This window comes from Nelumbo lutea, chromosome 4, assembly GCF_056320005.1.
Source record: "Nelumbo lutea isolate HS-2025 chromosome 4, American lotus-T2T, whole genome shotgun sequence".
Classification (NCBI taxonomy): domain Eukaryota; kingdom Viridiplantae; phylum Streptophyta; class Magnoliopsida; order Proteales; family Nelumbonaceae; genus Nelumbo; species Nelumbo lutea.
The window spans coordinates 90,879,205-90,989,165 of NC_142687.1; the positions used below are offsets into that span (position 1 = coordinate 90,879,205).

The following is a 109,961-nucleotide window of genomic DNA, read 5'->3' on the forward strand; positions in this document are numbered from 1 at the left end:
TAGCGTTTTTTTACCTTTTTATTTTTAATTATTTGTTATTTTTTTAATTTGTTTATCAAAACGGGCCATCCGTTCGAATCAGACGATCAGACCGTTGACCCAGAAACCAGTGGCCAGAATGGTTCCATCTCCAACTCGTTTTTTAAAATGTTGGTGTAGATCATTCATAAAATGTACACAAGATACATAGAATCAAAATAGTGTAGTCTAGTCCACACCACACTACAGAACACCACTACGGTTGTAGATTGGTCTACTCCACACAGTTTGTCCATAATTCAGAACAGTTGTGGACTGTGGTGTGGTATGGATTGATCCCTGCCACAGGGTGTGGTGTGGAGTAGTCCACACCCACTAACTTCTCATCCACACTACAGAACACCCCCTAAGCCACCCCTCAGTTGGCTTAGTGTGAGTCTTTAAGGGTAATCATTTTCACTAATCTTAATTTGGTTTGGGTTTATATTCCATAGAGTTGTCAATAGGTTGGGTCTACCCAATAAAACCAAATTGACTTATCAGTTCTGGGTTTCTGTGTATCGTGTCCCAATTATAATTGGGTCGAAAATGCTTTTTGTTGTTTTGAATTGATTAGATAAATCATAATATATAAAGGTTTCCTCATTTTCTTCTAATTTTTGCTTTATTGTTGGTGGCTATATAACATAATTTTGGTTTAAAACACTTGTTTAATCAATATATAAATAATTTACCATTTAGGCCCCATTCGTTTTTCGGTAAGTTACTTACCCAGGTAAATGCAATTACCTGGGTAAGTTTTTCCTGGGAAACGCTTACCTAGGTAAGTGCATTTACTCATGTTCTTTTATTTCTCAGGTAAATAAGGCAATGACCATTTTAGACATAGAAATCCATTATTAAAAAGGGCATTTTTGTACCGTTCAAGTGTTGGCAACTTTCCCCCTATGTGGGAAAGTTATTTACCCACCTAGGAAATGAGTATCATTTCCCTGGGTAAATGATATCCAGGAAAATAAACTTTCCATGATCACCACATTAATCTGAAAAATGAACATAAGATTTTTGGTCAATAGGAACCAAAATCCTATTGACCAATTTCCCCCTCTCCAAATCCATAAAAGAACGCCCCCTTCATTTTTTTCAAGTTATAGTATCAAAATTGCAATTTCAAGATATTATTATGTTTTAGGTAAACGTGAAGTATAGTCGGGTTTTATTTCATTAATAATTGAATCAGAACTGATCCATTCTGTCCTAAACCAGACCTGACCTGGGGTTTAGATAAAAAAAAAAAAAAAAAAAAAGTATTGAACAGCAACAACAAAACACAGAAAAAGGGAACAACGTCACAGACACCTAAAGCGAAAGAAAAACAAGTTACCAAGAGAAAACCAAAGCCCTTGCTAGATTGTGATAAAATATCATTATTAAGCTTTTTAAAATATCATTTCTAATAAAAAAACGTCAGATCCTGGTGAAAGAACTTTTCTGGTTTTGAGAGAAGCTTGACCAACTGCAAACTATCAAGCTCCATATATCCAGATCTCTCAAACCTTTCCTAATTAACGCTTTTAAGGCTTCACGAAGTACGAGAGCTTCGGCAACTGAAGGGAAGGGCGCTATAAAAGGAACCACAGCCCGCCCACCAACAGGAACCAGCATCGTTTCTTGCATGCAAGGAATCCAAAAGAGGCTTTATTTGGAGACATAAAACCACCATTCACGTTGAACTTCAAAGAGACGATTCTCTTGGTGGAATCTAGCAAAAAGAAAGACTGCCTTCAATTCTCTTCAGGATTTTGAAGAGCTTCCCAATCTTCATATAATAAATCACTTGGTGAGGATCTAAATTCACTTTTAAAAAAATGAATTTATTCGATCTTTCCATAATTCCCACACAAAATGATTCTTTGTACAAAACCATCATGACGAAATTTTTTATTAGAGGTGTAAATCGGGTTGTGTCACTCGTGGCCTGACATGGCCCAACATGATGACACATGGGCCATGCTGGACCGGGGGTTTCAGGTCCATGAGCCGGCACAGCATAGTCCGTGGCCCAGTATGCGGTATGGTCTACGGGCCCGCCCGAAGAACTAGTCGTTGGAGATATTTCAACTTTTTGGGTTTTTTTAATAAAAATACCCCCAACAGTAATAAAAAGCCATATAGGGGGTATTTATGTATTTTGGCTTTGGGGGGAGAAAAAACAAAAATGCCTCCCAATATCTAGTTTGGGGGAACATTTTGAGTAAAATGATAAATGACTTTACAATGACCAAAATACCCTCCAACAACTAAAAAATTGCTAGTTTTTAGGGTATTTTGGGCAATTGAATTATTTTCAATTCCTACAAATAACCCTATCATCCACTATTCTCATCACACCAATTCAACAATTCGCTCTCTCTCTCTCTCTCTCTCTCTCAATTGGACCAATTCTCAAGTCTCAACTTTTCTCAAGTTTCAACAAGAAGAAGGCTTGCTTAAGTATCTCAATTTAACAATTTGGGAGGCTTGGAGGCTTCAACTATTAAAATCAATTTGAGATTCTGAACTGGTCATTCGGGTGAGTGCAATTAAATTAATTTTTACTTTTTTAGAATTAAAAAAAAGGTCAGCTCCTCCTGAAACCAATTCCCCAGCATGTTCAATGTCGATGATGCTCAGTCACAATATGATAGTATTAGCATTGATATGGATGCTACTCACATTGTTGGAGTTCCCACCCCTAGTATTGCTACTAGGGGAAGGAAAAAGGGAACTAAATTGACTAACCCGATTTGGAATTTATTTAAAATGAATGAGGTTAAGGGGAAGGGAAAAAATGGTCATTTGCCAAAAATGTACAAGAGACTTTACCTATAATAGCAAGGGTGGTACTGTCCACTTGGCTATACATTTGCTCACCCATGAGAAATAAGAAGAAGGAAAAGAAAAATCCCAAACACAAATTGGGCATGGAGGTTTTGGTACTTTTAAATATTTACAAGAAAAAATGAGGCAAGAGTTGCCAAAATATATTATACATGACGAACAACCATTTTCATTAGCTAAGGATAGTAAACTTTAAATTTTTTTACGTAATTCTATAAATCCTCAATTTAAAATAAGTTTCTAAAAATACTGTTAAAGCAGATGCTTTAAAAAAAATTTATTCATATAAACAAAATTTAATTTCTATTTTATCAAATCTGAATTCTAGAGTTGCAATTACTTTTGATATTTGGACCTCTCAATTTAATATAAGTTATATTTGTGTTACCGGTCATTTTATTGATGAAAATAAGCTTTAAAAAAAATAATTTTAAGTTTTACTTGGCTTGAATAGCCACATACTGGCCTAATCATTGTTGTAAGTATTTTAAATACTTTACATTCTTATGGAACTGACAATACATTTTTTCTATTAGCTTTGATAATGCTAGTAATAATGATTCAAAAATAAATATTTTAAACTCAATTAAATTTATGCTTAAATGAAAATTTATTTCACACTAGATATGCACGTCACATCTTAAATTTACGTATTCAAGATGATTTAATTATTTCTCATCGTATTTCTAAAATTAAAAATTGTATTATATATTAAAAGAATTGGAGCAAAAAAACAAGAATTTAAATATTTATGTCATAATTATAGTTTAAAATATAAACATTTGTTGTTAGACGATGAACATAGATGGTATTATACCTATTTTATGTTAAAAAGTTGTATTCCCTACAAACAAATTCTTACTAATTTTTATAATGCAAAAATGCCACATGATATTATACTTGAGGAAGATTGGGAAATGACAATTTGCATAAGAGAATTTTTGCACAAATTTTATAATGCAATTAATGAATTTTTTGGGTGTTTATTACCCAACTAGTGTCACAACAATCCCCGGTAGCAGCACCAAAATCTTGATGTGTGGTTCATTGTGACACTAGCAAGTGCACTAGCCGTTCAAGTAGTAAAGTAGTGAATAAAGTATCGTTCCCACGGGGATTTAGGAAACAATTATCAATACTAAATTTGGCACTTTTTATCTAATCAACAATAAATCAAAACTTTATTCAAAAACTAAAAATCCTAAACTAAAATCTATCTAAATTATTGGCCCAATTGCCTTCAATTCAGGTTAGAAGAGTAAGCAGTTAATGTTAATCTCAGAATTCAGCAATCAATCAAATTGAATCATTTGAATAGATTATGATTGAGCCTTGGTTTGGTATAACCGCAAGGTCATAAACAACATCTTTCAAACGCATATTCATCCTATGCATGAGTGACGGTTTTTCTATCTCTAGCAAGAATCTAATCACTCATGCATGCATTTCTTCAAGCACAACTAAGGCATCAATTCAAATTTGAATTGATCACCAACTGAATTGTGCATTATCTCTAACATTGCATGCAATTCAATTCTTGAATAATAGATTTGAATTCCTAGAGTCTTTCTAAAGCACTCTAAGAATTCCAAGCTTAGATCAATTCGGCCAATCTGAAAATTTACAGATCTGAATTTTCTTTCAAGCAATTCAGATCTTGCAATCTCATATCTGAGTTTTGAAAGTTTAATTGGCTAAATTGATCTACAGTTAACCCCTATTCAAGAAACTACAAGAATAATTCACACCCATTCGAATAAATCAAAAAGAAATTGATTGATGATCTGAAATTTTACAAACTTAATAACATCAAGAAAGAATGGAAGAGGGAGAAAGAAAAAATTACAACAATGAAGCTGAATTCGAATCAAAGGAAAATGAAATTAGAATAGAATTATTACAATAGATTTCTGAATAAAAAACCCTCAATTTCGAACTCACATTCTCTTCTTGTTAGTTTGACTTGAACTCCTTCAACCCTTCTTTTTCTCTTCCTTGCGCCTAACCCTTCTTCTCTTCTCTTCTTTTCAAGGTGTTCGAACCTCTAAGAGTGGGAGAGTCTTTCTCTCAAGCAATTGAACACCTTCCCCCCTTCTAGAGGCCTCCTTATATAGATTTTCAAGGGGGCTCTTGCCCCCTCTTAAAGCCTCTAGAATGGGGTGTATTACACCCCCTTCTTGAACTTTCTAGAGTTCTCTTGAAAGCATTCTAAAGGTTGCCGCCCCTAGCTCTTTGGGCTGCTATTTGAGCTGCACTTAAGCTCTCTTTTAGCACATGATAGCGACACTGTAGGCTGTTCTTTTGGGCTGAGAATGGGTCTTCTCTGTTGGGACGAATTTACTCTTTGCTAGGCTTCTTCTCTTGGGTTTTTTTCAAGGAATTGACTTGTACTTCTTGGGCTGAGGTGTGCTCTCTTGCTTCCATAACCGGGTTGTGTTGAATTTGGTCCTTTTGGAGCTTCTTTTCTTACCTTTTGCCTTCCTTTTCTTGGAAAAATTACCCCTGGAATCTTTTCTTAGCATTAAGCTAAATTGGGGCAAAATTAAATAAAATCGGCATAATAATCCATACAAAGACATCATAAATTTTAGATAAATTGTATGTTCATCACTAATTAATTATTCATGATTAGTGAATGTTTTTCAAAATATCAAAAAATTCCACAATTTACAAGAATTTGTTAAAGTAATGGAACATAAATTTAAAAAAATATTGGGAGAACATTTCTCCTCTTTATTGTTTAGTTACAATATTATATCTTAAGATTAGGAAAGATGGTTTAGATATCTTACTTAAATCATAATTTGAAAATATGAATAATGAAATTGGAAATCAAGAAGAAAAAATTAATAGTTTATTATGTGAAATGTACAGCTTATATGAATCTCAAATGGTAGGGCATAAAAAATCTACAACTTGTAAAGATGCAACTCCCACATCTGAAACAACTAGTTCCAGTAGTGGGAAAAGTAGAGTTTGGCCTTTAATAATTATGAGGCAGAAATTTGTTGCCGCTTCATTAACAAGTTCATTTACTAAAAATAATTTTTATTTACAAGCAAATTATTCTATTTTAAGTTATTCCTTTGACTCGAAAAGAATGAATAATTTTGATATTTTAGCCTGACGGAGTGGATATAAAAAAAATTATTCAATCCTTACCGCCATGGCACGTGATCTATTAACCCCTTTAGTGTCTACATTTCCATCGAAGTCTTATTTTAGTACAAGTACTAGGGTGCAAGATGTCTAGAGAAGTTGCATGAATGAAGAAAGTCTAGAAATATGTATATGCTTAAGAAATTGGCTGGATGCTGAGGATAAATTACAAGACAAAGGAGGGCATGACACTACATCTGATGATTCACCTAAAGAAAATTATCAAAATCAAGATGGAGATGGAGGTGGAACTTGAATAAAAATGCTGAAGACTATTTATTTATACTCAATAATTTTGTAGCATTTTTTTTAAATTATTGTAAGCTTTGTTATTCAATTTTATTTAAATTATTTGTTATTTTTTCAACAATGTAATTTTTTATTTTCAATTTGTAATTGTATCATATTTTTTTTATATTTTATTCCATTTTGTTAAGTATTTTTTTTACCATTATATTGTTCAAGTTTCAAATTTAAATGAAATGAAATTCCCATTTTTTCAATTTGTTGTCCATTGTGTATTTTGTTAAGTATTTTTTCATTTATTTGTTAGAATTTTTATTTTTTTCAATTTGTTCCCAAAGGGAAGTTAAGTATTTTAATTTTACTTAGCAAAAAAATAAAAATGTAAAAAAAAATAAAAAATAAAAATAAAAACTGTTTGGCCTGGTTCAGCCTATGTCCATAGCATGGCCTACAGTCCACGGCCCAATCCCCTAATTTATCCCAAAAGAGGGAGGCACGACTCGGCTCGGTCCATATACCAGCATAGCACAACTTGCTCTTTGCATGGGTCGTGCTAACGTGGCACAATTTACACCTCTACCATTTATATAGAAGCAAAGACTCTTTGTACAATACCACCACTAGTCAAGGAAGCATGTTTGGAAGGGCCTTGAAACCCACATTTACTAAGTCAGTGTCATAGCCCTACACTAAAACAAGTAAATCAAAGCCTTTGATTTGTTGTCATGGCCCCAACTTGTATCACATGAAGTAACTTCTTGGCGGGGCCGGTGCAGTAGATCCAAGGCCATGAAGCCCTATGATACAATAATATTGTAACTAGGGGTGTCCATGAAAAACCGAAAAGTTGAACCAAACTGAGAAAATCGAACCACAAAATGCGGTTAATTGAACCGGTCGGTTCGGTTTTGGTTCGGAATTTTCGAAAATCCGAAGGACCGGTATATATATTTATATGTATATTTTTAATATGTGTCACATATTTTCTATGTATTTTATATAAATATATATTCATCATATATAAATATATACTTATATTATATTCATAATGATCTATTTATAAATATATTATATATTTTTAAAATATTTATAATATATTATATATCATTTATTATTTATAATATAATATCATACATATATTTATATAATATATATTATAAATATAAAAAACTGAAAAACTGAAGAACCGAACCGGTCAAAAACTGAAACCAGCAGACTGGTTAACCGGTGGTACCGATTCAGTTTCAGTTTGGCAAAATGAAAAAACCTTCGATTATCAAAAAGGGGGCCATGGTTCGGTTAACCGAACCGTGGACACCCCTAGTTGTAGCAAATGTGAACTCTTATTTTTTCGGTATTTAACACAATACACTAGCTTTTCAACGTAGTAGAAATAGCGAGACTCTTCTACGTCTCTACTTGGACTCCCACCTAACATGCAACCAGAGCCATGATTTAGGCAGTGTTTGCCATTGATGTCATTACTTCAGAAAACGGTGACACATCAGTGCCATGTTGGAAAAATCGATGCTCCAGAAAACAATAACATATTTGAAATTGTTTTTTCATAAAAAATGGTGCCCCAAACCACACATTGGAAATCGAGAAGGCGTGGTCTGGGGAAATGCCGAATTTGATGTTAATGGAGACATGATGTGGCAGTGACATGGCACAACGAACAATAAGTACCAGTGCTGAAATAGATATAAAGCACTAATACCAAACAGAATATATTGTTGTTGCTCCAAAAAATGCTCCATCTAACAGCAACGTTTCTAAAAAAAGACACCATTTTTTTACAAAATAATGCTTTCAACCCACACGGCACCTTTGCATCGATGCCAAACACATACTTAATTGGCAAGTGAACTCTATTTGGTTCAGTTGCTCTTAAATAATGTTGATAAGTTTTTAAAAGAAGTCGAAGAGAACAGCCTTTCAATATGTTGGGCCCACCTCAGAAAACTAGAAATCACTCCACTTCAGCCCTCTCAAATGGATAAAGATACACCCCAACACGCCGAAGAAATGTATCGATACTTTGAATCCGGTGCTTTTTTTATTTTACAATGACATTTTTATGTTATTTAATTATTAAACATATGAATCAGATCATATCGATACTCTCAATACTATAAACCTTGTACATGTGTCTAACTGAATGTTTACCATATCTTTTATTTTTTAATCCAAATCATGCACAAGATTTTTAATTTTTTTATTTTTGCAAAATATTTTTTGTATAATCGAATATTTTATATTATATTTTATTACCATAGTCAACAATAACTAAATTGCATAGAACTTATACAGAGCTTACAACTATTCTTACATTACTCCGAGGATTCCCATGTGATAAAATACAAATTAGAATTCAGATGAAACGCTGGACGCTGCTCAAAGAATAGAAGAAACAAGAAATACATAAATTGAGTTCCTAGAACTTTGATCTGAAAATGAATTGCATGCTATCTGAAAGAAGTGGGTCAGAATATTTTCCGGTGAGTATTTGTGATGAGATGTGAAGATTTGCAGCCTCCGTGTAGTGGTTCCCATCCCAGTTTACATATTCTCTGGTATCGTTGCATGGTTTTGCCGTGACTAATGTCCCATTTAAGCTCTTTGTTTGGCCACATGAGATCCGACTGTCGTAGTTCAAGGGTGGCCCTCCATACCCACAACAAGCTGTTTTGAAGTGTGCAAATCCTGAAATTCATAATTTTTTTATGATTAGTAACTCTGATCCATCTGTTGTTTGCAGTGCAGTTTTATTTGCACTAACATTAATATATAAATGTATGAGAGTGTAAACTAACAAGAAGAGCATAGAGTCTGATTCAGATTTACTTCAGCTTTTATTTTGCTTTGCTTTAAGTTTTATATTATTATATCCACAATGCAAATAAATAAAATAAAATGAAGCCTGAAACTAAAGATTAAAATATTGATATAATACACTGTATCCGTGCAATCAGACACATTTGGATACACTGATACAAGAATTTTTTTTTTAATCTTTAAAACTTTAAAATACCATATGAAACCTTCTAACGCCTATAAAAAAAATAAAAAAAATAAAAAATCAAAGGGTATCAATCATACTGATATGCACTCCCATTTGAGGATATCTGATGTTTCAATATTTTAATCCTTTCTTGAAACAAGAATAAATCAGAATTTGTAATCAAATAATATGCACTTTGATCATATTTTTGCACCAATGCATAAGGGTGTTTATGGTTCCTTCCTATTTTTGAAACCTAACTGGTATTATCGGTTTTTAGAAAACCAGTAACCGAAACTAAACCGAAGCCAATTAGTTAATCAGTTGACCTGTTTAGTTAATTGTTGGTCTGGTTCATCATTTTTTGGTTTTTACATTTATAATACATTATAAAAATATATAATAAAAACTAAAAATGTATATAATATTATATTTTAAATAATAAATAATATATTATATATTATAAATATATTTTTATATATAATGCATATTTATTAATTTATAATATAATATACATATATATATACATAAAATGTATAAAAATATATGTATATCGGTTAGTTCAATTAACCGTCAATTTTCTATATTGATTAACTGAAACCGGGCCGATATCTTTTTACCGAACTGATTAATTCGATTAACCAAATTTTTAATTGATTCAATTTCAATCAGTTTTTCTTACTCACCCCTACCAATGCAAATAAAACTACACTACAGGGAATAAGGACAACAGTTATTTGAAATACCATACTGAGAAGAATTTGAAATGAGGTCGAGTTTGATGGAGAAGACGTCGACGTAAGTTACATTCGCATCCAAGAACTGTGATTGCAGCTTTCTGCAAAGACCATGTAGTTGTAAATTGAAAAGCGTAGCAGCACGGTTGTGGGAACTCACACACCCAAGCTCATCAATCTTTGAAGAGTTATTTCCATATGTGGCGATAATACGAGGCAAGCATCCAAGGGGGCCCGTATTGTGAATCCAAAACTGTCTTGCACCTTGTTCATATAATTTCTGATGAAGAATTAAATTAGTAGAATCATAATAAAGTTATAATAAAGTTATATATATATATATTATATATATTTCAGATAAATTAAATAATAAAATAGAGAAAATTTGTAAAATAATTTGATAAAAATAACTATTTAATAATTATACAAAATTAAGTATTAATTAAAAATAAATGATAAAAAATAACTAATAATCCACCGAGATTGGATCTGTTCCTCACACAGCGTGCCTTACAGCGTCAATCTGTCCCCATGAACTAAAAATTTACAAGTACAAGATGTTTCAGGTGTAGAGCAAAAATATGCTATAAGGTCAGTGTGAGGCATGTTTTGTGAGTAGATTCAAACTCGATTCCACCCTATCTAAGAGGCAGTTTGATAACAGTTTAAATTGCTGAACTGAAAAACTTATTATTTTGTCTTTTAGGTTTAATTTGAAAAGAATACAAATACAAATATATAAAAAATACAAGGTTTTATACTATATATATTTGTATTTACACTCTTACCAAACTGAGCCTTAAGCCAATGAGATTTTAAGAAGGTTGGGGTTTTCTAAATTAGTTCAGATTCACCGAATGCAATGGCTGTATTCTGTCATTTCTGTGGGCCCATGAAACACATGAAACCCATAATACAAGGTTGGAGTCTTCTAAATTAATTCAGATTAACTGAATGTCTGAATGCAATGGCTGTATTCTGTGGGCCCATGAAACCCATAATCATTCAACCTCTCCACACCAGTGATATAAAACACATGAAACCCAGAATCATTCAACCTCTCATCGTGTGTTCATGTATTTTAATTTTATGACAAGTGTGTGGTGTTACCATTGGTTTTATAACCCGCTGAACAACTACTGTGGCCCTTATGTCATCTTTAATGCGTTTGAATATTTTATTATTTTTTTCAACTGTTATCTATCGAACAATAAGTCTAGCACCATTTGTTCAAATTTCAAAGAGTTCACAATATATCTAGCATTTAGATGTCATTATCTTTCATTAAATCAAACCCTGCAGTTAATTTTGCTTATGACTTGCCTTAACTCCAGATTCGAATTCCTGCAAAAGAGTTGGAATCAAAGCAAGTACTTGGTCCTCTGAAGTGGAATAAAATGCACCATCAAGATCGTTCTGCCCAATATCGAACATACAGAGCCCCTTCTTGAAATAATCTTCTGGGGGCAGGAATTTTTCTAATCCTTTACCTAAATGAGAGATAGAGAAAAATTAGATTTCAATGACCACCATTTTAGTATCAAATAGAAGCAAGTCAAAATTTTAATTTTCACACAGAAAGAGACAGAGCAATCCATAAGTTAAACTAAGGAATTGTTCAATTTAAAAACTTGAACCGTGTTAAATATCTGAATAGGTTTTTCTAACATGCCCCCTCACATGAAATTACATCCAATTAAGCATTGACAAACTCAGATCCATCCATATTTTGTGCTGAAATTTAATTAATTATAATGAGACAATAAGATTGAACACTAGACTATTTGGTGAAATAATCCTTCTACCTAAAACCTTAAGCTGTTGAATGAGGTTCTTGAATATGTTTTTATTCTCCAACACTTTAACTTTTAATTTGAGGTATTAAATAAGACTATAAGAGGAACAGAAATTTAGAGGAGTTATTTTTCTTTTGAAACATTCTCCAATTCATCATAACCTTTACATTCATGGAATTCCAAAAATTCTTCAACAAAGATCAAAGTATACATCACTTGCCTTTTGCTAGCAACTCAAGAACCCGAGCCTTGAATCTGAGAAATTGAGCCACCTGGATACCAAAGGAGAACGGACTGGTTGAAGCTGCATTTGCCGGAAGTATGGTAGACCCTCCGGTTGCAAAATTACAGCCTGTTCGGAAATTTGGTGCACCAACCGAATCCAAGTATGCATTTAGAAGTGGTAGGTCCATTGCATCAACTGCAAAAGTAAAGCACCTCTCAAATAATCTGAGGTTTCAACGTAAGCTGATGAATCGAGTATCTGTGGATGAAGAAATTTACCGAGGAAATCAACGATCAAGCGGCCATCGCAGAACCTCCCAGAAGGCTTGAGGAAGTAGGTCTGGCCATTCGGAGAGTTGACAGGAAAAGCTATCGCTGCAGCTAGGCCACCGGTGTCGGAATTGGAGTCTCCGAAGTTGAAGACTGCAGGATAGCTGAAGTTGACTGTTTGGACGAGGGGATTGAACAGGGAAATTAGGGTTAGAATGTGGAGATATGAGATCATGAGAGCCATGGCTGAAGCCTGAAGGGAGCTTGTTTACTCTGTGCATACGATGAATGGAGAAATTGAGAGAATGTCTTAATTGGCGGGAACGCAAAGAGAGGGTTTGGTAAGAAATTGGCCTTTTCTCCCTTGCAAGTCTGGAAAGAAATTTGGGTTTGGGTAACGATCCGTTTTATCTCAATTCTCATTTTCTCACGCCCTGCCCAATGTTTTTCGGGTTTGGATCGACTAGGTCCAGGGGCAGGAGTTTAACCTGGTTTGAATTTAGCCCGGGTGCCTTTATCCCATATAGAGGGGTGACATTGACACTTCTAGCCCGATCCGTCCTAGACCAAAAAAATTTTGGGAGAATGACCGATACCCCCAATGTCCAAATTTGTAGGTTCAAAGTACATTTGGGGTAGGTGCCAACTCGGAATTGATGTCAATTTATGGGTGGACATGAGTGTATAGGGTGTGGTTTTTGGATGTTTTGAATGTTTATAGCTGTGCAGTGGGAATTGGATTTCTGCATTGGGTGTATCCATGCTTATCCGAAATATTTCCAAGCAACGAACGACCTAGGTTTTGCGGTGAGGCCCAGCTGAGGCTCATATCCTCACCAGGTCCAAAAATTGAGTCTAGATCTAGTCCTAATAATCATGGTTCAAAGTATTGATACGTTTCTACATATCGACAGAGGTGTACTGATACTTAGATACACACAAAATTAACTTTTTTTAAGCTTTTTTTTTTTTTATTTTGGTTTTTGGGTAGTTAAAAAGGGTTTTTTTATTAACAGGTATTTCGGGACCCAAAAGATACACTACGATACACCCAATACGAAGCGTATCGTATCGATATTTTGAATCTTGCTAACAACCGGTCGCAATAGCCATTGCAGTCATGTATTTGAGAACATCTCCCTTGTCTTTCATGGCAAGATGTTCCCAATGTACAGCTGCAATGGCCATTGGTAGAGCGGTAATCAAATCGGATTTGGATTGGATTAAGCAAAATGTGAATCCGACTTGATTATTGAAAGTTTGCATCCCAACTCCGATCGGATTTGAATACCTTATATTCGAATTCGAATACTCAAATGGGATTCAGATTTAACCCAACTCTGCTTTAATTTTTTAAAATACAAAATATTAAAAATTAATTACTTTTCCACTTTTATATATAATAAATTAATATAAATATAACATACTGAATTTATTATATATATACATATATAAATTCATATGTAATACAATATATAAAATACACATTTTTATAATTTTAAATATAATTATATAAAATTTATATATTATAATCAACAAATATTATAATATAAACGAATTCATATTTTAGAGGGTGTTTGGTTCTGTTTACGTTTATTCAGTAAATGTTTATTGACAGTGCCACATAGGCACCACTTCAGCATTTTCCCTCTCTTACTCTTCTACATGCATCGAAAATGAAAAAGTCAACTTTGGTTTTTGTGCATGTCAGTCGTTTGTGGAATTTATTTTTTAAAGCTTCCACAAACGGTTAGACGTTTTTTCACTGTTATGCTGATGTGGAGCCTAGTGGCGCCTAGTGGTGCCTGGTTGTCATAAACGGTTGTGATTATTGTATTTCTCGGTTTTACCAGGAAATAAAGTACAAATGTTTATTCAATAAATATAAATGGAACCAAGCACATACTTAATCAAATCTAAACCCAACCCAATTTTTAATTGGATGCATACTACAAAATTCGAATGTGATTTGGTTGCATAATACATCATTCAAATCCAAGATAATTGGATTGGATGTCATATTAGGCCATTGATTTTCGGGTATTATTAATAAGCCTAGCCATTGGAACAAGTTGTTGAGACCCTATGTTGAAACTATATCCAAACTGCCAAATTTATAGGCTTGGCCTGCTACATACCCAAAGAAATTTAACCAATATATAGTGAATGGCCCTCCTCTCTTTTAAATATACTAGTGTAGGGGTAGGTGTTATGCACGTGTGCAAGTAGAGGGTAAGATATAAATTGATAAGATGTCATATTTGCTTATCACAAAAAAATTATTCCAATACGTTTCAACATGATCTGTGCTTACACATCACAATAGAGGTGAGCAAATGGGTAGATTCTACTTGGAATCGACTTTGAACAGGCCTTGAACCAACCTTACCCAATTTGTTATAGGATAGGGTCTGGTTCCAAATCCTTGGAACCGACCCCTACCCAGACCGATTCCATGGTCTAGGGGTTTACCCTACCCAAACCAACTTGATGAACCAACCTTGGCTGGCCTTGGTGGAATTGATCTTTGTGGAACCTGCCTTGAAATAAACCTTAAAACTTTCAGGGATGTAATGATTTGAACCCAAGCACTCATGGTTAACAAAGGACACAATCTCATTTGACCATTAAGTTACTTAAGTTATTTGATCATTTATTTTCATTTTAATATTTGAATGTGTACACTAAGTAACATAAGAGTTAATATTTACAAAACTTAAATTTAAATTATAAGTTTTGAACCATATAATGATAATCTACATATTAAACTATCCAATTTAACTAATAAAGATAATATGGGTTTTAAACTATATATTATATTTATTAAAAATCAAGTTTTTAAAGAACATGCTTCTATTTTTGAGGGGAGGGGGAGCAAAGAAAGAACAGATTCCACAGGTCCGATCCTAGAACCGACCCCAGAACCACCAAGGCCAAAATCAACCCTCACAAGGTAGGTTCTAGTTCCACAAACTTGGAACCAACCCCTATAGGGTAAGTTCTAGGTTATGTCATTAAACCAACCCATGCTCACCCCTACATCACAAATATGGCGGGTCTCAATCTCATGATGAGATGTACGGACACAAATTATATTAGTACTATGTCGTACAGTTTTTTTTTTTTTTTGTGAGTGAATCCCAACTCACTTGTATTCTATACTTATATTTAAATTTTATGACCTATACCAAAACCAAGGCAAGCATCTACTTTATAATAATATAAATATGTTAAAAGACAAATACCACCCTTTTTTAACATCCAAATTACAATATGTTTTAGGGGTTTTAATGTCATTTAACATTCTACTCTCAAAGGAAAATAAATAAATGAGAAGAAAGAAAACATGATCGCTTTAACATCCAAATTATCATATCAAACAATCAAGGTTCAAAATATCGATACGCCCGATACGTCGGTAGGGGCGTATTGGGCGATATCGATACCTTTTTTTTTTTTTACTTTTTTTTTTTTTTAAGTTGGTTCAGGGGGGGCCAATTTAGGGCTCCTCCACCCCCTGAACCAGTCAGACCCCCGATACACCCACTATAGGGGCGTATCGGGGAGGTCCCAGAATGATACTTATCGGCCGGTATGGGCCGATATGTGTTGATACTTTGAACCCTGCAACCAATCCCCACCATCCAATTTGAATGATGCCCTTGCAAGATCTTTTTATCAATTCTTGTTAAACATGGATGACCTCATTCTTTCAAGTAGTATGATTTTTAGGCTTTTCTTAATTATCATTCAAATTGGCTACATGATTTTGTTTGGCCAATCAATTCTATTTAAAACCATATCCATTGTTAAATTATTAATATTTAAATCATTTATTGCTACTTTTAAAAATTATTTAATCATCATCATCGATGCCAATCCTGTTTTGCCAATCAATTAGAAAATATTTTGTTTACTACTTTGCAAATAGTGTTATATATATGAATTTGGATTAGTTGAACGCTTTAGCTGTTCATCAGGCTGTGGAACCAATGATAATGTTTCATGCCATTAACAAATTCATGGGTCCCACTCTAAAAGGTGTGGATCTCATACAACATATAAAGAAAGAATAAATGATTATATAGTTCCCAACTTCCAGTATCCAAACATAAACCATGTTCAAGTAGTGTTTTCAAAATTGGGTTGGCCGGTTAGACCGGAAAAATCAGGAACAATCACCTAACTGGTTCCATTTCACCCCATAACCGTTTTTGGCCAAAAACTGTTGATTTGGTCAACAAAGCGCTGATCCGAGTGGCCAAACCATCGACCTGGATTGTTAATTAAGCCTTATGACCACACACTTTTTATTTTTGTCAAAACAGGTCGCCCATTTGGACTAGACAATCAGACCATTCGACTCGAGAACTAGACCCAAAATGGTTCCCTGTCCGGTTCGATTTTAAAAAGCTTGTGTTCAAATATATAAGTTGGAAATAAGTATGATCATGTTATTTATTAGGAAGCTTCAATTATTTAGTTGTTTATTTTCTCATGGTTTTCCATTTCTGTTATTTATTTATTAATTATAGAAGTGCGTGGTCACTGGTCATAACTCATAAGGCTTATGCCACATGCATTATGGATTAAAACGCAAATTACCAAATTAGGATCTAATTTGGGTAATGTAATTTTTTTCTAGGTTCTAAATATCGATACATACCGATACCCAATATCGGTGTTTTTTATGTTTTATTTATTTTTTTTTAAATTGGTTTAGAGGAGTCGGTTTAAGTCCCAACTACCCCCTGAACCATAGTATGATCAGATACAACCCTTATAGGGGCATATCGGGAAGGGCCCAATATGATACGTATCGACTGATACGGGCTGATACATAACGAAATTTTGATACCCCGTCTTGGCCCTCTTGGTCTCGATGGGGTCGGCTCGAACCCCCGAATATTCTGATGCGGGCCCATGTTCGTTTCTTCTGGCCCGCCTGTCATTCAATAGGTCTCGGAGGTCCGAGACATGTGAGGGAGAGGCGCAACGTCGTCCCTCGGCCCTTGAGAGGGGGGCCGATGGCCTGATCTCCTTGCCTTCGTCCCAGGAGTTCTCTCTTTGGTGGTGTTGATGTTGTTCTAGGTCTTGGCGATGATCACGAGATTGTGTTGATTCTTCCCCTCTTCAGTTGGGGGGTCGTGAGGTCCTTGGCTGCTGACTAGTGCACCGGCTGCTATCGAACTCTAAGGGGTCGGCACTGTTAGATTTGATAGGGCCGATGGCTAAGGGGTCCGGAGACGCACATTCGCCATGGTGCCCCAAGCTCCCAGCAGGGTAGCCTCCTGCCGGGCGCCCCACCTCGTCCAGCCTCTGCACGAGGTTGTCAAGCCATTTGAGGACCGCTTGAAATTGGTCTGTCGTGACCAAGTTCTGAGCGTTCCTAGTGTTTCTTGCCATGTTGGTTAAAGCTTAGGCTTAGGAGTTGATTCTCTTGGATTTATAGGAGTTTAGTTGAGGGAAGTCTTAGCGATGTTTCCCGTAGACGGCGCCAATTGTTGCCAATCAAAATGGGCGAAGGGCAACACTATCAATTTACTCCCAAGCGGAGGTATCGAGGTGCCAAGGTGCGAGGGAGGCCAAGTAGTTTGAGGTCCTAGGTGGCCGAGGACTGGTAGGTCAGTCCTGAAAGGAGTGAAGGAAAGAGAACATCAGAGGGGGTCACCTCCTATTTATACTTGAAACTGCTTGGAGGTAGTTGAGCTCGAACGGTCTGGATGTGATCCGCACGTGGGGAGCGCAGCCATCTGAGGCCGCCAGGTGACTCCATGCTACTGGTTTCGAAAAACCCGCCAAGCTCTACTCTGTGTGCACCCTGATTGGGTCCACTCTGAACCGCGTCGCCTAACATGTGCAGGCCCGCTATTGGACGAGACCATGTGCGCCTACATCACTTATCAACACTTGACTAAGCATGAATTTGAACTATGTAACACAAACACCATTAGGTTGAACGTATAGTAGAATACAAGGAAATAATCTATGAAACCCATACAACCTGTTCAGTTATCAAAAAGAAGGAAATATTAAACTGAAATCAAATTATTCCCATTGAAATGTTTCTCAACTACTATGACACTTAAAATGAAACATTCATGAATCAAAGTTCTCAACCAGATGTTACATTGACAGCATAAGCCTCAAAGCAGAGGAACATGAACTTGCAACTTAATTTCCAGGATGCCCTGAAAACTGGAAATGCAGCAAAAGAAAGTGAAGACCTGCAAACTCTGATGCCCTGAAAACTCCATTGGAAATACATAATGGAGGAACATGAACCTGCAAGTCAGGCCATCAACTCAAATAAGTAATCCTAACAATATCAGGATAACCAAGAAAACCACAGAGCTAAATTTAAAAAAAAAAAAATCATACTAGTACAAGAGTCCAGATGTCCTCTTTACATTGCTTTGGAAATGAAGTCCATTGCTTGAAACCCAGGGGACAATTAATGCTTTATGCATTCCCTGGACTCAGTACCACTTCAAAGGTATTCTTAGAAAATATGCATAGATCACATTCAAAAGAAACCTGAATGATTGGGAGGTTGAACAGTGGTTGGAACTGAATCACCGCTGAAAGGTCAGAGGGACAGCAGAATTTGGGTATGGGAAAATCAGGCAGATTCACAAGTCCTTATACACTACAGCTTTGGGGAAGTGCCTAACAGCAGATGCATTGGCTAGGAGAGGGATGAGGGTGGAACCCAGAAGGTGTGTAATCTGTGGTGAAGCCTTGGAAGAGTTGGAACATCTCCTTATACACTGCAGGTTTGCAAGAAGTATATGGGTGAAGCTACTGGGACCTTTTGAAGCGCAGTTCTGTTTCCCAAAATCTACGGAGGCTTTGCTGTAGGGTTGGCACTTGAATGGTTTATCCAAAGAAGGAAAGGTTATCTGGGGATTGGTACCTGCAGTAGTGGTCTGGACATTATGGACAGAGAGAAATATAAGGCTTTTTGAAAGGTTTATGGGGCAGATGCTTTCATGGATAAAGGGTCACAAGTATTTCAGGAACAGGCCATATAGTTCTTTTTTTTTTTTTTATTTCAATGCACTTTTTGTATCTATGCATACAGAAGAGAAAATGTAGTGGCCCATGCACACAGTCTTATTGTGCAGGGCTTGTATATGTTTTTGAAGCAATGAATACAATACCTTACCTCTTTCTAAAAAAAAAAAAGAAAAAATGTTAAGGATGAACCAATAGTAAAGTCCTATCACATTGAAAATAAGTTTTTCTTCATTATATCCTGCATGCTGCATTACATTTTTTTTTCTTTTGAAGGGCTGCATTGTATTTCATTCTTTTCATAACAATTACCATGTTGTAATTTTTCCTTAAAAAGTATTTCTATACTCACTATTCCTTTTTATTTCTTTCTTTGATTGATTATCAGGATCCTTCTACTTTACATCTTTTAATTTTATAGGTCTTTCTAAGACAATTCAATACAGTGAAAATATTATTTAGTTGGTTTGGTGTTTTGCTTTCTCTATATGTTAAGAATATAGGAATACAACATAGAATTTAAAATGATATTTTCCATTGAGCATAATTCCTCATTCAATAATTCCTCATTTCAATAATTATTTTTTATGACAAAAACTGTTATGCCAAACTAGGTCACCTATTCCAAGGCCTTTGGAAGAAAAAGCCAATGACCATTTTGGGTAATTTGAAAGTATAACTGTTCATACCAACTCAGAAGCAAGTTTCATGAATCTTTGTGTATGCCCAAGGAAACCATGAGCGTAAGTCTTTACTATGGCATTCAAGTATTCTAAATTAATATGAGTATTCAAGGGAAACCCTGTCCAAGAGTTGAACTTATAGCACAAGGATGAATATTACTCTCCTTTCCATAAGAGGTTCTTTATATTGAAATTGAGCATATAATGGATCCAAAGAAAAAGCATACAAAATAGGGATTCAACATGTGAGTTTAACACCATCAACATCAAAAAAGAACACTAGAAAGGACAAAATTCCCCATTCAACCAAGGGTGACATCATTTGATCTCATATAAACATGTATAGCCTTGATATGAGTAGGACCACATTCAGGACAAACTCCCCTTACTCCACCGTTCGTCTATAAGTCTGCCCAACTAAGCATTATTAAGATCACGAATTGAGTAGAATTCTTTGTCAATATTTGCCTAATCGTGTACCTGCAAGGATCGACAAAAACCACCAGCAACAATGACATTTAGTTACCATGGAAACCAGTTCTCAGTAAACCATATGAGAGGTAATCATAACCGACTAAAAAAAGAAAGAAAGGATTCAAAATAACAAAACATGTAATATAACAATTTCAAAAGATATGGATTTACTAAAGCCTCCATCTGTGTTTACCTTAAATCATTCAAGGTCCGGAGAAAAAGAGATAGAGAGAAAGACAACTGAGAGAGGAGAGAGACAAAGAGGGCGGGAGGAGAAGAAATGTGAAGAGGAAGAGGCATGAGGGAGAAAACCCTCCTCAATTCATGCCTCTTCTATAGAGACAGTCGCTTGGTCTCTTTAGTGGTAGTTTTTAATTGATTGGCGCTAAAGACCGATATTTCTAGTGATAGTTGCTTTTTAGCCATTTCAAAAAACTGCCATTCAATTTATTGTAGTGATTTTACCATCAACACCATCAGATTCATTGAGAGAAGATCCTACACAGCCATGTATTCTTATTCCCATTGATGTTGACCATATTGTTATTAATTCTTTCAATTGATTATGACCTAGACATTCATGTTGCACAAAGGAAAGGAGTTAGGTCTTGTACCACTAAGCATCCTATCTCCCATTTTGTTTCTTATGAGAACATTTCACTTTCTTTTCGTGCTTTCCTTTATTCCATTGATAGTGTCCCTATCCCTAAGAATGTAGTAGAGGCTCTCTCAATACCTGAATGGACAAATACAATGAAAGAAGATATCAATGCTTTATAGAAAAATGGTATGTAGAACTTGGTGGATCATCCTAAAGGTAGGGTGTCCAGTTTTGGATTGGACCCCGTCCAAACCAAAATCAATTTGGATAGATTGGACTAACCAATAAGACATATTGAATTGGACCAATCCAGACTTAATAGTCCAAAGTATTTATTGGATTGGATTAGACTTGGTCCATCCATAATGAATTTATATTGGATTGGATTGGATTGGACCTAGTCTATCCAAAATGGTCCAAAATATTCATTGAATTGGATTGGACCTAGTCCATTGGTAATGAACTCACATCGGACTAGATTATATTGGACCAAATCTGGTCCAATTGACACTCCTACCTGAAGGTAAGGAACCGGTAGGATGTAAGTGGGTATTCATAATTAATGAAGCACAGAGTTGATGGCACAGTGGAAAGGTATAAGGCCCAATTGGTGGCAAAAGGTTTTACTTAGGTGTATGGGGTAAATTATGCGGAGACATTTGCTCTAATAGCGAAGATGAATTCCATCAAAGTTCTTTTCTATCTATCTATTAACTTTTATTGGGATCTTCATCAGTTAGATATCAAAAACGACTTTCTGAATGATAATCTTGAAGAAGAGGTGTACACGGTACAACCCCCTAGATTTCGTGCCCAAGGAAAAGAACAAAAAGTGTGTAGGTTAAAGAAGTTATTGTATGGACTAAAAAATCATCAAGATCTTGGCTTAGCAAGTTTCACCTAACTATGCAACAGATTGGTTACAAACAGTGTTAGACTGGTCATACATTATTTGTGAAAAGAGAAGGAAAGAATGCAGCCTTTATAGTGTATACTGATGACATATTATCAATGAAAATAAGAGAAGGAAAGATTGTAGCCTTCATGGTGTATGTTGATGACATAGTAATCACAGGTGATTAGAAAGTTGAAATTCAAAAGCTAAAGGAGTTCCAAGCCACTCAATTTGAAGTGAAGGATCTAGGTCCCTTGCAATATTTCATTGGAATTGAAGTGGCCCGCTTACAAAAGGGGATCTTCGTTTCATAAAGAAAATACATCCTAGATTTGTTATAAGGTTCAAGAAAACTAGGGGCGAAACCAGTTGACTATGCCATTGATCCAAATTATAGACTGGGTGATTGTTGTGGTGAGACCATCAAAGATGTAAAGCAATTCCAAAGACTTGCGGGAAGGCTCTTGTACTTGTCCATGACTCAGCCAAACATTACTTATATTGTGGGTGTTCTTAGTCAATTCATGCATTCCCCTAAGACCACACACTTGAAGGTTGAGGTGTATACAGATGCTGACTGGGTCATGTCAGCTGATGACAGAAAGTTTACTAGTGGGGTATTGTACCTTTGTGAGAGGGAACCTAATCACATGGAAAAACAAAAAGCAAAATGTAATGGTTGGGTCTAGTGCTGAAACTAAGTATAGAATACTATCCTATGGAGTGGTTGAAGTTATGTGGATGAAGAATCTTTTGAGTGAACTGGGTTTTCTATTTGATAGCCCCATGCCCTTGTATTGTGATAACAAAGTCGTCATTAATATTGCAGCTAACCCATTTCTTCATGATAAAACTAAACATATTGAGGTGAACAAACACTTTATCAAGAAGAAACTTGTTAATGGGAAAGTGTGTACTCCATATGTTAGTTCCGATGAGCAATTTGCAAACATTTTTACAAAGGGCCTACATCAGTTGCAATACAATGACTTATGTGATAAATTGGGCATGATAGACATCTATGTCCCAACTTGAGGCTGAGTGTTAAAACTATCATATTTTTGTACTTTAGTGTCACTGGGGCATAGCTGTAATTTTTTCCCTTATTTGTTATCAGTTTGGTTCGCCCGAATATGAATACCAAAGTTGGCACCATCAACCCAAGTTTTTGACTTCAAATATTTTTTCTCTCTTATCTTCGCTCTTCTCTTCCATGACTTTCTACCATACTTTTACCAAGAAAACAAATCTAAAGGCTAAACCCTTAAACCCTAAAGCCTAAATCTCTTAACCTATAAATCCTAACCTAAACTTTAAACCCTAAAATCTAAATTCTAAACCCTTAAACCCTAAAGCCCAAATCCCTAAACCCTAACCTAAAACTTTAAACCATAAAATCTAAATTCTAAACCCTAAAGCCCAAAGCCCCTAACCCTTAAACCCTAACCCTAAAATCTAAATTCTAAACCCTTAAACCCTAAAGCTCAAATCCCTAAACCCTAACTCTAAAATCTAATTCTAAACCCTTAAACCCTAAAGCCCAAATCCTTGAACCCTTAAACCCTAACCCTAAACTTTAAACCCTAAAATCTAAATTCTAAACCCTTAAACCTTAAAGCCCCCTAAACCTTAAATTTATTGTATAAAATGCCTAGTGGGGCACATGACCTCCAACGGTGTAGGAGTCACGTATTTTCCCAAAACCTTGTATCTTGTATTATGTATTTGCAATGTATATATTTGTATTTGTACTCCTTCCAAACTGAGCCCTAATGACAAACATGCTACAATAAGCTCTCCGTGGTATGGACAAATGGGCATCATGTGCAACCTGCCTTGCCTCGAGTCCATATCACCTGTTAACAAAAGGCATTCTAACACTCTCCCAACACAATCTAACACCATACATCTCAACATGAGACTAGGATCCACTATATATGAAATGTGCAGTGTTAGATCATGTTGAGAGGGTGTTGGAACATCTTTTGTTGGAAGGTACTCCTTTACCCCACTCCAAAACCAATTTTCTCAACCTTGTACCAAAAGAAAGGTCATACTATTTTCAAAAGAAGAAAATTGATAAAAAAAAAAAAAAAAACACTATTCTTTTGAATTCAAATCTATTTAAAATTTAACTGTGAGTTGGTATGATCCACTGGACACGAGCATTCTAGCTAAGCTGAGAGTAGACTTTTTTAGGAAAATCATCTCCTTGTTCTGGTTTTAAAAAGTAGAAAACTTATCTATTTCTAGGATACCAGAGACGTTCTATTGAGACATTGCAAACCACTGCCAAAGCATGTGAAATAATAGGCATTTAAAATTTGATTGCCCTGTCCATCCACGTATATTTTCATCTTCATCATCATCTAAGCACCGTCCCAACAACTATATATCCTTTCTTGCCATTCCGTTCTTATTCAGTGCCATATCCATGCATATTTCCATATTTAGTAAATTAAAACGCCAAAATAGCAAAAACTATCCACCTGGTTCAGTCATGGTCAATCGGTATAAAATGCATAGAGTAACATAACTCTTTCTCAGGCTTGACTGTGGTTAGGTGGGTCCTCATCCCCACGGCTTTTACAACCTGTATCCATACGGATAAGGTACAATGTTAGGCTAAACCGCCAAATCCAATCTTCTCCGATCCCCTCGGCTTTTAATAATATTTTGAATTTTATGTAAAAAGTAATTGATAATTTGTATTTTTTATATGTTTTAATCAAATAATTAAAAATTTTAATATTTATTAACAAAAAAAGAATTAAATACGAGCTACAAACCCAACCTGCTCCATCCTTAATGCGAGAAAGATAGGGTTAAGAAGAGTTACATTTTCATGTGCAAGAAAAGTTTGAATTCTAAAATTATAGATTTTGGGACGAGTAGGAATTGAAAATTCAGGGAGGCAGATAACATCTAAAATTTACAAAACCCTCCCAGAATCTACTCTAGCTGTGGCAGTGGCAAAAAGTATAAAAGGAAGCCGCAATTGCAAACGAAATCTATAAGAAACTTTATTTTCCACGTGGCAACTTAATTCGTAGGTCCCAAAAAGAATCCGGACGCCACGTACTGTGCCAACACATTCCCTCTTCGACTGCCACATTGGCTAATTTTAGTTAGGTGGCTATCAATCAAATTAGTCACCTTGACCCTTCATCTTAAACAAACGCATCGGCCAAAACTAGCCACCTTAAAAACGCGTCTTCTGGGGTTACGATCCTCTGTCGAGGATTTGTTCCGTGGTGACTGGTGAGGTCCACTTAACACGAACAGCTTTAAGAGGTTGAACGTCTAGAAAACTTTTCTTCGAGCTACTTTGGACCTTTCAGCAGTTGGCATGGCCTCTGACGTCAGAATCTAAGCTTCCTGGGTTGACGTTCATCTCATAACTATGGCCCTCGCTTAGGCGTAACTGTAGTCTTAGCCTCCTTTGGGGTTTTAATCAGTTGGACATAACCTCTGACGTCAGAACTCAGAAGCAAACCAATGAGGCAAATCAGTGGGATGCGCTCCAACTCGAGAGAAGCTTCCGCTTTGAATACAGAGGCATTTCTACGAATGTTTAATCTGCCACGCACAGCTATAAATAAGAAGCACCCTTTTCATCCTTGATTACCTATTTTCTTGATCAACACCCAGTTACGAAATTGCAGACTCGTCTATCAATCCACAATGATCCAGCTCGAGCTCTTAATTTCACTCCTTTTTATCCTTCCACTTTTCTTCTTCCTAATTAGTGGCTATCTGGGTAAGAAGTCTTCTTCTTCATCATCGGCCACTAAACTGCCCATGTCTTACCCATTAATTGGTTCTTATATTGCACTATCCAAGAATCGTAACCGCTGGCACGAGTGGATTGCAGAGATTCTGAGGCACTCCCCGTCTGGAACCTTTGTTCTTCATCGCCCTTTCGGCGTCCGTCAAGTCCTTACTGCAAATCCTTCTAACGTCCAACACATACTCAAGACCCAATTCTACCGATATCCAAAAGGTCATTTCTTTCGGTCCACCCTCTCCGACTTGCTTGGCGATGGTATATTTACCGCCGACGGTGATAGTTGGAAGTCTCAGAGGGAGATCTCTAGCCATGCATTCAATACTAAGTCTCTCCGCAATTTCGTCGAGACCGTCGTCGACACCGAACTCACTAAACGTCTTATTCCCATCCTCTCAGCGGCCGCCGCAGACAAGTCCGTGATCAATCTGCAAGATATCCTCCAGAGATTTGCCTTCGACAACATTTGCAAGATTGCTTTCGGATTTGACCCAGAATACCTGTCTCCCTCGTTTCCCTCGCCGGAATTCACCACCGCGTTTGAATGTGCTGTCCGCCTGAGCAGTGAAAGGTTTGGTTCAATTAACCCGGCGCTCTGGAAGCTGAAAAGGGCATTCGGTATTGGGTCTGAGAAACAGCTACAGTTAGCAGTCTCCCAAATTCGCGGCTTTGCGCAGAGCATTATGAGAGAGAAAAGGCGAGAGTTTGACGAGAAATCTTCACTGGAAACCGGCGACCTGCTCTCGAGAATCCTGAATTCAGGGCATGTGGACGAAAATTTGGTGACAGACTTGGTGATTAGCTTTATCTTAGCCGGTCGAGACACGACATCGGCAGCCTTGACCTGGTTCTTCTGGTTAATATCTAGTCACTCACACGTGGAAGAGGAGATATTGAGGGAGATAACAGAGAACCCAGCAGCACCCATATACACCGAGGTGAAGAATATGGTTTACACTCACGCGTCGCTCTGCGAGAGCATGCGGCTATACCCACCGGTTCCCGGGGACAGCAAGGAGGCAGCGGAGGACGACATACTACCGGATGGGACGGTGGTGAAGAAGGGAGTGAGGGTAACATACCTTCCTTACGCAATGGGAAGGATGGAGGCCCTGTGGGGCTCAAACTGGCCGGATTTTCGGCCAGAGCGGTGGCTAGAGAAGGACGAAGTCACCGGAAAATGGAGCTTCGTGGCGAGGGATCAGTACACCTATCCGGTGTTTCAAGCGGGACCCAGGATATGTCTAGGAAGGGACATGGCATTCTTGCAGATGAAGCAGGTGGTGGCCGGTGTTCTGCGGCGGTTCCGGGTTGTGGCGGCGATGGAGGAAGGTTGTGAGCCAGTTTATGTGTCCTATTTAACTTCGAAAATGGAAGGTGGGTTTCCGGTGAGGATAGAAGAAAGAAACACCAAGCTGTGAGATGACAATTGTATATTCTTCTTCAACGGTTAAAGATTCTCCTTTGTATTGCTACTGTGATATTCATCTTTTTTTTTTTTTTTTTTCTTAGATCTATCTTTCGTACGTTGCTACCGTAATATTTGGTTTTGATGAAACGTTACTACATCTACATACGAGTGTTATGATTTCAGTCTTTGTATTTTATATTGATATTATAATATGGAATAACCCGTTTTATGCACGTGTACAATCAAGAATGGAAATATGTTATTTGGATTTAATTTTTTTCAGATAGAATGTTACTGGGTCTAATCAGGATTATCGAAATAAGTAACTTATTTAATGGACTACTCAGAAGCTTAGAACAATTAAATAATACTTAAAATAACTTCTTTTCTAAATTTACTATTTGTACCATCTTGCTTTCAAGTGACGTCAACAGATTAATTAATCTAACTCTTCTCGTTAATAGGGGGGTTGCACCGTTGCGTTTTATAACAAGTGTTTCTTTTTTTACATAAGTGTTTAGTTTCACTTGTTTTTTTAAATAAACAAAAAAAAATCGTATTTGGAAAATCTATGATACGGGTTGGATGAAGCCGATATTTGGTCCACTGATATAAGATAAAAATACGTGTCAATGGACCGGATTTGGGTTGAGACAGTCCAAACATTGAATTGGATTGGTCCAAATTGATCCATAGCATTCAGTGGATTGGATTAGACCTGATCCATTTATGATAAACTCACATTAAACTGGTGAGGATTGAACCAAATCCAGTCCAATTGACACCCCTGACCTTAGGTTGCAAGAGGTAGCGTTGGACTTAATTACCCAAAGCCTCAACCTACTCTAAACTGGGTTAAGAACAAGCCCAAGTTTTTAAACCCAGGTCCAATCCATGGCTGAAAAGTAAGACCAAAGCTTGTATTAGTGCAAATGCATGAGAGTGCAAATGAAAAAAATACAAATTCTTCTTTAATTTTATTTGGGGGTTTTACTTTGTTTTGATTCGTGTCTTAATTTACTTCACTTGTATTACAGTGAAACAAAATAAGCTAAAATTTGAAACAAAAATAGGTCAGAATTTGCACTATCATGATTTTGCATCAGTGCAAATTTATTTGCATTGCAACCAAACAAAACCTAAGGCTGCGTTTGGAAGGAGCACGAATACAAATTTGTAGAGTGCAAAACAAAAATGTTTTATTCATGTGAGTGCGAAGTGGTTCAAGATTTATACACCCACTTTGCACTCAGCTCATTTGTTTTTGAAAGATGCAAATACAAATACAATTTTTGTGGATGTTTGGCATTTTCATCAATGCAAATACAACTGTCTTGCTACCAAATAAATGGTGTTCCAGCTACTCCCACCATTAAACAAATATAAAAAATAACATATTATTAATTAAATATAAAAAATTATAGATTAATTTCAAAAGATCTAAATCAATCAGGGGTCGACTCATTGACTGCTGATGGTCTATCCATTAAACAAATAAATTGGAGTTAGGTGTATTCCTTTTATAACCATCAGACCATGTCTCTCCAACAAGAGGTCTATCATCCATTGAACGAAATGAGTTCTTGTGACTAGAAAAATATATTTCTCTTTCAACAATGGGGTTGACAGGTTGGCCCTGATCACCAATGCCTGAAGACATGTTTGATGACTGGGTACGCCTCAAATGAGCATCTTCAAGTTCAGACCAAAGCAGACCAAAGGGATGCAACTCTTATTTCCAATAGATTCTACCGATTCATTTGCAAGGTAAGGGTGGCTTGTGGGATTTGTTAATGGATCATTAAGGGTACCAAAATGTTTCTGGATTGGATTTCCACTGCTACTACCAGGTCTTCCGGAAAAGACAACTTCTACAGAAAACAGAGGAAAAAACCATGAGAAACATGATATTAGAGGATATATAAAAGAGCAATAAGAGCCACATAACTAACTAGATAACTAACCCTCATCTTGAGCAACAAAGTCATGAAAACTTTGACCCTCGGAATAATTGGATTCCATTGCATCTTCACGTTTATATACTCTTGACTGATATGGTGACCAGGAAGCTTCTCAAATTCAGATGAAGCCCAGCCTTGGTTATCCATGAGAACTGAACCAGTAAAATCATCAGCTAATGGCAAAGTAGCCACAATGCTGCCTCCAGTGGCATCAGATGGATCAGGCTTAGTACTGGGAGCAGTGGAAACTAACCCATCATTAGATTTTAGATGCAGCATTATTCCCCAAGCTCTTGAAAAGGTGTTCCCTCTGGGGCATCTGCCAGATAAACAGGTAAGTCGGTCCCAAAAAAACCCTGTTCAAACCATGAGATGATGTCAACACCAAGAAACGGTCCCTGGATCTCACCTTGGGGATCACGGTAGTACAAACTTAATTCCTCATTGCTCTTTACATGCTCTAAAAGATTTGCTTCACCGTTGCTCTTTACATGCTGCTCGTTGCCACTTGATGCCTGCTGGAGAGATGACAAATCAAATAAAGAACTTGCATCATCAGGAAGCCTAGTACTGATGATATCAAAAGAAGCAACTCACTGAATGTCTTCAAACTTCGGGTGCTTCAACACAGTAGAGTCTTCTGATTGCTAGTTTTCACCAGTTTTTAACACAGCCTCATGGCAACCACCTCCAACCTCTTCAATTCTACTACTCAAATTGCTAGATGTGTAAGTGCAATTAGCTCTTCCAAAGATACCTCCTAGGATTCATTTATGTACCAATGTACCATCATCTCAACAATTTAATTATGGCCTCCATGATTTGGCAATATTATCTCAACTAACAAACCAGCTCCAACCAAATCAGCTGATACAAGACCAGACTTGCACATAGTTTACAAGCTTCAGTATTTTTTGATACAGGAAAAGTTTGGTCTTGCTGATTGAGTGACTGGGCCAAGATTTTAAGGTTTGCCCTTGGCGCTGTTTTGGCAATATATATACAAAGAAATCAGCTAATACTCCAGAAGTCCGGATGATAAAAGACCATTGTGCATGAATGAATAAACAAGTGCACAACACATGATAAAGAAATATGTTACCTTGCCACAGTGAGGGCAATTTTTCACTTCTCTCCATCCATTCATATATACAACCAAGGTGAAAATGGTGGGAGCAATTGGTAATTATCTTGGGGTTTTCTAGAGTATATTCTGAAAAGAAAAACATAAATAAATAAGTAGGGGAAGCAAAGGCCTAACCACAAACTTGAAGCTTTCACTTCCATAAGTACACAAAAATATAATGCAAATCCCTACCAAAATTATCAACTTCCCGGTATCATAAAAGCATGAAAACTTCCTAAGTGACACAAAAACTCTCATATGTTAATTACAAATTGAACAGGAACAATGAAAACAGCTCCATTCCCAACTAGTGGGGGATGTCTGATTTAGCTCCATAAAAGAAAATGGGGGCAAAGAAAAAGAAGAGAAAGTAAAAATGAAAGAAAAAAGAGGGATTGAAAACATACCCTCGAGGCACGTTGGATAGACATCATCGTCTTCTGATGATGAATAAATATACCCAATCCCACTAGTCAATTTTTCCAGTGGATTTTTCATTGAGGACTCTGAAGGATACTCCCTTAATCTCTTTTCATAAGTAGACCCATTCCCTTTGTCTGCAATGATTGGTGATTCTAGACCTGTATCAGCATCACTTCTTCTAAGTGGTTCGGATTCCTCATGCAAATGACTTGATCCCTTCTCATGTCTGGAGATCAATCCATCTTGTTGTGAACGGAAGCATCTAGGATCAGAATCATAAGGCAAGGGCCTTGGAGGAGAACGGTACATGTCACAAAGAGAATGCTAAAGAAGTCAGAGATGTAGCTCCCTGAATTGATGAAGGCAGAGCATGCACTTCCCCTCTTTGGAATAATGCAGTGTACTACAGAGTCATTGAGAAGACAAGGAAATTTTGAAAAGCTTGTAGGAATCAAGTTCTCCACGAGCCAGTACCCTCTCTCTTATAACAAGAGAAAGCAGAACCTCTTTGAAAAATCAGCAACCCTTGGAAATTCAGGGGTTTATGTATCATTTTGTTGTTGATGAGTCACTGAATCCACAGTAAAACTAGTAGTTTGCTTGATAATTTGTCATACTTTATGTGTTTTGTACAATCACCCATAATGTTTCTATAGTTTTATTTTTAGGGAGGTTTACAGGGGAATGATTAGTGTTTTCAGGTACTAGGTACATATAACATAGAAGGCAACTTCCACAAACTAAAAGTTCTGAAATAACTGACAAAGTTGAGCAACGACTACCCATAAAAGAGAAGTGTCTTTGCATCTTGGCATCTAGTATATTTGAGAATAGTTCCATTGTAGTGTGTTTGAGATAGAATATAAACACCTTATGAGCATTTCATTTGAACTAACATAATCGAAAATGCAACATATTTACTTCAAGATGATAGGTTTGTTTCTAATGGATTACTTATCTAACTATTGGATTTTCTGAGGAGATTGGAATGAATGATCAAATGTAATAACTGAACTTATGGATTTCATTTGGAATTTTCAATATCTTAGTGATACATTACTTTGGTTCAACCATGTGGTAAGGGAATTCTGTTCATAGCCATCTTCTTTCATCAGAAAGCAGCAGGTAGGTCAAAATGGAATTATAAGATAATGACCAAACAGAGAAACCAATACACAAATTACATAGATTTTGCAACAGTAACCACACTAGCTTACAAGTATTATGGTTATTTCACTATACAACCAGTAAACCACATAAGGGCACGTGGTATCAAATGTGTAAGATTAAAGTTGTGTGTTCAAGTGAGTAGTGAAGCAGACCACAAACAGGGAAGTTGTATCCCAGATACCTGTACAATGGTGCCATATTATGTTGAATACTTAAACCAAAAGTTCCATGCTTAGTAAAGGAAACCCATGTTGGATAAATAGGAGTGAAGAGAAAACATGGGAAGTAACAAAAAAAACTATAGCAAATGTGCAGGAGTTTATTATGGCATCAAGCCATCAACTAGAGAGGCCTAAGACTAGTCATCACTTCACCACAATGATAACACTAATACAACTCGAAACTTCATTTTGGGATTCCTCAGTTACATGCAACAACCCTTTTACCTAAATTCAGGAAGTTCTATTCAAGGAGTTACCTCAGTATCTCTACAAGGTCTACTATATTCCCGGCAACCTAGGAGAAAGGTCCAAGTACCTCTCTCTTTTTCTACCCTCACTTGCTAAAGTGCTCAGGTTCTCTACTACTTAAATCATGGCATTGGTCATTCGGTTGTTCATAAAATTTGCACCGCATCAATTATATGGAAAAAATCGCTATCTTAAACAACAGTTGGCTAAACTGTATGACTAGTTCTGAATAGATATTTTAAAATGAGAAATTTTAAGAAAGGCCAAGATAAAGAAGAAGATGTTTCTGTATTAACTAGATGTTGCTGGTTCTGAAGGTAGATCAGATTACCTCTCTAAAAACGAGGGCAAATGGATTTGGAGAAGATCTCTCTTCTAGTGAGGTAGATGACTTGAAAAAACGGGAAAAAAAAATGAAAATGAGAAACAAAATATCAAAATGGGAACAGATTCGTGGAAATCAGCAGAGATACCTCTCCCGCTCGTCGTTCTCTCTGCCTATATACAAACGGATGCAAATCTGAACCCGATTACAAATTTGTAACGGTTTACATTTACACTCCAACCAACCAAACGCAGCCTAAATGAAAATTAAGGTTGCATTTGGATAAAATTTAGGATTTGTGCTTCTAAAATATACAAAATCTGAATTTTGGTCTTTATGCTTTTGGGGCTCATGTGTTTTGGCTTCAAATATATGTTTACCTAAAAAATTAATTCATACCAAACATTCAAAACACTTTTTTGTTTTTTTTTTTTTCCAACCTAAAGCTCCCAGGTAAAAAAAAAAAAAAAAATCTTATGAAAAGGAGATTAAATTCAATAAAATGTTTACCTAACAAAAAAGTCGTAGATGCTAGCCAGCCTGCTAGTAAAGTCTCTAGCTGATTATAATTTGCATTGGAGGGTCTCAGATTAAGTCCCACGGGTAGGGGGCCTTGGGGGTTAGGGGAGATAGGATTAACTGAACACTTTAGCTGTTAAGCAGAGTCAATAATAACATTCCACAACAGTCATAAAACATATGGGCCACAATCATTTTTAACATCTCATTGTGGGTCCTATGCATTTTATCACTGGTGTAGAGCATTATCATTGGTTCCACAGCCTGCTGGCTGCTATACAGTTAAAGCATTTAGCTAATCCAATTTCCTTTGGGGGAGAAGGATACTCCTATTGCATAGTCCATTAAATAAATCATATTATGTTTCATCAACCATATTCTATATAATATTAAAATAAAAGATTTTAATTTTTCTTTTGAGGTAGATTTTAAATTTCTAATTGGATATTAATTCAACTTTCTAAATCCATTTAAAACTGTAAGGGTAAGCTGATATTAGTAGGGATGGCAATTTTCCCCATAAAATCAATGTCCCACCCATGGGATAGGTTTTCCCTGATCTAAAATGAGGATAGGGTGGAGACATGGTTTGCATATAAACCCCTGAATCTAATGGTAAATTAGTAAAATATCTCTAAATTTAATATTGATTTTTTAAATATTTCTAAGCTTTTTCCAAATTCTTAAAATCCTATAATTCCATAATTTCATTTCTAAAATACCCCCCAAATCGTCATAATTCAATTCCTAAAATACCCACAAATTCCTATAATCATATTTGTAAAATATCCAAAAATTAGATTATTTTTTGGTAATTGCCTCATAGCAAGAAAAATTTAGAATTGGGGAATGGGTGCCCCTTCCTAAACTTGCCCAGTTGTCACTCATAGACATGATATGAACTTAAACAACACTTTGAGAGGATATATAAGAGATTTTAACGTGTTTGCTACACACTCAATATTGGCTCATGTCAACCTTCTGCAATTGAAGCTTCCAATTGGAGCAAAATCAAGCCTTTTATAGGCCACACACCTAATATTTGTAATATCTTACCAAAAAATAAAATCCTAATATTTGTAATTTCCCCATATTAATTTTCAATAACATTAAATAACTCTTAGGCAATATTTGTGATGCCAAATGGTATGATACCGGAATAAGTTTGACCAATCACAACCGCCTCTGAATTGTGGTGGAGACCAGATCATTAATTTCAATTTGGTAGCATGTATGTACTATCAGTATCATAATACTATGAACAAAATTAGGGGTGAAAGTTGGTCGGGACTGGGCTGGGTTAAAGGCCCAATGCTAACGTCAAGTCTAAACCGTCTAAACCTGATTTCGCCCCAACTGAAATTTGATGCATTTGGGTTGGGTTTGGGTTGAAGCTGTTCAATAAGTTATTTATCTAGGTAATGCACTTTTTTGGGCAAGTGTTTATTGTTTTAGCCATAAAAAGGTAATTATTAACATGGTTTTTAAACTGCCATTGGCTTACTTGGATGGGTCGGACCCATTCGGCTCAATAGTTGTCCATGCAACCAATTCCGTTTTACTCCAAACCTGGTCATTGGCAAAAAACCGTTGAATCAATCAATAATCCATTGACTTGGGCAGTTGAACTGTCGACCCGTTCAACAATTTTTGGCTGTTTTTTATTTTTAATTATTTTTAAATTGTTTTGTCATAATGGGCCATCCGTTCAAATCAGACGGTCAAACCGTTGACCCAAAAAAAATAGCCATAATGGTTCCATTTCCTAGTCATTTTTTAAAACCATGATTATTAAATGGGGCAATTTTGTCTCATCTAAAGTGTTGGCAACTTTCTCCCAAGTGGGAAAGTTACTTACCCACTTGGGAGATGGGCATCACTTACTCAAGGAAAATAAATTTTTCATAGACCCGAATAAATCTAAAAAAAGGACATGGGTGTCTTGGTCAATGAGAACCAAAATCCTATCGACTAACTTTCCCCTTTCTTAAAATCCAAGAAACAAACCAGCCTTAGATGAAATATTATAAGTTTCTTTTTGATAGATAGAAATTTAAAATTTTATTTAGTTTTTCTTGGTTTATTGGAGAAATGGGTGGATAATTTCTATATTTTAAGATGAAGAGATATATTCATTTAAAATTTGAGTGGATATTTTAACATGATTGGAGATATTCATTTAAAGTCCGAGTGGATTGTTTTTGTTAGATTTTTTAATTAAGTGAGAAAATGGGCAAATAAAATAAAATAAAATGAATCGTGTAACTATTTTGATAATTTAACGCATTCTATATAGAGGGTTTTTACTAAAAATTTAAGGTTTGCGCGTCTTTGTCCCAAATGAAAATCCAGGGGCCTACTTAACCCCATATTAAAGTGGTCTTTGTAATTTATTGTGGTAATTGTGAAGGGGTAATTTTGACTGACCCCTAGTCATCAGTTTTTATGCAAGCCTGGATTTCAACGCCTAAAATAACGTGGCGCCTAAAACCTCTTCATGCTCTAAACCCCTCTTTCTAATCTTTTGTTTTTTTTTTTTATTTTTTTTTTTAATTTCACATAATTATTCATTAAACTAATAAGAAAATAACATAAGTTTAATTATTGAGATTCATCGTATATCTTCATGTATATTTTAGGATGTAAGTTTTGTGCCAGTTTAGGATAGCTATAAATTTGTTTTAGTTATCATAATTATAGAAGTCGGTGATTTGTTTTCTAGTTGTTAGTCGATATTCTTGCAGGGATGACAGAAACTTTCTCCCATTATCTTTCTCTTTCACCTAAACTTTCTCATGGTATCAGAGCCATTTTCAAGCTCTAGTTGATTGATAATGGTGGATGAAAAAGATAAGAAGAATGAAGGTGAGGGCGGAAGCAAGAAGGTGGCCTCACCATACTACTTGACTGCCAATGACAATCTGAGTAATATAATTACCCAAGTTCAATTAAAAGGAGACAATTACGAAGAATGGGCTCGAGCAATGCGGATGGCGCTCCGAGCTAAGAAGAAAATTGGATTTACCGATGGGACTATATCTTAGCCCGCTGATGATTCACCAGAATTGGAACACTGGTGGACCGTAAACTCAATGTTGGTTTTGTGGATTCTCAACACGATAGAGCCAAGCCTGCGTTCTACAATCATGTATATGGAGGTTGTGAAAGATTTGTGGGACGACATCAAAGAGCATTTTTCAGTGGACAATGGACCAGGAATTCAACAACTCAAAGTGGATATTGCGAACAGCAAATAGGCTGGTCTCCCAATCGTGACTTATTATGGCAAATTGAAACAAATATGGGAAGAGCTTGCTAATTACGAACAAATTCCGGCGTGCGTTTGTGTAGGCTGCAACTGTAACATCGCTGCGAAGCTGGAGAAGAGACAAGAGGAATGCCTGAGAACCATGACCCGTGGCAAAGAAGAAAAAAGGGAGGCGATGAGCTTTGCTGTGCAGGTGCAAGTTGGAGCAAAAAGAATGGGATATGACACAAAAGAAAAATCTAGAGTGTGCACGAACTACGGATGAACAGGGCATGAAGTTGAGAGTTGTTTTCAACTCATCAGCTACCAAGACTGGTGAGGAGACCAATCGAGATCTATTGGAAATGGGAAAACACGAGACTGATGAGCGCAAGGCAAAACTGGTCGTGGACGTGGAGGCGTACAGAGAGCGAATGCTGCACAGGCGGTAGGGAAAACTTTTGAACCAATCCACGCGATAGAGAGAGATTGTGCAGCATTCAGTGGGTTGACTAATGAATGGTGGACCACATTTCTTAATCTCTTGAATTCTTGCAAACCTAGCACAAATGAGAAGTTGACAGGTATGAATTGGATAATTGATACAGGAGCGTCACACCATATGACCGGCGACTTGAGCCACTTGCATGATATCGAAATTGCGACTGGTTGTCCGGTTGGATTGCTCGATGGAAAGCATGTCATGGCAATAAAGAAAGGGACAGTCATTTTAAATAAACACATGAAGCTTACTAATGTGCTTTATATTTCTCGTTTGAATTGTAACTAATATCTGTGTCACAATTATTAAAGGAGTCGAATTATAATATCCAATTCACTAATAAATTTTGTGTTATACAGGACCGCACTTCAAGGATGGTGATTGGTGCGGGTGAACTACGCGAAGGGCTTTACTACTTCAAGGGTGGGGGCACAAGCAAGGTTCACAAGGCAAAGGTTAAAGCTTCATATGAGTTATGACACAAGAGAATGGGTCATCCCTCCGAGAAAGTAATTAAATTTCTTTCTGATTTGAACATTAGATGTGGGAGTGGAAATAAAATTTGTGATATTTGTCTAAGAGCCAAACAGACAAGAGGTGCGTTTGATTCTAGTGAAAATAATGCTAAAGAAAATTTTGAATTAATTCATTGTGATTTATGGGGTCCTTACTCTGTATGTGCGTCTTGTGGTGCCACATATTTTTTTACTGTTGTTGATGATTTCTCAAGAGCCATTTGGATTTTCTTTCTTAATGACAAAAGTGAAGTGGGCAAAACTTTACATAATTTCTTCACTATGGTTGAACACCAATAGGATAAATTGGTAAAAATAGTTAGAAGTGACAGTGGTACTGAGCTTACATGCTTGAAAGAATATTTTTCTAAGCATGGTATAATACATCAGACCTCATGTGTTGAGAGAAAACATAGACATATACCGAATGTTGCCAGAGCTCTTAGATTTCAGGCTAATTTCCCTATTGAGATTTGGGGAGAATGTGTTATGGCAGCTGGATATTTGATCAAAAGAACCCCCTCCACTCTTCTTTTGGGAAAATCATCGTATAAGATGTTGTATGGGCAGAAACCTAGCTACAAACATATACGAACGTTTGGGTGTCTGTGTTATGCACAAAACTTAAATCATACCAGGGATAAGTTTGCTAGTAGAGCCAGACATTGTGTCTTTGTGTGATATACATTTGGCAAGAAGGGTGGAGAGTTTATGACTTAGAGAATCATGAATACTTTGTTTCAAGGGATGTGGTGCTTTCAGAAACAGAGTTTTCGTATGTTGTTGATGAAGGGATAGGAAATCCATCACATGGACGCCCAAAGATTGCGGAATAAGGGGGCGAATTTCAAAAATTTTTCTCTCCCTTCAACTAGGAATCGAATTCCTCATTTAGAAAATCATATTTTCAATGATCATTCTTGAACCATAAACTGAACCAAATCTGAACCAAAAGGAGTAGGGAGAGATAATACCTGATACAGAGAAGTAGTATCTCCCAATGGAGGTGTTCACGCCCAAGGAAGGATCCAAAATCTGCTCCCACTGAAGATGGCGCAGTGCAGGGTGGAGCAGAATCAACAGTGTTCTTCCAAAAGAACTTGACCCTTCTTAAAAATCACATGGACGGCTTGTGAATGCAACTCCCACCAATCTTTTCTCCAAAAGATTGGTATCAAGATCCAATCTTGATATCTCCCAAGAACTGGAAAGAGACGGCTACAGGAAGGAGGCGGCAAGAGAGTATTTGCATGGTGTAGAATTCTTTCTTCTGGTAATATCAGCTCTGAAGACAAGAGTGTGTAGCTTGCATGTCTAAAGGTTGCCGCCCCCTCTTCCTTTTATAGACTTAAAAAGGGATTATCTCCTAATCCCATTAGGAATTGCCAACCCAAATCATATTTGGATTAGAAGTCTCTTTAAGTGATGAGGGATAATCCTTATCTTATCTGCAGATAAGATCAACCATCTCCTAATCTAATTAGGAGGTTTTCAGTTCTAAATCTTATTTAGATCTTGGACTCTCTAAATGGATAGGGTGTGGGCCCAATCCTATCAACTGATCCATCTCAGAATTCGCCCCTTAAGTGACTAATCAAATTAGCCCAGTTCAAAATGGGCTTAAGGCCCATTTAAGGTTATGTATTCATTTAGCCTTCCAAACTGCTACCCAGTTGGGCTTCCTTGTATGGCATGGGACCCTATCATTGTTCTACACATCAACCACATGGGTTCAGCCCAGCCTTTGTTACAAGGCCTGGCCGAATACACTGTTATGGACAGTGCACCCCCTGAAACCCATCAGATGGGCTCTATGGGCCCAACACTTACCCTAAGTGGTCCCTGGGTCAAGCCACCTTGTAACACCCAGGGACTGTGGGCAGATGCAAGATTAGCCTATCAGGTATTATCCTCAATGGTCTTACACTTAACCTCTCAGCCCATAATGATCATACACTGCCCGACAAGAGAGGACATCTCCCTCGACTGAAGGAACAGTGTTGCACTCTCTCTTGTATGGATCCCGGGAATTAAAACATTTTGCAAATCATTTCGAAACCATAATTTATATACTTTTATATCTCATATAAAATATATTTTACAAAACAAATTTCAACAATTGAAATCAGCTACCAGCAGTCTTGGTTTCCATCAGTGAGAGTGCATCCCCGATCATTACCTTTGTCCGACAAAGGGGCTGATCATGTCACTATGATCACCCACTCAGATGAATTCTCGGACTGTCCCAACATTCCCAGGTTTTGACCCCCGCTAAGGATCTCACTGATTGGCATATCAAAGACAACCCAATCTGACACCTAGTGCAGTATCATAATCGAGTTTAGGGGTTAGGTGTAACTTTTCAATTTTGCCCATCAATCTCCAAGGTCTAGGGCAATACTGGAAATCTGTTGTTAAGACAATCCACCCCAACCGACTTGGTGGCACCACAGTGTCAGCCTTGTCTGGATAGGTCTCCCCAGACCAACCCACTAGCTGTGAACATTCTAAACTAACACGAGTCTCATTAAGTGTCCAATTTAAGGGTATTACACAGAAACATACCAAGGGAACATGAATCAAATATGCACTTTTATTCATTTACAATAAACTCATAAAGTACATCATTTTGATTGAAGCTAAGGGCATACAAAACTATCTAACAATTGATGATGAAAAAGTCAAACACAATGATAGTCATCTCGATTATACCCAGGTGGAGAATGAAGTGTATGACGAGGAAAAATGTGAAAGTAAAAGAGGAAGGGATGGTAGTACTTGTGAAGCCGTGGATATAAGATCGGCAGAGCTAGGTTGTGGCAATGGGGATAGTTGTGGAAATGATGAACAGGATGAATTGGAGCATGACGTAAGAGGGGTGTTCTATGATAGAAACGAATACAGGGAGTGAACAACTTGGACAAGGTCATAGAGTGAAGCAACCTTCCATTCATTTCAAGGATTACAACATACACACAGCATGGTGTTCCAACCAAAATTTAAGCCCTTCTGCTAGTTCATTTCACCAGTCTCACTTCTCAGGTACTCCCTATCCCATAACACATTATGTGAATTGTGATAAATTTTCTTTGCGACATCACTCTTTCTTAGCAGTTGTCACAGCTGGTCATGAGCCACAGTATTATTCAGAGGTTGTCAAGGACACTTGTTGGAGAAAATCAATGAAAAAGAAAATTGAAGCATTAGAAAATAATAGAACTTAGACAGTGGAGGACTTGCCACCAGGGAAAAAGGCTCTCGGAAGTAAATGGGTCTACAAGATAAAATACAACTTAGACGACACAATAGAGTGGTACAAGGTGCATTTGGTGATATTCGGAAACAAACAGGTTGAAGGGATAGACTATAATGAAACATTTGCACCTATGGCTAAGATGGTTACAGTTCATACTTTCCTTGTAGTTGTTGCGGATAAAAATTGGGAATTGCATAAGAAGAGGTCTATATGAAGATGCCTCTTGGATTTGTTTCGAGATTGCCATGAAAGGTGTGCAAGCTGCGAAAGTCGCTCTATGGATTGAAGCAGGCCCCTCGTTGCTGGTTTGCTAAACTAATGACAACTTTGAAACAATATGGTTTTACCCAGTCGTAATTTGACTACTCTTTGTTTATGCTTCGACGTAGACAGGTACAGTTAAATATTTTGGTTTACGTGGACGATCTTGTCATCTCTGGAAATAATGGCGATGCCATTTGGAAATTCAAAAAGTATCTGAGTCAATGGTTCCACATGAAAGATTCGGGAGTTTTGAAATATTTTTTAGGAGTGGAGGTCGGGAGAAACCATGAAGGTATTTTTCTTTGTCAGCGGAAGTATGCTTTGGATATCATATCAAAATTTGGATTGTTAGGAGTTAAGTCAGGTGGTCTTCCCTTAGAACAAAATCATAAATTAGCACTGGTAGATGGTCCTTTGATGATAAAACTAGAGAGCTACAGGTGACTAGTGGTCATATTGTGTGCATGTGCTCGCTTAATTTATGCAGACTCCCCGTGAAGAGCATTGGGAGGAGGATTTACGTGTTGTGCGATATTTGAAAGGTAATCCGGGACAGGGAATTTTCCTTCCAGCTGACAGTGATCTTCGATTGTATGTTTATTGTGATTATGACTGGGCCAGTTGTCCATTGACATGGCGTTCTCTCACTGGATATTTTGTTTTATTGAGACAAGCACCAATCTCGTAGAAGACAAAGAAGCAGCATACAATGTCCAGATCATCGATTGAGGCAGAATACAGGTCTATGGAAACAACTGCATGTGAATTGAAATGGTTGAAAGGGTTATTGTACTCATTGGGAGTTGCTCATCCTGATCCTATGAGATTATACTGTGATAGTCAGGCAGCTTTGCGTATTGCAGCGAATCCAGTCTTCCATGAGAGAAGTAAACACATTGAAGTGGACTGTCACTTTGTTCGTGATGAGATTCAGAATGGGAACATATGGCCCTCCTATGTCCGGACCGCCGAGCAGCTTGCTGATATATTTACAAAGGCACTGGGCAAGCAACAATTCGAACATTTTCTATGCAAGTTGGGTATTTCCCATTTGCTTGCACCAACTTGAGGGGGGTATTGAGATTCATTGTATATCTTCATGTATATTTTAGGATCTAATCTTTGTGCCAGTTTAGGATAGCTGTAAAATTGGTTTTAGTTACCATAATTATAGGAGTCGATGATTTGTTTCCTAGTTGTTAGTCGATATTTTTACGGGGAACTTTGTATATATGTTCCTTGTAATCGTTGGCTGGAATGACAAAAACTTTCTCCCATTATCTTTCTCTTTCACCTGAACTTTCTCATTAATTATTTCTATCAATCATAATGAAAGAGGGATTTGCTTTTTCTAATGTTTAGCTAAGTGGTATCACTTTCCCCCACTTTCTCCTAAATTGTCTCTAATTCCTATTTATCTCCCAAATTATCTCTAACATCTATTTCTCTTAAATTATATATAATTTAGTAGATAAGTTATCTCCTAAACTATCTTCAATTCATATTTATCCTCTCCCCCACTTTTTATCTATGTCTATCTAAAGAATGTTTTAATTAAAAAAATTCAAACTTATTTAAATAGTACTAGCGGGGACCTGTGCGATGCACAGGATTTACTAAGAGAAAGCTAAATAATAAAAAGGGTCATACACTAAAATACCCCTTATAGTTTTATAGATTTACTAAAATTTACCCTATAGTTAGCATTTTACTAAAACATCACTTATAATTTGCAATGGATTTAATCAATCTTCCATTATATGATAGTGTAAAATGACAATATTGACCCTAATGTTCATTTAAATAAATTTAATCAAAAGAAAATAAAAATAAAAATACCATTTTTGTGTGTGTGTATTAAATATTATTTATATTATATATTTTAAAATATATTTAAAACATTATTTATAATTTAAAATTTTTATTTATTTTAAAAATACTACTATCTGAAAACATTTTGGGGATTCGGGTCCCTACGGGGAACCAATCCTCATCAGGGATTGAGGATAGGGGTTAATTTCAAAATCAAGGTTAGGGCCTTAGGCCCACAATTTCATTAAGGAGTGTTTGTTTTGCCCTTAGACCCATGAGTTTTTATTCCAAAAATGCCCATAACACTTTTTTATATAAAAAACAAAATAGAACAAATGTAGCCATATATATATATATAATCGGGGTTGGGGTGGGGCGGGACCTTAATCCCCATCCCCGACCCCGACCCCGCCCCACCAAAACTAACCCCATCCCCAGCCCCATTGCGTCAGGGATGTCAGGTCCCCATTGGGGATGGGAAAATTTGCCATCCCGAAAAGTGTGTTATAATAAATGACCCTAATAGAAACACATAAGAGTATAAAATTATTTTATATTTTAAACATTTTAAATAATTAATAATTATTCATATTTCATATACTATTTTTAGTAAATTTTTTATAATACAAAAATAACAATAATTAATTTCAATTAGGTTTATTTATCAAATTGATGAACCCAACCAACCCAAGTAACTCGACCCGAGTTAGTCAGTTTTCTAATATTTTAGGTTGGCTTTGGTTCAAAAATTGTCCCACGACCAAATTGGATCAATTCCATTTTGGCCATTTGTAAACCGACCAAAACCGAACGACCTAACCATGGATATATATTAATATTTTATATTTCAAATATAATTTTTAATATGAAAAAGTGGCATTTCTTAGTCTAAAATGTTATATATCATGAATCTAGTTTTTAAATTTATTATTTAATAATCACACTGTAATTTTTAAAATTAAATTAAAATTTTAAATTTAAATCTTTTGAACAGACTGACCAAACAAATGATGTTGCGCAATCCGGTCACTCCTAGCTGGTGCTCGCGTGACTCCTGAGAGGTACCTGAGACGAGAGGAAAGAGGAAGAACTCCCAAGGGGTTTCCTGGCGGGAACGCTCCAATGCTTAAGTTAGTATTGTGTGCAAGAAGTGAAAGTCGGAGAAGGCTAAGAGTGAGGATAGCGCGTTACCACTATGTTCAAGAGGTCAGAGATTCAAGAAGAAGTTTCCTTTTGGCCCTAAGGGCTTTTATAGGGACACTCACATCAGGTTGGGCATAACCGTCACTGGGCTCCTGCCACAACCATTACTGGCCAGAGTTGCGCAGGTGGCCGTTGTGGTGTACGCCTCGCTCGGGTGAGTGACACATTTCCAAAGTGGCAGGCACACCTTTGCCTGTCGAGAGACGTGGACACAGATTGTCAAAAGGACTGGGACTACGCAATCAGTAGAGGATATGGCGCAGTCTGGCCGATACGGTCTATCGGTCGGAAGCTTTCTGGAGGGCACTAGGGCGGCTTGTTCGCGAGCTATCTCATAGCGAGCTTGGAAGCTTGGAACACTCCAGAATTACCCTTAGTGAAATTGGTCCTTGGAATGACTTGTCCGCTAGGGAGCTCGGGTGAGCTAATAACTTTAGCTAGAGAGCTATAGTTGCCTCGGAGTATCTCTTCAAAGATAGCACGAGGAACCCAGAGTTCGCCTCGTAGTGGACTCCTCCCCTCATGAGATGTAACGTAGCGGACTGCTTCATGGGCCTGTCACTAGGTCACTCCGGGCTTCAATGCTAGGCTGTCGCTCATGCTAAGTCGACATCTATGTGTCACCGTTTCATAGGTTGGGTCAAATCATTCTGCATCTACAGCCCCTGAGACTCGCTCCCCTTGTGAGTGTGATGGAGCTCGCCCCAGATCCGGTTGAGCTCGCCTTGGAGCTTCTGGTTGGCAGCCCGCTGGTCGAGGGCGTTGACGAGATGGATGCGCGTCTAAAGAGCCATGGCATGGATGGCAGAATTCACCTGCCGACGGAAAAGAAGATCAGAAGACAACGGAAAAGTGCAAAACATAAGAGAAAAAAGGGAAAAAGGTCACTTACCATCAAGCAATGAGCAGAGGTGAATGCGGAGAGGTCCCCGGGCTCCATGTTTCCCCACTGAGTGATCTCGTCATTAGTAATCGCCTTCCAGCTCCCCCGGCGAGCCACCAGATAATCATTTACCCCTTCCTAGTTTCCCACTGGGAACCGGGGGTAAGGACGGGGCTGAAGGAGCTCGTTTCCCACAGGGTTTATCCCGCTAGCCCCCTCAGGTGGGGGCATCAGAACCTCGGGCGGAAGAGAGGGTAGAACCGCCTTACCAGACCCGAACTCAGTACTTCCTGAAGGAGGGGTCCGGTCGAGGCGCATCCTCTTCTCATGGCTGCCAAAAGACCACAAGATATTAGTTCGACAAGAAACAAAATACAAGTGTACACAATATTGTCACAAGGCACTACACGACCTAAAAGGTCGACCTACCCGAGCTCAAGCCTACCTGCACGAGCTTCTCCTCGGTCAAGTAGTCTGAGCAAATGAAGCCTACCGATGCACACGACAACATCGTTTTCTAAGTTTTAGGGTCCAGCTTGGCCCCGGGGTCCTGGATGGCGCCCCTCCAAGCAGTGGGGAAGGGCCACCCCTCGGGGTTACGAACCACAAAGTAATCACGCTTCCAGGCGATGATCTTATTCGGCAGCTTGTACAAGAGCTTATAGCTGCGGCGGGGAGAGAGGTAATAAAAGCACCTTTCCTGAGGAACCCAGGAGCAACATTCTTTATACAAAGGATGGAGACAAAAATATCAAGGTCCAAAGGAAGACAGTACTCGTAACACAGAGATATAGTCCCAACCATGTTTCGAATGGCGTTGGGATGAAGCTGGTCAATGGTGACGTTAAAGTGGTTTAACACCTCCACTATCAAGGGGTGCAGGGGGAGACGCAATCCAGCCTCGAGCTATTCCTGAAAGATTACTATGTCATTGGGACCATGCTCCCAAGGGAAGTTGCCAGTAGGGAGGCTGTAAACCAGGTCCATAGGGAGGCGAAAGTAGCGGATTAGAGACTTGAGTCTCTCCACTGTCATCAAGGAAGGGCCAAAGGTATCAGGCTCCCACCCTTAGAAGTGGATGTCATGTCGCCAGAGGCCTCCCGATCCTCCGGGATCTACTCCCAGGCTCCCCCCGAGCTCGAGGGAGCATCATCATCCTGGCTATCGCCCCTGTGATAGGTGTGGTATGGGTGCCCAGACATGGCTGACTGCGATTGGGACTCACCAGAGTAGACGAAATGAAGCAAACTGAGAATTTGGGTAGACTAGGTGAAGTGTGCGACCTCAGAATCCAAAGACAGCAAGATAGCGTGGGAGAAAATGAGGCCCGAGGGGGCCCCTATTTATAGTCTTCACCCTTTCAAATTGACGGCCCGGATCAAAGCAGATCCAACGGTCCATGGGCCCCCTTACCGCACGCCTTCTGAAAATCGAAGGCAATTGGCGAGCACGTCTTCCATGATTAAGGTAGTCGCAGCCGCACGACGCTCGGAGTTAAAAGCCACCTCAGCACGTTTTCGGAATCCGAAAAGTCAAGAGAGTGAGAAAATCTCTTGATTCCCGCAAATGCATTTAATGAGGGCAGTCAATCAAGTTTGAATTTTGGTCAAATCAGTCCATTGCACTTCATAAACTCCCCGCGCTAAGGCGGTACTCTTAGCTTGAGGAGTGGGAGGCAATTGATGAAGGATGATTTGGCCCAACCTATGAAACGGTGACATGTAGATGCTGACTTAGCATGAGCGACAGCCTAGCATTGAAGCCCGGAGCGATAGCCTAGCATTGAAGCCCGGAGTAACCAAGTGACGGGCCCACGAAGCAGTTCGCTACGTTATAGCTCACGAGGGGAGGAGTCCACCACGAGGCGTACTCTGGGTTCCCCATGCTATCTTTGAAGAGATGCTCCGAGGCCACTATAGCTCGTGAGCTAAAGTTATCAGCTCACCCGAGCTCCCTAGCGGACAAGTCATTCCAAGGACCAATTTCACTAAGTGTAATTATGTAGTGTTCCAAGCTCGCTACGAGATAGCTTGCGAACAAGCCGCCCTAGCGCCCTCCAAAAAGCTTCCGACCGATAGACCGTACCGAACAGACTGCGCCATATCCTCTACTGACGGTGCAGTCCCAGTCCTTTTGACAGTAAGTGTCTATGTCTCTCGACAGGCAAAGGCGTGCCTGCCACTTTGGAAACGTGTCACTCACCCGAGTGAGGCGTACACCACAACGGCCACTTGCGCAGCCCTGGCTAGTAACGGCTGTGGCAAGAGCCCAACGACGGTTATGCCCAACCTGATGTGAGTGTCCCTATAAAAGCCCTCAGGGTCGAAAGGAAACTTCTTCTTGAATCTCTAACCTCTTGAACATAGTGGTAACGCGCTATCCTCACTCTTAGCCTTCTCCTCCTTTCGCTTCTTGCACACAATACTAACTTAAGCATTGGAGTGTTCCTGCCGGTAAACCCCTTGGGAGTTTTTCCTCTTTCCTCTTGTCTCAGGTACCTCTCAGGAACCATGCGAGCACCTGTTAGGAGTGACCGGATTGCACAACATCAATAATCACACTGTAATTTTTAAAATTAAATTAAAATTTTAAGTTTAAATCTTTTGAAGAGACTGACCATATGAAAAAATAAACCCAAACCAATACAATTTGAATGAGTCGGTTTTCACAAAAGGTTAGTCGGTTTCAGTTGACCAACTCCCTAACCTGACCAGGTCAATTTGGTTGGCCAAATAGCTATGACTGCACCAAACCAACTCATAAATACTCATAATTTTAGCTAAATTAATAGTCTTATCTCTAATAAATAATAATAGTTTAATCTCCCATATTATTGAAAATTTATAGCAAAAGTACACAACTATTGAAAATATATTGATAATGAAAACTATAATAATTACAAAAATTACAAAAATACAATAAGTACTAAAAATATATTAACTTAGTCAATAAATAGTATAATTTCAAATGATAGTTTAATCTCTACTAAATATTAATCAATAATTTATAACAGAAACACAATAAATACAATAAGTACAACAAAATAAATTTAAAAATTTCAATAATAGTAATTTAATGGCCAATAAATATTGGAAATTTTCTATTAAATAACTTAACAAAATATTTTTATACATATTTATTGAAAATACATTTATCCCAAAAGACAATAAATATTAATTTTAGTATATATAATTATATAATAAATATAGATTAAGAGTTTAAAATTATTATTAATAAATATTATTTTTTTGAAAGTTATTTTCTCGAATTATTACTTGATATAAGTGAAATTAATTATTTACAATATTATGTTAAAATATTAAATTGTTATTAATTTCAATATTATGTTATAATTATTTTTCTACTTTTTAGATTTTTTAAATTTATTACATAATTTATTTATTTTAACTATTTAAATCTATTTATGTTAAAAATTTTGTTATTTAAAATACTTAGTTGTTTAAATACTCAAATAATATGTAAAATATTTAAATTTTAAAATATTAATTATTTATTGAATTTAATTTTCCATAAAAACATAATTTATACTATGATTATGTAATTTCATTATTAAATTTGTTATATATTACATTATTATAAATTTAATATTATGTTATAATTATTTTTCTATTTTGAAGAATTTTTTTTAAATTTATTACATAATTTCGTTATTTTAACTATTTAAAATCTAGTTATGATAAATATTTAAATAATCAATAAAATATTTTAAATTTTTTGTTATTTGAATTTTATTTATTTAAAGCTTTTACATATTATTAAATATTTAAAAAACATTTAAATTGATATTTCAGAAAAACATAATTTAAATTGTAGTTCATAATTTCGTTATATATTTTGTAAAATTATAAAATTATTTGTGTGTTTTTAATAAATATTTTAAAGTTATTATTATTTTTTGTTAGAATATTTAAATAATTCTTAAATTTTTTAGTCCAAACTTTTTTTAGATAGATATAGATAAAAAGTATGGGAGAGGATAAATAGGAATTGAAGGTATTTTAGGAGAGAAACTCTCTATTAAATTAGAGATAATTTTGGAGATAAAGAGGAGTTAGGGATAATTTAGAAGATAAATAGGAATTAGAGATAATTTTGGAGAAAGTGGGGGAGGTAGTTTAGTAGTAATTTTAGGAGAATAGATTAATTAGGTTATTGGGAAAGTACATTTCATTGGTTGTTTAAAAAATGATATGAAAGTAAAAAATAAAAAATTTTAGAAAATGAGAAACTAGATAAATAACTATTTCAAAGGAGAGACATGCTGGTAGGGAATTTACCAACCAAATCGACCTGGTCAAGTTGGGAGTTTTGTCCCTAAAACTGATTAACCATTAGTGAAAACCCACCAACTCGGGTTGTTTGGTTCTATTTTTAATTTAATTTAATTGTTTAAAAGATTTAAACTTACAATGATATTATTAAAAATAAATAAAAAATAAATTTATGATATAAAATATTTTAAACTAAGAAACATGAAAAATTTCTCACTTTCCCATATATTATATATATATATATATATATATATGTATTCTTAACTTTATCGAGTTAAAAAATTAATAAATAAAAAACTAATCATAAATAATAAAAAATTACTTATTATTTGAATAATACAAACTCAGGTTGATTGAATCAAATTACTTATTAAAAAATTAAAATATAAAACAATTAATACTCTCTCGTATCTGTAACTTTCGCTTAACAAAACCGTACATCACACTGGTTCCGGTTAATTCCTTAGTAGGGGCTTGATCCCAAAATTGGCCTGTTCATAGTACACATAAAAGTTCCAATAGTCCATCATTGTACTCGTAATATGAGTCTATCAGGACACGCCACGTCAATGAACGCAGGCCACACGTCAGTTGGTTGATTTGATACAATGTTTAGAACCACAGAGGTATGATTGACGAGCAAAAATCTGCTGGTCGCATTCTACTCCAATCAAATGCCAAAACGCCCGCCCCAGTCACAGCAGAATATTTTCCTACATCTGATTAGTGCTTTTGCTTTTTCGGGCGCTAAAACACCAAATCATAACTCATAATTATTTCATTTGGCTGCTTGCTTGTTGGTTTGGCCGGTCTGCCCGGGTCAGTTCAGTTGCCCGGGAGAACATTTTAGCTAGAATTATAGAAGTATCGTACAGAGAATTTATTTATAGCTCACTCTCCCAAAAGAGTAAAAGACAGCGTTGTAGGCGATTTCAGCAGGTTTCAGTCATGGAAGGAAATCAGGAGGTAGAAGTAATTCACTCGTGGTCTGCTCCTAGATCTCTCAGTACCAGCCTTATGTACTCATTTGCTCAGGTACCCACTTCCATTTTCCTCCCTCCTTTGTTTTTGTTTTAATCATTTGATCACTCCCTATCCCCTATTTTGTTCTAACAAAGAGTGCTGGTGCGTTCTCTCTGAGAGTTGAAAGAAATGGAGTTATCTATGAAATACAAGCTTTCTGTTGATGGATTTAAAATGGGCAACTTTTCGAATTAGTTGGTGTGGAATAATTCCTGTTGTCCTTTTTTTTTTCTTTTATTTGCTTCGGGCATGCGGGGTATGGTTTTAAATCTTTATATTTTGATGTTGACATAAGAACCGTATCTTTTCTGTTGAATTATAAATGGAATGTTTGTGCTGTTTTTTCCCTTTATTATTGGTTTATTGTAGTTTTGTTGACGACAACTGTTGTGGTGACTTCAAACTTTTTCTCTCTGTCTGGTGCATGCCAAAGTTTAAATTTTCTTGGTACCTGTTTAGTAGAGTTCTTGTTATTAGTTCACGTGCTAAGAAATGGTGGGTCAAGTTGGGTAATTGCTTGAAGTAATGCATCCTTCTCAACATTGAAGTTGGCCAGTAAGTTTTGGTAGTTGCTCGTAATGCTAAAAATATGGCATGGTATCACTAAGGAGGTGGTATCGACTTACTTTCCTTTTCTCTTCAAACTATTAGTTATAATGTCGAACAATAAATAGTCGAATAAGGCTCTATTGTATTATTGCTATTTAGTTGGATGATAAGTTTTCAGATGTATTGTATATTTTTCTTATGAATTTGAATTAGATAAGATACGCTCTAACATCTAAGTGGCTTACTTTAAGTGTTTGTGGTCATAGTTGTTGCTTCTCCTTTTCGGTTGGGAAATTCTGTTCTAATTAATCATTTGTATATTCTATGAGTAGGCTAATTGTTACTTTATTACCCATATCTCCCAATCTATTTATTGTTCCTCTTCGCGAAATTGGCAGATTGCAGGTGGATGGTAGAACTGTCTATTCTTTACAATTTTAATATTTGTTATTTCTGAATGAAATTTTAGCGGATAGCTTGTTTAATTCTCTCTGTACTCCTTGGACATGCAAGTCTGGTTTCATGAACTAAAAGGTAGTCCCCTATACCTCCTGTTTCCTCATGTTCTGACATTGGCTTTTGTTTTATTTCATGATTTTTCCGTAGAGAGATGACATAGAAGTTCTTGATGAACCCCTCTATGCGAACTTTCTTCGAGTGATGGGTGCGGAAAGGCCTTACCGTGAAGAGATTCTATCCAAAATGGTACATCACAAACATTGCTTGCCAAACCCCCACTGAGGATACACTTGAAGTTACATGAATGCCATGGTGCTTGATTTTATAAAATAATTTTCTGAAACTTTAATGACGGCTATAAACCACAGGTCTCTTAAGTATGAAATTCAAACTAGTTCCTTAATATAAATTGCTTGTTTTCCAAGACTACTCTCCTGTCATGAAGATTAATAACTGCTTTGGCGATGCTTAGTTTTGGCAGGTATGCTTTACCACTTAAACCAAGCAATGCATTAGTTTGTTTACAGAAATGCAATAGGATTCAAAAGGGCTCTCACTAGAAACAGTAAAGCATACAAGTTCCCAAGTTACTAGAGGGATACCAAATTGACTGCATTAGATAGTTTATCCTGTATTGAATTTCATCACCAAGGAAGGTATCCTACCAACTTCAATGTTGAGGATGTTGAAACTTTCATACACTGGAAAGGGAAAGTGCCACTGTGCTAATCTCTTTATAAACTGAAATTTGTGAGAGTGTCCTTAAGGCATCTTATGTAGTTTCTTAACAAATTCCCTTTCGCAGTTCTTTCCTCAGCAACCAAAGATAACAGTAGTGGTTTTTTTTTGGCTCCTATTCAATGATATTAACTGTATTAAATTTTCATTTAGCTTTATTGTTATGGAATATTTACCTGATTAGTTTGTTTTCCTCTCCCTTTTTTGTTTTCTTTCTTTCCTTTGTGCTTTATGATCTATTCATCATCATCATTCAAGCCTTATCCCAACCATATGGGGTCAGCTTGCTTTATGATCTATTGTGTAACATTTTTCTTTTCTCTATGCTTTATATTGACACTATAAATTCTTGAAATGGAATAGGATTCTGATGGCAGTAGAGTTGTAAAAGAGGTGATTTTTGGTCCGGGAGCAAAGAAATATCGCTACTGCAAGGTAATCCATTTGTAAAAATGCAAAGTTTTCTAGATTTACAGGTTGACTTTACAAATTATTTTTCCATGTAAAAATCATGTTTTTGGAATTGTTTTGTCAAGCTGCATGATGAATTGTGAAGGCATTCATCTGGTGAAGAAAATAGATAACATTTGGTACATATTACATAATACTTAACAGTAAAAGGCTCATTTCTTCATTTATTATTTCATTATTGCTACTGTTTTGAAATTTGAAATGGAAAGGAAGCTACAGGAAATTTACACTTTAATACACTATACCTTACCTTTTTCAAAAAAAAAAAAAAGCTGCAAGAACAATTTTTTGAGAAATAATCTTATCATGAGGACAGGCAGTTTCAGATAACAGACATCTACTCTATAGAACCCGGGATATCTCCTTTTCTGAACTCTTGATTGTAGAATGCTTTACCAACTATAAAGCTATTATTTATGTGAGACGGGAGGAGATTCTCAATAGGTGGTTGCAAAACAAAGGGAATGACCTATGGATGTACAAAAGTGAGTTAAAAAATATTAAATGGATACCAGGATTGGGAAATTAATCAAGTGAGGGAGCTCTTTGGGCTGATATCCAATCAGATCACCTGCTGGAAGAAGATAGCTGGGGCTGGATCTGGAGTGCAGACAGATCATTTTCAGTGACGTCCTTTGCCAGATTTTTGGAAGGAGGTAACGGACCTGATTTTCCAGCTTCTACTATTTGGAATGCGACAGCCCCTACCAAAGTAAATTCTCTTGTCTGGGCTGCTTCCCTGGATAGATGCCTCACTAAGAAAAGCCTGTTGAGGAGAGGAATGCAGATTCAAGACTGTCAAAGAACCATTCAACCTAAAAGCTTAAGCTGTTAAGTGAGGTCCTTGAATAGGTTTTGTTCTCTAACATGTCCCCTCACACGAAAGCCCATTGGGCTTGAAGCGTGGACAGCACAGGCCCACCCATACCTTGTGCTGAAAATTAATTAATTATAATGGGGGTGACAAGAATCGAACACTAGACCACTTGGTCAAAGTGGCTCTGATACCATGCCAAAGAACCATTCAACCTAAAAGCTTAAGCTGTTAAGTGAGGTCCTTGGATAGGCTTTATTCTCTAACAAAGACTTAAGTTGTGTGTTCTGTGGTCAGAAGGAAGAGGATAACAGTCATTTGTTCCTCCACTGTTCTGTTTTGATGTCTTTATGGAATCACTATCTTTCTTCTGTGGGTTTATCCTAGGCCATGCCAAATTCCATGTTGGATCTGCTATGGTGCTGGGATTGTTTAAGGCTTTCAAAGTTGGCCAAAAGTGTATGGAGATCAATTCCTGCAGCAGTGATCAGTACCATCTGGGCGGAGAGAAATAATAGAGTGTTCCAGAACAAGGCTAAAGCAGTAGACTGCCTCATTTCTAATTCATTTGGCAAAGTGGTATCTTGGACTGCATCTGTAAAAGGTTTCCAAATCAGGGAGTTTGGAGCCCATCTGAACTCTAGAAGTCTTCTTGAGTTGTAATGTAATCTGGGTTTCGGGCCTAGTTTCTCTTAAAAGGGGGTCTATTTGTATCCTATTTTCATTTCTTAATTAAATTACCTTACCTTTTCCAAAAAAAAAAGGATATCTAGGGGAATGAGTGTCAGATTTCAATGGGTCCAAAGGATGGCTCACAGCATGGCTGATGCTTTGGCAAAACAAGGGGATGGGAGAAATCACATGTTTTGGGCTCAACTGTAATTTTCTTTGGTTTTGGAAATAAGCTATTTGTCTCTTTTGTACTTGGTACTTTCTCTTTGATCAATGGAATTTGCAATTATATATATATATATATAAGGAGTAATAAAACATGAGATATTAATAAACATAATCTCCTTTTTTGGGTGATCTAAAAAATGCTGACTACCTTCCTTAAGTTTCTCGGTATAAATTAACAAATCTCATGTCTGGAAGCAATTGTGAGATTGAAAAAAAACTTTGGTGCACCATGATCCTTATCCTGCCGTTGCTAGTAAATCTGCCATTTTTTGATAACTAGATTATGAGGGGCTGAATTATTTGTGCAAGGACAAAGGCTGATTAAAACAAAATGTGTGCAAATATCCAAACCCTCTTTCATTCTAGAGACCAAAAGGTCCAAAACAATGATTTTCTGATGCTCTACAACTCTATAAGAGGACCTAAAAAAGGAGAAGTTCATTGGCTCCATGGAACTGCTTGCATATATCATTAGGAGCACCTCTGCCAATTGACTGTAAAATACTTTTTTTTTATAGGTAACCTTGAAACATTTCATTAATATAAAGAATAATATACACAGAATTACAAGGGGTAAAGATACCACCAAAGGAACAGATATTACACTTGAGCCCAGTACAGATTTTCCCTAAACAGCCCCTGTCTAGCTAAAGAATCAGCTAGACCATTGGCCTCCCTTGGAACCTATTGATAAATTACAGTCAATCCCCTTAGAAGCCATTTTATTTTCTTAACCCCATCCTGGTATGTCCAAGCTGCCTTCTTCTCATCCTCTAACCAGCTAACCACCACCTGAGTGTTCCCTTCAGCAACCAGATTTTCCAGGTTTAATTATTTTGCTATTTGGGCCCCACATAGGACAGCAAGTAGTTCAGCTCTAATGGAATCTCCAATACCAATAGGGCCCGGGAATAAGGCTAATACATTCCCTTCTTTATTCCTGAAAGGCCCTCCAATACCTGAAGGGCCAGGATTACCAAGGCTGCTCCCATCAAAATTAAGCTTGACAAAGTTATCCAAGGGAGGATCCCAAGGTTTGAGGATTTTGCCTTCCCTATTCAATCCAGCACCTTTTTCATCCTTAAAGGATCCTTCTACAACATGGTATCCAGATCCTCAATTGTGCATCCATCACCTTAATCTGAACTATGTTCCCTTTATTTGTATGATATCTTAAGAATCTCTTTCACACGGTCTTTGTTACTGGTTCTTGTAAGTCAGTATGCTGAATCTTGGCTCCACTTGTTGCATAGTAATAATAAAAGGATTAGAGGAACAAATAAATCTCTGTAACATTAGTGTTTCTTGCATCATGCTAACATAATATCTAGAAAACATGCTATCACTTAATCAGTTGGCAAGAAATTATATGGTTTTATGTTATGACAAACCCATAACCAATCAAGTTCAAAATGGCACAAAGTGAAGCAAAACATAGATACTGAGAAGAGAAAAATACAAAACAGATTTATGTGGTTCGGCCTTTAGCCTACATCCATTAATCAGTTAATGAAGTACAGAGTTGAGCTACTTCACACAGACCCTAATCCCCATTACACCCAAAGGTCTCTCTGTATGTGCTACAGATACAAAGATTAGATAAGCTCTCTCTCTCTCTCTCTCTCTGTATGTGAAATTTCCCATTTGGGTTCTTCCCCACAAACTTTGGGCTGGTTCATGGAGCAGGCCGCAGACAGGAATTCAAGACACAACTCAACATTTTGATGATCAAATCAAAGCCACCAATTCCGAGGCAAACTTGGGCCTGCATATGAATGGCTCTTCTTGTTATGTAGGTTCCTACATGTACATGTCAATTTAGGGACATTGGATGTTTTATGTCTTTTTTTCCTCTTAAAAATGTCTGTGTAGCCTGAATTGCTAAGTTATTTTTATTTTCTTCTTTAAATTATTCTGTCTACAGCACATGGCAAAACAACGAGTACCTGGCTTGACAGATGAGTTGATGAAAAAAGGGAAGCACTTCATACTGATAAGGAATCCCCTTGATATTTTGGTAATCATTTTAAAGAATTTGCTTTCCTGTCTTTTCACCATCCATAATAACATTTAGGTGGCATTCTGTATCCTCTTTAATAATACTCATTCAAACTGGTGCATATTGTTCATAATGGTTGTTAACCTCTTGCTGGCATTACTATTGAGCCTAATATTAATTCTTCATTAGAGTAAAACTTAGGAGAGTTTACAGAGGTAGTTGGAAGCATTCTCATTCATTTTAGTTTGGAATATCTTTATTTCTTTATATTCCTCTTATTACTGACTGTTTACTAAATGTTTTTTATTTTGTTTTGTCAGCCATCTTTTGACAAAGTTGTGCCACCATCCTTTCTTGAGCTGGGGTTGGCAGATCTGGTTTCCATATACAGTGAGCTCTGTGAATTTGGGAGGCCTCCGCCTATAATAGATGCATCAGAACTTCAACAGGATCCTGAGGTTAAAGAGCTATTTCACAGCATATAAATTGATAGATAACTTTTTTTTATGTCCTGCTTTAAGTGACATGGAAATTGCCTCCTTATGTCATGGTTACAGTTTAAGATTTCTTCATGGCAGATTATATAGCAGATGTACTAGTTGCATTGCTTAGAGAAGTATAAATGACCCAGAGTTTACCATGTTGCAGCATTGTTGGGATGCAAAAGGGTTTTTGTGTTTCTCACTTTCCCTCACAAACCTTTGTTTAAATCTCAGATAAAGCTTTTGAGATGTCTCCAATCTACATCCTTTCTGAGCATTTGCTGAATAATTAAAGCTTTAGATGGCTAATATCACTCAGGAAAAGCTCCAGTACATGGTGGGTATGGAGCTGATGTGGATCGGAGGACTTAGCATGTGGCCAATCCAAATGATGCTCTTTGTAATGCATGGTTTGGAACTTTGGATTTGGTCAGATCTTCTCTCAATGAGGAAGAGAAAAAGAGTAGGTTAACTATAGAAGAAACTCAATTCATTTGACTTGTGGGGGATGGGGTGTTTTTTTTTTTGATCAATAACAGTGAATTTTATTAAAGATTGAGAAAGTACATAAATAAGGAGCTAAAAAAACTTAACTCCCTAATACATCAATGTACACCCAAACTGTAAACAATTACAAAACAGCCCAAAAAATAGAGTTTCTATTCGCCCCTTGCCTAGCTAAGCCATCTGCCAATGAGTTTGCACTTCTCTTTACCTATGTACAACTAACTTCCATGTCCTTACTCAGTCACTTAAATTTCCTCTTTTCATTGTAGTAATTCCAGAGCTTGGATTTGTCCTCTTTTAACCTGTTCACTACAATTTCAGAATCACCTTCTATGATCAATTTCTTAATATGCATGTCTTTGACCCTTTGTACGCCTTCAAGAGCTCCTAATATCTCAGCCCTCAAGGAGTCTCCCACCCCAATTGGGCCAAAATACATAGCTAACAGATTCCCTTTTTCATCTCTTAATTTTTAAATTTCTTTCCTTATATATTGAACCAGAGTCTAATTTCCTTTTCTATTTTTATGAGAAATGTAAAAGAATAATCTATGGTAGCTGGATGATGTTGGTTTACTCTTATTTGTAAATATTGCACTAGCGTAACATAGATCTTAGATAGGGGTGGAAAATTTCAAACCCAACATGATCAACTAACCCAAACCACCCATTTTATTTATGGGTAGGGTGTTTCTAGATGCGGGTCATTAACGGATCATCAAACCAATGAATCAATATTTTTTTTTGAAGCCTGGATCAATATTTAATGAGTTGGGCAGGTTGGATGATGGATTATGCGGAAGATAACCATTTAAAATAGTGAATTAGGATAAGGCAAAGCAAGGTAGAGAGTTCTTCAATAGAGGGTGAGTTTGAAGTAGTGGGAAGGTGGAGAAAGGAAGTATCATTTGAAGCTAAGAGAAGTGAAAACAAGGTTTCTGGTGTTCCTGAAGATTAGAGAAGAAAAAAGAGCCACTGTATCTCCAAAAGGAGGTAGCAGCTTGGCTGAAAGGCTTCCTGGATGTAGCTTTAGTTTCGAGGAAGTCACAGGCCTGGAAGAACTCAATCAAAATCAATGGAAACCAACCCTTTACCCAGACAAAGCCAACCCAGAACGAGACCCTGGAGGGAGCAAAGGAAGGAAGTTAGGAGGGGAGGGATGGGTTAGAAGGAGCTAGGATGGTAGGTAAAAAGGCATAAGGAAAGAAAGTTTACCTGAGAAAGAAGAGTAAGCAAAGGAAAAGGAAAATGAGTGAGGTCGAGAAGCTTAAGAGTGGAATAAATTATGAGGAGAAGAACAAGAGTATGAGGAAAAGAAGAGGGGAGTGTTGCGTAACACCAGCCCAGAGGTGTCACGAGGCATTGCTATGAAGATAATAAGTTGGAATGTAAAAGGACTAGGAAGTGCCAAGAAGAGAAGACTAATAAGAAATGTGTCCAGGAAAGAAAAACCAGATTTGATCATGATTCAAGAAACCAAATTATCAGAGCTGAATAAAAGGTGGATAAGGAGCATTTGGGGAGCCAAGGGACTGAGCTGGTCATGGGTACCCTCGTGGGGAGCTTTAGGGGGAATTCTATCCATATGGAGGAATGAGGAAATGGATTGTGTTGAAGAATTGATAGGGTTAGTATTCAATCTCTCTAAAAATTAAAAGAAAGTCAGACGGAAGAGTATGGGTGTTAACAAATGTGTATGGTCCTAACTCTTACAAAGATAGAGAAGCTTTCTGGGAGGAATTATATGTTATCAGGGGTTTGTGGGAGGGTCTGTGGTGTGCGGGGGGTGATTTTAATGTCATTAGATACTCGGGGGATTCAAACAACCAAACTAGGGGTTCACTACTAGCATGAGGAAGTTCGATAGGCTAATTGATTCCCTGGAATTGAGAGAACCCCCTTGCTTTAGGTGGACTATACTTGGTCAAAATTTCAATCCCCCCCACCCCCAACCTGCTCCAAACTGGACATTTTCCTCATATCTCTTGATAGGGAAGAAATGTGGGGATCCTTAATAGAAAGAGGGTTACCTAGAGTTACTTCAAACCACCACCCTATTTGTATTGAGAAAGAAATCCCAGGGGGAGGCTCGCCTTCGTTCAGATTTGAGAATGTGGTTTGAAAACCATACATTTAAGATCATGCTAAAGGAGTGGTGGGAGGATTTCATGTAGAGATAGTGAAATCTAGCCGTAGGGCTATTTTTGTACTTTTACTTTTCTTTGTTGTATATCTATTCTTTGTATTATCTCTCTCTTGTACATTAAGGGCAGGTCTGTCCTTATACAACACAATATAAATTTATCTTTTAGGGTGTTGACTGACACTAGGGGTCACACCCAACATTCGGCTGTCCTCTCTCTCTCTCTCTCTTCTCTCTTCTCTCTCTTTTCTGACTTTCGAACTGACTCTAACATGGTTTCAGAGTAGGTCACGACCTAAACTTCACAAAACACCTCAGCTACTACTGATTCAAGAACTCCCTAACATATTTGGAAGTTCTTGAGTATCTTCTTTATTTCTCTTCCTGGATCAGCTACAGATCTGTTTTCTGGACTGCTGTGCTGTTGGGTTCACTTTTCTTCTCATATCTCCCTATAGAGACATCGGATCAGCTTGAAATTTTAGATCTGGTGTCGCCCATAGTAGATCTATTGAACCTCTTTGGTTTGGTTTGGATCGGTTTCGTCTTTGAGGGGTTTTGATCCACTTTTCAATTCAGCAGAACTCTACAATTGCCTTTTTTGGACATCAGCAGAAAGGTGCTCTTATTTTTCTTATCTGGTTCGAATTTCTTTTGGTTTCTGGAAGTGTGTGTTGTTGCCTTTTGTCTTTCAATGACATCAGAAAGGATGGATGCTCTTCCTATTAAGTTCAACGGTACGAACTATGCACCATGGAAGTTCAACTTTTAGTTCCATGTCGAAGCTAAGGGTTTTTGGGGATACTTAGATGGATTTATGTCTAAACTTGATGACTCTGACATTAAGGGACTTAATCAGTGGAAGATAGACAGCGCAAAAATTGCGTCTTGGATTCTAGGCTCAGTCGAAACTGATATTGCTATCCCTATGAGAGGGTACATGACAACCTATGAGATGTATCAATATCTTGGGAAAGTTCATTAGCGATCAAATACCTCTAGATAGTATCAGATAGAGGTTGACATTTTTTCTTACTATTAGGGAGATATCAAGGTCCATGAATACTATGCCGGATTCATTAACCATTGGGAAGAATATGAGTTAGTTCACATGGGAGATGATCCTTCAGATTGTTGTGTTAAATACATGGAGGAGGCAAGGAACACTTTGACAGGAGAAAAATTTTGCATTTCCTAATGCATCTAATGCCAGAATTTGAAGTCGTCCGATCTAATGTCCTAAGCCGAGGAACACTTCTTGACTTAGATACTATTCTTGGGGAGATTTTTAGGGCAGAAACCAAATTGACTACTCAGATTACACTGGATGGAAGGAGGGATTCCAACATTGATGCTGTCTTCTTGGCAACTAAACCAAAGGGGAAGAAGGATTTCTCTAAGATACAGTGTTATGAATGTAAGGAGTATGGGCATGTTGTCTCCCATTGTAAGAAGAAAAACACATGCACCGATTGCAATAAGGTCGGCCACATTATCACTGGATGTCCTACCCCGCCTCAGAAAGGTAGTGGTCCAAATCAGAAGAAAGGGAACTACAAGGCCTATCAGACTACTGTAGATGGTTCAGATGCCTCCTCCTCTATCACTTCTGTAGCTGGCCAAAACAACACCTCCAACGGCATGTCTGAAGAAAGTATTCGACAGCTCATGTCCTCGGTCATCTCCTCAGCGTTCTCTACTATTGGTATGTTTGGTAAGTCACTGAACTATTGCCCTTCACCGAACCACCTCTGGTATATTGACTTCGGAGCCTCTAACCACATGACAAGGGCTATTCTTGGTCAGTATCCCAAACCCCATATTCCCAATAGACATATTATCGCTGCAAATGGTGAGAAACTTGACATACTTGGTTGTGATGATTTATATTTATCTACCTCTAAATCATCTCCGTTTCATTTATCCAAAACTCTATTTGTACCTGTTAAAGCTAGCCGAATAAGGGTCGATTAGTCAATTGACTTCTGTTAAGTTATGTGCTTATGTGGAAGTCTTAATAGAGACTTCCTGTCCCATACTTAAGTGGGGGCAGTTTAGTCTTTATACTACTAATTAGAGCCTAATCCATATTAAGGGTCGACTGATAGGGTTTAACCTATTATGTCGACTGTTCTTTCATCATCTTCTTCTTCTTCTCCTCTTCTATCGGTTCAGACTACTGTAGCAACAGAGAAAACATGGTATTAGAGCAGGACGTTGCCCTCTAATCTCCTCACAGATTCGTGACCTGCTCCTTTCTGTTCGTGACCTCTTCTTTTTCTTCTTTCTGGGCTGACAATGGAGAACACAGGTTCGGCCTAGGTCTGAAAACACCTCAGTTTCTCTTCCTCTGCGCAGAACCTATTTTTTTTTCAAGAGAACAACTTCAGCAGTGAATGGTCGACTGGAGCTCTCAAAAGAAGGTTGGTTACCTCTCTTTTTTATGCTGTTGGTATTTTTGGGTTGAAAGTCTTCAAAAATCTGCGAGGATTGGTCAGAACCTAGAGAACTAGGTTGTTTGTTGCCTTGGTTCTTGGAAGAAGGTCCAAGAATAGGCTGTGTTTACAGCGACCGAATGGTGTAAAGGTTACTGCAGGTGGCCGAATGGTGTAAGGGGTACTGCAGCGGCACTAGTTGAGTTTTCCTTGGACTTGTAGTGCCCTCTAAAAAAAGGCCAGACAGGTTTGTACCATGTGTGACAGCTATGGCTGTGTGGTAGTGCTTGTGATGCACAATCTCTGTTGAGTAACTGTAAGAGGGCTTGTATGTGGTCAATAAGTGCTGAATTAATGTCAGTGTGATTCATGGTTTTGTGAAATCAGTAGTGGTGTGAATAAGAACAAAAGCTTGTGTACCTATCATTGTGTTTGGGGACTGTTGTAGTTTTTGGAACATCAAACTCCTGACAGCAGTACTTAGTTGGTGACTGGGAATTCAGATTAGAAGCAACGTTGGAAGAGCATCATGGCAGCAACTGGAGATGGCTGTAGTGATTAGAAACCTATTGTGGTGATTCCCTCTGACTATCTGGGAGTACATATGACTTCAATTAAACTTAATGGTGAGAACTATGTTCCATGGGCCAAGTCAGTAGAAGTTTTTCTCAAGGCAAAGAGGAAAGTGAAGCATGTGAAGGAAGATAAACCACCAGCTGACTCTTCAGGGTTTGATGATTGGGAACAGGAAGATGCCCAAATCATGACATGGTTATGGAAGAGTATGGAACCCAAAATAAGTGCCAACTTTATGTTCTTAGATACAGCTAAGGACATATGGGAACATGCCAAGAAGCTGTATTATGGGCAGGATAATACTACAAGGGTATATTAGCTCTATCAGGAGTATTTTGATTTGCAGTAAGGGAATAAAACCCTAGAAGAGTACTATGCTAGTATGAAGAACCTTAGAAATGAACTCAATGTCTATCATCCCCTAACTCTAGATGTTAAATTTCAGCAACAACAGAGGGAACAACTAGATGTCACTAGGTTCTTAGTGGGGTTGAAATCAGAATATGAACCAGTTAGGGCCCAAATATTAGGGGGCTCTACCCTTCCTACACTTGAGGAAGTGTTTGCACGACTTCATAGGATTTCTTTGGGACCTACAGAGAATCCCACACAGTCTGACAGATCAGCATTTGTGATAGCCAGAAGAGGTGGACGTGGTACTATAGTGGGAGATGCCTCCCGAGGAGGTCGTGGTGGTTCCATATTTGGCCGTGATGGTGGTCGTGACTCAAGGGGGGGCCGTGGTAAAGGAAAAAGTAACTCTACAAGTGTACCCATTGTGGCAGGGACGGACATTTGGTAAATTTCTGTTATGATCTCCATGGCCCTCATTCTATATGGGCCAATCATGCTGTAGCTGGTGGGGTTGATGTCAGTGATAACCAACAGGCAGATCTAACTCCTTTTACATCTACATCTGTTTCCAGGAAGGAGATGGTGAGTGTACCGCATGATGAGTATGAGCGGTTCCTCCAGACTACTTCATAGCATACTACTGCCACCCTTGCCCACTCAGGTATAACTTGTTTGTCATCCAAACCCTCTCCCTGGATTATTGACTCTGGAGCCTCTGATCACATGATTGGGACTCCAGGTGTGTTCTCTTCTCTCTCTGAAACTTCCACATTTCAAACTGTTACCCTTGCCAACGGTTCATCTTCTCCCATTTGTGGTGTTGGTAATGTTGACATGGCTTCTTTCTTTATCATCTGTTATATATGTCCCCAAATTTCTATTCAATCTTATGTCTGTTAGTAAATTAACCAAGACTCTTAACTGTTCAATTACATATTTCCCTTCCTTTTGTGTTTTTCAGGATCTCAAGACGAGGAAGAAGATTGGTGGGGGGCATGAGGCTGGTGGATTGTATTACCTTGACGGTGGTGGATCGTTAGTTGCACTTCAGACTTCTCTCACTCCTCTACAATGACATTGTTGACTGGGACATCCATCTCTCAAGGCACTCAAGATACTGGTTCCGTCTTCGAGTCATTTGTCATCATTACAGTGTGAGTCGTGTCAGTATGGGAAAGATCGTCGTGTTTCCTTCAGTCCTAGAGTTGAAAGTTGTATGTTGAGTCCTTTTGCTTTGGTTCATTCAGATGTTTAGGGCCCGATCAAAATAGAGTCTTATAATGGTTACAAGTATTTTGTCACTTTTATTGATGATTATTTAAGAATGACATGGATTTACTTAATGAAAGAAAGGAGTGAATTATTTTTCATTTTTCAAAAATTCCATGCTGAAATACGTACACAATTTGGTGTTCCAATCAAAGTTCTTCGTTTAGATAATGGTCGTGAATACTTTCTTATTTCCTTTCAACAGTATTTAGAACAACATGGCATCATTCATCAAACTTCGTGTGCATCCACTCCTCAACAAAATGGGGTGGCTGAACGAAAGAATCGTCATCTCCTTGAAACTGCTCGGTTTATTCTTCATCATATGAGTGTTCCTAAACGGTTTTGGAGTGATGCTGTACTTACTGCGTGTTTCCTCATTAATCGGATGCCCTTCTTCATTCTTCATGGTTGGTCTCCCTTCTCTATCTTGTTCCCCTCCTTGTCTCCCTTTCCATTAACACCTCGTATCTTTGGCTGTGTGTGCTTTGTTCACAATCTGAATGCTGGAATAGACAAGTTGGATGCACGCTCCATTAAGTGCGTCTTTCTTGGCTACTCTCGGACTCAAAAAGAGTACAAGTGTTACAATTCCATTACTCGAAAGTACTATGTTTGTCCTGATGTCACCTTTTTTGAGTCTATCCCCTTCTTCTCGGGACCTGAAGTATCCGTGTCTCCACCTTTGCTTCCTCTTCCTCTTCCAGTCAGTGATCCCGTTCCGGGTGTTCCTGTTGGGGTTGACCCTTCACCTCCTCCAATGCAGATCCCTACTGAACGACCACCGATCCGGCACGTGTATACTCATTGACAGACACAGGCTCCTCCTTCAGCTTCTACCTTGTCTGCGGATCCTGTTGTTGCTCCTATCCCTGAACCTTCAGGACTTGATCTACCCATTGCTTTACAAAAACTTAAACGTAGTTGTACCCTCCATCCCATTTCCAATTTTGTTTCAGTATCTCGCCTTTCCGCCTCACATTGCCAGTTTGTTTCACTATTGTCATCTATTTCTATACCTAAGAATGTCCAAGAGGCTCTTAGCTCACCTGGGTGGCGGCAGGCAATGGAGGAGGAACTCTCTGCCCTTCAGTATACTCACACGTAGGAGTTCACTACTCTTCCACCTGGTAAGCATGTTGTGGGTTGTAAATGGGTGTATACTGTTAAATACTTGCCAGATGGTAGTGTGGAGCGTTTGGAGGCCAGACTTGTTGCTAAAGGTTATTTACAGTTGTATGGTGTGGACTATATGGAGACCTCTCTAGTGGCAAAGATTGGCTTTGTCCGTGTGTTAATTTCCCTAGCAGTTATGTATGATTGACCTTTGTTTCAACTTGACATTAAAAATGCCTTCCTTCATGGTGACCTTATGGAGGAGGTATTATATGGAGCAACCACCTGGGTTTGTTGCTCAGGGGGAGGATGGTAAGGTGTGTAGACTGAAAAAAGGCAATTTATGGGTTGAAACAATCGGCTCGTGCTTGGTTTGGGAAGTTTAGTGAAGTGGTGAAGAATTTTGGAATGAAACAATGCTAGGTTGACCACTCAGTGTTCAACTATGATTCAGAAGCCGGAAAGATTTTATTATTGGTCTATGTGGATGATATTGTCATAACTGGTAGTGACAAATTGGGGATCGATAAACTAAAGGTCTTTTTGCAAAATCATTTTCAAACAAAAGACCTTGGGACATTGAAGTATTTCTTGGGTATAGAAGTTGCTAGATCAAGACAAGGTGTAAACCTGTGCCAAAGAAAATATGTTCTTGATCTACTGGATGAAATAGGACTCTTAGGTGCAAAACCGGCTGAAACTCCTATGGAATTGAGCAGTGATATAGGGGAAATGTTTGATGATCCTGGAAGGTATAGGTGGCTAGTGGGGAAGCTGAACTATTTGACTATCACGAGACCAGACATCTCCTTTGCAGTCAATGTTGTGAGCCAATTTATGTAGAACCCTCGTATACCTCATTGGGATGCAGTTCTTAGAATTGTAAGGTACCTGAAGGGAGCTCCGGGCCATGGGTTATTGTACAAACCAGGGGGAAAACTTGAAGTAATTGGGTATACAGATGTAGATTGGGCAAGCTCCGTGTCTGATAGAAGATCTACTACAGGTTATTGCACATTTCTTGAAGGAAATCTTGTGACAAGGAAGAGTAAGAAGCAGACGGTTGTGGCTAGAAGCAGTGCTGAAGCCGAGTACAGAGCCATGACACACACTACATGTGAATTAGTATAGTTGAGGAATCTCCTACAAGAAATTGGGTTCTCCATGGATAAACCTATGAAATTGTACTGTGACAATCAAGCTGCACTCCACATTTCATCCAACCTTGTTTTTCATGAGAGAACAAAGCACATAAAGATTGGTTGCCACTTTGTGAGGGAGAAGGTCCTTATTGGAGAGATAAGCACAGAACATGTGGGCTCAGGTGATCAGTGGGCAGATTTGTTTACAAAAGGCTTAAGCTTAGGGAGAGTGAACTATATATGTAACAAGTTGGGATTATATGACATATATTCTCCAGCTTGAGCGGGAGTGTTAGAGCTAGCCGAATAAAGGTAGATTAGTCAATTGACTTCTGTTGAGTTATGTGCTTATGTGGTAATCTTAATAGAGACTTCCTGTCCTGTACTTAAGTGGGGGCAGTTTAGTCTTTATACTACTAATTAGAGCCTAATCCATATTAAGGGTCTACTGATAGGGTTTAACCAATTATGTCGACTGTTCTTTCTTCATCATCATCTTCTTCTTCGTCTTCTTCTTCTTCTCCTCTTCTACTGGTTCGAACTACTGTAGCAACAGAGAAAACAGTACCTAAACTCACCACCAATTTGATTTCTGTTAGCCAACTTGGAGAGGAAGGTAACAATGTCTCACTTACTTTTGATGGTTATTTGATACAAGACCGGCGAACTGGTGCAGTGAAGGGGAAGGGGCGTAGACTGGGAAGATTTTTTGCCTTGGAGTTTGAGAAGAATAAGACTGCTTCTGCTTCTACTTCTTGTTTGTTTTCTACTAGTTCTAGGTCTGCATCTTTTAATTGTAATAATGATTGGCATTTGTGGCATAAACACCTTGGCCATCCTTTTTCTAAGAAACTTGATAAGTTATTTGCTTCTGGTAATTTACTTGTTTTTGTTGTTTCTTTTAAGAATGTGAATAAAGATTGCATCACTTGTGGTTTATGTAAGAGTTATATTTTACCCTTTCCTTCTTATTTTGAACATGCAACTGTTCCTTTTCATTTAATACATAATGATGTCTGGTTGTCTCTAGTTGTTTCACGACTGTGATATAAGTACTTTGTAACCTTTATTGATGATTGCACTCGTTTCACTTGGGCTTATTTTCTTCGAAAGAAATTTGAAGTGTACACTGTTTTTAAACACTTGCACACCTATGTAACTACCCGATTTGATGCTTGAATCTGTGTGCTAAGATCAAATTCAGGGGGATAGTATATTGATGGGGATTTCCAAAATTACCTGAAACAACATGGAATTCAACCCTAAAAGTCCTGTCTGGGCACCCCACAACAAAACGGGGTAGCAGAAAGGAAGAATGGGCACATCTTGGGTGTAGTCAGAACACTTTTACAGGATTCCCATGTACCCTCTTGGTTTTGGGTGGAGGCGGCCAACACTGTTGTGTATCCCATAAATCGTCTTCTGTCATCTGTTTTGAATAACTCCTCTCCTTTTCAATCTCTTTTTCACAAACCCCAGACATATCCATGCACAGGGTTTTTGGTTGTGCTTTTTTTGTCCACCTTCCACCCCATGAGCGCACAAAGTTAACTACACAAGCAACTTTGTGTGCTTTTATGGGATACAGTTCTAAACATAAGGGGTTCCTTTGCTATGATCCTTTGGTTCGTCGCCTTAGAATCTCTTGTAATGTAGCCGTTCTTGAAAGTGTGTCCTTTTTTGAACATGCTGTGAAATTCCCAACTCCTTCTATTTCCCTGTTGCACAGTTTTGATTCTACAGGCACCTCAGATATTCCATTGTCACCTCCGCAGCAACTTCAGACGTACTTCAAGAAGAAACGGCTTTCTTCGGTCTCCATCCCCCCCTTTGCTCCACCTCTAGTTGCTAATCCGGTCACTCCAGCTCCCTCAATAAGTGTACTTGACCTTCCTCCTGAACCCACTTTACGCTGTTCCACTAGAACCTCTCGTCTACCTAACCGTTATGGTTATTCACCAGACCATAGCTCCTTTTCTGTTGTTTTATCTACCATAGACATTCCCAGATCTTACCAACAAGTCGTAGCAGAACCACACTGGAAAGATGCCATGGATTCTGAGATTTTGGGGAGGTTGAAAATGATAGGTTTTGCCAGGAAAATAAAAGAGGCTAAAAGAAAAAGTAAAAGATTGGAATAAAGCCCATTTTAGAAGGTTAGAAGAAATAAAAGATAACTTGGTGGAGAGGATCGAGGAACTAGATAGGAAAGAGGCTCTCAGAGTTATTTCAGAAGAAGAAAGAGGGAAAAGATGCAATCAAGAGCAAAAATTGGAAGAGATCTTACGAAAGGACGAAATTTGTTGGAAACAGAAATCAAGGTGTTAGTGGCTTATACAAGGGGATGGAAACACTAAGTTTTTTCACTTTCTTGAAAATGGAAGGAGAAAAAAGAATTTAATCCTCGGTGTGGAGGAGGGACAAGTGGTAAGAGAAAGTCCGAAGATTACAAGGATTTTTCTAAATCATTTTAAGGAAATTTTCTCAAGCCCACATGAAGTGATGCTAGACTTGCCAGAGTTGGAAGGGGATGTTTTGTCAGAAGAGCAACCTCTCGCTCTAGAAAGGAGATTTTCTTTGCAAGAAATCAAGGAAGCAATTTTTTAATGGATAGTTCTAAAGCCCTTGGGCCGGATGGTTTCTCCATGGCCTTCTATCAGTAGTGTTGGGGTATGGTGAAATCAAACATCTTGGAAGTCTTCAACGAATTCTTCTCCAAAGGAGAGGTTTCACCAGGAGTAAATGCCACATTTATCACTTTGATTCCAAAGAAGAGGGAGGCCAAAACTCCTAAAGACTTTAGACCAATAAACCTCATCGAGAGTGTACAAAATTCTTACAAAGGTCTTACCAAAAAGACTAAAAAAGGTGTTACCCTCGATTATCTCTCCTTTCCAAGGTGCTTTTGTAGAAGGAAGGCAGATTGTGGATCAAATCTTGGTGGACAATTAATGCGTTGTGGAAAGAAGAAAGGGTAGAGAAAAGGTGCCAGCCTATGACCTGGTTAATTGGGAAGTCCTAAAAATACTAGAAAGACTAGGATTTGGAGTTAGATGGAGGTCTTTGATTAAAGGATGCTTAAGTTCAGCTCATTAGTCAATCCTAATCAATGGTGCAGCAAAGGACTTCTTCTTGGCTAGGAGAGGAATTTGGCAAGGTGATCTACTATCCCCATTCTTGTTTACCCTAGTGGCAGAAGTGTGAAGCAGAATGGTTGCAAAAGCTGATGATCAAGGCCTTATTAGGGGTTGGAGGGTAGGTAGAAATCAGGTGATTGTTACCCATCTCCAATTTGCAGATGACACCATCTTTTTTTGTGAAGGAAACAATGTGGAAGTGGTGGAAAATCTGAGGGTGCTGCTGAATAATTTTGTGGGAGTGACAGGGCTGAGGATAAATTGGACCAAATGTGGAATTGTAGGGGTCAATTTGGAGGAAGGAGAATTAATATGATTTGTTGAGATCTTGGGGTGCGGGATCAGAAGCAGGCCTATTAGTTACCTAGGTCTACCTTTAGGAGGAAACCCTAGGTCAGTTGGGTTTTGAAAACCAATTTTAGAAAGGTTTGATCGGAAGTTAGCCATGTGGAAGAAGATTTATATTTCTTTGGGTGGAAGAATAACCTTGATTAGAGCCACATTGGAAAACCTCCCCCACCTATTTCCTTTCAACCTTTAGAATCCCTTCTAGGGTAGCAAGGTGCTTAGAGAAGTATACGAGAGATTTCCTTTGGGGTCCAGGAGAGGAAAGGAAGGACCATTTGATCAAGTGGGAGGAGGTTAGCAAACCTAAGGAACAAGGGGGTTTAGGAATTGGGAACATCCTATTAAGGAACACAACTCTACTAGGTAAATGGCTTTGTTGAGAGTGACAGACTATGACATAAAGTGATTGAGAGCATTCATGGGGTGGATGGAAATGATTGGGATGCAAAAACTTCCCCTCACAGTTCTTTGACTTCTCCTTGGAATGCAATTCATGAAATCTACCCTATTTTCCTCAATTTCATCCGGTTTGATGTGGGACAAGGTAATAAAATTTTGTTTTGGGAAGATCTATGGGTAGGGGAAACCCCACTTAAAGACCAATTTCCTTATCTCTTTGCGCTATCTAACCTCAAGGGGGAAGCTATATCCATGTTGGGAACACCGTGTCCAAATGGTGTGAACTGGAACTTGGACTCTAGAAGGGGACTAGGGAAAACCCCACTTGGACCCTTCCCTAGAAGATTCTAGAATCTAGGTAGGCTCTCTAGATGGTCTCTTTTCTTGCTATTCTTTCTTCAGAATACTTGCTTCCCCCAACTCCCTAGGTGGGGATTTACCTATGAAAGAAATTTGGTGCATGCCTATTCCCTCGAAGATTCAAGCCTTCTGCTGGGAAATATTCCTTGGTAAGGTAAACACTTGCGATATGCTGCAGAGAAGGAGGTCATACGTTTGCCTTTCTCCTCATGTGTGCTCTAAGGAAAGTGGGGAGACCCTATCTCATTTATTGATTTCCTGATATCCTGTTCTTTTGTGTTTCGAATTTGGGAATTCTTTTGTACTCTCTTTGGCTGCAGGTGGGTTCACCCTCAAGATGTAGTAGGACTCTTCAACCGTGACTTCGTGAGACAACAAAAGAAAAGAGGGATAGTAATGTGGAAAGCAACAAAGGCAGCAATTTGTTGGGTAATATGGAAAGAGAGGAATAATAGGATTTTCTTGGAAAAAAGCAAAAAAGTAGAGGAAGTGATTGATAGCATCAGGGTGAAAGTATCTCATCGGGTAAAAACCCTTGGATAGCTTTCAAGTCTTTTTAGTCACAGACATTCTAAGAACCTCGTCTGAAGTAGCAAAGTCGTCAAGAGTAAGAGATAAAGTAAGGCTGGAGTGTAAACCACCAGAAGGCAATAAAGTTAAACTGAATTTTGATGGGAGCTCCTTTGGAAATCCGGGCATTTTAGGAGTGGGAGGAGTATTCAGAAATTCTAAAAGGAGGATTTTGGGTATGTCCTCAGGACCAATTGGCACCGAAACTCATTGAAGGCTGAACTTTTGGCATTACTACAAGGGTTGAAGATAGCCAAACAGTTAGGATAGAGACATGTTGAGGTGGAAGGGAACTCAAAAGTAGTAATTTCCTGGGTAGCAAACAGCAGCCATACCCCGTGGATGTTTAAACATGTGATTAGGGAAGTGGAAAAGATTGCAAAGGAGGTTGAGGCTGAATTTAAATGGGTACGAAGAAGTGCAAATGGGTTAGTTGATGTTTTAGCAAAACAGGGGGCATTGAGACAGCAACTATTTTGGGCTGCACTGTAATGAGGGATAGAATAGAGTGATTAAAGGGATCAACAGTCCCATCAACAAGTTGTATAAACTGTTTACAATCTGAAATTTAATAAAATACATGTTTACTAATTAAAAAATGTGAATTAGGACTGTCAAAGGGTCGGGTATGGGTAGGGATAGGGTGCCCAGTCCTGAACCGATTATTAATTGGGACAAACTCATAAACCCTTAACCGTCCTGATTAATAGTCGTGTCTGACCTGATAGACCCGATTATATAAATAACAACATTAAAACTTAATTTTTCATAATATAACTCTAATAAAAATGACAGTAAAATACTAAATTATTTATATGTTAATGATTGAAGTGTTTTTAACTAAAATTATCTTATATATTATCTATCAAATTTGCCCTTTCAGACATAAATATAATAAAAATTATAAGAATCTTTATGTTATTAATAAAATAACTGGTTTGGAACAAGCAATAACCAGAACTGATCCAATTATTACTTGGAGAAAAATCCTAGAACCAGAACCGATGTAATCGGTTCGGTTGGTTCAGTTCTTTTGGGTAGGCCTGATAACCCTATAGTGAATTAGAGTCCTTGAACACTTGGGCAACATAGGCAGGACCAATCATGTGGAAGAGCTACCAAGTTATAAAAAGCCATGACAAACTGGGATTTGGTTTCCATCTCTATCTGATACGTGTTGAATATCCCGGGGTTTCTCAGCCAAAGGCCACCATCTATGGTGCATGATGAACTGCATCCAGTGCAACAGTAAAATAACTTGTAGAAGTAGCAATCTAGTAGGTTTATTTTTGTTTCCTTGTTTGGCTAAAACATTTCTCTAGCCCTAGCTACTTTGGTAAATTTGAAAATCTGAAAACAAGAAGACCCCAATGTGGGCATTGAGTACCATCAATATGTGCCATGTGGAAACCCACCATCGCCTAAGATGTGACAATGCATTACAAATGTTGACAGGTTGGGTGAGTTGTGTTGGATGGATGGATTCCACCTATTTAGTTTCTATTTAAATGAGTCATTAATGGGTTGATGGGTTAGGTGGATGGATTGAAGCTCAACCCAAACCCAACCCGCCCAACTCCCACTCTTCTTAGGGATGAAACAGATTTCTATTAAATGGCATTTTTATTTTCTTCCTTATTTTCTTTTGGGGATGGGGGGAGTTTCGATATCTGTTTTTTCTACTTCCCTGGAGTCCAAAACATATTTTAGACCATATTGAGAGTTTACATGGACATCTTGTTTTTTCCCTTTTCTCAACATCTTGTTTAATTATGAACAGTTTTGTTTCCTAAGCTACAATTGCTTGTATTTTGTTTTGTACTGACTAGTTGTTTCCTTGGTTAATTCTCCTTGCTAGCCTTGTCTTTAAATTTGTTACCCATCAAAAAGTGAGAAAGAGAAACGTGGAAATCTCCCAAAAAACATTTTCATTATTTGTGATGTAATTTTTCCTGTTTTCTGCATGTATGCAGGCTGCCTTGCGTGGCCTTTGTGAAGACTTGGATATTCCTTTTCAGCCAGCCATGCTCAAGTATGCAAAGTTTGTTATTCAATTACTAAAATAATGCCCATGATACAGTGTTTACAATTTTCATACTTGGGCTATATAGGCTATGCTTGTTTTATGAATATAATATACAACTACAATGTTCACCCGAGCTCAGTTATCTTTCCAGAAATTCAAGATGACTACATCTATTATATGTATAGCCTCTAAGTTATTGAAATTCTAATTGGAGTATTTTATTTTTCTTTTGCTGGGATATTAGCTTATGAGCATGTATTAAGATTCTATATCGCTTTGATCATAATGAGTTTAAGACAGGTACAAACCAGGCTAACACAGCCTGGTCTCAAAGAGTATATTACTGTATTACATCACAGCCCAAAACAACTTATTTCTAGCAACCCTTTGCTTGGCTAATAAATTTGCCAATCTATTTGCAGATCTTTTGGCCCAAGAAAATGTGGCTCCAACCTCGCTAGCAATGCATCCAATCTCCCCAATTGCCTGTCTGCTGTGAGTCCAAACACCTTAGTTTCTGCTTTGCAGCCATGATATACCAACATTGAGTTCCTCTCTACCTTCACTCTTCTGACATCTAACTGCGTTACTAGTATTATCCCATACAATGGAGACATAATTTCTGCATTTAGGGAGCCTCCAGTCCCTAGTGGCCCCAAATATAGAGCCATAATCAATCCATTTGCATCCCCTACTACACTTCTAATTCCAAAGGGATCTTGATTACCTTGGGATCTTCCATCAAAGTTCAGCTTCACCCTTTTTTATTTGACGGCTCCCAGTCTTCATGAACTTGAATGGATGCTGTAGAATAAGCTGCGACTGTACCCCAAACTCTCAGTATGCCATCCACCATATATTCCTTGAAAATTTCCATTGTTAATCTCTTTGGTTAACTTCCTTCATCAAGATACTAAGTGGTGCTTAGAATGCAGCAGGGGAGTGGATTTAGATCCTACTCCTACCTAATTAAGTGGAACTCAAATGATGACTGCCTTCTGGTTGGAATTTCCATATCCATTAAAAACAAATATTAGCTGCTTCAAAAATCCATTCTGCTCCAAGATTGAACCAAAAAGTGTAGTTCAAAGTTTTTTGGATTTAACCCCCAATTTCCTCTCCTATTTCCATTTCCACCATGGTCCAAAAAAAAACTGACCAAGAGAAAACCTCTTTAGATGTATGATGAATGATAACCCAAATTAAAAGTGGTCAAATTGTGTGATATGTATTTTGAAAAATACTTTTAAAAGTTGGTCTGCATTTTGAAAAATGTTCACATAATATTTTCTTGATCAGATGGGAAGCTGGTCCAAAATCAGTTGATGGGATTTGGGCTCCATGGTGGTATAAGAGTGTGCATAAGTCAACATGTTTCACATCAGCAAAACCTTACCCTTTGGTATGTCACTTGTTTGAAAATAGCTCTATGATTCATTAAGAATGGAAAATTTCAGATTTTGTTTCCTAAGGGAAAAAAAACAGGGGACTTAATACTATTGTAAGGTTAGAGACATGGTAAAAGATAGGCAGGGAGGGCACCTTATGAATGATGGTAATGATTGAAAATTGATAAGCATCAATACTAGGGGTGCAAGGCAGGCTGGGTTTCAGCCCTAACCCAACCCAAGTTGTTGAACCCCCAACCTTATTCTGGTTGTGTTCAGGTTGGCCCCATTTCTTCACTTCTTTTTGCTTTTAAAAAATGTTCTCTACTTAAACTTGGGATTGACTGATTAAGATTAACTATATACAGGAACAAGGTTTTGGTGGACACCACACTTATGCTACACTTATAAAGCTTTGGGTTTAACTTTAAAACTATTGATACATCTAATATTACATGCATGTGCACATGCATGGACGCATGAATACTTGCATATGTACATACATACATATTTTTGTGATATCTTCATGTGAAAATACATAGGCATGTTTTGATCGGGTTGGGTCAGGTTGCCCAAGGCCTCAACCCTGACCCTACCCAAAGTTAAATTGGGTTCATATTTTTCAACCCTAACCCTAACCTGATCTTCAAAACAACCCAACTTTTTTCAAGTTTGGTTTGAGCTAACCTGGTCCAGGTTGCACCCCTAATCTATACTGCCCAGTAGAATTGGCTCCTGCAGTAAGGACTAACCAATTCCCTCAAACACATCAAGTGCATCTCCAAAGAATCACATTGCATAACTTATATTGCTGTATATTTTTTCCTTATCTTTCAACTCTTTCCAGCCATTTCCATCTTCCCTGTATGACCTATTGGAGCAAAGTCTACCTTTCTATAATATGCTTAGGCGCCATACAAGGCAGGTATCATCCCTCTTTGGATCACCCTTACCTCCTCCTAGACTTCCCGTTCCGGCCAATGAAAAGCTGCTTGTTTGGGTTGGTGATGAGATTGTGCCTCGTGAAAGTGCCAAGGTAATCACAATTGAACTGTGTGAATGGCTTCTAAAGTTTGTAATAGAAAATACATTTTTTCACTTTTTGTGAATGTATATGTACATTTTTTTGTTAATTTTCTGCTTCCTACTATGTGGTTTCTATAAAGGTTTCAGTATTTGACTCAGTTGTTCAAGGAGGTGATGCTGTCTGGGAGGGACTTCGTATTTATGATGGGAAGGTTTTTAAGCTCGATGAGCATTTAGACAGGTCAGCAAAAAGTCTCAGACTGTTCATGATCAGAAAATATACTCCTGTTAACTATTATATTTGACAATATTTTGAATATCTCTTTTGAGGATTTTTTTCCATAAAAGTTAGCCATAAAAATTGAATTTGAATGTAGAAAATCATATTGTTATTTAGAACATTTGAAACATGAGAAAGAGAAGTTTAAACCTATGCTTGGTAATAAGATGGAACCAAGAGATTCAAAATTGTTAATAGTACAGTCTCTTCGGAGACATCCGATAAAATTGGAACAATACAAAGACAATTAGCATGGCCCCTGTGCAAGGATGACAAACACAAATCGAGAAATGGTCCAATTTTTATTGATCACAAAAATTGTTCATAGTACATGATGTCGATCTGTATTGTAGTTGTTTGAAACATTAAAAATAAAAACTAAAGTGGTTATAGCAGTCTAATTTGCAGTAAGTAGTAATGTGTTACTTCTAACTGGTCCTTTCCCATCTAGTTTTGTGGTTTTCTTGTATGACATCTCCTTTCCTTTTTGGGTTTTTTTGGCAGGGTAGTTTATTTCTAAAGTTGCCTTAATTTCAGAAAGATTGTGATGTTCAGAACAGTTAAGTTATAGAAGTGGCCATAACTAAAGAAAACCTCAAGATATTATGTTATTCACCTTGTTATGTTAACCTATTGTGATCTTATTATTTAGATGAGTCGATATTATCATTTATCATTGTTCAAAAAATGGGAGTATTTCCAACTTGTTGCAATATTTCCAATACTTCCTAGATTTTTAGAATCATTTTCAATAAGATGAATCCAACAATTCCAATATGCTTTGTTTTCTGACAGTGACTTTCAGTCAAGATCCAAATATCTACTTCTAATCTTCCTGTATTTTTTGGTAATTTTTTATATTGAGTGTCTAGCTAAGACATTGATTCTTCCTTTTCAGGTTATTTGACTCAGCAAAAGCTTTGGCTTTCAATAATGTTCCAACTCGCAAAGAGGTACTGACCACAAAATGGGTGAAAAGAAAAGAAGTGTTTTTTCTATGTTGTCTTTGTAGTTTTTGCAAGAGAATACTATGTAATCTTTTGAAACACATTACTAACTATGTGCCTGCAATATGATTGTAGGTTAAGGAAGCAATTTTCAAAACTCTCATTTCAAATAGCATGTTTGATAATGCACATATCCGACTGACTCTAACACGCGGCAAAAAGGTATGTCCCTCCAGCTTTTTTTAATTGGTCATGTGATTATTTCTTCCTTTTATTCTCTCTTCACTTTTCATGGGGTAAATATGGATTCAATCTGATAGTAGCATCCAATAAAGTTTCCTTATTTTCCATTTATGTTTTAAAAGGCGTTTGATGTGTATGTCTAAAGGTGCATCTTGAGGTGAGGTGCACTCAAAATGCTCTGAAGCATACTCTGGAAGCATATATGCCTTTGGTATGGCTCAAGACAGAAAGAGAGAAAATTAAGAGAAGAAAGAGAATGAAAAAGAAAAGAAAAGAAAAAGAAAGAAGAATTCCTCCTCCTCTTCCTTACTCCTCTTGAAGTGGCTTAGACCTCATTGCATTCAGGAGGCTTATGCCTCTTGCATTATGACACCTTACACTTCTTGGTAGTGGAATGCTTCATATCACACCTCCGTATTTCAAAACATTGTTTGCACCAGCCCACCACAAGAAAAAAGGTCAGTGGAAGAAGGATAAATGGATAATAAAAAAGGCCATTATCCAATGTTGGTCCCAAGTATCTGGGGTCTTGGGAGGGGTGGACTGGATACGGTCCTAACCTTTGGTATTTTTTCACGCAAAGTGGATAATAAAGTAATATCATATAGAATGCAGAATGCAAAAGCTTGGTGCAAATGGCGTAAGCAATATTGCACATGTCGAAGTGATCGGCCACCTTGGGGAGGGACCATAGACCACCTTTTTATAATATAAAAATAAAAAGAATAATATAAAAGTTTTGACGACAGACTAAATGTCATTATTTCGTGGGTGCTAAATAATCTTTCATTGATCATTTATATGAAAGTATAAAAGGATCATCCGTCATATTGTTATGTATTGGGTTCAATATGATTTAATCCATATTAATTTGGATCTGTATACAATCTTGTATGAGGCAATTAATTTCCTGATTCCTGATACAAGTTCAATTTAAATATCATGGGGTCCATTACCCAACCATGGGTTGAATATGAGTCACATCATGGTTTTATTCTTTACTTGCTGCTTTTGATATTTGTAGCAAGAATCTATTTGATTTATTTTTTATTGGTAGCAAATATTTTAGTAATTTATCAAAGGAATATTATATACACAATGCCAAGCGTCCCTCTTCAAAGGCTGGACTTATCCATGTAGGCACATACATTTCTTGATTCATACCATTACATTGAAGCCCCAAAGAACTTTTTCTTGCCTTTGCATCTACTGAATGGTTGCCTCAAACTCTCGTGATAGACTTCTTATTTCTCTAATGACTTATCTAGAGATCCGTAAGCCTAACCACTGCTGTTCATCCATCTCAAGACCACTTCTGAGTCCCTTTTAAATGATAATGTTTTTGAAGTTAAGAGACTTGGCTAGCCTCATCCCTCACAAGATTGCTTATCAAGGTTTGAAGTATCAACATGATATGCCCAATATGGGGTGTATCATATCAGTTTTGAAGGCCACCGAATTGCAAAATATTGAGAATTAGAGGATATTAACATTTTGAGATGTTAATATACATCCTAACAACCCTTTTTTTTTTCAAATAACAAATTATTGCTGCCTCTGTTCTATCTTGCCCTTTGAATATCCTAGTATTTCTTTCTTCCCAAATCATCAATACTGATACTCTTGTACACCTCCAATAAAACTCTCTCTCTTCTTCTTGGCAAGGTGAAGTGATCAGGGTTGAAAAGGCTGGCAGTATCTGAAAAGGATGTCCATCTGCAACCAAAAAGAAAAGAAAACCACTCCCAAATGCAAGAAACACAGAAACTATTTGAATTAAAGGACTGCAATCAGATCCGATATGACTTATCAAAAAAAAAAAAAAAAAGATCCAATATGATATGTATAGTAAAACTACAATCCAAATCTGATCAGATTTTAATTTTAAGATATGTACCTGGTAAATGATATGCAGTGAACGAGAATTCAGATGTGAGCCACTTAATTTCAAGCTTGGCATCAAATGAATGGTTGGGTTGATGGGGCCATTGCCATTATTGGTAGTCTTTGCCTTTGGTTGATTAGTCGTTTTTCCTTGTGCCCTGTAATTACCATTTTTGGTGTCCTTGTCCCCTTCAGGTTACTTCTGGAATGAGCCCTGGATTCAATCTTTATGGATGCACTTTAATTGGTAAGTAATATTGTTTTACCTTATATATCTTCCATGTAACTTCATACCGAAATGTTTTGGCAATAATTGGTGTCTTTAACTTGGGCTTGCACTTCTTAATTTCTTAGGCATACTGAAGCCTCATTGGAATTGTTCAACATTTCTTTTCCCATATAATATTAGTCATATAATAGCTCATTAGCATTGCATGACAACCTGGCAAGAGGATAACATGGTCTTGGCTGAAAACATGTATTAAAGGGTCAGTTAAACCAGATTGTGCTTGGATTGGACAAGACAAACTTTTAGCATCCACATCAGTCTAAATCAGCCCGGTCATGGTCATTAATTCTTAATTCACAATAACTTGGTGAACTTGTGGTGGACTTGCCTGAGTCATAAAGGTGATATCAGAGTTTTAAGCAGAGCACTTATTGACAATTCAGGCGTTTCTTTGGCTGTTTTCTTTTTTTCTTTTTCTTAGCCCATTCTCTTTTATATGCTAAAGTGGCTTTTTCTTTGGCAATGCAGTTCTTGCTGAGTGGAAACCACCGGTTTATGACAATACAGGTGGTATTACTCTGGTTACTGCCACTACTCGTCGGAATTCACCAAATGTAAGTTCCTTGGGAATGAATTGATTTTCCATTATAACATGGAGGATAGGAAGAACCTATCTGGTCATTTTCTGCTATAACAAGACATACATGCAGTGGATTTTGTACCCACCTTTTGTCTAAACAGAGTTATGCAAACAATTGTTAATGCTGATGATGTTTTAGAGATCAGCTTGCATCCAATGGAGAAAAATCAATTGATTACAGTAAATGACATTGTGCTCCTTGTTATTTCTGTCTTGCATATTTGACTTGCTTTTTTGTGCTTCTTGCCAGAATCTGGATTCAAAGATTCACCACAACAATCTTCTCAACAACATACTTGCAAAGGTTTTGTCCTATTCCATGGTCAATATTGCAAAGGTTTCTTGATCTATGCATATTCCAACATGCAATGACTGAATAAATCAATCCATTAGCATCTAACTGAGCTTATCTCTTTTCCCAAACAACCTTGGTCAATGATGCTAGGCCCTTGAAGAATGTAGTTTTGCAAGATTGTTGGTCCTCTCTACCATCCAAATTAGAGATATGGTAGTATGGTTCTGATAAGTTTTTCAAACTCTTCTAATAATTTATCTGGCTGGATATATCCCGGCAGGGCCATTCATTAAGGAGTTGAATTTATGGTAATACACACCACTTTTGTGGTACAGGTCCATAGTAGTTCAGAGAGAGAGAGGTGTAAACATGCAGACACAATACACATGTATCTATATATTTGTATATCTGCACACACATACACAAATACATGTGTGTGTATTTAAGTATATGTACCACTTAGATTTTGATTTGTACTGGTTGGGTTGTGCAGGTTGAAGGGAATTTAGCAAAAGCAGATGATGCAATCATGCTAGACAAGGATGGCTATGTGTCAGAAACGAATGCAACAAATATTGTGAGGCTATGCTTTCACCACATTTTTGTTGATCTTTCCTTTGCATGAGAGAGTTTAAGTTCCATTAGACAAGACCATATAGATGGCCTATCAACATTATTTTGGTCTATGTGATGCACTTTTAGGGATTGATCAGATCATGTAATCTATTCCAATAATCTACAACCATGTGAAATATAACCAAACTACTGCTTTCTTTTGGTCATTTCTTCTATGTGATTGATCAGATATTCTAAAGGAAACTTCTGCAATTGAAACCCTTTATCGATTTAACTGACCTTGCAAGTAGTGGTATTACAATGTTCTGGGGATGACATTACAACGTTGTTGGTAGACTGCCCTGAAGTCTAAACTTTCTGCCTTAGATTTACCTATGGCTCATTTTCTTGAAATTGCATGCATGTTCTAGCATGCTTTTATCCAAACTGAAAGATACTCCTGTCTTACAATGCAGTTCTTAGTGAAGAAAGGTTGTGTGATGACACCTCATGCTGATTATTGCCTTCCTGGTATAACACGGGCAACAGTAAGTTAAATGAACTTCCTTTATTGTGTATGTCATTTCATTATACTGTATCCCCATTCATCAGTATAGTGAATTGATGGCATAAAAAACTGTATATAAAAGCATATTGTAAGCATATTTTATCATAAACCTATAATTGTATCAGTGTTCAACATTTTAGGAAATGAAAAGTAGTATCCCCATTTTCTGTGTCAATATCTTTATTTGGGCATCATTGCTTGGTGTTTCGCAGAAATAAGACACTTATGGAAAGAAGTGAGACTTTCAACTCCACTTTTTATGCATTGGAGCTAGAGAACCGATTTCTCGATATTTTGAAAAATTGCATTTTTCCGGATTGATCTTGTACTGAACCCAACCGGATTTAAAACCAAATCAAAAGGAGAAATTATACCTGATACGAATACTACAAACGTAGATCTCAAGGTGGAAGTTCACGCCCAAATTAGTCTTAAAGCTAGCCTCCACTAAAAATGGCGCAATGTATAGGTGAAGTCGGTTCAACAGCACTGTTTCCTCCAAAACTGCTAACTTGCTTGGATCGAATGGGGTGAGTGAGCCTAATCTTCCTCAATGTTTTCTTGCAAAAACTTGAAGGAAAAATTGATCAAAATCAGTTCTTGAAAGCTTAGGTCGAATTAGGGTTTCTTGGAAGACGAGAAAAGAAGAGAGAGCAAGAGTATGAAGACTTTTAATCTAGTTTGCCCTCTTCTCTTTTATCTCCTTATGGAGCACTCTCCTAATCTAATTAGGAGATTATCCAAACCTGATTTGGATTTGGACTTTATTAAGAGAAACCTTATCTTCTTAAGAGGATAGGTGCTTCATACCTAATACCAAATCCAGATTTGACCCAAAGCACATGACAACTTAAGTTATCATGTGACAACTTAATTAATCTTATTAATTTTGGGTGTTAGGCCCATTTACTTCAAAGACTCACGACCCAAGGTGTTGCATGCCACTTTAGGGCTGATATTGTATGGCGTGGGACCCCACAATGATCTCATACAAGCCCACATGGGTTTGTCCCAACTTCTAAAAGAGGCTAGGCCGAATTCACTGCTCAGGGCAGTAAACCCTTGACTAAATCAACATTGGTCCAGTTTGGACTCAGCATTTACACCTAAATGATCCTTGGATTCAGCCACCATATGAAAACCCAAGGATAGTGGACTTGTGTAAGACAAAACCCATAAGGTAATCAGCCCTATAATGGTCTCTTACACTTAACCTCTTGGCCCATAATGATCAATAACACTGCCCAATAGGGAATGACCTTTCCTCTGGTTGCAAGGTGCTGTTCCACACTCTCTACTAAGATGGATCCCGGGATTAAAACCTTTTGCAAACATTTTTCATAAAATAGTAGTATATAACATATAAATACTTTTGCAAAACCAGATTTCAAACATAAATGAAATCCACTGTCGATAGTTTAGGTTTCCATCAGAGAGTGTAAACCCTGATATTCACTTTGTCCGACAAAGGGGTCGATCCTATCACTATGATCACCCACTCAGTGAATTCTTATATTGCCCCAACATACCCAGGTATTTGACCCTTAATGGATCTCACTGGTTGGCATATCAAAGACAACCCTATCAAACACCTAGTGCAATACCATAACTAAGTTTGGGGTTATGTGTAACTTTCCAGTTTTGCCCATCTATCTCCAAGGTCCAAGGCATAATTCGAAATTGGTTCGGGTTCAATGCTTATAATAAACATCCACTAGTTGTGCTTGGGTTCTAACCCTGGCAGTTGAGACAAGCTTCTCCAACTCTTTGGCAGCACACCAGTGTCGGCCTTTTCAGGACAAATTCCCTAAGCCTATCCAATGGTTGAGAACATTCTAAACTAATATGAGTCTCTAAAGTGTCCAGTTTAAGGGGCAATACACAAAAACATACCAATATTAACATGTAACAACAATGTACTCTATCCATTTACAAATAAATGTTTATGTACATTATTCTGATTAGAGCTAAGGGCATACATTGTCTAACAGAGGTAAGGTTGTTTGTTGAGAAAGAAAAAGAATTCCCTGAACAAAGAAAGTATATAGAAAGAATGAAAGATGACGGGAAATTTCATAGAGGAATCTCCAAAATTACGGGTCACACAATAGGCAGGCATAATAATTGTATATGGATCTACATCATTCAAAACTTCGAAATGAGAATACCTTTAATCTTCAAAAGTTTCTCCTTTGCCTTTACTAGGGTAAAATACTTATAATCAAATACCTGTCTACTATGCTCCATCCAAATGGAATGATAAAGAGTAAAGGACACAAATCTCCAAAAGGCTATTCCTATAGGTCTAAGGCAAGGTTAGGCGTATCAGTACTTTGAATCACGTGGAAATATGTTTTATTTATTTATTTATTTTTCAAAATTTGGTTTTGGGTAGTTTAATACCCATCTTTTTCATTAGAAAATCGTGGGGTCCCGAAACACATGTAAACAGGCGTATCGGGACCCAAAAGATACGATACGATACGATACGCCCGATACGGAGCATATTGTATCGATTTTTTGAACCTTGGTCTAAGGTATTCCAACTTTGACCTTCATCTCATGTTGAAAAATGACCTAAAGATATGTTATTAGTCTTCTACCATTTATTAAGTGATTGATCACTAGTATCTTGTCAAAATCCTCATTCTAAGGACACCTTGCATTTGATAGATTCTCTCCACAAAAACCAGTTTGGAAAGATAAATTGCATATTGACGCAAAGAATGAGGGAAAGGTCTAATTTGAAAAGCTGCCATTAAGTTCAGATATTCAAAATCTTGCATTTCTATACTCCTAAAAAGAACATTTTATTGTTTTTATCTTTTCAAGTAATAACATCAATAGATCCACATCCTGATCATTCTAGCTTCTCCTAAAATGCTAAGATCAACTTCCTCCATAACCCTTCCCCAAAACCTTCATAAGAGGTGTCTCTTCAGAGTACACATAAAAAAGTCTTTCTCTCCTTTCTTATTGTGTTAAAGGTCTTGGGTCTGGGTAGCAAGAGGTTTTTTTTTTGTGTTAAGGTCTGGAAGGAGAAAGTTTGTATTCTAAGTAGTATGGAGGCTTTATTGTATTTAGGTCTTGAGTTTTTCTCCTTTCTTATTGTGGGTGAAATCTTATCACCTCTTGTAACTTTTCTTCTCTAATAAAATTTTTCCTTTTTATTTATCACCAAAAAGAGTCTTCTCTACCTACCCCCTACTTCAAGATTGAACCCTCCAAAGAAATCAAAAAATGACTTAGACAATCCCTTTATATATGCTAGGTGTAAAGGAAAGCCTGGTGTCATTCCTATTATGTTTCATGACATCAACCTATTGATAGTATGAGTATAGTGTTAGTTCTATTTGGAAAGCCTTATATATCTGGGGGAAGGTACTCATGAATCATGATACATTCTGGGGAAGAGTTTGATTTGGCACATTTCCATGTTTCCACTGTATCACTCGTTCATCAATTGAAAGTTCCAGCCCAATGGCTGCTAGCTGAACAGGGTGTCTTTTCTTTTCATTTGTTACTTGGAAAAGAAAAAAAAATTAATAACTGTAATTCATGCTCATCAAAAACTTTCCTGCATAGGGGAATAGCCTGGTAGAAGACAATATAAGGTTCATGTGAACGTCAGATATGAAAACCTGGCTAATACAGAGTGTTGCCTGTTGAATAGACCAGACTAGCCACATGAATAGGGCATGCTCTTGAATATTACAGGATGTAAATGTCTAGGTTTTTGTTTTTTATCTTCATACCATCATATTTTTATGAAACATGTAATATTTATAGGGCATGCTCTATGAGGTTATTTCTTTGATATATTGTTTTGATAAATGAGTAAGATTTTATTAATCTAGCAAATAAGTATTACATGCAACCCAGGGAAAGGCATGAGATGCGGCATTTCCTTAAAATTGGTCACAGAATTATAAGTTCAAATAAAATTACGAAGTAGGCCAAAATAAAGAAGCCTGATAAATCCCCTGCTTTGCAAGTGAGTCAGCGATTGAGTTTGCTGATCTGCCTACCCACTAAACTCTAACTGTCATATTCCTTGTTAGCCATTTAACCTTTTTAAGGAGATCTCTATAACCCCAGATCACAGAATCCAGATCCTGCAACCAACCCACAATCACCTGGGAGTCCCCTTTAATAAGCAGATGCTCTATTCCTAGTTGGTTTGCAAGCTGGATTCATTGTACAGCAGCAAGTAATTCAGCCCTTAAAGAGTCTCAACCTGCATGACCTGAATACAAAGATATAATACTACTATCTTTGTTTCTCAGCACACCTATGCCCGAAGGTCCAAGGTCACCTCGGCCACTCCCATTAAAGTTCAGCTTAATGAACTCCCCAGGTGGCATTCATTCTACTACAAATCTGTTCTTCCTCGTAGAAGTATTAACCACTGCTAACCAGCTCCTCTATAGGACATTGAAGGAGTAGGTGTCGAAGAGATTTAATGTTTTCAGCCACTGAATTGCCCATGTCATAATACAATCTTTAACTTCTGAAAAACTTCTTTCTTTTTCACAAAAAGTTCTGGTGTTCCTTTCTTCCCAAACAATCCACAAAATAGCTGCTCTTAAGCACTTCCACATAATTTCCCTCTCTGTGTGCCATTCAAATGTAGATGAACTAAACAGCGAGCTAATATCAGATGGCAGGTTCCTTTCTTTGATATTCCTCATTAATGAAACTGGAGATTTATAGTGAAGAAAGGAGAAATTAAAAAAGTGTGTAAACTAAGACCTACTAGTTCTCTTTATTCATATCACACTCATACAATGCCAGCCTCAGTAAATCACTTATTTTATGTCTTGGTTTGTAAAAGGCCATTGGATTTTGGCATAAGTCAACTAAACCACTCCTGATGTTGCAGGTGATGGAGCTTGTGATAAAAGAAAACTTGGTCTTACAGGAGCGAAGAATCAGTTTATCTGAGTTTCATACTGCAGATGAGGTGCTTTTTTTGGCTCTCTACTTTTAGTGGTTATCATTTTATTTACTTCTTGGACAAATAGAAGGTCAATTAGAATTCTAAACCAAAATTCTCTTATTATTTTGAGTTATGTGTGAAACAAATGGATTCCAGACTTCTTTTCTTCTTCATTTTTTGGAGCTAGGAAACATGCTTGTAGTCCTTGCCCATGTAGTAGTCCCATCTGTGATTTCTCCTTTGATGTTCTTTGTTAGATAATAATGCAGATACAGAACATTTAGGGAGAAGGTAAATAATAATATCAGTTCTCTTTTTAAACCTTTTTAATTATGCAATTGTCCATCAATGACTTATGAGTTTCATTATAAATCAAATGTTCAAGGCAAAATAATCACCTATTGCACATTTTAAAATGACTCTAAGATAACTTTAGTCCAATATGCTTATTAAGCACTGTCTGTCAATATGGTTATTAACCAATAATATGTTAGTCATGCTTTGTGGTGATCTCTTCCAAGGAAGTGACACAGGTATTGGTGATCTTGGACTTGTATGGCATGGTTCATTCAGCATTTATCTCATGGAATACCTCAGTTCCTTTTTTTCCATGCACTGAAGATCACCAATAACAAAATGTGGTGTATTTTTTCATGAACCCTTTATTTATTAAACATCAGTGTTTTTTGGTCTATTCAACATCAATTATGATGCAAATCTACATGCTACTTCTCTCATGAATAGCCATTGGATATATGACAAGTATTGCATAATAATGCAGCTGTGGTAGCGTCGACTATTTAATGGGTATTCCAATCTCCTAGGAGAAAATTCCATCTGATTGATGTCCTTTTAAGTAAATAGTTAAATGTGAGATGGTCAAAGTGATCTAAGGTTCTGCAATTTAATGAGTTAGGGGAATCAAGATTTGAAATAAATCTAAGTTATGGGGAATGAAGGGAAGAGTATTTGGCAAGGCCACTTTGACAGTCCATGGGTTTTTATAGGGGCTTACATGGGGAAGATTTTGTATGTCTGTTAGAGCATTATATAGGTTTGGAAAATCAGGGTTTATGTCAACAAAAAATAAAATGCTGTCTTACTAATTTGATAAATAAGAGGCTTAGGGATGGAACACTCACTTAAATTAAAAATCCCCAATAAAAGTTCAAGAAACAAATTTAATTGTAACAGTTAGGACTGATGACTTCTTCTCTCTGATTCCTTTGACTCAAGTTGTAGCAGTTTTTAATACTAGGGTTGGGATAGATCTGCACCGGATTAGGAAGTCAACCCAAGAATCTTCTTTGGCAAGTTGAATTGGAGAGGGGGTGGCATCTATAGGTAGACAGTTGGAGATGGAAAGGAAAAAAGTTCAATGCAGCAAAGAGGTTAAGAATGCTACAAGTGCTTGATTGGTTCAAGCTTTGAATTTGTTTAGTAGATAGAAAATTGGCTCAGGGGAGGGGGTTTTCATGGGAACATTGTGAGAATCAGATGGCAGTTACATCAACGACAAAGTCCATATGGAATTTAAAAGATGTTTCATATTTGTCAGTCAAAGAAAAAGTCTTTGACACCACAAATCAGGGGAGTGCTCTTGATGTGTTGTGAAGGATGACTAAATTCAAGATTCTCCAAGTATTTTTGCATGAATAATCCTCTAGGCAAAGAGATAAAAGGAGACCGAGGCTGGAGTCAGGAGCCCGGTGTTTCTATATTGATGCTAACAAATTGTCAAGAAGGAAATTTTAATTTAAAGGTGGAGGTGGTTGACAAGGAAGTGCAGGCTAGTAAGAGTTTTGAGTTTTTTTTCCCTTTTCTTTTATGGGTGGGGAGGAGGAGTTTGCCAGAAGGGTGTTTATGGACTTACAAATGAGGAAGCAGGTTTCGATACTTGATCCCAACTGTGAGGATCTCATGTGCCAGCGCACCGCAATCAGGATGATCTTGACGGAACAGATGAATAAGAAAGATGAAGATGATTTCTGGAGCATTTGGTTTTAGCTTGGTGATGTAGGATGGGTTAGGTTCATCCTACTAATTTAGGATATGGTGGCAGGCTTTATGGGGTGAATGAGGGGCTGTGGGGGTGATCAGAGTCTTAGAGATGAAGAATATGGAGGGAAAAGCAAGTAGGGTTCTTGTGCACCAAAGAATGAGTAAGAAATTAGAAGAAAGAGGTGAACTCTTGCTGTTAGGGAGAACAGCAAAGAGAAGAAATTGGGGGGGGGGGGGGGGCGGCGGAGAGAAAAAACCTCTGGCAACAACCAGAATTCACTTGACCAATCTTTATTTAATCAAATCACGCTTCTTTAACTCGGATGTTCCCTTTCAGACTCCAATTTGGACTAGGAAATTGACCCAACACAACTCCTAATTACTTTAGAAGATTAATCCATAACTAACCCATTAGGACACTTAAATAAGGACTCCAACTCCTTAACAACTCTAATAACACTTTCCTAATCCAACGAAAGCTACTTTAATTTAAAGACACCAGAATTACTAAAAATAGTAATTTATGAGAATTGCTATAAATAGTAAGTCCAAGAGTTAACCATAAATAGTATTTTCAAAACAGCAATATAAATCTAAAAAGGAAAAGTTGAGACATCAATGTACTGGTTCTTCCACATGGTCATGCATGTTATTGGTTCCAACCAAATGCAAGCTTGATCCCATGAACATCTATACATTACAGACATTGTACTACTGTGCATTTTTTTTGGCAAACTGTATCCTCTAAGTGACAGCAAGAACACTTCACTTGCAGGTATGGACAACAGGAACCATGGGAGAACTCACCCCAGTAAGTTTTTTCCTCCTTTTTTTTCACCCCAGTAAATTAATGCAATGAAATATACAGACATCATTTTGAGTGTAAGATTTTCCTTGGTATACACATAAATTGATGATTCACTCTTTAAAAGAGTATAATTCATGGCTATCAAAAGTTCTAGTCTGAATACATTTGGCATACCCCAAATCCTGCATGGGTTTGCAATGATCAGCTCCAGTCTTGGGAAGGCAGGTTTGTCCTAGGGGGCATCAATGCTAATTTTGTCTAACCTGATATGAACATCAATCAGTTCAACTTTGGCCATCCAGAAAAAAGACTAAACTTATGTCCAGTATCACTAAGAAAGAAGAGAGCAACATGAAAAGTATGCCATTCTAGCTCAGTCAGGAGCCAGCAAATTCAAAATCCAGTATGTGATAATATCAGGATAATCAGGCTGATTCAAGCCAAAACGACACCAACTCCTTCCTGAACTTCTTTAACACAACAAGGTGGAATAAATCCTCATTTGGGGTTCCAAACACTTTATACTCCCTGACCACCTTAGAATCTAGCTGGCCCTACATGCATCCTGTTACGGAAACTTTCTACCTCACAATGCACTTCCTGACAATACTATAATTCTTCATTATAAATACTTCATAATCATGAATGAGAGTTTCTTTTACCAGGTTGTGATGATTGATGGGCGTGTCATTGGTGATGGAAAAGTAGGACCTGTGACTCGAAGACTGCAGAATGCTTATAAAAACCTTACAGCAGAAATAGGGGTGCCTATACCTACATGTGCTAGGATTTAAATGCCAAGCTTCATGGATTCGTAAGTTTTCTCCCACATTCCCCTCGCATTCTTGAATGTATTTGAACTCAAAAATCATATTTATAAATAATGAACAAGAATTCATCATTTTCTTTCCCCTAGCAAGCAAATTTTGTTAATGATCTACAATTTAGCATCTTTTACAAAATATGGTTATGGTATCATGAATAATTTTGTAAAAATATGAAAAAGAAAGTTGGAAAAATGGGGAAGGTTGTCCATTATAATCTTTTTCTCAAGTTACAAATAAAAGTCCATTGTACTTGAGACATTTTTTAAATACATGAAATTCTGGCACTTCACTGAGACTTGATAAAACAAAATGTTGCAAAATGTCGGGATTTTTTTTTGCAGTTTTAACACATTATTTGTTAGTATTTACTAACAGATAAGTTTTCTATATGCATCCCATTAACACTTCAATTTCTGGTTTTCTTATCCTTATTTGGTATAGTGCAACCGTGGAATGATCAAAATCTCTCATAAATGGTTAAAAACAGAAGATGGTTGAAGGAGTTTGTGCTTCTTCCTCAAACGAGTATAGATCGCACCAATCAATACATGGTATTTTTAATAGATTAAAAAATAAAATTTCTTGAGCAGCTCAAACAAGCAACACCAAAACAACCTTTTCTTTGATTTACAAAAACCAATTCCATCAATTACTAGTGTGACTGCATGCCTAGATCTCGTATGGAGAGATTTTCTCAGCCTCGAAGAATCACACTTCGAAATATACCGAAATTTTGACTCACTTCACGATTCCAGAATGATTCTTTCAAGTCATATGAAATCAATCCTTCAAATTGCAAATTTTTCATTTTAGTTAATAAAATATCCTAAGATAACAACTCCCGACTATTTGGTCCTGACTAAAAGAAAACTCCATATAAAAAATCCTATCAAAATTCTACGGTTGTTTGGGAATAGGGGTCTGGAATCAAAATTGGAATGGGTTATTCCACTTCTATGGAATCAAAATTCTTGGGAATGAAATCTCATTCCGGTGATTCCAATCCCCATCCTGATTCCTGTCTGAAGACTCTGAACCAAATAGACTATAGTAATAGACCATTCATATTCTGATTCCAAAGGATTTTGATTTTGATTCTGATTCTGGTTACAAACCAAACAGACTTTTAATTCCTGCAGTTTTGGTGTTATTGGATTGCTAATTGAATAACCAGGAAATAAATCTGATTGCAAGTTTAAACCACAATTAGAATAATACACCTAAAGCGTTTTTTTTTTTTTTTTGGCTTCTGGTTGAGGCTCTTTGAGAAATGAACTTCAACATAAATTAATTTGCATTCAACACTGTTTTCTTTACAGAATTGTTTAAAATGTTAAAATATTTATCGTATCTTTTGTTATCTATTTTTTGCTCTTTATTAATATTAAATAGGTAAATATTTACGGGATTACCTGAACTTCTAGCTAAATTTCCTCGATAGTTTTAATCCAAAATATGGTGGTTTCAAATTTGTTCACCCAAAATTGGAGAAATCAGAAACAATGGTTGCATCGCAATTGTAAGGAAGCACATGCTGAATAACAGTTCCACCGGGCTTTCCCTGCATGACACCTTAGCCTAAATCACAGGTTGATGAATTCAAGGCTTAATTTGGAAAGAATACAAATACAAATATATCTACAATGCAAACACAACTTTCTCACAGCCCCTTGTACTGAGAATATCTCTGCATGAATAAAAATATATAAGTACGAAAATATTCTTAATGCACGGCTATAATTTGCTGTAAGGACTAAATCTGATTTTCTGATTGAATGGGTGATGGGTCAAAGCTTAATATCATTAGGGAGCACGGTTCAAAGTATTAATACTCAATAGACAAATTGTTGTCTGACTGTGAACCCCACTCAATCACAATCCCCACTATTTGTTTATGCTTTTATGGTCAATCAAAGTTTTTGCAATTAATTGCAGCCGGCTAAAAATGTAGCTTCGCTGCTTCAGTTCTGTTTGGGAAGAATAGTGTGAACACAAATATATTGAGTGCAAATACAAGGTTTAAAAATATAGATAAGAATATATTTGTATGTTTGTATTTGCACCCTTCCCAAATGGATTCAACTCAAATGAGCTTACCAGAGAATTCAGTTGATAGTGAGCATTCATCCTATGAAGATACAGACCAGTTTTTATTACATTTGATAATACATCTGCCGACCTTCCAATAAAAACAGACAGCATCCTCTGATTCACAGCATATGTGAACTCATTAAGATGCTGATGGTCAAGATATTCTCGGTTCAGATCAAGGTGTTGACTGAAGAAACAAAACATCACGTGCCATTGATCATTCCTTTATTTTTTGGTTGAGGATGGGGGCTTGGCAAAATACATTAGCTTGCCCAGGTGATCTATTTTTGTTCAGGAATCAAGTAAACGAGAAAAAAAAAAAAAAAGAAAAGCTTTAAATTAACACTCAAAATGGTCAAAATTGGGGGAGGTGGTTTGGCAAATTGGTGAGGCGTATGCCTCATATAAGTAGGTGTTTGGCATCAATACTAGGCATGTGAAGTTGTAAGAGAAAATTGTGTTTTTTTTTTTTTGAAACCAGTACTGCCATAGGCTGTTTTCTCACTACCTTTGTTTGGTAGCAGTGCTGGCAGCAATATTTTCAACATAGTTTATATTATCCAACGTTCAAGATGATACCACATCATTAAACCACTGGCAGCAATGGACCATTTTCTCAAAAAATATTGAATTTGACATTGCCCTAGACCACACTTTTCCGATTTCTAAGATGGTCTAAAGCAATGTTTTTTTTCTGGAAAAATAGTACCAAGCAAGAGAGTTGCTTGACGCACCATTTCGAAGCTTACACCTCACCTATTTCATGCCCAACTGCCTCACCTCTGCCTTTGGCCTTTTAAAACCTTGAAGCATATTTCCATCAGTGGTTGGATCTTGTGAGGGCCTATTTGGGAGCTGAACTATGATTTTAAGCACTGTGGACTCGGTATAAGCTTATTCAAAGAGGCAGAAGCGGAACGTCCCATTGGAAGGCAAGATATTAATACTTGTAGCCCATAAACGTTCTCCTTTAAATAAAGAGGCATGCCATTTCCCAGCTGATCCAGCAGAAATATGGGTAAAAGATATAAAACTCTTTTCAATATTGTATGTGTAAAAAAATAAAAAAATAAAAAAATAAAAACAGAAAATTCAGTAATATTCAAAGACCAATGTTTCCAAGGAAAAGTGCAAGATACGGTAATGCTAAGCAGTGATGCACACATGTGGCTAATCCAAATGGCCTCCTGTAAGATTAATGTTCTGATCCATCAGCTTTAAATGTAACAAAAGCTCTCTTTATAATTAGGAATGGCAGTGCACTTTAACCAATGAAAATTGCATCAGTAGGGGCCTGCAATGGTAAGATCCGTGGCTAACATAAGAATGTGGTTTCAGGTTTTGAGAGCAGCCACTTTGTGGCCCAATTTAAAATTGCATATCATCCAATACTTGACAGTGAAATTTTGCAAAAATAAAAAAGGCACTTCTGACATTATACAGTAATCAAATGCCACACGCAATTTTGTGAATAGATGAAAGTCAATAATAAATCTTTGGATGTATCATGATGCAAATTATTAAGTTGAGCGCCATCCAGTTAAATGACTGGAAATGCCCATTTAGGGGATTCTCAAATTATCACCAATTTGCTCCCTGCAACAAGATTAAAAAACATGTGGGGTAAAAGACTGAAAATGAAAGAAATTAAAAGACTGGAAACCATTTAAGATAAGATGCAACCTGTAAGAAACTGAAGTCCGATGATTCTTTCATCATAATACTTGAAAAGCAGATTGTCTTGTATATGTCCGGCATACTCTTTTCTTTTGCACGTTCACTGGCATATACGATCTGGCAGGTACAGTTGACTATTGCAATACAGCAGGAAAGTTAACTTTCATGAATTGTATTGATATAACACTCCAGCGGGGCAGACCATGTAAAGGAAAATGATGAGAACTTACCCAAGGCTAAGCCAGAATCAGGTTAAAAAGAATTCAGACAGAAAAGCACCACCTATTAAAGCAACAAGGCATAACAATGAAATTATATCTTCCATCCCAAGGGATGAGTCTGATGAATCTGATAAGAGATAAATCTTGTGATAGTTGCTTTTTCCTCGGAACCCTCTAACAATCATTGCCTGTAAAATCCATAATTAGGAGATCAGGAGAACTTTTGGAAGGGCAGGCCAATTGGTATAGTGGCAATTGTGATTCCATCACTCAGCAACCAGTAAGAAGACACCTTATGTCAATAGCATAATTCTGACGGAAACTTGGCAGTTTAAGGTCCTCATGTTATGAACCAATTAAAGTGCCTTGTTTTTTTTTTCCGGAAAGGTAAAAGTCAAAAGTATTTTGTTGAAGAGCTGTAGGCAATTACAACGATGAGATGTAAAAACAAAGTCCGCTGCAAAACTGTACAAACAAACTGCTATACAAGCTTTCTATGGCAATAAGGACTCGCTAAACACTGTACCCAGTTTACCACCAATCTTGCTAACTGCTAAAGTTGTATGACACATGACTTAACAACCTTGGAATCCATCTCAAAATCATAAAGCATAAAGTTGGAAGCAAGGTTCTAAATATCGATTGTATCAGCCTGTATCAGTGCTTTTTGTTGTGTTTTATTTATTTATTTTTAAACCAGTTCAGAGGGGTCGGTTTAAGTCCCGGCTACCCTCTGAACCATGGCCTGACCCGACACACCCCCTGTAGGGGCGTATTGGGAAGGCCCCAATACGATATGTATTGGAAGATACGTGACGAAATTTTGAGCCTTGGTTGGAAGCTATCTGATTTGATGGAGTAAGTAAGACAATCTTCATGGTCCTCTTCCAAAACCTTTACCCCATCTGATTGCATTAGAAGAATCTCTTATTTAGGAGAGAATACGGTCCAATGCAGCAACCCTAAGACCAAAAATAAAGTGTGGCATGGAAAGACTCCCCTATGGGTTAAGGCTTGCTGCATTGAGAAGAACTGGGATAACACAGTCCAAAACCATATTTGTTGGGGAAGCCAGTCTTGTCAACGTAGCAACCTAAGAGGAATACTAACCCAGCAAATATGCAAACCTTCAGTTTTGATGGATAGAGCCTAAAAAGAACCAACCTGGGAGATTTGCTCAGCATGACTGAAAATATTTTTGAAGATTCGACGAACATATATGACATAAACTGCAAGAGCAAAAGAATACATTGAAAAACTTCTAAAAGGCAGAAAGCAAAAATAATTAGCTATTGATTGGTACAGATTTTTTATGTCTCTTGTGATCATGATATTTGTATATATGCATACTTTCTATTTCTTCTTTTAAGTAGTAAAGTTTCTGTTTTTATTGTTAGCTACTAAAAAAAGGAAGATGGAGAAAGAAGTATTAAGTTATTATCGTAAGGAAACCAAGAAACTTCTTTCTTTTCTATTTCTGTATGTTTCTCAAGGGGTTAAAAGGGTTTGATCTAGGTAGTAAAGAAAGATTTGAAGACTTGTGCTTTCAATAGAAGATATAACATGGAAGGGCAGAATACGATTCCTGTACATGATCGCAAACAGCTGGTGCAAGGCTTGGACAACAATGACAGTGATGACATGAATAATGTTGATGTTGTTGATGATGATGACGATTGCAATCAAAACTTACTATCAATAGTTTCCATTACTGTCAACTGCCTCCATTTTATCCTACGAGCTACAATCCCCAATGCAGCATTACGGACCTGCCAATGGTATATGAATAATTCAAGAGCAAATCATTGATTTAAAGATTTTCTCCAATATAAGTGTTCAAATTACTAAAAGAGATGAAACGTTCTATAGAAAGATGATATTATGAAAGTTTCTTAAAAGGCACGTACTCAACTATCTTACCTCATCAAAAACTAGATTGACGAACCTCAATGAAAGTAGTAGGGTAAGGATAATTTCAGCCACTGGAGCACCAATGCACGCCAAGGGGTGCATAAACCATTCAAAAGCAGATGCAAGTTGCTCTGGAGTTGTGGTTGTCAAGCAGAGGCCCGCACTTTGAAAGATCTTTTATTAAAAAAAAAAAAAAAAAGAGAAAAAGGAAAAAAAAGGAATAGCTCTCAGAATGTTATAGCAACTAATTGACCAAAACTGATCAAAACTTTCTTTCAGAATTAACTAGAATTTAGTCTATAAACAAGTGCCTCATTATGAGTTCAAAAATCAAAAGAACCGAGACTGTAGAAGGAAACAACAACATACAGTGAAGGTAAGACATGCAGATGTGCTTGCTACTGATAGACCTTTCCTCGTAAGCTGTAGTGGCCCTAGTTTCATAACCAAATATGAATAACCTCCCAAAGACATAGGGATATCAGGTAATCCCACCATAGCTGCAGGTGGGGTTCTTAACTGCACCAGAGGAGGCACACCATCTGAGCCGAATCCCAGCATTAGAAATAAAAACCCAGAGAGAAGGCCCACTCTTCCCAATTGATCCTACAAAAAGGCATTGAAATGTATTCATCACTATTATAGAAATAGAAAGAAAAGAAAAGGCTAAAAAAGTGATAGCAAAGCCAATATAATTCTCAACTCAAACAAGTCAGAGCAATGTCCAAGTATTACCCACTTCATCCAAGTTTAATCAACTCATCCTACTCCTACAAGATTTCCCAAATGTCAATAACAAGATTTCACCACTTTTGTGACTAGTAAGATCAATTTTGTGGAAATTTCACCACAATGGAAAGGATTACGATGTGAGATGCAGAACAGGTGGAGTTGTTTACATCCTAGAACTGCTCAAGCTTCATTGGCTACTTAAGGGACAGACTTACCATCCACACATGCTTAGGGAGAATCCAAATTGATAGAAGAGCCAAATATATGACTAATCCAAAGCGCATAACTATATGTGATCTGGCAGGTAAAACAACAAGAGCCAGAAGCCATACCTGCAAAATGAAGAAGAGTCATAAAAATAGGACAAATTCAAATACTTATTCACAAAGGTGTTTATCATCTGTATAACTATAGACCTAGATAGAGTCCAGTAAAGTACTAAAAAGTAGAAATTTCAAATATACAACTGATTGAAAAAAAAAAAAAAAAACTATAGAGAAAATCTTGATTAAAACTTGGGCCAAGGACTACTATAAATGTTTTTGTCGATTCAACTGATACAATAGATAAACCAGAGAGACCAATAAACTTAATCCAATACCAGAAAGAGAAACAACCTTATTTGGGATGAAATAAATGATCACCACTCCCAACCAAAATAAAATAAAATTTAAAACTCAAAATAAATCCAGAAAATATAACTCCAATCAATTAAGTTGACCACTAAGCCAATAGGCCATAAAATGAGAGAAAGTATATTGAGATAGTTTGATCATGTGCATAGAAGATCATCTACAGAAAAAATGGCCTGTTACAAGTTGAAGGAGCTTTCGGTCTTCTGTGGAAGTAATAAGAAATTATCTAAGCGCCCATAACTTAAGCATGGATATGGCACTGAACAAAAACATAATGGTGAAATAGGATTCATCTCGCCGACCCCATATATTTGGGACAAGGCTTAGTCGCTTAGATGAAGGTGACTACGCCATAATTGAAGAAAAGAAGCAACCCAAAATAACGAAAATCAAACTCATGTTCACAATCACCAATTTTCCAGCATTGGAAAAGAAAAAAATAATAATAAACAACAAAAAAACCACACCATCAAATTTCACCCTCAACCATCACAGTGAAATAAAAAAAAAGTATAAGGAGTTGTAAAGAATAAGAAGAGTGCGAACATTACCAACTTGATTCTGGGGTCGACCGAATGCAAAAACGTGGTGGGCGAGGATACGAACTGGCAAATGGGACTGGAAGTTGCACCGGAAATTAGTCTAAAAATTTTCTCTGCTACAGCTCCTTTCGGAACAAACTTCCCCCATCTTCCCGTTTCACCGGGATCATGTGTCGAACTCCGAATTTCTAACTTCCTCCTCTTCAATGGTTTAAGGGTTTTCTTCCATGAGAGCTGTGTATTAGACCTTGAGCGATTCAAGGAAAATCGAGGTCTGGGACTTACGGAAATAAGACTTTTGCTTGTATAATTTGCAGAAAGAGATGGAGATAAAACCGTGGGGAAGACATGTATTCTGCAGCTCATGAGTGCCAGGCTCCCAGTTGAGTTGGATTTTGAGAGGTAAGACCAGAGTATAAACGAGTTTATCGGGATCTTTACTTCCTGTCAAATGGCGGGAATTTGTTGAAGATTCATCGTAAAGGGAAAGAAGCCACCTAACTGGCCATACGAACAAGGGCCTAGGATGATGTTTGGCAACATTGCTGATTCTTCCTTGTCGATATTTTCAGAAACCGCTGATTTCTAAAATGGGTGATTTTCAAAAATCATCAATTTTTGTTGTTGTTGGGTACCATTTCTGCCATGTGAGCAGGCAATGAATTTGTTAGTTGTGATTCTCAAAGTGATGGGATCTGCTCTTCACACCCACATCCCACCGTCTCGCATGAATAATAATTTATATGTATGGGAGTATCACTGGAACATGTTGTAAGATCGGTGTAAGGAGCAGATTCGGACTCATTATCAAGAGTAATTTCTTTCATGAAGTGAATCTCTCCAATTGCATACATCTGATGCCATGTCATTAATGAGAAATTGTAATTGGTTGAAAATTGGGAAATCATAAAAGATGGCAATTCCTCATCCAGGACTATTCAATGAAATCAACCAACCAAACAGTGGATTCATCGCTGAACACTGATTCTTGATTCACAAACATGATCTCGATGCAACCGCATATGTTTTTATTAGTTCATGTTTTATAAAACCTAATTGGAATGAGAATGGCCCGCTGGCCCATAACATTCCCCATTTGAGGGTATGAGATCACGTTCCTGCCAATTCCAACTCCAATTTTGATCTCCATCAGAACCAAACAAGTTGTGAGGATAGACCATTCTGATAATTTGATCACTTGTCAATGAGTTCAGTTATAATGGATTCACTAATATTTACTACACGTTTATGAATCACGTTTAAGTACTCTTACTTTTAATTGATTCAATTTTACAAAATATATTTTTTCGTTTAATAAATCAACCAATCACATCTTTTGCCAAATTGGCGCCATAGATTTTGCCCTAATAATCACTTATCTTATTCGTTTCAAACATTAGTAGAAAGTAGAAACAGCCGAAACATTGGTCCAGTGTTGAATCAAAACCAGTGACATAACAGCAAGCATTTTCAATCCCACACTCTCCCTCCACTGGTTCTGCGTCGATCAACCACGTCACGGACTCCGGCATGAATGGCAACCATATAAAGTAATTGTGTACCGCTGAGAACGATTGTTAACACTTCCATACTCCGCTGCAAATTCAACACACAGTGATGACATAAAAAGTCGGCAGCATACAAAAATCAACGTGAATTGTTTTTCTTGAATCGGTTTCAAACACAAATCAAAACCATCTGATTTGAGAATAGATTGCCGGTTTCAGTTGTACATGTTTTTTTGTTTTCAAAATCGAAACAAAAAAACATGTTTTTGTCTGATTATTTAACATCACATTCTATAAATCATATAATTTCTATATTAAAAATTTTGTTTTTATTTTAAAAACCATTATTTTGTTGGTTCTAAAAACACGTATTGTTTTTTGAAACAAAACCAACTTATTTTATCCTTTGAAAACAAAAACAGAGTTCAAGAATTGGTTTTTGGTTTTTTTGCTGATGTGGCGATTCAAAAACATTTATGAGTCCCTTTAAATGCTCCACCAAATTTTATCCCTCCTTCCTTCTCATTGGTTTGATTAGAAAATCAACTTTTGATTTTGGCTATAGATTACATTTGGGGAAAATTTTTTATTACTACCCTGTAATTTGTGTCTAGTGCTATTTTGGTCCCAAACTTTAAAATGTGACAATTCAGCACCCAAACTTTCAAAACATGACAATCCAGTACCTGCCATTAATCATCGGTTAACCTGTTGTTAAGTGATGTTTGAAAAGAACACAAATGCCCTTCGAGTGCCATTTAATTTTCTTTATCAACCATCTAAAGTTCTAAATGTTGACAAAAATTTAATAGTCTCAAATCCTTCCTTCTTCCATTCAAGAAAGTTGGGATTACATTTGAGTGGGCATTCTTGTGACTCCAACTTTCTTGAATAGAAGAGGCAAGGATTTTGGACTATTAATTTTTTTGTCAATGTTTGGATAGTTGATAAAGAAAATTAAATGACACTCGAAGGGCATTTGTGTCTTTTTCAAATGACATTTAACGGCTGATTAACAGCTAGTTAATGACAGGTACTGGTATGTCACGTTTTGACAGTTCGGGTATAGAATTGCCACATTTTAAAGTTCGGGGACCAAAGTGACACTAGACCCAAGGGTACTAATCGGGAATTTTCCCTTACATTTATTCTGAATAGAAATCCGGATAGAATTACTTCCTATATGTAATCTCTTAGGTGATGTTTGGCATCAATGCTGATTTCTCAGAAATTGGTGCCACATCGGATCCACATCAGAAATTGAAAAATCAGTGATTTTTCCTTGTTTAGTTGGCCGATTATATGGATTTCTGGGAAATCAGCAAAAAATCGATCCTTGAAACCATTGGATCCACATTCAGTGATTCCCCAATTTTCAGGCGATTCCAATTTTTGTTGGGTGAGGTGGCATCCTATGTGGCAAGGACAAGAAGGTGTTCAGTGTTTCAATGAAAAATAATCACTCTTGAAAATCAATATCAAACAATATCAAAAGTGATTTCTAAACAATCAGTTGACATGGAGGAAGTTATACCAAATAACAAAAAAAGAGTGACTTTTGGAAAATCATTGATTTTAGTATTAACTGTTTTTCACAAAATCAGGTGTAAAGAATCAACATTGATGCATTTGTACTATACATATTTATATTTTTACTCCTTCCAAACTGAGCCAATACAAAAAAAAAAAAATGCAAATTCTGATCTTTTTGTTTTTATTTTCACTTTATTTTTTTGTAGGTTTTATTTAACTCTATCTGCACTTCCGCCAAACAAATAAAATCATTTGCACCAATTTAAATAAATTGCACTGCAAATAAACTAGGTTTGGTGTTTCTGCTTTGTATCGCTTTGTATCAGTAAGTGGAGTACTTACCAAGTTTGTATCGCTCCAGCCTATATTAATCTCTTTACATGCCAATCTGCAACATAAATAAAATGGTTAATTAATATCTCTTGACCTTGGTGTATTCCATCTGCTTTATGTTACCTTCAAGCCTCCAACACCAAAATGTAAAGAAGCAATCAACAAGGTCAGTGGGTGGGTAGGGAGGCAAATGCTTTGGCTGATCATCTTGCTAAACATGGGGCTATTAGGGATCTTTTGTTTTGGGTAACATTGTAAAATTTTTCTGATCTTTTGTAATGGTTAGGGGAGGCTGCATCTGGTGCCTTTCCAAGGGTTTCTTGTAAAATCTTATTCCTATTATTTAATGAAATCATTTTCAGTTATAAAAAAAAAAAGAAAAAAAACAAGATCAAAATATCGATATCCAAGATCATGGGCAAGGATCAAAATTTTGATGCCATATACCTATAGCGGGTCTATCATATCATATCTTTTAAAAAACAAATATATAAAAATCAATTTAAAAAAACTAAAAAAATATAAAAGTGCATGGCTTTAGGTATTGATACTTTGAACGTAAAAAAAAAAACCTTGGTTACGGGGATTCATAGATACACCAATGCACATAGGAGGGGGGTGTTGAAAACTTGGGGATCATAAAAGTAGGGATGAGCAAAAGAAAAACCGAAAAACTAAATCAAACAAAATTGAACAAAAAATTCGGTTAATCAAACCGGTTGGTCCAGTTTTGGTTCAATAATAAAAAACCGAAAGTACTGGTTGGGTTTTGGTTAACCAAAATAGAAAACCAGTGGCTAACCGAACCGAACGGTATACGTATATTTATATTATATATATTTTATATTTTCTATACATTCTAAATTAATAAATATACAATATATATAAATATATATTTATAATATATTATTTATTATTTAAAATATAATATTATATATATTTCTATAATTTTATTATATATTTATATATATTTTTATAATAAATATTATAAATAATAAAAAACCAAAAAATCGATAAACCAGACTGACAGTTAACTGAACTGATCAACCAGTTAATCGATCGGCTTTGGTTCGATTTCGCTTACCGATAATCCCGATTCGGTTTCAAAAATTAGCCCACAATTCGATTAACTGAGCCATGAGAACCTCAACATAAAAGGCATCTCTCTCATGCAAATAAAAGTAAAAAAATAAAAAATAAACAAATATTGGTCTTATCCATATGCACCACTACTTAATTTTTGGTATCATCGGTATCAACCATAATGATATTTTGATCATTGATGCAATAGAAGCGAAGTTTAAAAATAAAAGAGAACACATACCCCATGGCTAGAAGGGTGAGGGCCCAGGTGAGAATAGAAGAAGTGGCAGCTGAGAGTACGTTGGCCACATTCCACTGAATGACACTATTGATCCCAGAAATTGAGGTGGCAACACCCACAAGTCCAGCTATGAGAGAGACAATGACAAAGAAGCCTGTTGCCATGTTTCCAATTGGAAAATATATTGGAAATAGGTGGGGTGGGATTGATACTACATATACAAGAGAGAATAATTAGCATATATGGTCATTAATTTCAAAAAATTAAAAATAAAAACCCAAGAGCTCGTATCTGCTACCCACATAGGTACCCACAAGACACTTGTTTTGTAGATAAACAGATCCGGACTCCACTCATAATCCTTCATACTAGGGGTGGCAACAAGTCGAGCTTTTCATGAGTTATTCGAGCTTGGCTTGTGAAAAGCTCAACTCGGCTTGATTTCAACCAAGCTTTAGCCCAATTTACAAACTCATTTATTAATCAAGCCGAGCTCGAATAGATACATAATAATAATGATAATAATAATAATATTGTAGAAAATAATATATATAATATAAAATATTATATATAATATTTTAATTTATATATATAATAATAACTAATTTTTATAATTCTTAATTTTATAAATATCAAATAAAAAATAATTTTTATATAATTTTTTTATAAAACGTTTTTCTCAAGTTGAGCTTGAGCCGAGCCGAGCTTGAACCAAGCTCAAGCCTCGTACTACCTTGGTGAGCCGAGCTTGAATAGCTAGCTATTCGACTCGGCTCGGCTCGAATCCACCCCTACTCCATACACCCTGTAATTGAGAATTGAGATGGTTGTTTGGCCAAGATGTCAACTCGCTCAATAAGATCTCTAGCTGGTTGTAGTGGAGATTTGGGGTCAATTCCTGTCTTCACCTGAGTTGGGGGCCATGGTTTTGGGAGACTGAATTATCTCCCTTTGTATAGCCCCATGAAGTCTGAGAGAAATGATCACTCTGCACCATTCCAAAATTGGAGACACAAGAGCAAACTCGCATAACTACAAACTCTCCATGGTATGACCAGTGGGTTTCATGTGCACCCTGCTCTATGAAAAAACTTTGGCTGTTTGGGACCAAACAGCCTAGGCTGTTGAAAATGTTATCGGGTATGACATGTTAACCCATTCATGCCCTTATTTGTCTTTTGGCCAGAAAATGTAATACAATTATTCTTTTATGCCACACTGATAATAACATGTCATGCCCAAAAACGTTTTCAACAACCTAGGTTGTTGACCCCTACATCCAAAGTTATTATGTAATGAAAAAAATAAATCTTACATTATGGGTTTGATTATGATATGGAAAAGATATGATATCAGAAAAACAAGTGACCAATAAATTAGAATCATAAGCGTGGTAGCGAATCGGGTATTATTTATCAAAATTCATAGGTGATTTTGATTGGTCAAAACTCTTTCCATATCATATATTTCCCGTATCATAGATTTTCCCCCCTACATTATATATATGAAACTCTATTCCTTGTTTGGTTTGAAAGGAAGGAAAAAAATGTTTGAAAGAAAAGGGGTATAGGTTCTTTACCTTTTCTTTCAAACCAAACATAAGGTCAAGGAATCCATGTTCTAAACCTTTTTAGGCCATTGAATTCAAGCTATTGGTTCATGATTTCAGTCAAACCAGTAGCCCTCTGGTCATGGAATATCATATGCCTTCATGGGTTTTTGTAAACAAGGTCAAAGGAACCAGATTGGCTCATGAGCTTGAGACTTGGGAGTGAAATGTAAATAGCATCACTATCACTGGATTATACATAAAACCCAGTAGTCAAAGTCATAAATGACCAAAGCATCGGTTACAATCTAAATCGAGCTTGGATCTGTTGCCCACGAGTTGTTCTTATATCTCTACCCATGGGATATTACAGCATTGGAAAAATCTCCCTCATCATTTATGAGGAGAGTTCCGGATACAAGGCAGTGGTGTTCTATAGGTTGAGATGTAGGAACAATTTGTGGATAGCAGTAATCTAAATTTACCTATTCGATGAATATGCTCGATCCCATAGTTAATAGACCGTCCAGTGATCATGGCGACGATACCATACATTAAAAGGTTGAGAATTAGGAGGATGAATGCGAATGATTTGGTTCCTCATGAAGTCATTGCTTCAAAGCAGAATAAACCCCAACATGTTCTCTGAAGAACTAACCCTTAATCTTCTTCTGCCCAAGGAAGATAAGATATGTAGTGTATTATATAAACAAAATAGAGTAACCCTTTGATATTCCTCTCCCTATGCTGGTGCCTTCAATTCAAAGAAATGCTTCTTTAATTCCTTGCCCTTGTGGCTGGTCTTGCCTCAATGTGGGGAAAGAATCCCTCTCGAGTCCTAAACTACAGAGGCGTAGGTGGATTCTCTCTTTTTGGGGCCCATCAACATAAATTGAAGGCATTTTGGGCTACTACCCATTTAGGGTTTTTATGTTTTTAGTAAGGAATGATTCAATGATCCTACATCTTTTCAACATAGAGTTTTGAAGCACTCCAAGTATCCAATAAATAGAAGGCATCCAACACAATTCTAACAATGGCAGGGGCGCGCATGGTAGGTCCAGGATGAGGGCATGTGATGCAGGTCGGATCGTATCCTGGCCGTCCGCTCATAATTAACTCTAGGTAGGTTTAAGTATAAATAAGTGGCATTACTCCCTAGGTAAGATATCTTGGCATTTATTTCTCTAATCTTTTTAGCTCCCTGGTGACCTCATCTGACCTCGTTTGAGCTACTCTACTCAGGCTTCGTCCATCCCCTCAGTACGCACTTGCTAACTTGATCATTGGAGTCTCCGCCCTTGGGATAACACTGGGGGCCTCTGACGTGCTTCTTCCTTCACAGGTCGGACTTACAGACCCTCAGCTCTATTAGCCCTCGGACACATTAGCAAGCCCTCGTCTACATAAGCATAATTACATTGTTGCCCTCGATCCATCCTTGGCAGCAACACAAATGAAATTGCCTTCATGAAGAGCCATTACAATGTCCAAAATCATCTTCATCTTTGGAGTAATTTATGATTAGTTTGGACATGATCACTCACTAATTCACTAGGACCTTCATTTAAAATCTCTCTCTCTCTCTCTCTCTCTCTCTCTCTCTCTCTCAACATATATATATATATATATATATATATATATATATATATATATATATATATATATATATATATATATATATATTGAGGATAGGCAAAATGCACCATTAACATGCTAATTTAGTATGCCTATTGTTAGCTATTTAGTTCAATAAATGAGATGCTCCCTACCTTTCCCTTCCTTTCCTAGGAGCATACTTCAATTTCTTATGATATTGAAGAGGGTATATGGTTAGTATAAAATTTGCCTTCATTTTTCATTATGAGATTTTCACCAATTTACCCCATTAATGTCTTGGAGTCCGTTGTTTGCCACCGATAACTTTTTTTATACCTTTTTGCACATTGGGGAGTTGGGACCATTGGATGAATTGAGATATGCTCCTGACAAGACACTCCTCACACTGATCTCACAGCCACATCCCATCATGTATTGAGAAAACCACCCATGAAAAATAATAAACAAGAATGGAAAATGTTCCCGATGTGCAGGGAATATGTTGTGAGGTCGGTGTGAAGCCAATGTGTGTAGACGTGGGTTAGGGAAGCTTGGGGTTGCTTAGGACATGAAGGGGTATTCTCTAGGCTAATGGGGGAATAGTTCTCTCCATAAGCTAGATTATGTTTTTAGAATGTGAAAAATGTGTAGTATTTATAGATTTTTGTGGAGGATTCAAGAATGGAATGAAGGGCTAAGATTGAGAGACAAGAAAGATCAAAAGCTAAGGCTTAAAAGGGTTTTTGGAGGGAGATTGATTGAGAGAATGGGCTGTCAAGACAACTTTGGGAGAGATCCTCTCAATCAATCAAGACAATGAGTGGAAGATTTTACCAATTTACCTAAATTGGACATCCTCCCAATCAATCTAGAGGTTGGGAGAAAGGTTTGACCATGGGATGCCCTAGGCTTGAAGTTGTAGTGAAAGGGATTCCAAACGAAATGCCTAAATTGAGTCTAGCATCCGGTCTCAAGATGGAGGGGTTAACGGTGTCGGAATTAGATGATGTTGGACTATTGGACTCAGAATTTCAAAACCTATCCATCTATAAGGTTGGGTTACAAATTTCATGAGGCATAGGGTTCAGGATCAAAGATGATTTCGATTAGATGATTAGAATTGGTTCCGACTTCGGGTCTTGAGATGAAGGGATAAACGGTGTCGGATTTGGGTGATCTTGGTGTTGTCGGACTTGGATTTTTGGGCTCTACATACCTATGGTTTTGGATTTCTGATTTGATGTGAAGTGAGGTTTATGATCACTAGCTTCGGGTCTTATGATGATGGGGTAAACAGTGTCGACTCGGGTGATCTTAGTGTCATTGAATTTGGATTTTTGGACTCTACGTACCTATGGTTTTGGATTTCTGATTTGGTGTGAAATGAGGTTCAGTATCAAAATGACTCCGATCAGACGATCATAATCGATTTCGGCTTTGAGTCTTAGGATGAATGGGTAAATGGAGTTTGATTTAGGTGATCTTGATGTCGTTGGGTTTGGATTTTTGGGCTCTACGTATCTATGGTTTTGGATTTCTGGTTTTGTGTTAAATGAGGTTCATGATCAAAATGACTCTGATTAGACGATCAGAATCGATTTTGGCTTCAGGTCTAAAGATGAAGGGGGTAAATAGTATCGGATTTGGGTGATCTTGATGCCATCGAATTTAGATTTTTGGGCTCTACGTACCTGTGGTCTTGGATCCTTGAGACCCCAACTTTGTAAATTTCCAAAAACACCCCTAGGTCAACTGAGAGGTTAGTTGAAGCATACTTGAAGCTAAAAGTACTACATAAATACTAAAGAGCACAAAAATTGGGTGTCTACACCCACCCTGTGTATGGACCTTATGATGGATGATGTCAACACCCATATGGGGCACGAGCAATGCATGCGAATAGCCTACGCTCGTATGGGCCACGATCACACACCCTCGCCCTGGAATGATCCTTTACTAACATGAAGGATGAATAGAGGAGCAGTAGCTGCACAACCAATGAGAAGAGCTCCGCATCCGAGGCTGACGCCTCTATGTGAATCCACCATTAGGAATGATAATGGGGCAGGGCGGGGACAAGGAGCTTCTCCCCATCCCTGTCCTCACTAACAGAGACAAGGTTATCCCCATCCCCATTCCCCATGATTTTTTATAATATTAACCGTATTGTTTTTATGTTTTATTTTATTTAAAAAATAAAAATAAAATAATTAAAATTTTCAATCCTATTAAAAAAGATTCAAACATATTCAACCATATTTTTAAAAATATTAATATATAGATGTATGTTTACATATATACATATATAACGTATGCATATACATATATATTAGCGGGGATCCCATGGGGCAAGGATCGAGGTCCCCGTGGGGCGGGGAGTGCTCTCCCCGTCCCCACTAATGGGGATGAAAATTTCCCCATCCCCATCCCTGCCACATTTGGGGCGGATCCCAAGGGGATCAGGGAAATGGGGAAAATTGTCGTCCCTATCCACCATACTCTCTTCGGCTGAAGCCGAGGCCTCCACACAACTTGCCAACTAACCTTGGCCACTACAACCTCGATGGTGGGGGGCAAGTGATGTAGGAATATTTGACCGACCTGCAGATCTTGACACGTGGTGTTGGTCGAATGCATCTTGGCCGTCCATCATCAACTACTATCAACCACTCTCAATTGCTCCTCTTCTAGGGCAACTTTGGCTATAAAAGAGGTTCCCACATTGAGGTAAAGACACAGACTTAAGCTCCAAGTTTCCTCACTTGCTTGGTTCGACCCCTCACAACCCTCGGCTAACTTGATTGCTGGAGTCTTTGCCCTTGGGATAACTCCCGGGGCCTCTAACGTCTGGTTTGTCTCAGTAGGTTGAACCCATCGGCCTCAAACACTAGAAATTACATTGTTGCCCTTGGCTTCATATTTGGCAGCAACACTAACTATGACTTCATGGATTAACCATTTTGATTCAAATGGTTGGATTGCTTAGCCACCACTTAGATGAAAGAATGGTTTTGTTTACGAGTCAATTTTAAAACACATGGACTTGTATTGTTAAGAGTAATAAAAATATATCTAATTAATAGCATTTATTAGTGAAAAAATAACTTTAACATATGATTTAATAAGGGAGAATGGAAGTTAATACCTTAATATAAGACATAATGAGAGAGGATTAAATGAAGTAAAAAAAGTAATAGTTGAAATTATGTTTTCAACCCCCACAATTAGTAATGAACTCAATTCACAATTATGGGTATTTTAGTCAAGAAAAATTTCATACCCTCATTTATACTTTAATTTAATAATAGCACAGTATAGATGACTAATGCAATTTCAACCATCTTAATTAAAGTTTTATCAAAATACACATTTACCCCTTTTGTCCAATGAAAATTCCAAAAAATTATTTGTCGGGATCGGCTGCTCAAATAACACGCCCCACAGGCGCTCCACCGTCCATCCCCTCCGTGCATTGGAAATATCTCCCCACGACAAGCATGATAAATGTTTCCAATGCACAGAGGGGATGTGCTGTGGGGCGCTTGTCTCTCTTCTGTTCGTTGTCCACCATATAGAAGTTTGCTAGGGGTGACCCCACTCTCTATTTCCAAAGAGGTTTACTATCGATATCTCTCGAGGTTTTCTTTTCCTTTTGGTGCTTTCTTTGTTTCTCTGTTCATTTCTCTGTTATTTTTTTTGCTTTGTCCTTCTGTTCTATTTGTTTCCCCTATTCCCATATGCTAGTTTGTTCTCTATTTCTATGCTTCATCTGTTTTCTTGTTTTCCCCCTTTTATGTTCTCCTTCTCTATCTTCTTTCGTTTTTTTTTTTTTTTCATTTTCCGTTATTTTGTTCTCCTTTTCTCCCTTTTACCATTTGTTCGTTTGTTCCTTTGTCTCTCCTTGTTACCTCTGTTTCTCACCTCTTCCCTGTTTTCTATGTTTGCTTTCTTTCTGCAGGCATTTTGATATGGAGTCCCTGCTCTAGTCTCCTTTCTGCAAATATTACTGGTGGAAGTTGCCACTTGTTTTGTCGTCTCCAACGTATTGGAAGGCAATTACATTTCTTCGGTGTCCTGGAATGCAGTGGCAGTGCTCCGACGCCCTGATGGCAATTTTAGTTCCCTGGCATTTCGGATGGCAGTTACAGTTTTTCGGAGTTTTGGATGGACGTTACAGTTCTCCAGTGCTCTTTGGATGGCAGCTCGCAGTCGGCAGTTCTCCAGTGTGTTGGGTGGCAGTTACAGATGATGCTGTCTTTTGCGGTTTGGTTTGGAGTGACTGGAAGTTAAAGATCATGGCTTGTGGCTTTGTAACCTGCTCTGTCAAATTTCATTTAAGTTGGAAATTCTTATCAGTTTGCTTGCCAGTTATGGTGGTTTGGAGACGTACTTATCCACTTTTATTGGTGATGTTAAGTCACTTTGCTTTAGTTGTAGAAGTTCTTCTGATTCTCCTAATAAACAAAACTATAAATAGAACTTAACCATTTTGATCCATTCAACCTAATAAATGATTGAACCAATGGCCGAAAGCCAAAAAGGAAAAACGATTCCATTTCCAAGTCAATTTTTAAAACATAAAATATAAATAATTTGCATACGTTCACAATGAATAGGGCTTAAACATAACATAGATTAAAGGATATCATGTCAATTATTTAATCAACTACTTAAAAAGGGCAATGCTAGATGCTAATTGACGATCTCATGAGCTTACAAACTACAAAG

At 37.3% G+C, this 109,961-nt stretch overlaps 4 protein-coding genes, 2 long non-coding RNA genes, 1 other non-coding gene and 2 pseudogenes across 11 annotated transcripts; 4 read left to right on the top strand and 5 right to left on the bottom strand.

Annotated features, from left to right (window-relative positions):
- Positions 1-8,539: 8,539 nt before the first annotated feature.
- Positions 8,540-12,610, bottom strand: LOC148861750 (GDSL esterase/lipase At1g54790-like). Its single transcript, XM_088986728.1, has 5 exons — positions 12,306-12,610; positions 12,022-12,222; positions 11,329-11,495; positions 10,015-10,285; positions 8,540-8,970 (listed from the first exon to the last, which is right to left on the bottom strand). The coding sequence occupies exons 1-5, from the start codon at positions 12,538-12,540 to the stop codon at positions 8,702-8,704; spliced, it is 1,143 nt and encodes a 380-aa protein (XP_088842854.1). The 5' UTR covers positions 12,541-12,610; the 3' UTR covers positions 8,540-8,701.
- Positions 12,611-24,680: 12,070 nt separating this feature from the next.
- On the top strand, positions 24,681-27,397 carry LOC148861751 (cytochrome P450 94A2 pseudogene; annotated as a pseudogene). The gene has a single exon (XR_016112248.1). The product of XR_016112248.1 is annotated as a cytochrome P450 94A2 pseudogene (transcript).
- A 940-nt stretch (positions 27,398-28,337) lies between these two features.
- LOC148861752 (uncharacterized) lies at positions 28,338-29,960 on the bottom strand. The gene is made up of 2 exons (XR_016112581.1): positions 29,129-29,960; positions 28,338-29,035 (listed from the first exon to the last, which is right to left on the bottom strand). It is a non-coding gene; the product is annotated as an uncharacterized LOC148861752 (long non-coding RNA).
- A 180-nt stretch (positions 29,961-30,140) lies between these two features.
- On the bottom strand, positions 30,141-32,042 carry LOC148861753 (E3 ubiquitin-protein ligase At3g02290 pseudogene; annotated as a pseudogene).
- A 17,850-nt stretch (positions 32,043-49,892) lies between these two features.
- Positions 49,893-89,670, top strand: LOC148861754 (branched-chain-amino-acid aminotransferase-like protein 1). 3 transcript variants are annotated; one of them, XM_088983618.1, is made up of 20 exons: positions 50,068-50,167; positions 51,217-51,238; positions 51,311-51,409; positions 52,265-52,336; positions 56,011-56,103; positions 56,406-56,543; positions 72,896-72,954; positions 74,248-74,350; positions 75,184-75,372; positions 75,503-75,603; positions 76,541-76,595; positions 76,725-76,811; positions 78,912-78,963; positions 79,474-79,559; positions 79,836-79,889; positions 80,374-80,457; positions 80,912-80,983; positions 85,886-85,966; positions 88,719-88,754; positions 89,417-89,670. In XM_088983618.1, exons 3-20 carry the CDS (start codon positions 51,365-51,367, stop codon positions 89,543-89,545), a joined length of 1,536 nt encoding a protein of 511 aa, XP_088839744.1. In that variant the 5' UTR covers positions 50,068-50,167; positions 51,217-51,238; positions 51,311-51,364; the 3' UTR covers positions 89,546-89,670. The 3 variants fall into 3 exon arrangements, with proteins under 3 accessions (XP_088839742.1, XP_088839744.1, XP_088839743.1); XM_088983616.1 differs by lacking the exon at positions 51,217-51,238 and having other exon boundaries at positions 49,893-50,167; XM_088983617.1 differs by lacking the exon at positions 51,217-51,238 and having other exon boundaries at positions 50,162-50,353.
- LOC148861755 (U6 spliceosomal RNA) lies at positions 75,845-75,947 on the top strand. The gene has a single exon (XR_016096556.1). It is a non-coding gene; the product is annotated as a U6 spliceosomal RNA (small nuclear RNA).
- Positions 89,671-92,985: 3,315 nt separating the features above from the next.
- ABCI12 (cobalt ion transmembrane transporter) lies at positions 92,986-98,097 on the bottom strand. 2 transcript variants are annotated; one of them, XM_088941854.1, is made up of 9 exons: positions 97,397-98,097; positions 96,426-96,542; positions 95,848-96,084; positions 95,488-95,652; positions 95,261-95,336; positions 94,732-94,796; positions 93,577-93,755; positions 93,353-93,480; positions 92,986-93,265 (listed from the first exon to the last, which is right to left on the bottom strand). In XM_088941854.1, the coding sequence occupies exons 1-7, from the start codon at positions 97,751-97,753 to the stop codon at positions 93,594-93,596; spliced, it is 1,179 nt and encodes a 392-aa protein (XP_088797980.1). In that variant the 5' UTR covers positions 97,754-98,097; the 3' UTR covers positions 92,986-93,265; positions 93,353-93,480; positions 93,577-93,593. The 2 variants fall into 2 exon arrangements, with proteins under 2 accessions (XP_088797980.1, XP_088797981.1); XM_088941855.1 differs by having other exon boundaries at positions 93,577-93,628; positions 97,397-98,095.
- Positions 98,098-98,564: 467 nt separating this feature from the next.
- LOC148861757 (membrane protein PM19L-like) lies at positions 98,565-104,311 on the bottom strand. The gene is made up of 4 exons (XM_088941538.1): positions 104,120-104,311; positions 102,086-102,296; positions 100,771-100,816; positions 98,565-98,983 (listed from the first exon to the last, which is right to left on the bottom strand). Exons 1-4 carry the CDS (start codon positions 104,187-104,189, stop codon positions 98,858-98,860), a joined length of 453 nt encoding a protein of 150 aa, XP_088797664.1. The 5' UTR covers positions 104,190-104,311; the 3' UTR covers positions 98,565-98,857.
- Positions 104,312-108,743: 4,432 nt separating this feature from the next.
- On the top strand, positions 108,744-109,720 carry LOC148861758 (uncharacterized). The gene is made up of 2 exons (XR_016113193.1): positions 108,744-108,871; positions 109,192-109,720. It is a non-coding gene; the product is annotated as an uncharacterized LOC148861758 (long non-coding RNA).
- Positions 109,721-109,961: the final 241 nt, after the last annotated feature.

Excerpts from the sequence above, each read along its gene's own strand:
- LOC148861750 (XM_088986728.1), bottom strand. The coding sequence starts at position 12,540 with ATGGCTCTCATGATCTCATATCTCCACATTCTAACCCTAATTTCCCTG. Across the intron at positions 11,496-12,021 it reads TCTTGAGTTGCTAGCAAAAG|GTAAAGGATTAGAAAAATTC; the intron begins GCAAGTGATGTA and ends TCTCTCATTTAG. Across the intron at positions 10,286-11,328 it reads AATTCGAATCTGGAGTTAAG|AAATTATATGAACAAGGTGC; the intron begins GCAAGTCATAAG and ends ATTCTTCATCAG.
- LOC148861757 (XM_088941538.1), bottom strand. The coding sequence starts at position 104,189 with ATGTATGGTATCGTCGCCATGATCACTGGACGGTCTATTAACTATGGG. Across the intron at positions 102,297-104,119 it reads CGAGCATATTCATCGAATAG|TATCAATCCCACCCCACCTA; the intron begins GTAAATTTAGAT and ends TTGTATATGTAG. Across the intron at positions 98,984-100,770 it reads GCTGGAGCGATACAAACTTG|CGGAGTATGGAAGTGTTAAC; the intron begins GTAAGTACTCCA and ends TTGAATTTGCAG.
- LOC148861754 (XM_088983616.1), top strand. The coding sequence starts at position 50,081 with ATGGAAGGAAATCAGGAGGTAGAAGTAATTCACTCGTGGTCTGCTCCT. Across the intron at positions 74,351-75,183 it reads CAGCAAAACCTTACCCTTTG|CCATTTCCATCTTCCCTGTA; the intron begins GTATGTCACTTG and ends AACTCTTTCCAG. Across the intron at positions 80,984-85,885 it reads CTGGTATAACACGGGCAACA|GTGATGGAGCTTGTGATAAA; the intron begins GTAAGTTAAATG and ends CTGATGTTGCAG.
- ABCI12 (XM_088941854.1), bottom strand. The coding sequence starts at position 97,753 with ATGAGCTGCAGAATACATGTCTTCCCCACGGTTTTATCTCCATCTCTT. Across the intron at positions 95,653-95,847 it reads CTGCATGTCTTACCTTCACT|ATCTTTCAAAGTGCGGGCCT; the intron begins GTATGTTGTTGT and ends TTTTAATAAAAG. Across the intron at positions 93,756-94,731 it reads ATGCTGAGCAAATCTCCCAG|GCAATGATTGTTAGAGGGTT; the intron begins GTTGGTTCTTTT and ends TGGATTTTACAG.